The sequence below is a fragment of the Orbicella faveolata genome, unplaced genomic scaffold (assembly GCF_042242905.1).
Source record: "Orbicella faveolata isolate gen_17 unplaced genomic scaffold, um_ofav_v1 contig_47, whole genome shotgun sequence".
In the NCBI taxonomy this organism is placed as follows: Eukaryota; Metazoa; Cnidaria; class Anthozoa; order Scleractinia; family Merulinidae; genus Orbicella; species Orbicella faveolata.
In genome coordinates this window covers 26,728,959-26,870,000 of record NW_028301577.1, presented here as the reverse complement: position 1 = coordinate 26,870,000, position 141,042 = coordinate 26,728,959, and the positions used below count along the sequence as shown (strand labels likewise).

At 39.5% G+C, this 141,042-nt stretch overlaps 9 protein-coding genes and 2 long non-coding RNA genes across 11 annotated transcripts; 6 read left to right on the top strand and 5 right to left on the bottom strand.

Moving 5' to 3' along the window:
* The first annotated feature begins 20,946 nt into the window (after positions 1–20,946).
* Positions 20,947–35,659, top strand: LOC110068794 (uncharacterized). Its single transcript, XM_020776206.2, has 14 exons — positions 20,947–21,026; positions 24,139–24,216; positions 24,457–24,552; positions 24,737–24,752; positions 25,376–25,469; positions 25,676–25,745; positions 28,995–29,139; positions 30,244–30,272; positions 30,572–30,660; positions 32,099–32,162; positions 32,473–32,531; positions 33,782–33,839; positions 34,109–34,230; positions 34,517–35,659. The coding sequence occupies exons 1-14, from the start codon at positions 20,965–20,967 to the stop codon at positions 34,546–34,548; spliced, it is 1,014 nt and encodes a 337-aa protein (XP_020631865.1). The 5' UTR covers positions 20,947–20,964; the 3' UTR covers positions 34,549–35,659.
* Positions 35,583–51,106, bottom strand: LOC110068767 (uncharacterized). Its single transcript, XM_020776175.2, has 3 exons — positions 45,739–51,106; positions 39,752–40,049; positions 35,583–36,776 (listed from the first exon to the last, which is right to left on the bottom strand). The coding sequence occupies exons 1-3, from the start codon at positions 46,513–46,515 to the stop codon at positions 36,643–36,645; spliced, it is 1,209 nt and encodes a 402-aa protein (XP_020631834.2). The 5' UTR covers positions 46,516–51,106; the 3' UTR covers positions 35,583–36,642.
* Positions 51,107–51,376: 270 nt separating this feature from the next.
* LOC110068766 (protein HIRA-like) lies at positions 51,377–71,634 on the bottom strand. Its single transcript, XM_020776174.2, has 32 exons — positions 71,500–71,634; positions 70,884–70,946; positions 70,425–70,535; positions 69,794–69,884; positions 69,529–69,623; positions 69,262–69,357; positions 67,160–67,488; positions 66,728–66,784; positions 66,225–66,275; positions 65,915–65,985; positions 65,410–65,515; positions 65,030–65,243; positions 64,449–64,519; positions 63,752–63,837; positions 62,999–63,107; positions 62,231–62,289; positions 61,232–61,452; positions 60,952–60,980; positions 60,380–60,493; positions 59,975–60,038; positions 59,208–59,301; positions 58,725–58,787; positions 58,042–58,140; positions 57,573–57,631; positions 57,271–57,376; positions 56,215–56,337; positions 54,502–54,577; positions 53,944–54,031; positions 53,675–53,729; positions 52,968–53,016; positions 52,714–52,759; positions 51,377–52,445 (listed from the first exon to the last, which is right to left on the bottom strand). Exons 1-32 carry the CDS (start codon positions 71,534–71,536, stop codon positions 52,375–52,377), a joined length of 3,003 nt encoding a protein of 1,000 aa, XP_020631833.2. The 5' UTR covers positions 71,537–71,634; the 3' UTR covers positions 51,377–52,374.
* Positions 71,635–74,590: 2,956 nt separating this feature from the next.
* LOC110068709 (uncharacterized) lies at positions 74,591–78,051 on the top strand. Its single transcript, XM_089280573.1, has 4 exons — positions 74,591–74,815; positions 75,000–75,026; positions 75,763–75,890; positions 77,892–78,051. The coding sequence occupies exons 1-3, from the start codon at positions 74,608–74,610 to the stop codon at positions 75,888–75,890; spliced, it is 363 nt and encodes a 120-aa protein (XP_089136699.1). The 5' UTR covers positions 74,591–74,607; the 3' UTR covers positions 77,892–78,051.
* Positions 78,052–80,766: 2,715 nt separating this feature from the next.
* On the top strand, positions 80,767–84,753 carry LOC110068713 (uncharacterized). The gene is made up of 4 exons (XR_002298798.2): positions 80,767–80,992; positions 82,068–82,097; positions 83,470–83,586; positions 84,600–84,753. It is a non-coding gene; the product is annotated as an uncharacterized LOC110068713 (long non-coding RNA).
* Positions 84,754–84,894: 141 nt separating this feature from the next.
* LOC149097790 (uncharacterized) lies at positions 84,895–87,606 on the bottom strand. Its single transcript, XR_016204360.1, has 4 exons — positions 87,371–87,606; positions 86,154–86,177; positions 85,721–85,855; positions 84,895–85,184 (listed from the first exon to the last, which is right to left on the bottom strand). It is a non-coding gene; the product is annotated as an uncharacterized LOC149097790 (long non-coding RNA).
* A 3,493-nt stretch (positions 87,607–91,099) lies between these two features.
* Positions 91,100–94,764, bottom strand: LOC110068714 (dopamine receptor D1-like). The gene has a single exon (XM_020776109.2). The coding sequence runs from the start codon at positions 94,442–94,444 to the stop codon at positions 93,386–93,388; it is 1,059 nt and encodes a 352-aa protein (XP_020631768.1). The 5' UTR covers positions 94,445–94,764; the 3' UTR covers positions 91,100–93,385.
* Positions 94,765–100,998: 6,234 nt separating this feature from the next.
* On the top strand, positions 100,999–106,522 carry LOC110068787 (QRFP-like peptide receptor). Its single transcript, XM_089280182.1, has one exon. It carries the CDS (start codon positions 101,485–101,487, stop codon positions 102,580–102,582), a length of 1,098 nt encoding a protein of 365 aa, XP_089136308.1. The 5' UTR covers positions 100,999–101,484; the 3' UTR covers positions 102,583–106,522.
* LOC110068727 (allatostatin-A receptor-like) lies at positions 103,917–115,148 on the bottom strand. Its single transcript, XM_089280183.1, has 2 exons — positions 115,084–115,148; positions 103,917–105,815 (listed from the first exon to the last, which is right to left on the bottom strand). Exon 2 carries the CDS (start codon positions 105,810–105,812, stop codon positions 104,727–104,729), a length of 1,086 nt encoding a protein of 361 aa, XP_089136309.1. The 5' UTR covers positions 105,813–105,815; positions 115,084–115,148; the 3' UTR covers positions 103,917–104,726.
* Positions 115,149–123,476: 8,328 nt separating this feature from the next.
* Positions 123,477–126,965, top strand: LOC149097789 (uncharacterized). Its single transcript, XM_089280107.1, has 4 exons — positions 123,477–123,643; positions 124,959–125,006; positions 125,938–126,055; positions 126,803–126,965. Exons 1-4 carry the CDS (start codon positions 123,541–123,543, stop codon positions 126,804–126,806), a joined length of 273 nt encoding a protein of 90 aa, XP_089136233.1. The 5' UTR covers positions 123,477–123,540; the 3' UTR covers positions 126,807–126,965.
* A 3,803-nt stretch (positions 126,966–130,768) lies between these two features.
* On the top strand, positions 130,769–134,262 carry LOC110068699 (antimicrobial peptide damicornin-like). Its single transcript, XM_020776099.2, has 4 exons — positions 130,769–130,951; positions 131,265–131,369; positions 132,840–132,987; positions 134,041–134,262. The coding sequence occupies exons 1-3, from the start codon at positions 130,852–130,854 to the stop codon at positions 132,956–132,958; spliced, it is 324 nt and encodes a 107-aa protein (XP_020631758.1). The 5' UTR covers positions 130,769–130,851; the 3' UTR covers positions 132,959–132,987; positions 134,041–134,262.
* The last annotated feature ends 6,780 nt before the right edge of the window (positions 134,263–141,042 follow it).

Below are 141,042 nucleotides of genomic sequence, written 5' to 3'. Positions count from 1 at the left end.
GTTATCATATCAGTCACAATATTACCGAAGTATTGAACTCCGTTTCAGTTCTCATCAAATAGATTCCCTCGCTTCAACACAAGCAAGTGAAAATCAGCTTCCAGGATCATCAGATGTAAACAATCGGGCGGTTTCTGTCGGTAGCAGTGATTCTGATACCTGCAGGAAGTTTTAGACGCTCACAAGGCTTGAAAAGTTCATTCATAAGTCCCAGAATGAATAAGGCCAAGATATGTTGTCGAAAGCGAATGCGAAGATCGAGTTATTCTGAGCAGTGCATTCTGAAGCATTAGTATTTTCTTTCACCGAAAGACCGTTGGTTTGGACCATTTTGAAGCACTTTCTATCTTTTCTATATGCGTTGACGTTTCGCAACAAAAGTTGGAAAAACTCCCTCATCAAGTTGTGGCTCCACGATACTAAAATACCTTTTTGAGGGCTGCGACAATCATTTTTCCCGTAAAGAATTACAGTAGTGAAGTTCACTGACTGTGTAGTTTTGCCCTGGGTTTAAGACGATGAATGAATCGGTAAACGCGCGCAACGCCGGATGTACATTGACGACTTCCGCTCGAATAATTTTTTTTTCTTCAATTCGTGAGCCATATAATAAACAACTTAATAACCTCGACCGTTCGGTCGCTACGGGAAAATCTCAAACCTCGGCCTACCGTATTGACCTCGCTGTCGCTCGGTCAATACGGCAAGACCTCAGTTTGAGATTTTCCCGTAACGACCTCACTCTCGGTTATTAAGTAGTTAGTAATGAGATGATTGTAACCCACAAATTATTGGATTTTAATGAGATGATTGTAACCTACAAATTATTGGATTGTAATGAGATGATTGTAACCCACAAATTATTGGATTGTAATGAGATGATTGTAACCTACAAATTATTGGATTGTAATGAGATGATTGTAACCCACAAATTATTGGATTGTAATGAGTTCATTGTAACGCAGAAATTATTGGATTGTAATGAGAGGATTGTAAACCTAAAAATTATTGGATTGTAATGAGATGATTGTAACCCACAAATTATTGGATTGTAATTAGTTCATTGTAACCCACAAATTATGGGATTGTAATTAGTTCATTGTAACCCACAAATTATTGGATTGTTACAAGATGATTGTAACTTAGAAATTATTGGATTGTGAAGATGATTGTAACCCACAAATTATGGGATTGTAGTGCGATAATTGTAATTCACAAATTATTGGATTGTAATGAGATGATTGTAACCCACATGTTATTTGATTGTAGATTGTAACCCAGAAATTATTGGATTGAAATGAGGTGAATTGTGAGTAGTGACTACATATACGCGCGCTAAATGTAACCTGCATATTATTTTTTGATTGGAATGTTTCTTTTCAGTGGTCTCTTGCAAATTAATGACCAATAATCATTGGATTGTACCCGAGATGATTGACACAGGAATTAAGAATGGCTTATACTGGTACTTGAAGCCCACAGAAAATGGGCCTCATTAATTTAAATGAGATCCACAATTGCTGGATTAGAAATATTGTGATGGATTGCTTGTACCTATCAACCCGTGTATATTTTTTGAAAGGAGCGATCGCCCAAAGAAAACTTGCAGGGAAAAAAGACAAAAAAAAAGTCTGTGGATGGTGTTTGGCTGGTGGTTGAGGGGCCGTGAAAGAATGAGATTTGTGCGAAGAATCTCCCTCGTTCTCGTGCTTACCTTATTCGTATTTCCCCTACGCCCGCTTTTTCTCTCAGCCCCACAACAAAAAACATATGGCAGCCTTCAAAATGAGTTATCTTACAGAGAAGGAAAAATGTTTGCTATTAAGCTATCTTTCAATCTTGGCAACACATCTCCACCTTTCTCCACGTGTCTCCATCTCATCCAGGTTCTCATTCTGGGAACGTCTAAGACGTTTCAATATATCCTTAAGTGATGGCATACAGGGTGGATACAGTCCACTGAATACGAGTACAGCATTTGTACTTACTGTTTGCTGCATATGAATACATTTGCGGACTGCCACATTCCTTTGCTATAACACCCGCCGCGTATCACTGCAAATGCAGCCTAAGCCCGGTTTTTTTGCAGTAGTTGCTGCCCAGTGCATTAGGAATAGACCATGATTATATTTCTGATGGGAGGGCAAGATTGTTTTCCCTTTGTTTTATACATTTATTTTCCGTCGCTCGCTTTACGCAACATTTTTCCGTCGGTTGTTCATGTGCCAGAACTGTTTTTGGGCAATTGCCCAGCCTCCCTTACCCTATTCAATTATGAAATGGTTTGTCTTTTATATAACAGCACTTTTAAAATAACTGATCAGGCATGCGCACTGGCTCAACAAGTCTTGGATATTTGACCAGGCTGCAGTATGTTCTTGGAGCAGACGAGCTGCTATCTCCGTTAGTTCAGGATTCTCGGCAATCGTGGGACCATGGAGCTGCAGATTAAGAAAACGAAACTTACTTAAAGCCCTAAGAGCAAATGGTTGTCTTAGCCATTCTTATGTTACGTGCACTAGTTCATATCTTCACCAAAGAAATGCACACATAAGCATATTTTACTCCAAATCGTTTCTGGGAGTCTGGGCACAAAGCAAGGCTGTCTAGTCCCCAGGGTTCCTCAATGTTTCATCACAAAAGTACCAGCATTGTAAGGTAAGGTAAAGGTAAAGCCTGCATACGAGCCAAGTGGCCCATCAGGCCGGAACTTATCCCAGTTTCAGTAGCATGATAAGACTAGGAGTATTTCTTCTCACCTCTGGACGGGATGCTAGTCTCCGCAGGGTTACCCCCAGCATTAAATTCGCCGGTACCCATTTCTACACTTGCATGGTTTATAGTTTAGAGTCCCCGGGACTGGAAAATATCCGCCAAGTTCGATCATATTAAGCCAAAGTAACTCCAAATCACGATGCGCCTAGAGCGGTCTTAGCTATTTTTTAAACTTTAAATAAAGCGGGGCTATATTTCGGCCCAGAAGCTCCACACCAAGCGTGCGCTCCTTTTACGTGTGTCTATTTAACTAAAAAATAAGGCCATCCCGATTTAGTTTAAAGTCTCTGGGACTGGAAAATATCCCCAAGTTCCGGCAAATCGACCCAAAGTTGCTCAAAATCAGGATGCGCGTAAGGCGGTCTCGTCTACTCTTTCAGTCTTATAATGATGTTGGGTTATATTTCACCCTAGAAGCTCGACACCGAGCGTGCGCTCCTTTAACCTGTGTCCATTGCACTGAAAATTAGGGCCATCAGGAGTTAGTTTCGAGTCCCTGGGACTGGAAAATATCCCCCAAGTTCCGGCAAATCGAGCCAAAGTTGCTCAAAATCACGATGCGCGTAAGGCGGTCTTGGCTACTCTTTTCGTCTTAAAATAAAGTGGGGCTATATTTCGGTCTAGTAGCTCGACACCGAGCGTGCGCTCCTTTTACCTGTGTCCATTTCACTGGAAACTAACGCCATCGGGAGTTAGTTTAGAGTCCCCGGGACTGAAAAATATCGCCCAAGTTTAAGCAAAGCGACCCAGAGTTGCTTCAAATCAGGATACGGGTAAAGCGGTTTCGTCTACTCATTCAGTCTTAAAATGAATTGGGGCTATATCTCGGCCTAGAAGCTCGACACCGAGCGTGCGCTCCTTTTACCTGCGTCCATTTCACTGAAAACTAAGGCCGTCAGGAGTTAGTTTAGAGTCCCCGGCACTGGAAAATATCCCCCAAGTTCGGGCCAATTAAGCCAAAGTTGCTCAAATTCACGATGCGCCTAAAACGGTCTTGGCTATTCTTCTAACTTAAAATAAATCGGGGCTATATTTCAGCCAAGAAGCTCGATACCAAGCGTGCGCTCCTTTTACCTGTGTCTGTTTCACTAAAAAATAAGGCCATAGGAGTTAGTTTAGAGTCCTCGGGACTGGAAAATATCCCCCAAGTTTTGGCAAATCGAGCCAGAGTGGCTCAAAATCACGATACGCGGAACGCGGTCTCGGCTACTATTTCAGTCTTAAAATGAAGTGGGGCTATATTTCTGCCTAGAAGCTCAACACCGAGCGTACGCTCCTTTTACCTGTGTCCATTTCACTGCAAACTAAGTTCATCAGGAGTTAGTTTAGAGTCCCCGGGCGTGGAAAATATCCCCCAAGTTTCGCAAATTGAGCCAGAGTTGCTTAAAATCACGATAAGGGGAAGGCGGTTTAGTTTACTCATTCAGTCTTAAATTGAAGTGGGGCTCCATTTTGGCCAAGTAGCTCAACACCGAGCGAGCGTTTCTTTTACCTGTGTCCATTTCACTGAAAGCTAAGGCCATCAGGAATTAATTTAGAGTCCCCGGAACTGGAAAAAATACATAAGTTTCGGCAAATCGAGTTAAAATTGCTCAAAACCACGATGCGCGTAAGGCGGTCTCGGCTACTCTTTAAAACTTAAAATGAAGTGGGGCTATATTTCGGCCTAGAAGCTCGACACCGAGCGTGCGCTTCTTTTACTTGTGTCCATTAAACTGAAAACTAAGGCCATCGGAATAAGTTTAGAGTCCCCGGAACTGGAAAACATTTCCCAAGGTTCGGCAAATCCAGCCAAAGTTTCTCAAAATCACGATACGCGTAGGGCAGCCTCGGCTACTCTTTCAGTCTTAAAATGAAGTGGGGCTATATTTCGGCCTATAAGCTCGACAACGAGCGTGCGCTCCTTTTAGCTTTGTCCATTTCAGTAAAAACTAAGGCAATCAGGAGTTAGTTTAGAGTCCCCGGGACTGGAAAATATACGCTAAGTTCCGGCAAATCGAGCCAAAGTCGCTAAAAATCATAATGCGCGTAAGGCGGTTTCGGCTACTGTTTCAGTCTTAAAATAAAGTGGGGCTATATTTCGGCTTAGAAGCTCGACACCGAGCGCGCGCTTCTTTTACTACTGTCAATTTCGCTGAAAACTAAGGCCATCAGGAGTTAGTTTGGAGTCCCCGCGACTGGAAAATATCCCTCAAGTTCCAGGAAAACGAGCCAAACTTGCTCAAAATCACGATGCGCGTAAGGCGGTCTCGGGTACTCTTTGAGTCTTAAAATGACGCAAGGCTACATTTCGGCCTAGAAGCTCGAAACCGAGCGTCCGCTCCCATTACCTTTGTCCATTTTACTGAAACCTAGAACCATCAGAAGTTAGTTTAGAGTCCGCGGGACTGGAAAATATCCCCCAAGTTCCCGCAAATCGAGCAAAAGTTGCTGAAAATCACCATGCGCGTAAGGCAGTCTCGGCTACTCTTTCAGTCTTAAAATGAAGTGGGGCTATATTTCGGCCTAGAAGCTGCACAAAGAGCATGCGCTCCTTTTACCTGTGTCCATTTTGACTAAAAACTAAGTCCATCAGGAGTTAAATTAGTGTCCCCTGGATCGGAAAATATTTCTCATTTTTTGGCAAATCGAGCCACACTTGCTCAAAATCACGATGTGCGTAAGGTGGTCTCAGCTACTCTTTCAGTCTTAAAATAAAGTGGGGCTATATTTCAGTCTAGAAGCTCGAAACCGAGCGTGCGCTCCTTTTACCTCTGTTAATTTCAGTGGAAACTAAGGCCATCAGGAGTTAGTTTAGAGTCCCGGGACTGGAAAAATATCCCCCAAATTCCGGCAAGTCGAGCCGAACAGGCTCAAAATCACCATGCGCGTAAGGCGGTTTCGTTCACTCTCTCAGTCTTAAAATGAAGTGGGGCTATATTTCGGTCTAGAAGCTCGACACCGAGCGTGCGCTCGTTTTACTTGTGTCCATTTCACTAAAACCTAAGGCCATCATGAGTTAGTTTAGAGTCCCGGGACTAGAATATATCCGCCAAGTTTTGGCAAATCGAGCCATAGTTGCTTAAAATTACGATACGCGTAAGGCGGTTTCGTCTACTCTTTTAGTCTTAAAATGAGGTGGGGCTATATTTTTGTCTAGAATCTCGACACCGAGCCTGCGCTCCATTTAGCTGTGTCCATTTCACCTAAAACTAAGGCTATCAGGAGTTAGTTTATAGACCCCGGGAATGGAAAATATCCCCCAAGTTTCGGCAAATCGAGCCATAGTTGCTTAAAATCACGATGCGCTTAAGGCGCTTTCGTCTACTCTTTCAGTCTTAAAAAGAAGCTGGGCCATATTTCGGCCTAGAAGCTTGACACCAAGGGTGCGCTTCTTTTACCTGTGTCCATTTCACTGAAAACTAAGGCCATCAGGAGTTAGTTTAGAGTCCCCAAGACGGGAATATATCCCCCTTTTTTCGGGAAATCTTGCTCTAGTTGCTTAAAATCACGATATGCGTAAGGCGGTCTCGGCTACTCTTGCGGTCTTAAACTGAAGTGGGGCTATATTTCGGCCTAAAAGCTCGACACCAAGGGTGCCCTCCTTTTACCTGTGTCCATTTCACTAAAAACTGAGGCAATCAGGAGTTAGGTTCGACTCCCTGGGACTTGAAAATATCCCCCAAGTTTCGGCAGTTCGAGCCAAAGTTGCTCAAAATCACGATGCGCGTCAGGCGGTTTTCTCTTCTCCTTCTGTCTTAAAATGAAGTGGGGCTATATTTTGGCCTAGAAGCTCGACACCGAGCTTGCGCTCCATGTACCTGTGTTAATTTCACTGAAAACTGAGGCCATCAGTAGTTAGTTTAGAGTTCCCGGGACTGGAAAGTATCCCCCAAGTTTGCGCAAATTGAGCCAAAGTTGCTCAAAATCACGATGCGCGTAAGGCGGCCTCGGCTACTCTTTTGGTCTTAAAATGAAGTCGCGATATATTTTGGCCTAGAAGCTGGACACCGCGCGTTCGCTTCCTCTACCTAGATCCATTTCACTGAAAACTAAGGCCATCAGGAGTTAATTTAGAGTCCCCGGGACTGGAAAATATCCCCCAAGTCTCCGCAAATCGAGCAAGAGTTGCTTAAAATTACGATACCTGTAAGGCGGTTTCGTCTACTCTTTTAGTCTTAAAATAAAGTAGGGCTATATTTCGGCATAGAAGCTTGATACCAAGCGTGCGCTCCTTTTACCTGTGTCCATTTCACTGAAAACTAAGGCCATCAGGAGTTACTTTAGAGTCCCTGGGACTGGAAAATATCCTCCAAATTCCGGCAAATCAAGCCAAAGTTGCTCAAAGTCACGATGCGCGTAAGGCGGTCTCGGCTACTCTTTCAGTCTTAAAATGAAGTGGAGCTATATTGCGGCCTAAAAGCTCGACACTTTAACTGTGTCCACTTCACTGAAAACTAAGGTCATCAGCAGTTAGTTTAGAGTCCCCGGGAGTGGAAAATTTGCCCGAAGTTCCTGCAAATCGAGCCTAAGTTGCTCAAAATCAGGATGCGCGTAACGCGGTCTCGGCAACTCTTTCAGTCTTAAAATGAAGTGCACCTATATTTCGGCCTGGAAGTTCGACACCGATTGTACGCCCCTTTTACCTGTGTCCATTTTACTGAAAACTGAGGCCATCAGGAGTTACATTAGAGTCCTTGGGACTGGAAAATATCCCCTAAGTTTCGGCAAATCGACCCAAATTTGCTCACAATCACGAGCGCGTAAGGGGATCTCGGCTACTCTGTTAGTCTTAAAATAAAGTGGGGCTATATTTTGGTCTAGAAGCTCGACACGGAGCGTGCGCTTTTTTAACCTGTGTCTATTTCACTAATAACTAAGGCAATCAGGAGTTAGTTCAGAGTCCCCGATACTGGAAAATATCTCCCAAGTTCCGGCATATCAAGCCAAAGTTGCTCAAAATCACGTTGCGCGTAGGGCGGTCTCGGCTACTCTCTTGGTCTTAAAATGAAGGGGGCTATATTTCGGCCTAGAAGCTCGACACCGAGCGTGCGCGCCTTTTACGTAGGTCTATTTCACTGAAACCTAAGGCCATCAGGAGTTAATTAAGAGTCCTCGGGACTGGAAAATATTTCCCAAGCTCCGGCAAATCGAGCCAAAGTGGCCAAAATCACGATGAGCGTAAGGAGCTTTCGGCTACTCTTTCAGTCTAAAAATGAAGTGGGGCTATATTTCGGCCTAGAAGCTCGACACCGATCGTGCGCTCCTTTTACCTGTGTCCATTTCACTGAAAACTAAGGCCATCAGGAGTTAGTTTAGAGTCCCTGGGACTGCAAAATATCCCCCAAGTTTTGGCAAATTGAGCCAGAGTGGCTCAAAATCACGATGCGCGTAAGGCGGTCTCGTCTACTCTTTCAGCCTTAAAATAAACACGTATGGGCCAAACCACTCCCAAATGTTTCGTCAGTTCTTTGGTTTTTCACATTATTTCGCATTACTTAAAAAGCATTGACTCTTTCTACACCAAACTTTCCAGATGAGGAGGAGACCTATTGCCAATTATATTTACGTGAAAATGTCAGTAAATGTCAAAGTTGTGGTTTTTGCCACTTTTGAAGTTTTTATTATGCATATTTTTACAATGCGTTCGAAAGAGCACATCAAGGGGAGTGGATGCCTGAAAAAATTTTGTCCATATCACAAACATTAAATGAAATATGGCATTTTTAAATATGAAAAACAACTCTGCAAAATATGGGGTCCCCCTTGAGAGAAATTTCCAAATTGGAGCCGTAATTTTGTTCCAGCAAATGCAGCTATGTTGCACATGTGATGTGCCAGATGACTAAAGCAAAAATAAAGAAGAAAATTGGAATAAAAAATTATCCCTCTAGTGTTATTGAGTTACAATTAGTTTTGTTACGTCATAACCTGTGACGTCACCCGTTTTTTTACTGTTAATACCATCCTAACAAAGCCGAAAATCAAATTTCTAAAACCATACGAGTTTTGACAACATCAAGCTTTCTATTTTTCTAGATTATTAGCCTTCCTAGAAAAAACTGAAAAAAATAAACTAGAGAGACTGACTTAAGAAAAACAGTACGGTTAAGCAGATTCCGGGGGCACAGCAAAAAAATATAAATCGAGCCAAAGTTGCTCAAAACCACGGTCCGCGTAAGGCGGTCTCGGCTACTCTTTCAGTCCTAAAATGAAGTAGGGATATATTTCGGCCTAAAAGCTCGACACCGAGCGTGCGCTACTTTTACCTGTGTCTATTTCACTGAGAAGTAAGGCCATCAGGAGTTAGTTTAGAGTCCCCGATACTGGAAAATATCTCCCAAGTTTCGGCAAATCGAGCCAAAGTTGCTAAAAACCACGGTCCGCGTAAGGCGGTCTCGGCTACTCTTTCAGTCCTAAAATGAAGTAGGGATATATTTCGGCCTAAAAGCTTGACACCGAGCGTGCGCTCCTTTTACCTGTGTCCATTTCACTGAAAACTAAGGCCATCAGGAGTTATTTTAGAGTCCCCGGAACTGGAAAATATCCCCCAAGTTCCAGCAAGTCGAGCCGAAGAGCCTCAAAATCACCATGCGCGTAAGGCGGTCTCGGCTTCTCTTTCAGTCTTAAAATAAAGTGGGGCTATCTTTCGGCCTAGAAGCGCGACACCGAGCGTGCGCTCCTTTCACCTGTGTTCATTTCACTGAAAACTAAGCCCATCAGGAGTTAGTTTAGAGTCCGCGATAGTGGAAAATATCCCCCAAGTCCCGGCAAATTGAGCCAAAGTTGCTTAAAATCTCGATGCACGTAAGGCGGTCTCGGCTACTCTTCCAGTCTTGAAATGAGGTGGGCCTATATTTCGGCCTAGAAGCTCGACATCGAGCGTGCGCTCCTTTTACCTTTGTCCATTTTACTGAAAACTAAGGCCATCAGGAGTTAGCTTAGCGTCCCTGCGACAAAAAAATATGCCCCAAGTTTCGGCAAATCGAGCCATAGTGGCTCAAAATTACGCTGCGCGTCAGGCGGTTTCGTCTACTCTTTCAGTGTTAAAACGAAGTGGGGCTATATTTCGGAAGAGAAGCTCGACACCGAGCGTGCGCTCCTTTCAGCTGTGTCCATTTCACTGAAACCTATGGCCATCAGGATTTAGTTTAGAGTTCTCGGGACTGGAAAATATCCCCTAAGTTCCGGTAAATAGAGCCTAGGTTGCTCAAAACGACGATGCACGTAAGGCAGTTTTGGCTACTCCTTCAGTTTTCAAATAAACTAGGGCCATATTTCGGCTGGACACTGAGCGTGCGCTTCTTTTATCTGTGTCCAATTCACTAAAAACTAAGCCCATTAAGAGTGAGTTAGAGTCCCAGGGACTGGAAAACATTCTCAAGTTCCGGCAAATCGAGCCAAAGTTGCCCAAAATCAGGATGCGTGTAAGGCGGTCTCGGCTACTCTTTAAGTCTTAAAATGAAGTGCGCCTATATTTCGGACTAGAAGCTCGACACCGAGCGTGCGCTCCTTTTACCTGTGTCCATTTCACTAAAAACTAAGGCCATCAGGAGTTAGTTTAGAGTCCCCGGTCCTCGCAAATATCCCTCAAGTTTTGGCAAATCGAGCCAAAGTTGGTCAAACTCACGATGCGCGTAAGGCCGTCTCTGCTACTCTTTCAGTCTCAAAGTGAAGTGGGGCTATCTATCGGCCCCAAAGCTCGAAAGTGAGCGTTCAAAAAGTTTTGCTGTGTCCATGTTACTGGAAACCAAGGCCCTCACGAGTTAGTTTAGAGTCCCCGGTACTGGAAAATATCCTCCAAGTTCCGGGAAATCGAGCCAAAGTTGTTCAAAATCACGGTGCGCGTAGGGCGGTCTCGGCTACTCTTTCAGTCTTAAAATGAAGTGGGACTATATTTCGGCCCAGAGGCTCAAACGTGAGCGTTCAAAAAGTTTTGCTGGGTCCATTTCACTGCAAACCAAGGCAATCAGGAGTTAGTTTAGAGTCCCCCGGACTGGAAAATAACCCCCAAGTTCCGGGAAATCGAGTTAAAGTTGGCCAAAATCACGATGCGCGCAAGGCGCTTTCGGTTGCTCTTTCAGTCTTAAAGTAAAGTGGGGCTATATTTCGACCCAGAAGCTCGAAAGTGAGTGTTAAAAAAGTTTTGCTGTGTCTATTTTACTTTAAGCTAAGGCCATCAGGAGTTAGTTTACAGAACCCTAGACTAGAAAATATTCCCCAAGTTCCGGGAAATCGAGCCCAAGCTGGTCAAAATCACGATTTGCGTAAGGCGGTCTCGGCTATTCTATCAGTCTTAAAGTAAAGTGGGGCTATATTTTGGCCCAGAAGCTCGAAAGTGAGCGTTGAAAAAGTTTTGCTGCGTCAATTTCACTGCAAACCAAGGCCAGAAGAAATTAGTTTAGACTTCCCGGTACCGGAAAATATACCCCAAGTTCCGGGAAATCGAGCCAAAGTTGGTCAAAATCACGATGCGCGTAAGGCGGTCTCGGCTACTCTTTCAGTCATAAAGTAAAGTGGGGCTCTCTTTCGGCCTGGAACATCGAAAGTGAACGTTCAAAAAGTTTTGCTGTGTCCATTTCACTGCAAACCAAGGCCATCGGGAGTTAGTTTTGAGTCCCCGAGCTAGAAAATATCTCCAAAGTTCCGGGTAATCGAGCCGAAGTTGGTTAAAATCGCTATGCGCGTGAGGCGGTCTTGGCTAGCGTATCAATCTTAAAGTGAAATGGGGCTATATTTCCGCCCAGAAGCTCGAAACTGAGTGTTTAAAAGTTTTGCTATGTCCATTTCACTGCAAACCAAGGCCATCAGGACTTTGTTTACAGTCCCCGGGACTGGATAATATCTACCAAGTTCCGGGATATTGAGCAGAAATTGGTCAAAATCACTATGATCGTTTGGCGGTATCGGCTACTCTCTCAGTCTTAAAGTAAAGTGGGCTATATTTCGCCCAGAAGCTCGAAAGTGAGCGTTCAAAAGGTTTTGCTGTGCCCATTTCACTGCAAACCAAGGCCATCAGGAGTTAGTGTAGAGTCCCCGGGCAGGAAAATATCCTCTAGTTCCGGGAAATCGAGCCGAAGTTGGTCAAAATTACGATGCGCGGAAGGCGGTCTCGGCTACTCTTTGAGTCTTAAAATGAAGTGGGGCTATATTTCGGCCTAAAAGGTCGACACCGAGCGTGCGCTCCATTTACCTGTGTCAGTTTCACTTGAAACTAAAGCCATCAAGAGTTAGTTTAGAGTCCCCGTGACTGGAAAATATCTCCTAAGTTCCGGCAAATCGAGCCAAAGTTGCTTAAAACCAGGATGTGCTTTAGCCGGTGTTGGCTACTCTTTCAGTCTTAAAGTGAAGTGGGGCTATATTTCAGCCCAAAAGCTCGAAAGTGAGCGTTAAAAAAGTTTTGCTGTGTCCATTTCACTGCAAACCAAGGCAATCAGGAGACAGTTTAGAGTACTTGGGACTGGAAAATATCCTCCAAGTTCCGGGAAATCAAGCCGGACTTGGTCAAAATCACGATGCGCGTAGAGCGGTTTCCGCTACTCTTTCAGTCTTAAAGTGGAGTGGGGCTATATTTCGCCCCATACGCTCGAAATTGCGCGTTCAAAAATTTTTGGTGTGTCCATCTCACTGCAAACCAAGGCCATCAGGAGTTAGTTTAAAATCCCCGGACTGAAAAATATCCCCCAACTTCCGGGAAATCGAGCCGAACTTGGTAAAAATCACCATGCGCACAAGGCGATCTTGGCGACTCTTTCAGTTTTAAAATGAATAGGCCATCAGGAGTTAGTTTAGAGTCCCCAGGACTGTAAAATATCCCCCAAGTTCCTAGAAATCGAGCCAAAGTGGCTCAAAATCACGATACGCGTAAGGCGGTCCCAGCTACTCTTTGAGTCATATAATGAAGTGGGGCTATATTTCGGCCTAGAAGGTCGACATCGAGCGTCCGCTCCATTTACATGTGTCCATTTCACTTCAAACTAAAGCTATGAGGAGTTAGTTTAGAGTCCCCGGGACTGGAAAATATCTCCTAAGTTCCGGCAAATCGAGCCAAATTTGCTTAAAATCAGGATGTGCGTTAGGCGGTCTGGGCTACTCTTTCAGTCTTAAAATGAAGTGGGGCTATGTTTGGACCTAGAAGTTCGACACCGAGCGTGCGCTCCTTTTACCTGTGTCCATTTCACTGAACACTAAAGCCATCAGGAATTAGTTTAGAGTTCCTAGGCCTGGGAAATATCCCCCAAGTTACCGAAAATCGAGCCAAAGTTGCTCAAAATCACGATGCGCGTAAGGCACTCTCGGCTACTCTTTTATTCTTAAGATGAAGTGGGGCTATATTTCGGCCTACGAGCTCGACACCGAGCATGCGCTTATTTTATCTGTGTCCATTTCACTAAAAACTTAGGCCATCAGGAGTTAGTTTAGAGTTCCCAGGACTGGAAAATATCCCCCAACTGCCGGTAACTCGAGCCAAAGTTGCTCAAAATCCCGATGCGCGTAAGGCGGTCTCGTCTACTCTTTCAGTCTTAAAATGAAGTGGGAATATATTTTGGCCTTAAAGGTTGACACCGAGCGTGCGCTCATTTTACCTGTGTCAATTTCACTGAAAACTAAGGCCATCACGAATTAGATTAGAGTCCCTGGGACTGGAAAATATCCCCCAAGTTTCCCCAAATCGAGCCAAAGTTGCTCAAAATCACGACGCGCGTAAGGCGGTCTCGGCTACTGTTTCAGTCTTAAAATAACGTGCGGCTATATTTCGGCCTAGAAGCTGGACACTGAGGGTGCGCTCCTTTAAGCTGTGCCATTTCACTGAAAATTAAGGCCATCAGGAGTTAGTTTAGAAACCCCGGGTTTTAAAATATCCTCCAAATTCCGGCAAATCGAGCTAAAGTATCGCAAAATCACGATGCCCGTGAGGCGGTCTCGGCTTTTCTTTTAGTTCTAAAATGAAGTTTGGCTACATTTTGGCCTCGAAGCGCGACACTAACCGTACGCTCCTTTTACTTGTGTCCATTTCACTGAAAACTAAGGCCATCACGAGTTAGTTTAGAACCCCCAAAAATGGAAAATATCCCCCAAGTACCGGCAAATCGAGGCAAAGTTGCTCGTAATCACCATACGCGTAACGCGGTCTCGGCTACTCTTTCAGTCTTAAAAAGAAGTGAAGCTATATTTCGGCCTACAAGCTCAAGAGCGAGCGTGCGCTCCTTTTACCTGTGTCCATTTCACTTAAAACTAAGGCCATCAGGAGTTAATTTAGAGTCTCCAGGACTGGAAAATATCCCCCAAGTTTCGGCAAATTGAATCAAGGTTGCTCAAAATCACGATGCGCGTGAAGCGGTCTCGGCTACTCTTTCAGTCTTAAAGTGAAATATGGCTATATTTCGGCCCAGAAGCTCGAACGTGAGCGCTCAAGAAGTTTCGCTGTGTTCATTTCACTGCAAACCAAGGCCATTAGGAGTTACTTTAGAGTCCCGGGGACTGGAAAATGTACCCCAAGTTCCGGAAAATTGAGCCGAACTGGGTCAAAGTCACGATGCGCGCAAGGCGGGTCGACTACTCTATCAATCTTAAAGTGAAGTGGGGCTATATTTCGGCCCAGAAGGTCGAAACTTAGCGTTCAAAAAGTTTTGCTGTTTCCATTTTACTGGAAACCAAGGCCATCAGAAGTTAGTTTAGAGTCCCCGGGACTGCAAGATATCCCCCAAGTTCCGGACGTCGAGTCGAACTTGGTCAAAATCACAATGCGCGTAAGGTGGTCTCTGCTATTCTTTCAGTCTTAAAATGAAGTGGGGCGATATTTCGGGCTACAAGCTCGACACCGAGCGTGCGCTTCTTTTACCTGTGTCCATTTCCGTTAAATCTAAGGCCATCAGGAGTTAGTTTCGAGTCTCCGAGACTGGAAAAAATCTGCCAAGTTCCCGCAAATAGAGGCAAAGTTGCTCAAAATCAAGCTGCGCGTGAGGCGATCTCGGCTACTTTTTCAGTGTTAAAGTAAAGAGGGGATCTATTTTGGCCTTGAAGGTTGACACCGAGCTTGCGCTCATTTTACCTGTGTCAATTTCACTAAAAACTAAGGCCATCAGGAGTTAGATTAGAGTCCCCGGGACTAGAAAATATCCCCCAAATCGAGCCATAGTTGCTCAAAATCACGATGCGCGTAAGGCGGTCTCGGCTACTCTTTTAGTCTTAAAAAAAAGTCGGGCTATATTTCGGCCTAAAAGCTGAACACCGAGCGTCCGCTCCTTTTACCTCTGTCAATTTCACTGAAATTTAAGGCCATCAGGGTTAAGTTTAGAGTCCTGGGACTGGAAAATATATCACAAGTTCCGGGAAATCGAGCCAAAGTGGCTCAAAATTATGACGGGCGTAAGGCGGTCTTGTCTACTCTTTCAGTCCTTAAATAAAGTGGGCTATATTTGGCCTACAAGCTCGACACCGAGCGTGCGCTCCTTTTAGCTGTGTCGGTTTCACTAAAAACTAAGGCCATCAGGAGTTAGTTTAGAGTCCCCGGGACTGGAAAATATCCCCAAAGTTCCGGGAAATAGAACCAAAGTCGCTCAAAATCACGATGTGCTTAAGGCAGTCTCGGCTAGTCTTTTAGTCCTAAAATGAAGTGGGGCTATATTTCGGCCGAGAAGCTCGATACCGCGCGTTCGCTTCTTTAAGCTGTGTCGATTTTAATGAAAACTAAGGCCATCAGGAGTTAATTTAGAGTTCCGAGAACTGGAAAATATCCCCCAAATTCCGGCAAATGGAGGCAAAAATGCTCAAAATCACAATGAACGTGAGGCAGTCTTGGCTACTCTTTCAGTCTTAAAATAAAGTGGGGCTATATTTTCGGCCTAGAAGCTTGACACCGAGCGTGCGCTCCTTTAACCTTTCCCCATTTCGCTGAAAACTAAGGCCATCAGGAGTTAGTTTTAAGGGTCCACAACTGGAAAATATCCCCCAACTTCCGGCAAATCGAGCCAGAGTTGCTCAAAATCACGATGCGCGTAAGGCGGTCTCGTCTACTCTTTGAGTCTTAAAATAAAGTGGGAATATATTTCGGCCTAGAAGGTTGACACCGAGCGTGCGCTCTTTTTGCCTGTGTCAATTTCACTAAAAACTAAGGCAATCACGAGTTAGATTAGAGTCCCCGGGACTGGAAAATATCCCCCAAGTTTCGTTAAAGGGAGCCAAAGTTGCTCAAAATCACGATGCGCGTAGGGCGGTCTCGGCTACTCTTTCAGTCTTAAAAAAAAGTGGGGCTATATTTCGGTGTAGAAGCTCGACACCGAGCGTGCGCTCCTTTTGCCTGTGTCCATTTCACTGAAAAGTAAGGCCATCACGAGTTAGTTTAGAGTCCCCAGGATATCAAAATGTCCCCCAAGTTTCGGCAAATCGAGCTAAAGTGGCTTAAAATCACGATGCACGTAAGGCGGTCTCGGCTACTCTTTCAGTCTTAAAATGAAGTGGGCTATATTTTTGTCTAGAAGCTTGACACTGGGCGTGCGCTCCTTTTAAGTGTGTCCATTGGACTTAAAACTAAGGGCATCAGAAGTTAGTTTAGAGTTCTCGGAACTCGAAAATATCCCTCAAGTTTTGGCACATCAAGCCAAAGTGGCTCAAAATCACGATGCGCTTAAGGCGGTCTCGTCTCCTCTTTCAGTCGTCAAATGATGTGGTTTACCTGTGGCCATTTCACTGAAAACTAAGGCCATCAGGAGTTAGTTTAGAGTCCCTGCAACTGGAAAATATCCCGTAAGTTTCGGCAAATCTAGCCAAAGTTGCTGAAAATCACCATGCACGAAAGGCGGTCTCGGCTACTCTTTTAATTTAAAGTAAAGAGGGGGTATATTTCGGCCTAAATCCTCAACACTGACCGTGCGCTCCTTTTACCTATGTCCATTTCTTTGAAAAGTAAGGCCATCAAAAATTAGTTTAGTGTCCCCAGTACTGGAAAATATCCCCTAAGTTTCGGCAAAATGAGCCGTGGTGGCTCAAAATGATGATGCGCGTAAGGCGGTTTCGTCTACCCTTTCAGTCTTAAAATGAGGTGGGCCTATATTTTAGCCTAGCAGCTCGACACCGAGCGTGCGCCCCTTTTACCTGTGTCCATTTCACTGAAAGCTAAGGCCATCAGGAGTTAGTTTAGATTCCCCACGACTGAAAAATATCCCCCAAGTTCCGGCAAATCCATTTAAAGTTGCTCAAAAAAACGATGCGCGTAAGGCGGTCTCGGCTACTCTTTCAGTCTTAAAATGAAGTGGGGCTATATTTCGGCCTAGAAGCTCGACACCGAGCGTGCGCTCCTTTTAACTGTGTATCATTCACTGAAAACTAAGGCCATCAGGAGTTAGTTTAGCGTCTCCGGGACTGGAAAATATCCCCCGAGTTTCGGAAAATCGAGCTATAGTGGCTCAAAATCACGATGCTCGTAAGGCGGTCTCGTCTACTTTTTCAGTCTTAAAATGCCGTGGGGCTATATTTCGGCTTACAAGCTCGACACCGAGCGTGCGCTCCTTTTACCTGTGTCCATTTCACTAAAAGCTAAGGCCATCAGGAGTTCCTTTAGAGTCCCCAGGACTAGAAAATATTGCCAAGTTTGGGCAAATCGAGCCATACTGGCTCAAAATCACGATGCGCGTAAGGCGGTTTGATCTACTCTTACTGTCTTAAAATGAAGTGGGGCTATTTTTCAGTCTAGAAGCTCGACACTGAGCGTGCGCTCCTTTTACCTGGGTCCATTTCACTGAAAACTAAGACCTTCAGGAGTTAGCTTAGAGTCCCCGGGTCTGAAAAATATCCCCCAAGTTTCGGCAAATCGAGGAAAAGTTGCTCAAAATCACGATGCGCGTAATGCGGTCTCGGCTACTTTTTCAGCCTTAAAATGAAGTGGGCTATATTTTGGCCTAGAAACTCGACACCGAGCGTGCGCTCCTTTTGCCTCTGTCCATTTCACTTAAAACTAAGGCCATCAGGAGTTAGTTTAGAGTTCCCAGGACGGGAAAATATCTCCCCAAGTTTCGGCAAATCGAGCGAAAGTTGCTCAAAATCACGATGCGCGTAACGGGGACTCGGCTACTCTTACATTCTTAAAATGAAGTGGGGCTATTATTCGGCCTGAAAGCTCGACACCGAGCGTGCGCTCCTTTTACCTGTGTCCATTTCACTAAAAGCTAAGGCCATCAGGAGTTCCTTTAGAGTCCCCAGGACTAGAAAATATTGCCAAGTTTGGGCAAATCGAGCCATACTGGCTCAAAATCACGATGCGCGTAAGGCGGTTTGATCTACTCTTACTGTCTTAAAATGAAGTGGGGCTATTTTTCAGTCTAGAAGCTCGACACTGAGCGTGCGCTCCTTTTACCTGGGTCCATTTCACTGAAAACTAAGACCTTCAGGAGTTAGCTTAGAGTCCCCGGGTCTGAAAAATATCCCCCAAGTTTCGGCAAATCGAGGAAAAGTTGCTCAAAATCACGATGCGCGTAATGCGGTCTCGGCTACTTTTTCAGCCTTAAAATGAAGTGGGCTATATTTTGGCCTAGAAGCTCGACACCGAGCGTGCGCTCCTTTTGCCTCTGTCCATTTCACTTAAAACTAAGGCCATCAGGAGTTAGTTTAGAGTTCCCAGGACGGGAAAATATCTCCCCAAGTTTCGGCAAATCGAGCGAAAGTTGCTCAAAATCACGATGCGCGTAACGGGGACTCGGCTACTCTTACATTCCTAAAATGAAGTGGGGCTATTATTCGGCCTGAAAGCTCGACACCGAGCGTGCGCTCCTTTTACCTGTGTCCATTTTACTGAAATCTAAGGCCATCAGGAGTTAGTTTAGAGTCCCAGGGACTGGAAAAAATCCCCCAAGTTCCGCCGTATCGAGTTAAAGTTGCGCAAAATCACGATGCCCGTAAAGCGGTCTTGGCTACTCTTTTAGTGTTAAAATTAAGTGGGGCTATATTTCGGCCTAAAAGCTCGACACCGAGCGTGCGCTTCTTTTACTTGTGTCAACTTCGCTGAAAACTAAGGCCATCAGGAGTTAGCTTACAGTCGGCGAGACTGGAAAATATCCTGCAAGTTCCGGCGAATCCAGCCAAAGTTGATCAAAATTACGATGGGCGTAAGGTGGTCTCGGCTACTCTTTTAGTCCCAAAGTGAAGTGGCGCTATATTTCGGCCTAGAAGCTCGACACCGATCGTGCGATTCTTTTACCTGTGTCCATTTCACTGAAAACTAAGGCCATCAGGAGTTAGATTAGAGTCCGCGGGACTGGGAAATATCCCCTATGTTCCGGCAAATCGAGCCAAAGTTGCTCAAAATCACGATGCGCGCAACGCGGTCTCAGCTACTCTTTCAGGCTTAAAATGAAGTGGGGCTATATCTCGGCCTAGAAGCTGGAAACCGAGCGTGCGATCGTTTTACCTGTATCCATTTCTCTGCAAACCAAGGCCATCAGGAGTTAATTTAGTGTCCCCGTGACTGCAAAATATCCCCCAAGTTCCGGGAAGTCGAACGGAACTTGGTCAAAATCACGATACGCGCAAGGCGGTCTCAGCTACTCTTTCAGTCTTAAAGTGAAGTGGGCTTATATTTCAGCCCAGAAGCTCGAAAGTGATCGTTCAAAAAGGTTCGCTGTGTCATATTTCTCTGCAAACCAAGGCCATCAGGAGTTAGTTTAGAGTTCCCGGGACTGGAAAATATACCCCAAGTTCGGGGAAATTGGACTGAAGATGGTCAAAATCACGATGCGCGTAAGGCCGTCTCGGCTACTCTTTCAGTTTTAAAGTGAAGTGGGGCTATATCTTGGCCCAGAAGCTTGAAAGTGAGCGTTCAAAAAGTTTTGCTGTGTTCATTTCACTGCAAACCAAGGCCATCAGGAGTTAGTTTGGAGTCCCCGGGACTGGAAAATATACCCCAAGTTCCGGGAAATCGAGCTGAAGTTGGTCAAAATCACGATGCGCGTAAGGTCGTCTCGGCTACTCTTTCAGTTTTAAAGTGAAGTGGGGCTATATCTTGGCCTAGAAGCTGGGTGTTTAAAAGTGGGTGTTTAAAAAGTTTTGCTCTTTCCATTTCACTGCAAACCAAGGCCATTAGGAGTTAGTTTAGTGTCTCCGGGACTGGATAATATCTCCCAAGTTCCGGGATAACAAGGCGAATTGGGTCAAAATCACGATGCGGGTTAGGCGGTCTGGGCTACTCTATCAGTCTTAAACTGAGGTGGGGCTTTATTTCGGCCGAAAAGCTCTAAAGTGAGCGTTTAAAAAGTTTTGCTGTGTCCATTTCACTGCAAACCAAGATAATCAGGAGTTAGTTGAAATTCCCCGGGACTGGAAAATATCCCCCAAGTTCCGGGAATCGAGCCGAAGTTGGTCAAAATCACGATCCTCGAAAGGCGGTCTCGGCTACTCTCTCAGTCTTTAAGTGAAGTGGGGGTACATTTCGGCCCAGAGGCTTGAAAGTAAGCGTTCAAAACGTTGTGCTGTGTCCATTTCACTGCAAACCAAGGCAATCAGGAGTTAGTTTAGAGTCCCCGGAACTAGAAAATATCCCCCAAGTTCCCGGAAATGAAGTCGAAGTTGGTCAAAATCGCGATGCACGTAAGGCGGTCTCGGCTACTCTATCAGTCTTAAAGTGAGGTGGGGCTCTATTTCGGCTTAAAAGCTCTAAAGTGAGGGTTTAAAAAGTTTTGCTGTGTCAATTTCACTGCAAACCAAGGTAATCAGGAGTTAGTTGAAATTCCCCGGGACTGGAAAATTTCCCCCAAGTTCCGGGAAATCGAGCCGAAGTTGATCAAAATCAAAATTACCATACCATTGGGAAGGGGACATTACAACTGAGATCACTCATAAAGCAAAACGACTCGTGAGGCAAATGAAATTTCCAGGCTCCATGAGATGCATGTGCTCTTTTTGACATCGCCTGATCAAAATTTAATTGCCCTCAGAGAAAAGGGGATACATCAGATATCACTTTCAAAGTACTCCCCGAGTTCCCACAAGTTCATTTTTTGGGCTAATCATGGAGGGTTTAACTTGTTAAAATTAGAAGATTAAGGATCCAAATCACTCTGGATATAATTTTGCGTCTACTTAAGGAATTGCCCGTTCATAATTCGTTTTTAATGAAGCGCGAGATACACGCGTGCTTATCTCTCGTTCCGCGCACTCACGCGCTCTCCGCGAGACTACCTCATTGCGCGTCTCGATGGAATTGTGGGAGATACATCCAAGATGGCGGACGAAACAGCAGAAAAGGTTTATTTAATTTATTTGACGTGGCTTCTCTCAAATTGGTAAGTATGGAGATACACACAATGCAGTTTTAAAAAGATATTTAAAGTTTCAGTTGTAGCACAGTTGCTACACGTTTAAGATTTATTCCACAATCTTGACAACAAAGCTTTCTGGGATAAAATCTACAAATCTAAATTTTGCCGGGAATTATGCCGGCGATCAGTGTAATCGATGATCGCTAAAAATCGATAGAAATCTTTGGAATGAATAAATCTTTTAGTAACACCCGTTGGAAATCAACCATTCGTCCATAAGCTTACCTCACAAGAACGTTAGCTTATACTAGGGGTATGGGATAAATTTGGCCTTTGCTCGAATTGCTCGCAATAAAATAATTAGATGAGTGCTCGCTTGCTCGTGCTCGCAAAAGTTTTGCTAGTGCTTGCATGCTCGGATTCCCGTTAAGGTGACGCAAAACAATTTCCAGCACTTTCCAAGACTTAGTTTTTGATCGGTCATTATAAACACTCAGTATAAGTTGGTGCAATAATTATGGCATCAAAAAACTGCCCAATCATTGGTGCATGAATACGTTATCATTTTCGTGACAGGATAGGTTACCACATAGTAACAGTATGTCCTGCTAAAAACACACTTAATTACAGCTTTGAGGGCTTATAATTAAAAAAAGGCATGGTGAAATTACTTCGATAAACAGGGTAAGATGCAACTTTTGGTGCAGTTTAAAAAAAAAACTCTACATGGGGATTAGAGCCACCTTAAAGTTTTCAAAATTTAAGGTGGCTCTCAGATCCCTATGTACAGAATTCTTTGCAAAAGGTGCTCGCAAAGGTAGAACATAATATAGAGACATGAAGACATGATGAATATTACTATATTTATACTTTTTGACCTTCAGGGCTTGTCAGATCTGTATGATCCCAGAGGTCTCCAAATGAAGCTTTATTGCATTAAATCTTTTTCAGCCTGTATTTTCACGAAAGATGTTTACCTTGGTTTTGTTTTAATTTTACTGAAGTGAATTTTTCAATCGTGTAAACACTGAGTAGCAAACCTTGGCAAATGGTGGCAAAATCAAAAGTAAGCCAATCTTGGTTTGTCGACAGTTGAACACCTCATCAGGCATGGTTTAGCTCAGTAACCAACAGTAACAGAGGAAAAGCAGACGTTGTCGCGACATCTTGGCAGCTAGTGTTCACATGTTCAGTGCATAAAGAGGAGAAAAATAGACAAAGATTGCTTTTAATATAAGTAGGTTTCAAGTCAACTGGAAAAAAAAGCTAAATTAACCCAAATTTAGGCAAAGAAATCCCAGACTGCTGTTACCTGTTCATCGTCAAGAGCCATGAGTGTTTCCTTTCTGGTAGAAACTCAGTAACTTAGTAGCAGGGCACAGGCAGGGCACAACTAGAAGAAGACCTACCACAAAGGGAGAGAAGAAAAGCAAATGTTAGAATTTAAAGCGGCCCCGAATAACAAGAAGAACTGGTAAACGTCTACGTAGCCCGGGCGTCATTGCAGATGCCTTTTCGGTTTCTTTGTGGGAAGAGCCGGCTCTGAGCAAGATATCAAAATTTTCTTTGCACTATTCATCTGCAAAGCTTTACATTTATGGAGAATTTGGCTCAACTTCACTTCCTGAAAATTGACAATGACCTGTGTTTGGCATTGGAGTAAAGTCAGAAATTTTATAATTTTCCAGTTTATAAACTTTATTGGGCAAAGACTGTAAATATATATTCCAATTAAAGATAAGAATAATATTATTATAAATAATAGTTTCTGTGCAACATTGCAGCACTTGCTTTCCAAGAAAACCTAAAAACATCTGTTGTATGCAGCCTACTCTAGTTAATTAGTTCCATGTAAACGGTTTCTCTAATAACTGTGATTTAGTTACAAAACCTTGGTGAGCAGTAACCATAGTAAACCTCTCTCATGAAAACACGGCATCAGTCAATCAGAGGGAAATCAGGTTGGACAGTTTGCTGATCATCATTGAAGCTGAAAGGCGAAATGTCTGTCAGACTAAATGCCACATAGCGTACATTTCCTAAGAATTATATAACCAACAAAACCATCCATGTCATGACACTTTTAAGTCTGGTACCTTTTAGCTTCTTCTCATGGTGTGTTAATGTTCACAGCATCGGTTTAGAAAGCTTAAGATTTTCTTTGAGCATCTACCCACTGAAGCTCACTGACACTGACTTACGTGAAGCTAGGTGATGTAATGTTGCATCAAACAAGGTATAATTGCTGTTAGCTGCTGAGATTGGTTGAACCGTGATTGCGCCCATTGACCTGTTTTGGGGGTGTCAGCCAGATTACTTAGTGTAAAACAATGTTTCCCTTAATAAAAGAGAGAATTAATCCAGCTAGTGGGAAATTTGCAAACTTCAAGTTTTTTTTTTCTTTTTTTTGCAAAGTGCTCACTGCTTACCATCTGTATTTTCTTAAGTGCTCACTGCTTGCAAGACAAATTTGATCACTGCTAGTGTGCTTGCAAAAATAAACCCACTGCTTGCATGCTTACAAAGACCATTTGATACCCCTGATACTTGTTCAGATTTCTTATATCAGCTTAAGCTTGAGCTGAATACAGCAGTTTTCTTACATTGGGCCATTCCATTTTTTATCTGCACCCTGTACCCCCCACCCCCCATTGAGGTACCAGGAAATCTGGGGGGAATGGGGGGCGGGGGTGGTCTTTAAAGGCCATTTCTGAGGAGGAAATTGTGTTGATTCCTGTGATTTTTTATAAACTCTGAAAGGGGAAGTGTGCCAGCACTTTGATCTTTCTTTCTCTTTCTCTGTGGATTGAAAAGTTTACTTATCTGAGGGGGTAAAAGTCAAGGTACTTCAATAGATGGGTAGGGGAGGGGATATTTAATGGAATGGCCCATGCTGAATTTAGAAGCTGATTGATTACATCTTAAAAACAAGGGCTCATTCTCCTTTGTGTCCAAGGCCAGGAGAGATCTGGTTATCAGTAAGGGTTTAGATTTTGCAATTGAAATCTGTGACATCAGTGTTGCCAGTTGGTGATCAGTGGTTTAATGAGCTGTGTTATACAGTAATCAAGAAATTATAGGACAAACCTAAAAATTTGCTTAAATATGAGTAATTTTGTGGCATTGTTTGTATCAGTTGTTTTGTAGGGCCTCAAGAATTTCCACTTCCTGATACATTCATAAATCCTTCATTTCAAGTTGCACATTATTTATGGTGAGTCAGATCTCATCATTGACTTCTGTTGTTAGTTAAACTTCATTTACTTAGCAACTTTGATTTGAGCAGTTAATGTTATTGTTGTAGTAACTTGAAGAAATAATCACTTAAGTAGCTAGCTCCCTTAATATACTTGTAGTCATATCCTCAAGGAAAATATGTTAGTCACCTGGCCATCAATTTTTTTTTGTATTTTATCAAGTGCAATCGATTTACTCATGATGTATGTATTTTCAGGGAAGGGAAAACAGCTCAAATAATTGAAGAACTCGATAAGGTGCACAAACCCTCATACATTTTGGCAACTCCAGATCATACATTATATATATCAAGGTAAGGTTACACTGGCATGGTGTGGCAGAAAAGTTAACAAGACTTAATCTTTGAAAACATGATAACTGTGGTAATACAGTCCTCAAACTTGTTCCCTGCTGTTCCCTAAAAATTAGAACCGTTTCAGTACTTGACTAACATCTTTGAATTTCATTTCTTTCTTATAATTGGGATTCAATGACAGCTTTTTACTTGATCAGGTAAGAAAATTTTCCTATCACTAATAATTTCATTTTCCTGAGACTAGCGACCACTCAGTGCTCTCTATTCAGTTGAAAATAATTTGTCATAGGCCAGCATCATATCCAGTGTGCTGTGTCACTGAAGCTGTTTGGGTGCATTGCAGGCCTATGCTAACTTCTTAACAGTATATATTAAACAGTAGCAAGTCCATTGGGCATAGAAGTATGTTCTGGTGTTTGTCTGTGGACATTATCTGTTTTGAGAAGTGAACTCAACAGTTTTCTGATCATGAAAGCATAGCTTGAGGAAAACTGTGAGCTTTGAGGAACAGATTATCTCCAAGGACAAATTTTGGAGCTTATTTTTGCACCAAAATGGAGGCAGTTGTGTTTATTATCCTTCAAATATTTTTTGCAGCAGGTGCAGTTGTGAAAATTGGGGAATATCACTTGGATATTCCCTATTTTTAGCTGCCCAGGGCATATTCAGTTACACGAGTTAATTAGACCAGTCATGCACAAGTGAAAATGTTTGATGGATTATGATAAGACTATCGCCATCACATGAAACAGTTACTGTTGATTATGATGAAAATAAAATCAACTTCTGAGACTGACAGTGTACATCAAATATTTGCCAGGTCTTGTATGTGACAGATACCAGAGTAAAAGGAAGCCCAGCTGTGACATTTACACAGGGTCATGGACTTGATGGGCCATGGGGAATGGTTGCTGGTAAGAAACAATGTGTACGTAACTCATTGGATGTGATGATTACTGTGGCTTGTCTCCAGCCTGCTTTTCTATGCCAAGATGTAAAGGATCGATTGAAAAACAGTTTTCCCATGTACAAGACTTACCCAAATTGTTAGTTAAAAAATTATCAGTTGTGACATATTTAATATTTAAGATAAATTGAAGTGGTTCAATATATTTTTTAGACGTCAAATACCTGTATGTGGCAAGTTTTACTACAGATCAGATCCACAAGTATGACTTAGAAACAAAAAGGTAAAATATGGAATTTATGACTGAAGTCTCAATTGAGTTGCAATTCTATTTAGCAATTGAAATGACAAAATCCTATTCTCTTCTATTCTATAATTTATAGAATAGAAGAGAGTAGGATTTTGCTCTTATTTGTAAAGACAAACAATAATAAGGGGCTATTACAGTACTGTAGGCAATGTTCCTTTAGCACAATTTTGTTTCTACACAAATTGTACTTAAGTCTAGCAAGACTGTGCAATGTCTCCACATGCAACTTGCATGTCTTGCAATGGCAAAACAAAGTTTACATCCAATTTTTATTAATTTTAAAGTAGTATGGTAATGATCAAAGTCTTTGTAATGCCAAATGTTTTGTAAATATAGTTATTAAATTGTATTATAAGATTGAACCTGTTCAAAGTCCCTTTCTTCGTGGTTACGAATTATTGAAAAGGAAGACTGCTCCTGATAGGCTTGCTGTTGGTTTCTATACTAACCTTTTGATATCATATTACAGCTGAACCTCCCGTAGGGAATCACCCAAAATGTCAAGCCACAAGAGCTTAAACCATATTGGATCAAAATTTTGCCTCATTGGCATGTGGTAATAAGACATTTAAGGTGGCTCAAAACAGTTTCCAGCACTTAGATTTTGAGAGGTTGCTGTAACCACTGTTTATCACTTGATGTTGCAATCATGGTATTAAAAAACTGCACAATTATTGGTGAACACATTTGTATTATTTTTGTGGCACAATAGATTACCATAGCAACAGTATGACCTGCTAAAAACACCCTTAATTACAGCTTTAGAAGCTTATAATTAAAAAATGGCAAGGTGAAATATTTTTGTATTATCAAATTTTAACAACCACGATAAGACGTAACTTTTGGGAAAGTCTTAAAATACATAACATAAATAAACTAGTAGTAATCAGAGATTATGAGAGTGCGTTTGATGCTCTCACTTAAATATATATATATATATATATAAAGTTAAGATGCTTCGAGCCAACAGGGATGCCACGCGCCAGAAGGATCCAAAAGGATTCGTAGTCCAAACCTCGAGTAATGAAATTTGTAGGCAATTGTGGAAAACGAGGACGGACAACTTCGAGCGAAAAAAAAAAATATATATACAGTAAAAAATCTAAGAAATCTAAAAAAAAAGTTTAAAAATTTAATAAAAATAAACGTTTCGGTCAAAGACCTTCATCAGTTGCAGTGCACTGCAACTGATGAAGGTCTTTGACCGAAACGTTTATTTTTATTAAATTTTTAAACTTTTTTTTTAGATTTCTTAGATTTTTTACTGTATATATATTTTTTTTTCGCTCGAAGTTGTCCGTCCTCGTTTTCCACAATTGCCTATATATATATATACCGTAAATATGAGTAATAACGAAGAGGCAAGATTTGCTGTTACTCCGAGTTTCGTGCTTACGCACTCATCAGACAGTATTTATTAAATACTGTCTGATGAGTGCGTAAGCACGAAACTCGGAGTAACAGCAAATCTTGCCTCTTCGTTATTACTCATATACTCAGCTCTACACTATATGTGTATTGAGCACTATTTTAATGGGATCTGCTACTTCCTCATATGGTTATATACCGTAAATAAATGATTTCACTAGCTGACTTTCAACCTTTGTCTATTGCTAAAATCAACATTTTTCAGAAGCAACCGAGGTTTTACAGACAGATATGCATAGTGTCAAAGTCCATGCTAGTGAAGAGGTCACGATTTGTTGATACGTTGCGTGACGCCGCCAGTTTCTGTAGACTCGCAAGTTTCATAGAATATTTAAATTACCTACATTATTCTACGCTAGCATTCACAATCGCGTGCTTGTTTCGCGTGTTCGTTTATCGTAAACAAACTCCGTGCGACTAATTCGAGTATTTCCCCAGATGAATAAAGTAGTCTTATGGATCTTGCCTTCAGAGTACTTTTCCACCGATTCCAAACAATAAAATTTCGACCTGATAAAGACTGTGCTATCCGTCGCGACTGGAACTAATCAACAAATGCAATCAAAATGTAGCTGTTCCCACGGTTATCATCCCAAAGCCAAGTCGTGTTAATAAACAAGGACAATTCCCTCAGATTTCTATAAATGCTACCGTCAAAGCGTTTAAATTCGCCAAAATCTAACACTGAAAGCACATAATAGCGAAGCGTACGGCGACTGAATGGAAAGAAGTCAAAGAAAGATCCATCGGAAAGACGAGCTCACGTGGCCTGCTCACATACTCACATGTTCGCCACATGTCTTATCACATGTCTTAGCATTAAACGGTACCAGTTTACTGGCCGTGACATGCCCCTGCAAAAATCAAGCGGGGTGGCCATTTTGGTGTCCTTACAGGAATGTGGTTTTTTTCGGCCCATAACCGTGCGCAGGGCAACCAACTCTGGAAAGCCACAGGTCAAAGTTAGGTTGCGTTCCACTTCGTCGAACGCAATAAATAAATTAACTTTGTTTAACGAGGCTAACACACAACAGTCTTATGACTGACAAACCCGTGGCCCTCGAATTCCCGATCGAATTGGAATTTAGAAATGTTGATTTTTTTTTTTAATTCTTTACATAGAGTTCAGAGCCACCTTAAATTTTCAAAACTTTAAGATGGCTCTGAATCTTGTATACAGATTTTTTTAAAAGTTTGCCAAAAGTTGCGTCTTATCATGCTTATTTCATGTAAAAGTTGATAACAAAAAAATTTCACCGTGCTGTTTTTGAATTTTAAGCCCCTAAAGCTGTAATTAAGGGTGTATTTAGTGGGTCATACTGTTGCTATGGGAACTTATTGTGTCACGAAAATGACAACAACGTGTTCACCAATGATTGGGCAGTTTTTTGATACCATGGTTGTAGCATCAAGTGATAAAGAGTGGTCAAAATGATCCATCAAAATCTACATTATACAATTTTCTCTCAATTATCTGTCAAGTGGTCGCTTTTGGGAGGACGAAAACAAAAGAAAATTTCAAACTTTTGGCTCTAAAAATGGTCGCGGTCGCTTATAAGAGCTGGTCGCTTACAAGAGGTTCCAAATGTAGTGATTTGACTTGGAGACTTTCGGGATTTTGGAAAACTGGTCGCTAAGGAGAGGTGGTCGCTTACGAGAGGTGGTCGCAATCTATTGCCTTTAGATGGTGGCATTCTGGATTATGGAAATCTTGCTCTTTTTATACTGAGTTTAACAGTACACAAGAAAGCTAGCACTAGGTTTTAAGGAATGTTTTGTGTCATGTGTTTGCAGGTTTGTAGGTGCCTTTGGTAATGAGAGTAATCTTGATTGTCCTGAGGGTATGGCTATTGGACCTAACGACACACTTTATGTGGCAAGCTTCCTGAATGATAAAGTTGTAAAATTCTCGATCCCCGAAGGAGAGTTTCTTGGAGTGGTGAGTATTGACTGCAAAAAACAAGTCACGGTGGCATTTGAAATTAAACAGAATGTAATATATAGACTTAGCCAAGCCTGATTGCAATAATCAACCATAAAGGAAAAACAGGATTTGTTTTTCTAGGATCAGAACGAAACGTAACGCAATGCAACGCAGCGCAGCGCAACGCGATGCAACGCAATGAGCGCAGCAAAAGACAACTCACGGTGGCATTTGAAATGAATATATAGATTAAGCAGCGCAACGCAACGTAACGCAGCCGAACGGCCGCAGACAAGGAAGCTTCGTACATACTGAGCTGAGCTGTAATATTGTTTTTTATTGCTGTTCAAAATGCATTGTATGAGAATCAAAAATTATGTAATTTCGAGTTTATCACGTTGTACGAACACCCAGCCTGTGGCTCAATTCGAACTTTTTATCAGTGTTATTTTGTTTTGTGGTTGGAATTACAGGCAGCCCTAAAAGCCGCTGAGAGGCAAATATAAGTTCTGGGAGATGCAAGACGGATACAGGAGGAAGAAATCCTCATCTTTAATTAAGCCTATGTCGTATGAAAGTAGAATAAAGTCCCTTGTTCCCTTCAACGAAGCCATTGTTCCAAACACACATAGAGGCTACACACGCGAAATCTTAATCCGTTTAGTTTTGCGGAGAAAACGGCGTTGTCAGCCTAGTCCCTCACGGCCAAAGTAGCCGCAGTAGAGGCTCACCGTAGCGTATCTTGAAGTCCTTGTTCTAAACTGTTAGCGTGAGAGCCATCACAACGTTCTCTAACGTTTGAACTCTGCCCATGTGTAAAGTTGCCTAGATTTGAACATTTCCTGGGGAATTCCTGTGTTTCGCGTCCAAAATTCTTGGTATGGTTTGATAGCCAGCTCTTACAGTTTAACTGAACGCGTTACATCACTTACATGTAGACGCGAGACACTTCTAAAGGTATACGGTAAACTTAAATAGAGATGACAGCATGTTGGGGGACAATGCTTCTGTCTACGTTTTGCTTCTAGCGGTCTACAGTGCGCTCATGGTGGTAGTAAAATCATCCTGTCTTGACTGGAATTAAATATATTTTACAACCATATTCTGGACATTTTGCAGGTTGCTGATAAAACCCATGGCCTAAAGGGGTATGGAAACGTTTCTATGATAATTATATGTATGTCAATCAAACGCAGGAGACATGATGTTTAATCACATAACTGAAATAAATTATACGAAGAGTCTCGATCAAAATTACAACTAGAGAGAATAGAGGCAAGAGTGAGTTGTACAAGCACAAAACCCTCTCTGGCCATAAAAGACATAAAGACACACCTCAGGGGGAGGTTTCCTTGGGACGTTTCCTCTTTATGGGAGGTCCCCCTTAGGCTAGGTTTCGATTGTAGTGTGTGTGCGCGACTATAAGGTAATAATTTGTGATTTTCAGGCCCGAGGATGTCGCATTCCTTAAAGATGGCACCCTCCTTATCTGCAGCCATTACACAGATGTTGTGCTGAAATTCAACTCTTCTTCCGGTCAGTGAACTGAGTACATCTGCAGTAATGTGGTGTACATATAATTTTTTGTGGGCTTATTCATTATAAATGCGTAAGGCCCGCTAAGTCTGGGCAAATCTTGTGTACATGTATACGGGATGACACGTAACGGACCTCCCGAAGCATATTTTGTCCTATAGTTAGATTGGGTACCAGTAATTTCGAGTGATCCTTCGCCGGGTCCTTCGATGGCGGCCATTGCCAGCCTTCTGCAGGCTTTGTTGGGCGCTTTATTTCCTATCGTATTGTCTGCGCCCTTATTTTGTTTTAAGTAATTCTTGTACAACTTACAGTTGCGAGTTTAGTTGCAGTTTTCAAGGTAAGTTATTTCCGATTTCTCAATCGTTCAGTGCCACACTGACAACTACTTTTGGCATGGAGAAAATATTGATTATATCGGGTTGTAAGGAAACGCTGGGTAGTTAAAACAGCAGGCTCAAGTACGTTCCTAGCGCGAACCGACAAGTCACGCGACAGTATTACCAAACTAATTTATTATTGTATTTAATTTAATAATTTATTATTGTATTGTATTTATCATTCTTGTAGTTGCTTACTCGAAGACTAGAATACGGCAACCCAATGGATCGCATGGAATAACACTAGCCATAAGCCCACAAGTACGCATTGCGGACCGTTTATTCTTCTTGGATGGCAAAATAGCATAGCTTAAATTTTCACTTTCATTAAAACTGAACAGGCTCTCGTGTTGCTAGGTATTGTGATGAAACCTGGGAGGGAACGATGATTAAAGGAAAAGGTCACTTCAAAAAACGTTTCATTTTTTGTCAACGCTAATAAAAACCTCGCACCAAGTTTAGCCACTCACCGAAGTTTCCGCCTCTAAAGTGCAGGTTTACCTTCTGAAATTCGTCTCCAAAGAGAGCGCAAGATTCGACATCGTTGCCGCCATTTTGAACAGTACTCAGCAGCCAGGCCGCATTTTCGTGATGTCATTCCGTCCAAGAGATTTTGTTCAAATAGCTTCCGGCAAGCCTTTTAATTATTTCTCTGAGTCATGGCTGCTGTTGAGCCGTATTATTTTGAGCCAAACTTGCTCCAAACTCCGAAAATGATAGCAGTGAGGATAGTGAAGTGGATAATTGCTTGGAGAAATACATTTTGCTGACCTTGTGAAGGATATAAAGTCAGTTGCAGGTTTTTCTCCTTGCGAGTCGAACGGAATGATGTTACATATACACGGCCTGGCTACCAAGTACAGTTCAAAATGGCGGGCTCCGAAGTCGCTTCTTTCAAAACGAATTTCCTCAGGATAGCAACCACTTCAGATGCTGAAAGTTCAATGAGTGGAGAAGCTGAATGTTTTGTTCTAGGCGAAGACAAAAAAAGTAAGCTTTTTGGGAGCAAAACTCGATTTCTTTTTTGTGCATTTCTAACGCCTTTTTTCTTCGTTTAGGCGAAAACCTTGGCGTATTTGCTAGAGTGGAAAAACCGGTCGGCTTGACTGTGGGTTCTGATGGGTGAGTGAATTTTCCCTCTACCTTCCCCTCTCCCCCCCCCCCCCTGCCCCTCCCTCACGTTTTGCCTTCTCTTTTATCTCCTCCCCCCGTTCAGGCTCTTCTTTACCCTTCTTCGCCCCCAACCTCGTTCCCAGGGCCTCATATCCTGCCCTTCCGGAGCGAGAACCTGGAGAACAAGGTTGATTTATCCTAAAGGTTCAAAGCGTTTTACATCGATCTTATGTGCAGCACCTGATTTTAAACACTTGGGTGATGTTTTGGGAGTGGTTAGTCTATTATTACTTAACGCACTTTCTGTTCTCAATTACAGAAACGTCTATGTTACAAGCTACGTTTCGAATAGCATTCTTCGATTTAATGGACGCACAGGTATTGAAATGTAAAAGTATAGGTGTAAACTCCTACAGAATTCTTGAATCTAATTTCAAAACCCCGCTGCTACAGTAGGAGGCGGCAATGGGTTCCGTTAACATTTCTAGGCAGTACCGTGGGCACAAAGTAACGGAACTTCGTGCCGTCTAGTACAGTCTTTAAGATTTTATTAGCGGCCATTGGAAAACAAACTGTACAGTTGCGCATGCGCGCCTTAAACGAGATCAACAACGCAGGGCTATGAACCCCTTGGAAAAATGTGAAATGAAAAAAGAGTTCTGATATTGACACGATTTACTTGAGACCCAAGCTGATATACTCGAAGCAGCTCTAAAGCGGTCACGTGGATAAGGTCGCTGCTATTTGTCAGTCTTTTTGCTGATTCTTTTCACGGCTAAATCCTCTAACAATGAAACTACTTGAACTCGGCCACGTAGAAGAAAACTAACCAATTAATCCGAACTTAAACTGAGAACAATGGAGTGCTGTCTTTTTCGGGAGCACAAGTAAGGGTTCGTTTTACATGAATACGTGAATACAATCGACTCCTCTGTGTCATATACACTTCTACACATTCAATCCTTGACCGCGAATTTTCACTAGAAAATTCTAATTTGAAAACTCGTCTCGCGATAGACTATGAGTAGTCGTACCACTTTCGCTTTAATAGTCCGTTGTGCGTGGCGCGAAATTACATCGCGAGAAAAAAAAGGCCGCGCGAACTCCTCGGGGTGGGACGCGCGCGAAAGGAAGGTCCTTCCTTTCGCTCGCGTCTCGCCCTCAGGATTTCACACGGCCATTATTTCCTCGTTGTTTTATTTACGGTCTCGCTCGACGGACTAAGTGAAAGAGGGACTACTCGTAGTCAAGTCTCGCGACAACTAAACCTAAACCTAAAAATTTAGGATCGAAACAAACCAATCAACAAGTGGCAACGTTTCCTGAGAGGTCCGCAACAAGTCACACTTTTGTTGGGTATCCAATTTTGTAATAGAACTATGTTGTTTGTATTATTAAATGTTATTGGTTTACTTAAGAAAATGATCGCTATTCTTTGTTCTCAAGTAAAGTTTTGATTGGTTAACTCTTTTCCAAGTGGCCCGGTTCGAGTAGTCGCACCGTAAGACGGATAGTGGGTACTGCTCTCAACATGTCCCTCGAGGGGGCACTTGAAAACTCAGGCTCAACTGATCAAGCAACAACTTTGAAGGTACGACTTTTCCATCGGAATGTTTTGGTTGTTTCAGGTAATTTCATCGACGTTTATGCTGCGGGTGGTGGCCTCGAGGGACCTTCCAGCGTGAGGTAGGCCGTGCTGCTTTAGATCAAGTTTTTGAATTGCGCTCGCTTTACGTGCCTGTCACCCATTTTGCTTGAACCAAAGTAAGAGCAATCCCCGAATTGAAATGTGCAAAAAGATATGACGACTAGACAATCAAATTCCCCGGTCGAATTTTCTATGATAAACGTTTACTTTTTCTTTGTAAGCAGTGGTTCCTACTGAACCAACAAAGCTGCCGAAATGTTGAGCCTCTCTCTTGAGCCTCTCTGAAAGAATTTTTTGTCTTCTACAGTTTTGCTGATCTTCGAACACTTTACGCAGCCAGTTACGACAGCGATAGAATTGTTTTATACAACAGTACGACGGGACTCTCTTACACTTTTCCTGGGAAACGAAACGAACATCCCGGAGATGGTATGAATATGACATTTTTTAATTCATTTATTTTTCGTCGAAGATGCAGACATCGCTGATAAGGAGCGCTATTTTTTCCTCCATACGAGACAACGGGAAGCCACCGCACCCACGATGGGGGTGGTGTTGATCCCTTGTGAACAAAGAAATAGGGGACTTTAGCCGTTCTTGAACAAGTGATCTTAGTTCGGAATGTTCCCCACTGTCGTGGCTGTCGTTTTCGATTTTTTGATTTGTTTTTATCAAAATCTGATGATTTACTTATGGTTTCTTTATCTCCTCCCAGGATCTTTCCGGAATGTTACACTCGACAGATAACACAGATTAAGTTGGAGTTCCACTGAAATTACAGATTTCCAAACAACATTCATTGCATGTAACTGGAATCGCAAACTGCCATATTTTTGAATTTTCACATTTTCTTGTGGGTATATGTTCATTCTATGCACGAGGGATATATATATATATACATATATATATATATATTATTAACATTACATTAACTTACATTAACTTATTTGACTGGATATTAATGTAAAAACAAAAAGAATATAAATCTCTACCAAAGTTGAGATCAGCAGTTTGTCATTGCAATGTCGACATGGCACAAACGCTGTGTAGTCTTGGTTGTAGACAACTCATTTAAATATAGCTTTTGATTAGCGTTTCTATGAATCCAGCTACTGGTAACTAATCGCTTGCTCTACGAAGCCGTCATAGTCTCACTGGCTTTTGTCGCGGATCTAGTCTGTTCACAGATCCTCTCATTATTTTATCTTGAGTTCGTCGATTGCATTTAGTAAAATTGTTATCCACGGGGAATTTTAAAAAAGCCCGAATGCAACGGGGTGGCCCTTGGGAAGGACAAAATATTGCGGATCCAGACCGGCCTGCCTTGCTTGCCCAACATAACTACGATAGATTCCCCCAAAAGGAGACGAAGGTCGAGACCGCGGTGTGGGGTCGGGACGAGTTTTTGCGCGCGTGCTCAGCACTCGTTGGATCTTAAGAGAAAAGGTTACTAGACTGCAAGCCTAATACATTGCATTTAAAATACAGCCAATCAACACAGGAAAGCCGTTGTATTACTCCACGGTATGGCACCCAGCTTTTCCATTGTGCGCTGCGCGCCGGTCCCATCACCGTATTTTCTACGGTATGGTATAAAATAGTAATGCAACGCTTTCTCGTGGTATTCCAAGGAATGTCACACTTGTTACTTACCTGGTTAACACACTCGCCTAAAGGATTGTGTGTACACTGAGGAACTACAAGTGACTCGTCGGATATTCCATGAAATACGACTCAAAAGCTTTGCATAACTAATATAGATAACATAAAAGACGGAAAAGTGTGAGACTATTTTTTATTCGTTTTACACATTTGAAAAATAACTAAATAACTAAATAAATATGCCATCATGACATAATGAGGTGCTTTTCTAGATTTCCTGTCGCAGTTTTCAACTGCTCGATACCACGTCATTCTTGGAATTTTGATATCCTACACGGGCGACCGATATTCTTAACGGGTTGGATTAGTAGACGTAACTAAAACAGGCCTTACAGTGATTTTCGAGGTGTCCAAAGAAATTGCATTTCTAACGTTCTCGATAATGATTGGTTCCAAAAATGTCCGACGTGCAACGGACTGTAACCAATCAGGAAATGCTTTTTTTTTTTCAACCAATCAGAAGCAGAATCAAATTCAGTTCTGCTGAAAGCTCTCCCGCGCTTGGCACCGGTTGGCTGTTTTCCCGCGCGCTGCACTAATGGCTCTTTTCTCGCGCTTGGCACCCGTTGGAAGCTTTTTCTTTGAGGTCTGATTGGTTCATCGTGTTTTTCCCGTGTTGTTGTGATTATCCAAATATGTTCTGTTGGGTTTTGGTTTTACCACAGTCGAGAGAAAATTAAACCACCCCAAACATTACAACAGCCTATGGTCAAGTTCGATATCACCTTCATTTTTGTTTGGAGTAGTTCTGAGAGGACAACTTTAAAAGTATTGTGAGCGTTAGCTTTTTCTAGGGAGGCCCCTTCTATTATACGCCCTCAAAACGTTTCTAAGTATTCGTTTTTTCGTGTTTGAAATTTTAACATGTTAACGGATACCGTAGCGCATCGTGAAAGGTTGGCAGAACTTCCCTCGATGTTTTTGGGCAAATCAGCTTTTAGTTGGGATAAGTATTTTACCTCAACTTCATTCTACATTTTAAATATATGGGCAAGTACATCAACTGATGAAAATTGCAAGGTCGTAATCAAATGAAGCTTGGTGATATAGACATTCTTAATCTGATTCCTGGCGCCTCGATCGTCTGAACTTCGTTGTAAATATCGAAGTAGTCCCCGTGGTCCTGAGGAAGGTCACTATTATCATTGTAGCACCTCTAGCATGATGGGCCGGCCATCGTTAAGGATCGTCTGAGTGGCCCTGTTCTACAAGCTCCTTGGGGTCGGACTGGATCTCCGCACGAACTGGTGCCGGCATGGGTCCCGGCACATCTGGGTTATTCTGAGCCACTTGTTTGTACGTATGTGCGGCGGCTAAAAGGAAAAAAAAATAAAACAATTAAAACTAATTGAATTCCCCTCAGCAGAGATTATAGCTGATAATCTACTGTTATTTGAACATTCTACCGCCCAGACCATTATTATACATTACACTCAGAGTGCAATCTGGGTACGAGTTCTTTTACTACACACAGAGTGGGATCTGGGCTTCAAACAAATTAAAAATACCAGGGCCGGGTTGTATGAAAGTCGGTTAACGCTAACCCAGGATTAAAATTTAACCGAAGCATAAATTTTTCTTGAATAAATTATATTCTACTTCTTATGTTTTGTGTATTTTGAGATAAATCACGCTCAACACTGGAAGACAAACAATATTTAAACAGAAAACCTCACCGAAAATTGCAAAACTGCAATCAAAATTCTCGCTAATCCTGGGTTAGCATAATCAGGCTTTGAACAACCCGGCTCTGATTTGTAGTGGATCCATAACCTAGTATCTTTCAGTTATTAACAGTTGAAGAAAATGGATGAAGTATTAATGGCAGGTGATTGGTGATCACGTTTCTGGGAAGACTTTTCCCAAAAAGTTTACCGAAGCATTATCAGGAAAATTCGGCCAATAGTTTCGCATTTTGAAGGATATAAGAAATAGGCGACTGAAAGTACTTACTGATCAGGTTTTCTTTGATAGAAACAGTTAAAACCAGTAGCGTGCAACATAAGCTTTGCAGTTAAATATTTATGACAATCATGGAAACAACGCGATCACAAACCACGAAAGCTCCATATGACGTGATTATACTTCAAAATATACGTACTTCGCTTTGAACAACAACTTAAAATAACTACGTACTCAATTCGATCACGAAAACACGAAAACCGATCAACATGGAAAATTTCCTTAACTACAAATATGAGAAATGCAAGAAAACAGTAATGGAAGCGGGATCAAAACAGACGAGGGTAAAAATTATCAAAGAACGAACTTCAACTGGAGAAAGAGTTATTATCTACTACTAAATCTTTGGATTAAGTAACCACTGAAAGGTAAATATTCGATCGATGGAGAAAAAAACTCACGAAGCGCGCTTGCACGGAATAAAAACGAGTCAGAAATTTGTATTAATAAAAGCTAAGTAATCTATGGCGACTTGGTAATTGAGTGGTAGAACTGTCCTTTAAACTCAGCATGTTGTAACATCAACAAGGTGTCGCATTTTGCAGTTTCAAAATTAATGATTGGAAGTACTTTGCCGAGACGTTTTCTATGAATGGTGAATGCACTGTAAGAAAAAAAGAAATGCCGAAATCAGACGTGGGAACCTGAGAACTTATTGAACATTCAAAACAACCGTGCTTGATAGCGTAGTAATAAATCACTCGGCGGGCTGATACACGATTTATTGACCTTAAAGTCCAGGGAAGGGTAACAGGTGAAATATAGTGATTATCAATACTTAGTCGATTTAGCCGCACGCAAGGAGACAATTAACGAATCATGCATGACTGACTGAGCAAGAAAATTTTAATTTTGGTTCCACACAGCGTGGAGCGGCGCTTATTATGCCACTCGACTGTTTGGCGCGGGATATGGTCTCGTGAAACGCTGACGTTGACTGCAATCTGTTAACCTTAGTTAATATTTATTTTGGTGAAAACTTAAAACGAATCGACGTTCATTTTATCATAAGTTGATAAGAGATCTCCTTTGCACTCGAATGATATAGAAACACTTAACGTTGAATAAACCGTGTATAATATAAAAAATAAAACGGACGTCACTATGTATAATAAGGAAAAAGATTTCGTGTTTCTCGTCTTACCACGCATCTCATGGACACGGGTTTTATGGCTGTTAATGACAAATGTTTGCTTCTTTTCCAACACTCACCACGCAATAAAATCTTTGCGAAAACTTTTCCACGTCGCAAAACACAGAGTTTTTGAACACTCAGGGACTGGCGTTTACTGCTTTCTTTAAACGGATTTTTGGATGCCAGAATCAGAAAATAAGAAGGAAAAAAAAAAAAAAAAAACAGGTAAGGGGCCATCACGGATCTTGTTGAATGGTTGATGGCCTCTCTGAATATCGAATTTGAGGGGGTGGAAAAAATATATTTGAGGAGGAAGGAAAAATGTTTTTCGCGACCCAGAGTTGAAAACGAACCGGCATAAAAACGACCGTTTTTAAAGGACAAAGAAAAACTGAATTTTAGGCCCGGCAGAATTTAACTTTTTTCATGAAAAATGCAGCAGAGCTGTAAAGAGACATCGAATCTGGGCGTATATAAATTAACTTCATTTTAATACAAAACAGAAATAAAGTGCTTACTAAATGGCACATTTGCTGGTTTGACAATGGATTTAAGAACGTTTATTCCGGCTAAAATAGCAAACACTATATCATCTTGGGAAACCAGCCGCCCAGAAAACCATACACTACAATCTTCAATTCAAAATGACCGACCGGAACGTTTTGCGGAAAAGTGATCGATCTTCTCGTCATTGCGCGGAACTATCGTGGTTTTAAAACCACTGAAATTATAAATTACTCTAATTTTTCAACAGCTCGATAAGCTTTTTTTTTTCTTTTGGCAGCATTTTACACATGACAACGAACTCCTTCCATTAATCTATAAAATAATTCAATTTTGTCTCTTCCTGAGCCCTTCTGCCGGCAAAGATTAGCACGGGAAAAAAAAAGAACAGTTCTTTCGTAAATTTCGTAACAATCTTCCCCCTCTGATCCATCTTTAGTCCTCTATGGATCACTGTAATTCCTTTGGTGATTATCTATCTTAGCGCACTAAGATTTTAAGGCTTCGTACGAGATGAACGAGACTTGTCTCCTTGCAAGAAATGATATAATTAATGAATATCGCGCGGTAGTCTCGCCGCTCTTTATCAGTAACCCAAAGCCATGAATACAGGACGAGGAAATGGCCGACAATTTGAGCTAAAAATAATTTTCCTTTATATCTAAAAAAGTGCAACTCCAAACTTACAAGATTTTCTTCTTGATGTTCGCATGGAGGATGACCTAGCCGAAGAAGACGAGCGACTAAAAGAACGCCTGGATATAGAGCTGATCCGAGTGATGGCGGAACGAAACATCCCTTCCTCCGAAGGCTTGAAGCAAGAGAAGACCTTGCCCAGCGAGGATGCGTAGCCATCGCGGTATTTTCTCATAGTCCATAGACAGACGCAGTGATTTATAAGAGGATCCAACGTGGTCAGCACCAGCACCACTTGGTCGAAGTACTTGTTATGCCAGTTATAAGCGTATAGGATAACGATTCGCATCTGAAATTTAACAATAAAAAGATTATTTAAGAACGTCTGCCAGTTATGTCCGTGTTACGTTCGTAGAACCCGTTCGGGGATGGGACTTGAAATCGCGCCATGTTGAAAGTGGAGGAAAATATGGCAAGAAATAAAAGGGTTATTAAATAAACCGTTCGCGCTGGTCTTGAAACTGCGCCATGTTGAAAGTGAAGGAAAAACATGGTAAGAAACACTGATGTAATCCTGATGGTGTAATTTGTGTACAATGTCATTTCTGAAAGTACACAGAAGCGATTTGATCTGTTCTAACACACCTTATAGCTTATTTATATACGTGTGGTTAGAAAAGGGTTGGCTCTAACGGAGTGAAGCTTTGTGAGAATTATTTTATCCTTCAATCCCCACGTACGTTTTACTGGAGCCCTTCAGTTACGATGCCTTTTCTGTATTGTCTTACGCTGAATTCAAAGTGGTTACAGTAACTCTACGAGCTATAAAATGAGACTCTGCTGGTCATACCGACACTTCAAAGAGCAAAATCTTGTTCATGGAGATCGTGACATTTTTTATTGGGGAGAATTTTTTGATCTTCATCCTAAATCCAAAAAACAAGTCTTGCGTTGAACTTTTGAAAATGCAGGTTTTCTGCCCACACAATTTATTCTGCTATATGCCCGTGTCCCTGGTTTTCAGGAGTACGTAACCCTCTCTATTTACCTTATGCGTCCCATGTCACACCAAAAAACAAAAACAAAACAAAACAAAACACAAAAAAGCAAAAACAAAAAACAAACAAACAAAAAAAGACTTGCATTGTTGTTACCAGCGATCTCACTAGAATACACTGATTTGAAGCCTCGTCTTCGTTACTGAGCCTATGTGGTTTTAACGTTTCAAATTTTGTGGATGAAATCCTCATGTACTACAGTCCAAATGAAAGTTCTTAACCAGTACATGCATGTGTACTGTTCATTAGTCTGTACAAGTTGTTTAAACTTGTAATTCCGTGAAAGAGATCACAGAGTGTGATTTTTCAAATGACAGCCATAATTTTCATGAATTATTCGTTTCAGTTGCTCAGTTCAATATCTCGCAATTTGATTTTTGGTAGTCGTGAAGGAGGCGGACATGATTTGAAATTTGTTAGTTCCAAAGTTGAACTGTTTTTTTTTTTTTTTTGAAATGGCTATAAGACTATGCGTGCTTGCAAGTGAATATATGAAACATCATATATTTGAACTGCGGAGAAAGATATGAAGACATGATTGATCATCGCAGTTATATACACAACTTAGGCAGTTGTGAGATTCAGGCCTGAACGGGATTCGAACCCATGACCTCTGCGATTCCGTTGCAGTGTTCCAGCAACTGAGCTATCAAGCCAACTGGGAGCTGATTATATTGTGAGTTCGTTATATACCCGTAGATTGTGAAGAATACAAGTGAATATATGAAAGATAATATATTTGAACTCCGGAGAAAGATATGACGACATGATTGATCATCGCAGTTATAAACACAACTAAGGCAGTTGTGAAATTAGAGCCTGAAAAAAATTCAGGCCTGAACGAGATTAGATCATCAGATAATAAAAAGTTAATAGCAATGTCATGTTTGTCTAAGGCGTTTAAGGATGTTCTGTTACTTTTTCTGGCAGTCAGGTTAATAGCGGTTCCCATCCGTTGAGTATGCGGGTGAACTAGTCTCATAAACGAACGAAAGATGACATTACTTAACTGCCTTTATATATCTAAGCCCTGGGCTTACACAAGTTCCTAAGGATTTTAGGAGAGCATATATATAACGGGGCCCTTTCCACCTCCTGGGGGGGAAGGAACTAAACAGTATATAACAGGGAGAGCTTATATCGGGAGGGGGATATAACCGTAATAAAAAACAAACAAACAAACAAAAACAGACCACCTTTGGAAATGATCTGACAACAAATGACAAAGGCCCAAAATTTGACACTTTCATCTAAGCTCTCCACTTGCAAACGAATTAATCGCCGTAAAACCTTAGTCAGGCGCGTATTCATATAAGTTTTCACCGTTTTACGGAAATCGGTTTAAAATCCCGGAAAGAGGACTTGAGGGAGTTAAAATCCAATACACTCCCTGGGGGATCATGGCACAGGACCCCTGAGCCAAGAAGATTGCGCCTTCGGGGATTATTTTATGAAATCAGTCACCATTTATCCTACAGTACGCGACAAAAGTGTTGAGACAGTTCACAGTGAAATTCGATTTTCGAGCGTCTTGGAAACATTCGCCCCCCTCCCCCCTCCCCCTTGCCCCAAACAGCGTTGATTTCTCTAGTTCTTAGACTGCACAGACCACAGCACCACACAACATTGAATTGGGGGGCCCGCAAATTAAATGGAATAAGAGGTTAAGTATCGAAAAGCGTCATTTTCTAACAGTGTCTCGACTACTTCTGCGCCCATTGGAGATCCGCCGCTGGTAGGAGTACAGGTCGAGGGGGGGGGGGGGGGGTGGGTGGGGGGCAAACAGGAGGACTCGTATTCTGCAAAAATAAGGAATCCAGTCGTGGATTGTGCTGTACAAGCTAGAACGTTTCTTCCTGTAATTTTTATTTAGACTGGGCTTTGGGTTAACGGATGAACAAACAGCTCCATGTTTCGTCTTGGAGATTTGAGCGACTTTGGGGGAATGCAATTAATCCATGGGATGTGGTTTAGTTTTCACAGAACTTTGATCTCTTATATCCGTAAAAATGGCCAAATCCGCCATGTAATCTTGATGAGAAATGTCTCCTTTTAAAATGAAAAACTTCCCATATGTCATTAAAAAAGAGCAAATTGAGTTACAAATGTATATTTCAAGTTTCGTTTTAGCTGTGTTGTGTTTATATTAAACGAAAACCATGTCAATAATATTTACTTAAAGACAAAACAGCACAAAGTCCTCTCATTAACACGATAAACAGCGAACTCGCACTTAAATTTGTGATGAATAAGGTTTAATTTATTTCCCTACAATTTTCTTTTGCCTGAAAATAGTGAGGCTTCATGAGATCGAGAATGAAAAATTTTCATTAAGCAACAAAAGTTTGCGCAGATTGCATAAAATAACATTTTAAAAAAATGCGTTGTATTTGATTCCCGCCAAGCTTCCCGCTGAACTTCACAATTCTGCGAAATGCCAAGTTTTCGTGCGAAAACCACCCACCAGGTGTAAAGGTGAAACTTAGCGCCCAAAAGAAAAATTGTAAAGTTCTTTCATTTGCTATTCTACCTTCCTTTTTTTTTTTTGCACCCATTACATTGTGATTTGTTAGCGGATATTAGCATGTAGGATTTTCTGTGAGAAAAGGATATTGCATTGTAAGAATTGGTGGCGGCAATTTTCTAGAGGGTTGAAATAAAACAATGTAAAGAAGAAAAGGAAAACACGGTCGTATCTGTTTCAAAAAAGCGTCATTTATTTCAATTTTAAATTTGCTCGCGGGCAGTTCATTTTAAAATACAGGATGTGATGCCAGAAAAAAGATAAAAAAATCATCTTAGCTTTTTCACTTTCACCGCAACTGAAAACCGTTCCGTTATTTTAGCAAAACTAGGCAATTAACTTTAATTAATTATTGAGAAAAACAACGGAAAAACAAAATCATAATTTCTGTGCGAGTAGCAAAAAATACAGCCTAAGGTTGTAGACTTTCGATCTTTCGGTCAATTTTAAACTCTTACTCTACAGTGGGTCAACTCGGTTCAAATATTCACATAGTTACACGCGAATTAAACGAGATAGTGGGAGCTAGCGAAATGCTATAAAATATTTATTGGTATCAACAAGCGACTAGCAATTACTCGTCTAGTTTCACCGCTATATTTTAATGTCTTGCTCAATAAAATGGGAAAACAGCAGTGAAAAAATGTCATAACGTTGCCTGCAACTATGTCGACGGACAAATTAACAACAAGCCGTCAGTCTTTTGCTTCGTCTGCTTCCCTTTTCATCGAAAGTTCATCGTACTTACTCACGGTGCATGCAAATTTTTACACGTTTCAAAGCATTCAGTGGCTGCGGGAAAATCAATGTATATCTTTGTGTATTGACGTTTGATGGGGTTTTCTACCGTCAATTTTTTACCGTCAATTAAATGGTCAAATGAGTCGGTATTTTTATTAAAATGCAGTCGGAGAAGATAGTCTACGAGCTTCGCGAAAAGAGTGGCAGGATAAGATGAATACATTAGCTATTGGGGCGACTTCAATACATCATGCCGATTAGCACTAAGATTCCCGCAACTACATGTATCAACTAAAAGCTAGCCCTGAAAAAAAAAAAAAAAAAAACCTATCGGTGCTCAACTGAGGCTAGTCGCCAATTACAGTGCGTCATCGAAGGAATATGAAAAGAATTTATTCAATTTCCCAGCCAACCAAGAACAGCACTGGTGATAAACTCGTCAATGAAATCTTGGCTTCATCTTTTTTTTTTTTTTTTTTTTTTTGAGGAAGTAATATAGCCAACCGCACGACAAAGTGCATGTGGACTCCGCTCTTTTATCAATTCTCGTTGGCATAAATTCTGTAAGTGGTGAAAGGTGATAAAAATTAACCGTAATAAGGAAATATAATTCCGATATTTCTGCGCCGAATAATGGAAAGATGCCGCTGTTCGGCTGAGAGCGTTGTAATCAGACTTCAATTCGCTTCTATTACACACTGACGCACGCTGAATCGGGTTGATGCGATGGTCGATCACTTAGCTCGAGATAAGCAAGTCCTCGGGGACATCATTATGCAATTTTTGTTTTATCTTGGTTTGCCTCACGGATTGGTTTCAGAGGAAACAAATTCATTCATTCTCTGCGCTTGCTTTTGTTTCACGACTGGTCCGATCCCTGTTCATATTTCTACCACAAGCTACAGCTGTTCCCGAGAAATTTCGAGACGACCGACAGAAAATAATAATTTTCATTGGAAAATATTAATTTTCACTGATCTGAAAAAAGTTCGATTTAATTACCACTAGCCTCTGCGTCTAAAGAAGAAAAACACAATGACGCGCTTTTAGTTTAATAGCTTACGAAGTGTTTAGCGAAGACGACTGAAAATTCAAATCGAGAGATATTTACAACTCTTCTTTCGGCCAACGCGGGTTTACCCTGAGTGTTGTGATGCTTTTTATTGCAGGTTTTTGATGTCTACATCAATTCAAAGCTTACCCTTCGTCTCTTATACTGATTAGTATATTCTAAACAATACGCCCCGATGTATTCATTTCTAAGCGACTTTTTTTTGCGTTTTTCTGTTCCTTGGGTCGATAAACCAGCTTAATGCCACACATTACCTAAACAAACCACGACAACAACACGAGGGACTCGGTGAAATTTCGGGCTAGAGAGGTTTATTTTTTCCTGATTTCCGAGCTTGGATTTCCGGTCACTTAAAGCGAAGCAGCTTGAACCGACAAAAACCAAACTGATCAAGTCTGTACAGCCGGCACTAAGTTAATGAAAGAAACATGTTGGTGAAAACAGTCTAACCAAACTTGTACACGCGCGGAAAAGTTACAATAACATTAACAAGATGGAATCTATAATAACATTAGCAAACAAACAAAGCAAAGATATCCAGAGGTCGGGCGCGCGAAAAAATAATACCAAATTACGCATAAATTCGCCGGTCAACGGACGTACTCGCCTATACACTGATAATTAAAAGATAGTCAGCACTTACCAATATTGTAGTCCAACAAATTGAATAGCAAACGGCCATCAGCGCCACCATCTTGGCGAAACTCACGCAGGCAGAGGTACCAGAGCTTTTCGCGCGTGTCCCTTTCTCGGGTCTGCTATCTTGATCATAAACATCGGAGAGAGATTTTTTCTCCAAGACATGCAGCGTGTAGACCACGTTGATGTTAGATAGCACCATTACTAGCACTGACAGCACGTAATGCGTCGACATCACATACACCACCGCCTTGGTATCCGTGTTGTGAGACTCGACCGCGTAGCTGCACACGCCGGTGGAGACGTTCAGCTCGACTCTGTTGAGCGCCGTCGGTAAAATGGCGAGTAAAAAGGAGTACAGAACCAAGACGACTAGCAACACCACACACTTGTGAAAAGTGACGCTCTCCTTGTAGTAGAAAGGAAAGACGATTGCGCCAAGTCGCTCTAAGCTCATCATTACCACCAGAGAGATGGTTAACGTGCCGAAAAACAGAACGCCGAACGCGACGAAGTGACACGCGCCAATGTCGCGCGACCACTCACCCGCGAACCGAGACGAGATGAATGGTATATACTGAAAACAGGCAATTCCAAGCCCTGCCAAAGACAGAGCGCCCACCAAAAGATGCGGGATTTTCTTCAGCGAAGGCTTGCGAACTTTGACATAGGTATAATGAAGTGCCAAGAAGTTTAAGACTAGAGTTATAACAAATAAGATGACCACAATCGCGCCTATAAGCTGGTCTTTCCATGTGATTTGATTGCCGGTCTTTGACATCTTCTCTAAAGGCCACTTATTTAAGCAATCCCTCGTTTATCCGGCTGAAAAACACAGCCAAAGACCGGTTGGATAATTCCTCTTTTTTGCTGACAGTCTGACAGTTTTTTACTCATCGTTTCTTGGCGCCATGGAGTTCCGCTGCCAACCGAGAGTAAATTTCTCTGCCATCAGTCTTCAGCGAGAAGATTTCAGATGCTTCGCCTGCTCTCAAGAAACGCGCATTCGTGTCAGCATCTTGTTTGAAATAGCGATATAGTGAAGTGCTTGGTGATGGCTGTTTTATGGCTTCTACAGAGCTTCATTCCATTTGTATATTCGCTTATTGGTAATGCGCGCGCTTGTCGCTTGAGTGACGTGTCTTTCCCTCCCACGCAAACTGAATTAACATGAGCTATTGTTCACTGCGACAGAATTTCAACAACACTTAGATTTTTTACAAGAGAACACAGGCAATCACAACTTGTCTGACAATTTCAAATAAAAACCGTCGTTCGTTGAAGTTCTAAACTTTAAACCGTTCTCATCCAAGAAGTATTGTAACGTGTTTCCCAAGCATTGTTCTGTCTTGGAGAAAGATTCCGGGCTCACCAAAAATATATATGATAAAAATATAAGTATAAAACATAAAAATATGATAATGTTTTACACGTATAAAAACTAAAACACTTTAATCGAAAGTCAAAACAGTCTTAGAATAACTCGTCATTAAGCGCATTAAGAACTTCATTCGGAGTCACCACCGCAATACAATTTACAGCACTTCCATAAAAACAAACCATCCACAAAAACACGAAGAATCTAAGAGGGCGAAAACCAGAATATTACTTAAACGAGAAAAACGTATTGTTTGGAACGCTAGCCCCATTTGCTCCAGATAATCTATTATCATGCAAATTTTTTTCTTTCTCGTGTACAAGTTGTGTTTGCACATTGCCAAAGCGGCCGAAGAAATGAAATTCTTTATTGTTGTAGAACAACTAATGCACCTGCGACGCTCAAGATGACCCGGAAATAGCAAATTCGTCCTTTTTCTTGTTTCAAAACTGAAAACACTTTCTAAAACACATAACTCGAGCCTCGAGCAATATAATACCGAAAACGTCGCGCAGAAAGTCCTTAGGTGTATGTAGATTTTAATGGTAATACGGAATCGAAAGGTTACTAATTAGTTTTTTTTGCTCCTATGATGAGCCGAGCGAAACTGAAGCAAGTGTTAATATCGAAAAAATAATGGAGTTATAGATTGAGAGTGGGCGGTGTTAAAGAATTACGGAGTACATTATAACGTAAAATTGCTTAACCTTTTACCCAAGTGCTGGCTGTATCATTACATCCTTAAAGAAAATTGCCTTTTTCCACATAAACATCACGACGCACTGTGGAGATCAAAACCGAACCGAAAGGGAAATTCTCCGCGAAAGATTTCAATTGGCAAACACTAAATGTATACTAGCTATACACCTCCGCAAACAGCCATAAATTACTTCGAGAAAGCGAGCACCAGATGGGTTTTTTTCATTACAATTATCTCAATTCGACGCTTTTCAGCTAATTTGGAAGACATTTTTTAATCGAAATTACTTTGCAAGGTAAATATCCTGTAGCTTGAACTCCCAACTTCAATAAGAACCAACTTTTAAGCTGTAAATTCTGGTGCACATATTAAAGTTTAATGATGGCAAAAACCTTTGAACAAACAATCGTAATCAAAAACCATGATCACAAAAGTCCTATCGCTGGAGACTCGAGATAAGAATGCTTTGTCTACGTTTCCCTTCAGATTGCAAATCGCTCCTATTAACGTTCGTTAACCAAAAAATAAAACAACCTCGCGATTCAGCAAGGAGAAAAGAATTCGAAAATCTATCTTTCGTGTCTATAATGGCCAATACTATCACTAAACGAAACTAAATAAATATGGAAATGAAAAAACTCTGTTGTTAGGAAGTCTTGTTGCAGACTATTTTTATTTTGAAATCGTAGAACCGTTTTTGTTTTGCCCCTTCGGAATTGAAAATAGGGTGCACAGTTTGAAACAACGAACTAACATTTATTTATTACAAGAGCACTAAATCGCTTATCTTATGCCTTCGGGGCAATGTGATAACTAAACATAACAACAGCTGCCAACAAACTGCGAATTTCCATATCGCCAAATAGTTTGTGAAAAAAAAATGGCATGAACTTCATGAATGCAATCCGAATCGCTGTCTTCATAAGGCATGTAACACTTAAGCTTTCCTCTGGAATCACAAGTCTCATAACCAGGGCATTAACTACTGCGTTAAAACATGCTTGTTAAGAGTCGATAGATTTTGATATTACTACATGCAAATTTATCATATGTATAAGGGTGAAAAAAAAAATCGTTGTTATAAGCGAAAATAAAACAAGAAAATTATTGACAAGACTTGCCGAGCATCATGTCGCTCGACACTTTTTGTGACCACAAAATCGATCGTAGGCATCATTTGACGCTAAAAAAGAAATTCCAGCCCTGAATTTATTGGCATACAGAAACATACAAAGTTAACTAATGATAGTGAGACACACGCCTCTAATGTTTACAAATGTTTTGTTGATTCGGAGATTCATGAATAGTTGCATTATTTCCCACGAAGAATTTACAATGTATCCAATTTAACCATTGGGTTGTTAAAATTACCAATGAATAACCTTTTCGACACGCTGGTTATTTTCGCTTTGGCGGCACCGAAAGGTAAATAACTTTCATTAGCTACGCAAAAAGAAAAAAAGAAACTGAAACTAGTGTTAATAGATTTTGCATTAACTCGCGAAACGATTTGAGCGTAAATTGAGCCAACTAATTCCACGGGCATTAAAGAGTTACTTTCACTGTTTCTAACATTCAAAGCACTAAGCTATCTGAAGACTGAATAAAAGTATTTATGAAATGATCAAAGCTTAGCGCTTGTAATCAGAAAGCACTTCTACCAATAGCTCACTCTTCCTAAAGATCTACAAAATTAACCTGAATAATCGCTACGTATTCCAATTTAATTCCTCTTTTTTTCAATACCATATGAAAGGTTTACTATCACAAAACAAAAACTTTCTCCAGCTACTAGATGTAAAAGCCGATTTGTGTAAAAATCCATCGGAAATTCTCGCTAATAGCTGTAGCTGCCCGAGAAAGTAATGAGAATTATCACACCTTATGTACCAGACTACCACATCCACTGCCTTCAATACAACGAAGATCATGTTGTAGTAAAAATAAAATTTGATCACTAAGAGTTTTATAGCATAACAAAATTGGAAAAACACCTTGAAATTATGATACTTTTAAAGAATTTCGAATATATTATACCATCAATTTCCCATTTTTTTTTGTTGTTGTTGTTGTTGTTTTGAGACACTTGGCGATTGCTTGGTGTAAAACAAGAAGATCGAGAAATAAGAATAGAAGGCAAACTTAATCGCACGAAAAAATAGACAGCAAAAGCTCTGAAAAAATCTTCCATGAAGGAGAGTACAGATGGATAACAGTCATTAACTCACACCAATTGCCTACGTTCCCATGTGAAGAAAAATGTCATAATGCGCGCAGAAAAAAAAAGGGGAAAATTGAACAGCGCAAACGTCATTGCGGTTTATCGTTATCAAAACCCACACGCTCTAAACAGTTCTTCTCAAGAGAATGAGAGCAAGACCGCAATCTCCCGCTTCCATTCGCATTGCTATTCAAACTAAGATGGCCGCCATATTGGAGTCGAGCACTTTGTTTTGTAGACAAAACATTTTTAAAAATGCGACGAGGGTCGACAGTATCAGTAGTTTCTCCGATATCACGAAAAACAATATTTTTGTGTCGTTAATTTCAAAGTGATTTAAATGGGGTCTCTTAAGAGCTCCGCAGCCAAAGCCTCCATAATCAGTTTTACGTCGTGTCCAAGTTATCGCCGTCATTTCAATGTATCAAAGTAATGTACCAAAATGGCTTATGTATATCAAGTGCCGGAATTTTCTAAATATTCTTTTTGTAATAACATAGATAGAAAAAACACCTCAGCGCTAAAATTTGGGCAATTTGTCTCTTTCAACGTTATCTGCGATCTCAAAACTTGTTTCACGCACGCAACACGATTTTATCACATTGGTTACGCAAGTCACCAGGCGTTTTTCTGCATAACAAATTTCGTTCGACAAAAGTAGAAACAATTGAGCCGTAGAAACTGAATCAAAAGCGCTGAACTGTTTCTGAAAGGAAAACTAATAAATGGGGAAAACACGCCAAGGAAGACTGACTAAAGTAAAAAACATTTTTTGAAACAATAAAGCTTCGAGACCAACTGTAGCTACACGGAGTCGAATACTCCTAACTCATACACCACAAACTTAGCACATGTTGAAAATGCACTATTCACAAGCTTTAATTTAACCACACTTGTTTTCCTTTGCACAAGAAGCGGCATTCCAGCTAATATTCTAACCTACCCACCTTTACCAACCTACTCTACTGGTTGTAGCCGGACAAATCAGTCTTGTGTAAAAATAGATTATTTTGGCTACATATAATACATCCCGCTTCCCCTCCCCCCCCCCCCCCTCACCCTCCCCCTCCCCTCTAGACACGCCTACGGTTATCCATTCATCAAAGTCCAGTTACAGAGAAGCTCTTTCACTCATTTATAGAACTCTCAAATACTTCATTCTGCCACCTAAGTTAATAGCTCCAAAACATATCGTAAAAAGTTCCACAACGTTCACTTCCAACATTTCAAAGAATGTTTCCGTAATGTTCCTTAAGACTGATTTTGAATCTAAGAATGTGTGAAGATTGCTACTGTAACGAGAAACCGATCTCGACAAACCCAGCGTGAAAATTGAGAACAGCAGTTTTAAAACAGTTTTTAATGACATTTAACGTTTTTCAGAACTTTGTATACGTTTTAGTACCGGTCAGCTCCAAGCTGACATAAGCTTGCCGGTTTAAAATCCCTTCCAACTTTGTTGAAAAGCTTCTATACAAGTAGTTTCACGCCTGTAATAGCTCACAAAAATCCATATTTTAGAATATCCATACAGCATACTACATTAGATATTTGTAATGAGCAGGCTACTCTTAAACCAAGGAAGAGATATGCTTGCAATAACTAACAAACCAGAAGCCAGTGGCATCAAAGATAGTGATATCTGTGATAGTGACGACAACAGCAACGGGAATGTCACTGTACAAAATAATTAATGAGCAGTACAATGGCTGTGAACGTGCGTTATAATTCTTGGTACATTTCTTTGCCGTCCTCTGCACGACAACAACGTGAAATGACCAAATTTTGCGTTGTTTGGAGAACGTGAACCCCGACGGCTAATTTTTCAAACTTTTATTTCAAATTTATCGCTGTGTTCAGGATTCAGTTTCGTGATAGTTTTGACAGTGATAAACAAAGTAAATGACTTTAGAGTATCGCGAGATTCGCAGGTAAAATATAAATTCATTTCTTATTCCACGTTGCCCTCGGCGTCGCCGTCGTGGTTTCGTAAACTCCCTATTACCACGCCTCAACAGCGCACGGAAAGTTATCAAGTCCTTGTCCAAGCGTAAAGAGGAGACAAACGAAGGAACCGCAGGACAAATAACCAAGTCTGTCCTAAGCAATGTTTTTTTTCTGTCGCCTGTTTGTGAGCCAAACGTACACAACGCTGTTTATCAGCGGATACACGTCACCAACGTCGCGGGAGAAACTACGTGATCGACCTCCAGACATCTGGCTTCCGTGACGCGTGATGTGAGCCACGTGGTGCGTGACATTCGTTATACGCCACGCTATCTATTCAACTGTAGTGTAAGGTAGGCCTCAAAAAGTTCATTTTACAATACACATCAGTACTTTACCGCACGTTGAGCGCGTCTAGCTGTTCTCTGAATTCCGTGAAGAGTCTCTGTAAACGAATATTTGTCCCTGAAAGTCAAAAAAAGGACAAGTTATAAGAAATCGCTCGCTAGCCGTTACTAGACTACAAATAGGCTCTTTTGTTTCCGGCTCGCTCGTTCGCACGAAAGCCAATGCGAAACGCAGACGAGAGCAGGCGCGAAACTTAAACACGAGAGCGCGCTATCACGCTAAACCGTAACTAATTAATGCATTTCAAGACGGATGCTACCACTTAGGACTACCCGGCAGCGAAATTCATGACGAACCGTTACGCGGAAAAACTGTCAAGACTTACCAATATGAGGTAACAGTTCGCGTAAAAGGTTTCTCTTCTGGTATCCCTGTAAATAGAAATGAATTCCACTTAAAATAGCTATTTAGAAGGACACAAGAGATTAAAATATAAAGGAAAATACTGTCGCGATAATTAAGACGCTAATTGAAATTAACGCTTCATTTAATTAACAGTTAATGCGACCTAAATTCAGCATTAATTTCCTATATTAAGGTAATTCGTAGTTTTGGTAGGATTGTTGTCGTTGCCATTACCAGTATAGATGGGTTCCAACTAGAGCTCTTATCCTGAGGTCCTACCGATCTACAATAAAAGAAAAGCGCATTAAGGACACACAAATGAAATGCTCAAGGCAACCTCCCTTTGTTTTTTAACATACCGTTTCAATAACTTATAGAGCGCGTTTCAATTGACTGTCGAGAGTAATCAGGCAATAGACGATATTCGTATTCCCCGATGGCCCTGGGACGAGTGGGCCCATTCGCATGAATGCGAGGCTAATGCGGCGAAAGTTGTCGCGAAAATACAAGAAAGTTATGGAAAGCTATGGCTGGTTTGGCGGAAAAGGAAGTAAATTTTTAAAACCTGGATGGTTCCAGAGCTGAAATACCTGCAGGCTCGAGGAATATCTGTCTCCACCAAAAAAAGGGAAGAATTAGTCGAACTGGCGGAAAACACTCACGAACTTGCTCTCGAATCGAGTGTCGTGAAACCAAAACCAAAGTAATCGCTCTAACCAATCACAGAGATAGACAATCCAGTGAACCAATCAAAACTTAAGAGCAAATACATGTAGCTGACGCATAGCGCGGGGAAACACGTCCTAGTGAGTCAGCGCGGGAAACAGATAACCGCTGCCAAGAGTAGGAAAACCACTCTTGTAAAGCTTGGAACCGTTGTAACAAAAATAAGTTGTATGTTTCTTTATGTCCCTGTGAGATTCCGACGGATTCAACTTTACCTGTGGGGTGGTCCAAGCAGCTCTTCACAGACTTCCCTTAACCGTGATTCAAAGCCTGAATGGAAAAAAGTACACATCACTGAACAGAAAAAGTCCTGAAAGCTCACGATGTTGAACGAGCAGGAAGACAAGAAGAGTCATTGACAGGACCAGTCCGACAAGTCAAATGCACCTAAGAAGGAATGAATAGACTCCAAAGATGGGACGATTTTGAAGAACAAAAAAAGGATATGACAGTAATTTGTAAAATAAAAACAGTCACCACTAACCTGCTTGAGAAAGATACCGTACGTACGTTGTCAGCCAGAAGTAGTACTCTTTACCAGACCCCAATGCGACGCATGACGACAACTGGTTCTAAGGAAAGAAAGAAGATTAACTGGAATGACTTGCTTACACAAGATTCTTCGCGCTACTCTCAGACTATTTAGTCGCCTGAAAGAGAAGTTCCACAGTAACAACTGCGACCACGATATCATTCTAAAACAAACGTTTTAGTGTGATCTGAAGAGGTTGATCGCACGGTACAGACAAACGTTCCACGCGTGTATTTAACGTACAAGCCCTTGTTTGAAGCCTAATTTGCAGATTTACGGCGTATTCATTGTGTAATACTTCTATGGAGATGATATAACCTCCTCCGTTTATAAGTCCATTCAAAACCCGTTATGAAGTTGTTTGGTCTCAGGGCTTGTAAGCGGCAGTTTGCGGTACCTTTGGACGTTGTCGCGCACGCTTTTACGCTCTTGTACGACATATACAACCTAACAGCGATATAGAATATACTAAAAAGAGCTGTCCAAAAACTGCAGCGGCTTGTAACTGACCTCCAAGTGAACTGCAGTCGCAGACTGTTGTCTTCCTGGATTGGAGCGGAACATTCTCGAGGACTGACGACCGAACCTGCAAAACACAACACGACAAGGTTTAAAAAATAATCCACAGCGCAAACTCTGAGGCCCCGTCCACAATACCCCGGATGAAGCTGAAAACGGAGGTTTCACTCTGAAAACGTATCAAATGTTTTCCGTCCACACTACGCCGGGGAGTTTGAAAACGCAACAATCAGCGGTCATTTTAGGTTTGCGTTTGAGGAAAACTCGGACAGAGAAATCACATGATTATCGTGACGCCATCCTTTCGAAAAGCTCCGTTTTCAAAATGCTTTCCGTCCACACGAAAACGCTTGCTGGCGTTTTCAAATTCTTCCGGTTTGAACAGCGTTTTCGAAAACCTCCGTTTTCGTGACGGATTAGTGTGGACGGTAGGCCTGACCGGAGAAAGGAGCTGCGTTTTCGTGACGGATTAGTGTGGACGGTAGGCCTGACCGGAGAAAGGAGCTGCGTTTTCGTGACGGATTAGTGTGGACGGTAGGCCTGACCGGAGAAAGGAGCTGCGTTTTCGTGACGGATTAGTGTGGACGGTAGGCCTGACCGGAGAAATAAAGCTGCGTTTTCGTGACGGATTAGTGTGGACGGTAGGCCTGACCGGAGAAATAAAGCTGCGTTTTCGTGACGGATTAGTGTGGACGGTAGGCCTGACCGGAGAAATAAAGCTGCGTTTTCGTGACGGATTAGTGTGGACGGTAGGCCTGACCGGAGAAATAAAGCTGCGTTTTCGTGCCGGATTAGTGTGGACGGTAGGCCTGACCGGAGAAAGGAGCTGCGTTTTCGTGACGGATTAGTGTGGACGGTAGGCCTGACCGGAGAAAGGAGCTGCGTTTTCGTGACGGATTAGTGTGGACGGTAGGCCTGACCGGAGAAATAAAGCTGCGTTTTCGTGACGGATTAGTGTGGACGGTAGGCCTGACCGGAGAAATAAAGCTGCGTTTTCGTGACGGATTAGTGTGGACGGTAGGCCTGACCGGAGAAATAAAGCTGCGTTTTCGTGACGGATTAGTGTGGACGGTAGGCCTGACCGGAGAAATAAAGCTGCGTTTTCGTGACGGATTAGTGTGGACGGTAGGCCTGACCGGAGAAATAAAGCTGCGTTTTCGTGCCGGATTAGTGTGGACGGTAGGCCTGACCGTAGAAATAAAGCTGCGTTTTCAAGCTCCTCGGGCGTAGTGTGGACGGAACCTAAGAAATAACTTTTTCGCTTGTCACGTGAGTAGTCTACAGTTGTATCCCAAAACCTCAAACCCTCACGAAAAACGAAAAGTTCAAGAGAGTTGGAGATGTAAAAAACTGTTAATGATTGAAAAGTATAATAAGAGAAAGGAATTTGCGGTAACCAAGTTCGAGATAGCGAAGCCTCTACTGTAGTAAATGTCCCCAGCTTTTCAGCTATTTCAGCATGGTATTAACATTTTTTTGTTTACTTTCAGTTTGTTTTTGCATTATTTAATTAAGACCTAAGGAACATAAGCACAAAGCTTCCCGGCTAATTCCAAAAGCTACAATCTGGATAATTTAAATGAAAAATTTGTGAGAAATCTATAAGCTACGTAAGCTTCTACTTAAGATAAATTACAATCAAACACAACTGATTAGTTAAATATTACTGTGATAAGCAACACCGTGCACAAGGCTTTTAACAACCTGGAATTCTGCCCTTGGAGCTGGGCAAGAGGTCCCTTTGCCTGTAGAGGATCTTGGGATGGTGCTACAGATTGATGGTCAGAGTTGATGGCCAAGAGGTCTTCAGCATAGATCAGCTGTACCCTGCAAGGGATGCGAAGAAGCATATTAAAGGAGCTACGTCACGCTTTGCCCATCTTGAAAAGTCTGGCCCAAATTCTCCAAGTTCGTCGTTTGTAATCCGTGTTAATCTTCTCCATTCTTAGGCGTCCTTGTTCCTTTGTTAAATTATTACACTAACTCTTTAGTGTTTTTCTATCTTGGTAAGCTATTATTTTCAGGCTTCCTTCAATTTAAAAGTAATTTAGTGCGTGGCCAAAATGACTGAAAATAACGTGACTGAGCTCCTTTGACAGAACTTACAAGCAAGCCTCGGACTTCAAAAGCTAGAGAGGAGCTGGCACAGCAGTAGTAGATTGGCCATAAACAATTTTTACAATAACTGTCTAATTTCTCGCGCGCTGATTGGCTCATTTTTATCATCAATAAGAGTACAGACGGATAAAAGTTTACTTTATGCAAGCTTACAAGTTCAACTTTCAGCTGTCAAACTGTCAACTTTTTAACCAATGAGATATTATTGACTTTTTTAAGTAGCCAATCAAAAAGCGAGAAAAGCTATTGATAATGTTCGCGTCATTTTGAATTATAATTCACTTATCTTTGTTTACGGCAAGTTTACGGCGTCTTTTCACCTCATTTATTCCCGTTATTTGACCATTTTGGGGTCTTGTTATTGAAAAAAAACAAATTGACGTCAGTTTTTTATGCGTCTGTCCTCTTATTGATGATAAATTTGGTCAAAACATTGTCAAAGTTTACTACGGAACCACTCGCCTACGGCTCGTGGTTCCACAGCCACTTTGACAATGTTACGAGGCAGTTTATCATCAATAAGAGGACAGACGCATAAAAAACTGACATCAATTTGTTAAGTATGCTTCAGTCAAAATAACACTTTTAAATCTCACTCTTTGCGCTGGGCCTAAAACCTTTTAGTCATAATGTGTTCCTCACCAGGCCCCGACGGATGTGTCAAAGGAGTACGAAGCATGATTGGACAAAGTGATGATGGGAAACCCGCGTTCTGATATTGAGGCTCGGGTGATGGTGATATCAGGACCTGGATAAGCAGAAAGCACGAACAAATACGCAAGTCAGTTTGCGAGCTAAAAATATTTACTGACATTATCACTATTCTTTTGATTTCACTTCAACTTATGAAGGAAAAAACAAGAGAAAAACCTCGCAGAAGTTCCAGTGACCAATATAAGAATGCTCTAACCAAAAAAAGTCGATTTTGTAAAGTCAGAACTTACCCGATAAGAGTGGAAGAACTGGCTCGTTTTTCAGCACAGCAGCGACCCTCTTCGTGTCCCTATTTGAAAGTAAATGTCATTGAAATGTAGCGTCGTGAAAACAAGTCTTCTTTTCAAACAGCATATGAACGACAACACAAACAGATTACGAGTAGTCCCTCTTTCGCTTTATAGTCCGTCGAGCGCAACCGTATATGGCCGCGCGATTTCACGCGGCCATTTTTTTCTTGCCGTCTCTTTCGCGTGACGCGCGACGAACTAGGCGAAAGAGGGACTACTCATAATCTACAACACAAAACACAATTTGTGTTTTCCTCGCCTATTCATTCCGAAAAATAATAATAACAAATAGATTAAAAACTTCAAGGGAAACGGTTATCTGATATTTGCTGACAACTGTTATATATAAACGCAGGAAATCTTCTGGGGAGCAGAAGGTTTTACAAAGAGATCTTCATGTAATACTCACCAAACGAAAACTCCTCCAGAGGAGGTGACGACCATGACGTAATGACGACTGCACTGCAGAATGGAGGCTGGCGAGTCTAACACCATGGATGGCAGGATTCTACTCAAAAACAGACATCAAGGTGTCACTAAAGCAAGCACGTCACTCGGATGACACAATTGGAAAACTGCTATCTTCAAATAGGTAGTTTGTCATCTATTTAAAATATCTTCAGTTTTTCAGAGCAGACTCTGTAAATATTTTTATTCAAATCAGGAATTATTTTTTGTTTGTTACTGAAAGGATTCGCGCATGACTCGATCAGTTCAAACAAAAGAAAAAAATATTTAAAAAAGGTTGTGAATATTATGGCAGAACTAAAGGCAAACTCTCTGAACAAGTACGTCATTGTGATTTCTACTTTGTGGCATTGCTAATATTTCTAGTGAAACGGTTTTCAATTAAGTTCCAATTCTCGAATTGCAACATTTTGGGAACATACCTCATTGATTCTGCAATCCTAAATGACCAGCCACCTCCCCCCCTCCCCCCCCACCCCCCCATCAGCCCCGCTATGAAAAATCCTGGATCCACCCCAGCAAGCGACAACTTGGGAGGTTCGACTGGTTTTTCCATGCTTATACTTGACGATGTTTCAAAACAGAACTGTACGACCCGAATAAAAGCAGGAGTTGGTTACTTACTTTCGTCCAGTGGATGAAAACATGTCGATACTTCTGTTCTCACAAGCAACACAGATCACTTGCCTTCAAAATAAAACACAATGGCAAAAAATGTATGAACATGGCAGACATTATACCATAGACGGCTATCCAATAATGGCGGAATTTTTCCATCATTCGGACATTTTATTTTAGTTATATTAATAAAGATAAATAATATATGGACCTTTTTAGCGATGTCACGCTTTTCCGATTTCTTCATTCAAACAAAAAATAAACCGCACTGCTTCAATTTAGGAAATAAGTGAAGTTTCATTACAATTCGTTGCAAACTCATAAGAATATGGGAGTCCTAACTTACAATTTCTTACAAAGAAATGTATGCTGGCATGCATAGATTAACTATGGGGGTGATTTTTTGTTTATTTGAAAAATACGAAAAATTGTTGATATTGCGTGAAATCCGTACTCACGGAAAGCCTAATGCACGTCACAGACACTCACCGATTACCAGCCAGGGCTATACCAGGGCTCATTATAACGGTCTCCCATAGCGGGTTACCAGCGGTACCGCACTTCAGGACATGCACTCTGGGTCCTAAAAGAGTCAGTGCAAATAAATAAAGAAAGACTGATGAAGGCGGTGCAAAGTTGTTCAAATTCATTGTTCAAAATGTTGGTGCGATATTATTAAACGTGCCTGCTCTTAGAACTTCGCTTTGTTGCTGGGTGATCGTCTATCACTTTAAACTTTTCTTACACCTGAGCTGACAGACTTTGCGGCACAAATGGTCGTTGCACGGGTTAAAGGAGCTCAGTCACGGTATTTTGAGTTATGTTCAAGTTGACAATGTACAAAATTGTCCGTTAAATTGAAGGAAACCTGAAAAAAGTAGTTTGCGAAGATAGAAAAACACCAAAAAGATAATAATAAACCATAATGGAACAAGGATGGGATGGAGAAGATTACCACGGATTATAAACGACGAACTTGACAAATTTAGGCGAAACTTTCCAGACGCGCAAACCGCGACGCAGCTCCTTTAAGAGTCAGACAAAGTTGTGAATGAGCTTTTTTACTTTCACAGTATCGCTTTATCCATACATCCCCTCTATCTACACCATCAAACTATGGACTAGCATACTACCAGGAAAACAGTAATGATCCAAACGCCTCACATACTGCTGTGAAAACCCGGCTAAAATTAAATTACAACAGTTACTGTATCGATATACTGTCTTCACTGGATGATTGTACGTAAACACTTTACCCTGGCTAGCCAAGTTGTTATCTAAGTCCAGCGTAAGGGCACATTCGCCTCCAGAACCTTTGATCTGTAGCAAGGATTAAAAAAGAATAAAAAAAAAATAAGCAGCAGCAGGAGTGTTACTATAGATTAATTACGGGTTTTAGGGAAACGGGAAATTTAGATAAAAAATTAACCGGATACAGGATATCTAGGAGAAAAAATGATGGGATATGAGACATTTAGATCAGATCAAACAGGACATCAAGCGGGAAAACCGTTAATCGTTGCAATTGGAAATAACGGGAAACAGAATAACGCAAGCCAAAATTAACGGGATGTGGGATTCTCAGGGGGGGGGGGGGGCGGGGGCGTTTCTCTGTCAAGCTCCATTTTCATTTGTCATCCTTTAGACAGTAACCCAGTTACCTGCATTGTGAGGCTTTTCTGTGGAGTCGGGTAAGGAATGGCGACAGAGTGCCTTATGTGCGAAGAAGCATCAACACTTTCCTCTTGGTCTGTTCTATCATCTCTCTGTTTGGACTGTGAAGAAACAGGAGTGATCAAAATCCGATTTCTGTTTCGCATGAACAATACAATGTCAAGCATTCAGGTGACGAGAATAAAGAAAACCATCCAACAATGGATACCGCTTTGATGTACAAATAAATTCTCAGTGCTAATTTTTAAAGAAATGTATGGTAACAATTAGGAGAATTCAAATTTTCAGCTAATCATTCAAACATCTCTATCCTTCATCGCAGTGGAGAAAAATCACGCATAAAGAAAAATGTTGTCGACATTTGACCGTCCTCCCAGCACAGCGAGAGTTAGATGAAAATGTCGCATTCTTTCATCTCAATTGAACTGAAGTCCGAGGTTTGTCGAGAAAGTGATGGAAGTTTAGGAATGAACCGCACAACGTACTGTGAAACGTTATTCACTTTATATATATATTAATCGTTCCAGGCTATACTAAAGGCTACAAAAAATGTACTTACCGTACTTGAGCTACTGGAACCCTTTGAACCTAAAAAAGAAAAGAGTAGAATCAATAATTATATTACAAATCGATAAGCATTCTAGGAGTTGAACTCGACGCTAAGACTGAAATTGGAAAGAGCGCGAAAACTGTTGCAGCGAGTTAGAACAAAAACACGTACTCGCTTGGACGAAAAGAAAGTGCTGTCAGAGACATGCGATGGTACCCATCAAACCCGACAGGACTAACTACGAATAACTTTTAAATAAAACAGCAAATTAAATTCAACGGATACAAACCAGAAGTGCTGCCATCTTTCCTTGCTCTTTTACTATGTGATGTTGTGGGAGCATCTGCCTTTCTCTTCACTGCAATGGTGGTAGCCGTGGTTGTCGCAGCTGTCACTGATGCAGTTGTTGTCGTTGTAGAGGCAGCTTTTGCTGCCGTGATGGGCTTCATGGTAGCGGAGACGGTTTTTACAGGAAGAATCTCGACTTTTTCTGGAGTCTTGTCTTTAGATCTAAAGATAGTGCGGTTTTCACTTGAACGTTGAAAAGTAATTGATTTTGAACTTCTACGCTACAACTCGCGCCACTTTTTCATCCAATCAGAAGTAAAAGCAAAACCAGTTGAGACTAATTCTAACGCGTTTTCCCGCGCTTCGAGTCAGCGACATGTATTTACTTCAAGTGTTGATTGGCTACATTGGATTGTCTGTGTCCTTTGTGATTGGCTACAGTGATTACATTGGTTTGGGTTCACAACCCTCGATTGAAAACTGTTCTAAGATATAGTAATTAGTAGCGCGAAATCCCTCCGCTACACAGGTTAGCACATAATTTTGTAAACAGCTTTCTTGCCTAAACGTATGCAGCGAGTTTGTCAAAAGTGCTTACTAAAGCTACAGAGGTGCTGTCTTATTTCATGGCACATCTTGGATTGCATGGTTCATGTGGCTTACATGTAGTTCGAACTTGACTATCAATCCACTATAAATCAATTAGGACTCTACATGACCTCAGCCGGGACTATACTTCATGTAATGCTGAAGGGACAAAGCTACGCAGCTGTGAAACGTAAAACTATGAAACTCAGGTGCTTATCTCAGTTGTCCGTAAAATTCTTTGCGCCACAAATTGTTTTCTCATCAAAGTTGTCCAGTACCACATGAATTTAAAAATACTGCATTGAAGGCTTTGTAAACATGTTTGCTAGTAGATCACAGAGAACTGTGAGCCACACAGGGTTGTACACCTGAACTGCTAATAATTAAATGACAGTAGTTAAATGCCTCTTACTTGCTAGTAAATCCAGTAGTCGCATTTTCCCCAATTCTAGAGTCCAGAGCCACCAAAGTCTAGATCACAATAAGTAAAACATTAACAAGCTTTTCCTAACCTTGTAAGATAAGAACTTACATCCTGTAGAATTCCGGATCAGGAAGTAGTGAGAGGTTCGCTTTCACGGTTAGTTTATTTAACAAAACTTCGGGTGATATCTTTGAGGCGGTCATTACTCTCGGGAAAATCAAATTCTGTATAAAACTGTTGTCGAGTCTTAACTACTCTGTCACAAACGAGCCATTTTAAACTGATTTTAAAAAAAAAAATTTACCCCCACAAAATAGCCTGCGTCGCAGACAGTCTAAACCGCCGGTATAGTCTGGTATATGTGGGATTTTATGAAACGTCCGGCTGCAACGCAGGCTACCACAAAAGAGAGCCTAGAAAAGGCTAACTTGTAAACATCGCGGAGAGCTCTAGGAGCACTGATTTCAGTCCGAGCGAACAATGGCAAGAAAACGTTGAGTTAAAGTGGATACTACAGATTCGTCCCGAAACACATATCTTCGGCTTCCACAAGTTGTGGGGAGTTCCAAATGCTCAAATGGAATTGACTTCCGGCGAACCATCCGAGAAGTACTAGAGAGGAATCAAATAATTACACGTACTACAATTTTTGTGTGGTCAATTTTGGGGTATGCTATTTTGGCTTGTAAATTTATGGTTCAGTGTAGTCTTCCAAACGAAGATTCCTGATCAGAAGACAAGTGTTCAGTTTGTTACCTGACTCGTGGTTGGAATAGCGGACGATGCCTGTGATGTACTGCTCAGGTTCGAGTTACCCGGGGGCGAGATGGCCGTCGAGGAGCCTCCAAATGGAAGCGGTGAATCACTGTTGAACAGATCAAAAAAAAAAAAAAAAAAAAAAAAAAATACAAATGTAGTTTGTTTGTGCAGAGTTCTAGAAGAAAGCCAAGCTTCACACTGTAGGGCCGTTCATCTATAACACGTAGACAATTCAGCTTAAAGGAGCAAAGTCACAATTTGCGCATATTGAAAAGTTTAGCCTAAATTTTTCAACTTCGTCGTTTGTAATTCGTGGTTATCTTCTCCATCCTCAACTATGCTTGTTCCTTTATGGTTTATTTTTAACTCTTTGGTGTTTTCTATCTTAATAAACTACTATTTTCAGATTTCCTTCAATTAAAAGGTAATTTTGTGCGTGGCCGGCAAAATAACTCAAAGTTCCGTGACTGAGTTCCCTTAAGACAGCTTTACGTATTGACCAAGGAACGCTCGGTTATCCTCAAAGCTCTGTGAAAATGGATCAAAGCGAGCGGGAAAATGGCCGCACAATTTAAAATCTTAGAGAAAGTAAGAACTACTTAGAGTATGTAGCGACTGAGTATGAAGTTGAATCAGTTTATAAGGCTAACTTCTCGTGGGGTGAGATGAAAGAGAGAATTGCCCTGAACATTATGGAGCACCCGCAGCAACAGCAATCCAGGGTAAAAGAAGAAGAGACACACAACACACCTAACTTCCATGGTTGAAACCAATAGTGGAGTTATACGGCGGCGGCCATCTTTTGTCCTTGTTTCCACTTGTTTCTCCTTCACATTCTGCACGAAAGAAAAATGCTAAGGTCAGAGGTAAAGTACGTACAACTTATTTTACCTTAAAACACTCGTCAGTTCATGGGAAAATCTAACGCACGACTTCACAGGAGAAGGAATAAAAATCTAGAATATGAGCAATAAATTAGTATTGTATTCCTTAGTATAGACCTTTGTTGGTATTATTCCGTACAGGTTGTATAATGGGTTGAAGAAGCCAAGAAGGTATACAAGGCGTATTAACAGACTCCAACTTTTTTTTATTTCAGGATGTGCAAACAGGTGCAAAACAGGTCAAAAAAGCTGGGAGACTTGTCTGAGAAGTACAATCTGTAGTCTCAAAAAAGGTCAACATACTGTACTGCTGCCGTTATAAAAAGGTATTTTCATCCTTGCTTTTGAATTCTTGAACTCTCCGCCCACTCCCCCCCCCCCCCCCCCCCGATAGCAACAGTAAAAGTTGTCCATGGAGAGGGGCTAAAGGAGTCCATTCGACTTGCCCCCCATGCTAGTGAAAACTGTAGCATGCAGTACTAAGGGGTCAAGATAAGAATCCCAACACTTTTGACTCACATTGTACATGATACATGTACACAGTACACACTTGAAACACTTACAACAAGATCTGCTGGGCTTTTGGTGACTGGACTGGTTAAGCAATATGTAGGACTTTTACTGGGAGTGCTCCCTGAAAGACAGAATGTATATCAATCTCTAATTTCTCATAATGACAGCAATACAATTCCAGGCAGACAGGTTATGAGAATAGAGAAAAACATCAATTTACAAAAATGTTTTGATTTCATGCATGCTTAGGGAGATTTTTTCCGTAAACATTAATTGTTCAGGTGCACTTATAGTTTAAGAGTATTTATGTTTGTGGATAATTCCCAACTGTTTAGAATTCTTACATGCATTGACAATCATGGCACGTAACAGTCACCAAGCAGGTGGAAAATTTTCTGGATTCAATTGAAGGACTGCTTAATATACAAAACATTGCAGACTTTACAGTATTCCATCAAGTACATGTATTCACTTAAGATCTCAGATTCAAAATCTCTGGAGATGTAACCAAACCAGGACATTTTGTTATTCACCCACCAGTGTGCAAAGGTAACCAAAGTGTACAATTGTACAGTTGTATTGTCTTTGAGCCTGAGGCTAGAAAGGGGTAATATGAAACAATCACACATACCATTCATTGTGGATGAGTCCTGTTTAGTGGGTGTCCCAGACGGGATCAGCGGAGGAGGAGGTGCCGGAGGTTTGTTAGTGTTGGCTAGTGTCTGTTGCTTCATAACATGCCTCTGCTGTATCTTCAGCATCTCAGGATTTTCAATGATTGAACTGGCAAAGTTGGACTTGCTACTACTAATGCTAACACCATAGACTTGCTTGTGAAACTTTTCCTGTACAGAACAAGATTAAATGTAAGTTTGCAAGGTGACTAGAGTGTGTAGTACCTTTACATGTAGTTATTGCATTCTGACAAGGCAAATATGATACCTGACTGACTTTTTTAATTAAAGGGATTATTTATAGTCTGATAACAAAAACATGCCCATTTGCATGTACCTTTTCCTCCTCTGACATTGGTCTACCAACTTCCTCTGCTGTGAAATCTGCATATGCCACTGTTCCATCCCAGGAACACACCAGCAGCTGAAATCCTGAATCACTCCTGCAACAACAAAAAAAGGGAACAAAAAAAGAATCAGCAAACAAACAATAAAACGAGGTGAAGAATAAAAGTAACAACTGACTTGTTTCAAGTAGTAGGGAGGAATGGCACACACTTTATTCTCACAGTGCCTCTTTCCACCCAGATGTAGGAATGGGTACCGTCAAACTTAATGCTGGGGGTAGCCTTGTGATGGACTAGCACCCCATCCAGGGGGGCGTAGACTTGACTCGCATGCAGACTTAACCTTGACCCATGTATCAATTTAACTCTGCATGCTCCAAGTCTGCTTTTTATAATTCAATTATGTTCAACCAACAAATGGCCCTTGCATAGACATTTGTGTGTTTGTTATCAGGCATCTGACACTGGGTTATACATTATAGATAACAGCCTTACCAGGACACATCCATGATTGAGTGATTGAACAAGTCATGCATGACAACCAGGGGCCTCTTAAGGGATGTTAACTGTTGTGATAAACAACACACAATCAATTATAATTCCATTATAATTACACAATGTATTGTATACTTTATTTCGGTATTTGGTGCATTGGGTATAAACATGTTTAAGTATTAAACCCTGGTAAGGTTTCCCATACACTGCTGAGATGATTGTAGTGCTGGTTCATACAGTGCTTTTCACTCTGCCCAGGCTTACAAAGTAAATCTTACTTTATATTTCTTAACTCAAAATGTGAACCTACCCATACTGAAAGTGATCTGTCTCTGCTTCCAATTGCACAACAAGAATATTGCTAGAGAAAAACAGAGCAAACTATTGTAAATGTGTGTAGTACAAACACATGCATTTTCATGTACCTTGACTCAAATATTACTAAGATTTCCAAAGAAGTTGAAGTTAGTTGAAGGATTGGATATAATTTTGCAATGAGCAAAGAAAGTCATATCCAAAAGCCCAGGACTTTGTATTTCAGCTAGAGGATTCTATCCTTTGTTTCTCCAACATGCAAGTGAAGTTATTTTGTATATCTATTCAGGAATTCAAATCACTAACAAATTACTAAGTGTACTTTAAGAGATGAAATTATATTGTGTTAATTTAATTTGGAATATAGTTATCTTGCTAGTAAGGAATTATTTTGCAGGCTAGTGAGAATGACTCTCAGTCTAATATAGATCATGCTTTACCTTGCACCTCATATAGATAAATACTAAATAAATTATAAAAGAGCAAAGATTAATGTACCTTGAGTCTGGGTGAGTCCTCACCGATTTTCTTCACAAACAGCTTGGGGTTAAATCTCTGTTCAGAGGCACATGCAATTTCACAATAAGTCAATTAAGCTTGATTGATTACTGTACATGGCTGTGCAACTACATTCCCTGCCTGGAGTATAGCAGAATTTGAAACCATTCCCTAACAATTTATGAGCTATTGGCAAATTTTCTCCTTGTTCCCCCTCTCAACCCTTAGCTGAATTATGAGCCTCCTACAGGACAGTAGCAAATATAGGAAAAATCAGGTAAAGAAAAGTTTGTTCCCAAAATTATGTTTTTCTTGTAGTTTTATTTTTTGTACTTTATCAAAATTTCTCTTTTTATTGAGGACAGGATGACATCTTTAATTAAGGTAAAACTTCACAAGTTGTAAACCTTATTTATCATTTAGAACCCTCACCACACATGTGACAGCTTTCCTATGCCCAACAAAATCCATTTTCATTTTCCATCCATCTCTCTCAAGGATCTTCGCTACAGGACCTCCATTGTTCATGGCATGTGCCGACACCACATAGTGTCCATCCGGGGACCAGCTGATGCGCAGGACATGTGTCGTGCCACTGCAATCAGCAAAGGGCTCGCTAACGGCACTCTCCTGCTGCCAATCGGATGTTCGCCACACCCTTAAAGTCTTGTCATCTGATTGAGAAGCAAGATATTTACCGACTGGGTCCCACGTGACGCCTTTAACCATTCCACTGTGTCCCTTTAAAACAGTTACAATGTCTGAAAAACAAGGGGGAGAGCTTTAAAAAAAGAGAATCAATAATCAAATCCTAGCAGTCAAATCAGTCTGATAGCTTTTCTGTCCACCAGTAAAACCCAACATAAGATAACAATGTACAGAACGGTGTGCATGCAAAATAGCTTTCCTTCTGGAAGGCCCGGCATAAGGCTGTTGCCTAAGGAAATTTTTAAGAAGCCCAAGCCATTTTTTTAGGAGCCCAGGATAAAATTTGCCATGGTCATTCCTGGGGGTTGGGGAGGTTGGGAAAGATGCGGGGTGGGGAGGGGGGTGTAGTGAGTTGCGGAAATTTAGGGGGGGCAGGAGTAGCCCCTTTCCGTCTGTTGAGATTTTCCATGAGACACTAATAATTCGGTCTAAATTATCAATCAAATTTTCTAAATCAAGTGTTCAGCAAAGTGATCAGGTCATGACTGAGGAAGAATACTACAGTATTCTATGCAAGTGGTGCAGCTTTTGGTGATTTTGAGACAGCATTACCACATTATATTGGCAGCTCTTTTGGAAAAAAATATATTCTTGTCTTGGGCAGAGTCATGATTATTTGTTTGATAATTTAATATTTAAAATATAAACTCTAGTATGCACAAAGAATTGCAATGATGTTTTCTGTTTGCCTGCTAGTTACTTGAATATTTCAACTTTTAAGTCGTAAACAGTCCTTTCAGAAACTAAAGAAATTCATTCAGTACATGTAAGTGAAGTTTGTCAAAGTATCAGGCAAAAAAAAGCCCAAGAATTTAAGCAAATTTATCTTTATTCAATTGTGAAAAATGTCAGCAGCATCATAACTCCAATTCCAAAACTATTTGTTATCAAAACTGGAATCAGTAATGCATCAACAGAGACACAATCCATTGGCAGACATGATGTACATTTTTTTCAATACTGAGCTTGCAATGCATTATAGGGCGATTTTAAAATACATGTATGACTGTTTTCGGCTGTTTTGTGAGCAGAGAGAGACTTTGTTGCCATGTTTTGGCCCATATCTCTTGTGATAATAGCAAACCAGGAACAGAGTAGCTGTTGTTTTCCGTTTAATTTATTGTGTGAATGATTTTTTGACCCATTTTTATAAGAAGATTGAAGTCATCGGACAGATTAGATCGGAATGAAAACTCCATGTTTAGGTGCCCACTTGCGCTCCTTGAACAAAACTTTAGTCGCCTGCATTCATAACTTAGGGGCCTCAGGCAACCGGGTGCCCATTAGGCAGCAGCCTTGAAGGGGCATGTGCTCTAGAAACGCCCAGCCAGGTACCATACACTCCAAGTGACTAACTTTTGCCTTTGGACAACTGGAACTTACATACACTACATGTAAGCTAAAGTGCTGGGCACCCAGGATTTCATGGTTAGGAAACTTTGGGCTCCTTGTAATTTTTCTTAGAACACGGCCTTGACTGAGGAAATTAGTTGTTGCAGGTTTCCCCCTCTACCTGCCTCCTCCTTCAGCCACAGGATGTCATCAGGGTGCCCCGAGAATTTAATAGTTCCTGTTTGTTCTCAGACAGAATGGGGAGATGGCTCTGTTAGAGTGAGCTGTCTTGAGCAAGCCAAGCTTAAACCTCAGTTGCTTCAATCCAGAACCCAAACAGTACCTATAGTGCACCAAACTACTACTGTAATCAGCAGTCACTACTCACTTCCATGTGAAATCAAAACTTTAAAACTGCATTTCTAGTGGGACTTAATGACAGACAGAAAACAGAAAATTTAATCACCCTCCAAAGCTGTACCAAGGTTACAAACCTGGGAATCTTTGAGCATTCCATATTGTGATTGTGTTGTCAACACTTCCTGATGCAAGGAAGCTGTCGTCGGGTGACCACGCCATGTCCAACACATCTATAATTGAAAAGTGTGCATGTCAGAAAGTAATCAGCTTAATGAAGAACGAAACAAAATAAAGATAAAACCTACCTGCACAGTTGTGTAATATCAAAAGCAGCATCCCCATGCATTTCAGAATTATAATACAGTTGATGTGAATACATGTAAATGTGGTCATGGGCTCACCTCCTGTGTGACCTCGTAAAGTATAAACGCATCTCCATTGTTCTACATTCAATTTGCCACTATTTCCACCGAATGTTGCTGTTGGACCCAAGTACCTATCAAAAATTTGATCAAATTAATTAACTAAAGTTATATCTAGTGTACAGTATGTTTTTAATCTTAAGTTATTACTTAATCGATATCATTGTTATAATTTGTTGGCTATAATTACAAAAACTTTCTTTATTTTTTTTTTTTTTTATTATCAGTAGTTTCTTTTATGTACCTTGCCATTTGCCAGATCATAATAAGTTTGTCATCTCCACCAGTAGCAAGATATTTGCCACCACAAGACCAACGAACACAGTTCACACAAGCTGAAAAAAAGAATGGTTTGAAAAAAATAGCACATAAATTATTGGCAGAATCAAGGCTTACTAAATAAATGAATTATACATGTACAGTAAATGTACCTGGTTGCAGTCAGCAACCACACAAGCAAGCAAGTAATTTCCATAACATGTGACCTCTTATGCACAGACATTCCTGACATTCTAGCCAGCTGTTTTGAAATAAAGAGCCATTCAAAGGCCATTCAACAGCTGTTCAAGTGGGCAGGGATACTATTCAAACATTCATCTCAGCTGTCCATTCAAAGTCTTCTTGAGCTGCTCAGCTGTTTGATTTCACCCATTCAAAACTTTTCTGCAGCCATTCAGTCGTTCAGGGTATCCATTTTAAACGGTTTGTCTACCTGTTTTTTTATCTCTTACTTTGCCATGTGTTCAACTATGTGAACGGACACCCAATGCCTTGTACAGTTTGTACATTGCATGCACCAGCTTTAATGCAACTGCAAATTAAAGTACATTCAGACGTTAAATGCTATAGATAATTGATTAAGAAAGATAACCTACCAAGATGGTTGTCCATTTGGCACAATAACTTTGGAACATTTTCATTCATTTCATCTTCCTCATTTTGAACCGGTGCCATGTTCCAGATTGTAACCTTCCCTGAGTCATCTCCTGCCATGTGTAATAAGAGAAAATTGACGTTTTAAGTAGGAGGACAACTGGTTGTCACAGGCGGGCAAAGCTTTTTGAACTGAACTTCTTTATAAGAAAAACTTTCATCCAGATGGTTTAACCAGGGGGGTAGGGCGGGGGGGGGGGGGTGGGTGGGGGCAAAAACATCCTCAGAACCAGTCAATTTGCCTGGCTCTTGATGCATTCATTGTTTTCTGAAATTCCATTTATAATATACTCACTGTCTCGAATTATAAGGCTGCCAATAAAAAGCAAATTGAAATTACTAGGACAAATAAAAGGAAAGTACTTAGCACTGCTAAAGATTGGAAAACAATCCATACCCACCTTGACCACCAATAACAAATCGAGAACCATCAGGATGAATGTCAATGGAAAAGAGTGGCCTCCCTGAGAAAACCATTAACAAGTGCTTTATTAGAAGTTTGAATATCTTAAGAATTTAAAATATCTTGTATACATGTACATTTATGGACAAGAAATATAAATCATATGGAAACATGTGCACTGCACGGAATGAGTGCACTTGTGAGTCCCACCTTTCCCATTAGGTTATAAAGCAACAGTGTTTATAAATTACATTCCACATTTGGAACTGATGAAATCACGTTTTTCTATAATTTTAAATCGAATATTCACTGACAACGTTAGAGCTACATGTAAGTTAGTAAAATCTGGATAAGACTTTTGATCACAAAAAAGGCATTTGAATTAAACTTGCTGCAGCATGCAGTTCACAAAAAATGGTCTACAAAATATGCAAAAAGTACGATAATCTACAAATTTGCAGTAAGCACTAAGATGTATACACTAAAGCGCTGAACACACTGATAGACTAAACGTCAAATGATCAAGTAAACTAACGCGCGTTTTTTCAATTCTCGCCCGTGCAATATTACAGAGACAAAACATCGACAAAACTCTCGATCTGCTAGCATCTTACCTTCATGCGAAACCCAGCCCGGTTTTAGTAACCTCATTGTGGGAAGAGCCAAAGTTTATAACGTCTCTCAGACAAAGTTTCCAGCTATGCCAGCCGCCATCTTGAATGATAGTCTCATGGTTGATACTGCTCCTACATGTAGCATCGCTGGCGCATACTTGTACCCAGATTACCAGCTGCATTCACACCACTGGAGCCCATGTCCAGTGTCAATATAATATATAAAACGGCCAGTCGAAAGGAGTCTGTTCATATGAAAATAAAATAGCGGCCCTCTCTTTTAATTTTCTCTAAAATCACGGAGAAGAACGAAAACATTAAGCAAGGTGCAGAAGGGGTGAAGCTGTGAGCCGTGATTTCACCGCTCAAACATCGCACTCGTTCGCTCATTTTTTTGCGCGAAAAATGAATTCAAAGGGAGAAAAATTGTCACTGTATTCGTTTCATCTTAATTTAAAGACTGCTTTACCCGAAATTTAAGCTTTCGATCGAGAAAATATGCGCAGAAGAAAGAAAAGTGACAAAACGGCTTTAAATGACAAGTACATTCAAGATTGTATTCTCTTGGTACCTTAAAAGTACCTCAAGTGATCAGTTTTTTACGTTCTTCGCCGCGAATTTTAGAGCTTAAGGGGAGCATGCTCACATGTCTATATGAAAACGAGTATTAATTAATCAAAACTAATTTTTCATATGCAAAGTTTTGCACTTGGAGTCGTTTTGCTGCAGAGGCAGGAGACAACTTGTTTTGCGGTTAATTTTAATTTTTATTTTTTTCCTATTTTTTTAGTAATTCTAATTTGATCGTTTTTGTGCTTGATTTTTTACTAGTCATGCATATTTAAATCATCACGCCAAATCAAGCCTGGTGATTCACAAAATAAGCTTTTTTTAATACGTGTCGGTAGAATGGCACAGCGACCATAGATGAGCTCAGTCCGAAATATAATTTTACGAAAACGATGGTGGCATATATCGCGAGTTTTAATTTTCGCGACTCAACGAGAGGGGAAAAATGAATTAAAATTAAGGGAGAAAAATTGTCATCACAATCGTTTCCGTGATCTTAATTTAGAGACTACTTTACTCGAAATTTAACTCCTTTCGATCGAGAAAATATGCGCAGAAGAAAGAAGAGTGACAAAACGGCTTCAAATGACAAGTATCAAGATCATATTCTCTTGGTACCTTAAAAGTACCTCAAGTGATAAAAAGTGGTGATTCGGAGGAAGAATTTAAAAAAACGACATCAACTATCATCGGCCCAGAAAGAAAAGAAACTACTTTTAATCCCGCTAAATTGTTGGCTCGCGCAAAAGAAAGAGCCTCCGCATGGAAATCGCATTTATGTAAGTTCCGTTTGTATGTTTCAGTATTAAAATTTAGGGTATACTTTTATCTTCAAGGCTCCTTTCATTAGCTCTCGGGAATGTCGCTCAATCTGTAAAGCAAGCCATATTTACGGTATTATTATTTTTTAATATTTGTAATGTTTGACCATATAAGGTCACGAAAAGAGGCAAAATTCGTGACTGTAAAGCGCAAGAAAAATGTAGCCATAATAACAAATAAGTAGAAAACGTGCGCTGCCAAATTGCGAAAAATTTACGGTATCAAAGAGTATTATCAACACTGTATGGATATAATATTTGAAGAAGCCATCTGTTCTTCTAAGGGACAAAACTGAAAAAAGTCAATTTTCATAAATCGGCTCGTCTTAAATATTCCAGAATAACCCGACGTTGTTAAAATGTATTATAATTGTAAAAGAGTTATCAAGGCGGCTATCATTATGAAACCATACTAAAATTAGCTACAGCGAAAATTTGTGGCAGTAAGGTATGACGGGAACCAGTGACAGTTGACAACAAGTAAAATATCCAACATTACTTCGTGACTTAGTATTGTTTTCATAAAAATAAAAGAAATAAAAATAAAAAACAAGTGGAATCAAGATGTTACTCAAACCAGATATAGCAACAGTTTCCTTTTCATTGCACAGAGCCGCCTTAGTGGTGTTACCCTATGTCGTGAAAATGACCCTTTCTGTATCACAAAGAGTTATTACCTCTCTTCTCACTTCCAAAATATTTCGCCATGTTGCCCTGGTGCAAATTTTATTATACTCCTTAGAAAGAGACATCGCGAGATTAAAGTTCTTTACCCGAAAAAGACGGCCCAATGACCCCGTCTCGAATTAATCGCGGAACTCTTGATCTTAGTAAAGTCTGACGCACGTAGCCATTGGGCTTTGTACCCCCCTGCTGAATCTTAAACAAGCATATTTTCTGTCAATTATCTCCTGCACGTTGCTTTAATTTATGTTTTATTATGTGGTTTGTTTCAGACATAATATATACTTCTAGCGCAGCGTGGAATTTTAAACAGCTGAGAAAAAGGTCGCGTTAAAACTGTAGGAAAATGCATTGCAAGAAAAAAAAATATGGCGTAGAAAATGCATCGTTAAAAAAAAGTGATGTTTTGGTGATTAGATGCCCCAAGTGAACCTTCATATATAAACAGCTTAGATATTGGTTCTCAGCCAAATTAACATGTTAAATTATCATTTCATAAAAATTTTCGGAAAAACATGTCTTTTTTTTGCTCTTTGACAGAGAGAGGCACTGTTTCATTAGATGCTGGCGACTGGCCCAAATATAGAACACCGTCAGTTCGGTCTGAATGTAGAATTGCATTGTATGATCAAATCAGTAGGCCACGTACCCCTCCTGCTGTTACACAAATGTGTATTATTGTCTTGAATCCCTCGCTTACAGAAGAGTTCTAAGTAGATCATTTTAGTCATAATACATTCACTGGCTGAGTACGAATGTTTAATGAAAACAAAAGCTTGCTAATGACAAGAACTGCAAGAACTCACGTGAATGAAGAAACCGCAAAGAGGCCTACTTGAAAAAAAACTGATTAGCCGACGGTAGCTATAGTAGTGTTGAAGTGATCGACACCTGTAGGCTGGTAAATTAATAGATATGTATATTTTGCCACTAAGGGTCAATGAAACAAGCCCTAATTTACCTTTAAAACAAGTATATAAACCCTCTTTTTAATTACGTTCTTTTGTCTTCGTATAAGCAGGTGATTGCGTCAATGCGCATTCATCGTCTCGCTTTGTTAACTAAGAACCCATTCATCAAATATATAAAGCTCTTCGAAGCATCTCTACCTCAATTTGATCCAGTCATCTTCTTTAAGATGGAGAACCTTGTCATTGTTTGTCTAGCAGTCTTCCTCGCTGTGACAGTTGCCAGCAGCCTGCCTCGCGCCATTAAACCACAAAGTCATTATAACGAAGAGGGTAAGTTTTTTTTCCTCGATTGCAAATTTTGAGCTTGGAGGCTCACTTGATCGTCTTCTTGACGAAGTCAAGCCGAGAGTCATCACCTTACATACAGTCTTTTCATATTAAAACCGATAATTATCAACTGCTATTTACCGTGTTTGTTGGCCATTTAATCCGTTACTAAATCCTTTTTTTTTAGGGGAGAGCTTGGATCTAACGAAACGAGGTAACAATGAAAATATATTTCTGTTGTTATTTATTTCAAAGCGTTTGCGGGGTTAACAGATGTTCGCAGCCCCAAATACAGTTATTGTAGTAAAATCTATATATAAACTCCTTCTCTCTCTCAGCTTTCAAGCCTCCTGCTTTATGATTAATGAGTCAACTTCGCCCTGTCTAGAACTTCAATATTTTGGTTAAAAATTCCATGTCTAAAGATCGGACAATTCATTGCTTTGACGAAACTATATATAATAATATGTGTTCCTGTGCAAGAAATTCCTTTTTTTTTTTTTGGCAGTGTTTCTCACTTAGAATCTACCGCCACTTCTAGTAAGATACAGGAGTATCTGACTGGGGAAAAAAAACCAGTTGAAACATAATTGGGGTCAATTATGACGGTCTAGCATCTTTTTCAGTTAGAGAAGTTATTAAGTTTTAAAGCTACAATAAAAACTCCAGTGACTGGAATGACCGCGGCATTTACCATTTGGTAATTAATATCCAACAAGCGCGAGTGGAATAATCTATTAAAACGCCAGCAAAAGATAGAAAACTAAAACAAAATAACCCTCCCCCACCAAAAAAACATACACGTATGTTTACCATATTTGTAGAGCATGGAACAATGGCTCTTATGCCATGATGGCTAAGCCAATGAAAACTCTTCAATTACACCGTGATCCAATGATCCAGTGGTTAATAATAGTGCTTAGCCTCTGTTATAACAAATTCCATTTCAGGCTGTAGGGATCGCTATCCCAGCATGTGCACGAAAACGAGATACAGCAAAATCTGCAACATCCGGGGCAGTCCGAGCTTTGCTTTTGTCCGAACTCGTTGCCCAAAGACCTGCGGAATGTGCCACTAAGTGAGTGAATAAAAATTTAGCTTCGAAGAGTAGCTTTCTAGACTACCTCCACCCCTCCCCTCCTCAAATGTTGTACCTAGTTTATAGCGATCAACGTACTTCAGGCTACACCTAGTTAGTTCACAGGCATGCCACTAGACTTGCCACAAGTCGACCTTTCCTCAATCCTTGACTTATTTCTGTCCCTCGAGCGAAGCGAGATGGTAATTTTCGAGCGACGAAGTCACGAGCGCGAGCGACGAAAGTAACAACATACATACATACATACATACATACATACATACATACATACATACATACATACATACATGCATACGTTTATTTGATAAAAGGCCAGGAAAGAATTATTGGAAAGGACTTCTAGAAAGTCTACCAACATCACTGATTTTCCCTAAACATGTTTCAACTGGTTCTTGTACTATGAAGACCATATTGGTGTTTAGAGGCAGCGTGGGCGAGTGGTTAGGGCGCCGGACTTGAAATCCGGAAGTCGAAGGGTTTAAGTCCCGCCCTGGCTACTAAGCTGGAGTTGTTTCTCGGTAGACCCTAGTTCAACCCCTCGGTCATGCTTAAAAATAGCCAGTTTGTCTCGTTCCTACTAGTTGGGATTTTTAAGCCTATTATGTTAAGTTGATATATTTGTTTCTTTCAGTTTAAGTGGCACGCTAGACTTTCTAAAAGTCCTTTCCAATAATTCTTCCCTGGCCTGTTGGTTTCGCCTTTGGAAAGGAATTTGCGTTCCCTTGCACCCGGGTAACACACTTTAGACGGAGGGAAATATAAATTGCGTTCACTTCCACTCGGATAACACTCTTCAGAATGAGAGAAATAATTTTTCGCGCCAAACATTTACGCTCTGATCCACATCCCTGCAAGTGAAACAAGTCGACCTCTCGCGACTTCCGTCGCTCGTGCTCGCGACTCCGTCGCTCAAAGATTATCCTCTCGCTTCACTTGAGGGAGATAACTAAGTCAAGGATTGAAAAAAGGTCGACTTTTGACAATTCTATCATATTAGAGGATAAATTACACTAGGTGCGGCGTCCAAAAGAAAGGAATATCGAGAGCGAGATGCTTTGTTCCAGCAGACTGCTGCATCTTTGCTTTTGACCTGGAATGGCCGAGAGAGCACTTTTAATTCCAAAAGCCCTTTTAACATTTCGGTTAATTTTTCTCATGTGCCGGTTATAATGCAATACAATATAATCCAACGTGAATGTGAGGTAATTTCGAGCTGCCAGAAGCTATAAAATCACCCGAAATTACCTCACACACAAGTTGGATTATATCGTAATGCAAATGAGAAAAGTTCACCGTGAAACGGCTTTTGAGTGTTCTAACACCAAAACCAAACTAATCACTTTAGATCTGGCCAATCACAATATACACAGACAATCCAGTGAACCATTCAAATCTCAAAGCTAGGCATGAGGCGCGAGAAAACTTGTACGAGCGAGTCACGCGATTGGTTTTGGGTTTATTTCTGATTGGATAAGAAAGTAACGCGAGTTTTTAAGCCAGACAACTTCAGCGATAATGCAAACAAACCTAAGCTAAGTCCTTTAATTGTAGCTTCTTAATTATTCTTAGCATTTGTATCTTTTTATTTAGTACACGATCCCACAAGCTTGTTAGCTTTGAAATTTTTTTTATGGTGTATAAATAAAGGTTGAATGTATGTAAGTAAGTCGGATTACTTTTGACTCGAGTAAAAACTGCTGTACTGTAGGTATATCAAGTGATGCCTGAGATTAATTGGGAGCTGAAAAAAGTTCCATAGTGATGAGGGCAGGGTAGGGAACCAGGCAGTGGCTGAGGTTAAATGAGTCTAATCATTTGAGAAGGAAAAAATTCGCGCAGACACTCTTTCCTGCCGGTATTTAACCTCCCCCCCCCCCCCTCCCCACTGAACTCAAAAAACCTATTAGTAGTCAGCCAGTATTATACCTTGATGCACGTCCTTTGATCAGCCAGTTAAGAATACGTTTGTTTTATTTGCAGATGAATTTTGTTCATGTGAAGACAGATGAAAATTTCTAAGTCCATACTTATATCATGGCCAGTCTGACTTCAAGAAAATTCCCATCGTTTGCACTCACACAACTAACATGTAGATCACTACACTGTAAGCTAGAGGCAATAAAATTAAACTATATGTAAATGAACCGTCTCCAGCTGTACTTTAATTGAGATATAATGGTTGGTGACCAGAGCTTCTCTGCGACCTCCCCTGGATGAGGAGATTTACACTTGTCCCAAGGTTTAACCGGTGCGTTTGACCCAGATTTATGTTTCACGGTCAATAGTGGTCGATTCGCAACGAAAGCTGGAATTCAAAGGCAGAATTTGCTGTAAAGTTCGTCTTTTAGACCATAAAATCACACAAACCAAACTGATAATTTCACAGATTTTGTAAATTGCAGGGCAATATAATTAAGCTATAAAAGTGTTTTTTTTTGTTTTTTTTTACCTTTCGCGAAGATTTCAAGCCAGTCTCCAAAGTTTCGCATGCGGTGACATCAGCTTCCACGTCTTCACAACGAGAGGCAAGAGCATGAAAATACTTTTGTGACTATTCCCATGGGACAAATGCCAATATCCCTAAGAATTCTGAATTGTAGTAGATTTTACGGTTGCAGTTAGCGCCTAGGGCTAGGGTTATTTCAAGTTAGGGTCAACTTTCTCCCCACAGCCAGGTTGAGAGGGTAAAATTCCTTTGCGCATCCACTATTCCCATGGAAAAGGTTAGGAAAATGGCCAGAAATCCTCACCTGCGGGCGTCTTTGAAAAAGTTATGGTTAGCGCATAGGGATAGGGTTATTTCAAGTTCTAACCACAGACAGGTTGGGCGACGATCCTTCGCGCACCGACTATTCCCATGGCAAACGTCAGGAAAATGGCCAGGAACCCTCACCACAACTGCAGGCGTCTTTAAAAAAGTTAGTGTTAGCTCTTTGGGTTAGGGTTATTAGATGTGATTGCTTTTTTGAATTTGAAAAAAAAAATTGAGAAGGATCTAAAAACACCATTCGTTACAGCTTTAGGAGCTTGTAATCCAAAAACGGCACGGTGAAATACTTTTACATTATTAAATTTTTGATAAGCATGATAAGACCCAACTTTTGGTAAAGTTCTAAAAAATCTGCACATGGGGTTCAAAACCACCTTAACATTTTGAAAATTTAAGTTGGCTCTGAACTCTATTTACAGATTTCTTTAAAACATTGCTAAAAGTTGCGTCTTATCTTGCTTATCAAAATTTAATAATGTAAAGAAATTTCACCTCGCCCGTTTTGAATTATAAGCCTGTAAAGCTGTAATGAAGGGTCTTTTTAGCAGTTCATACTGTTGTTATGGTAACCCATTATGTCAAGAAAATTATAACAACGTGTTCGCCAATGATTGGGTAGTTTTTTGATACCATGATTGTAGCATCAAGTGATAAAGAGTGGTTATAATGACCCATCAAAGTCAAAGTGGTGGAAACTGTTTTGAGCTACAGGGGCAAAAAATTATGAAAATGGCAGATCATTACTTGATGGCAAATCTGAAAAGGGCAAAAGCTTGAAGATTTATTTCCACTAATTCATTGAGGAAAAGTAACTCAACGGAACGATTCCGGCCGGGTTCTCGGTTCGAATAGGAAAATTCTACCCGTTCCTGGAACCAATGAGAAACTGAGGATAATAACTGTCAGAATAATATTTACTGAGCAAGATCCATCTCCTAATTACATGTATACTGCTGTGATCTCTCAAAATTTGGAAATTGAAAGTTCGCAACGCAACTGTTTTGCATTGCTGTGAATTTACTCTTTCCTCTTTCTCATTTTTTTGTTTTTTTGGCGATAATATTTGCGGACGTCGTTCTTAAAGACTGGGGCTGATATTTTAAACAAAACTTTGTTATCGAGTTTGATGCTTTAAGACTAGGATACCGCTCACTGTAGCATCAATCTCGTACCCCGCAGGGTGCTTGCTTGAAACGTAATCGAAACAAAAACTGGACAACGTGGTTGTTCTTTATTTAGCGTTTATTCCCCTCTCTCCTGACAGTCGTTTGTAGCTCACTCCCTTTTGCCCTTTGTTCGTTTTGTATTTCTCTAAAAGTCTTTTTAAGGTGTATTATTAAAAGTTATAAAACGCCTTCCTTAACTCATTATTCCGTGTTGTGGATTTTTCACCAAACATTTTTATCAAGTAGTTCAACAAAGTTTACAAATGCAAAAACGTCGTGAATGTCACAATTGAGACGCAAAAATATGAGTACTTCAATCACTCTGCTTACTCGGACTGGTGGTAGGAAATAATATTCTTTGCCTACCGCAGAGATTTGCATGTTGTCTCAAAGAACGAAGCAATATAGAAGCATCCAGACTTATGCTATGAGCTCTTAAGGTTATGTTTAATTTACAACAAAAAATTAGCAACAATATTCTAGGACCAATCCAATCTCAAAACTACACAAACAAGACTTAAGCTCACAGTTGTTGCTTCCCAGCTCCTGTAAGCACATTGCTTTTGCGAGTTCACAAGTATTTAATTATTTACAGCCCTTGATTTAAGATAGGCTCCTGCTGTTCTCTTAGATTGCTCTCGATAACGCATATCTTAATAATCTCCATGGACATCGCGTGTCCGACCAGGTACGTAAACAAAAGATATTTACTCTGCTTCGTCATGCGTGCGGCGTTTGTTTCTGCAACATCGTTTCGTCATGGTAGTCGTGCCAATAAAAGCACGTCGTTTAGCTACACTTTTTTAGATTAAAAACAAGTGGTATCTTTTTAATCAATTCCTTTTCAGCTACACGAAATAAACGGCAGGCAGGTGACACCACATAAATTAACATCAATAATTAGCTACCACCCATGCATGCATACTGATCATCTCACCTCGTTAACTACGTAAGTCTGTTCTCACGCTGGTCAGGTTTGTCTCTCTGAACTGTCCAGAACTCGCTAAATATGGCCGTCCTCATGAAGTTTTGTTTTGTTCTTGTGGCTGGGATGCTTTTCGGCAGCCTTACTGCGAAACCTATGGAAGATCCTGCACCATCAAGGTATTATTATGATGGTGAAAGCAATGCGTATTTTGACGTAGGTAAGTTGTTCCCGATTTTGTATCGAAAGAGGTTTCTCTGATACTTAAAAAAGAATGTCTTGAAATGTAAATATTTAAAGTAGCTTATACGTAGAAGTGATCGAATAAGAACTTTAGCTGAACAGACAAATAAAATTTAATATCGATGCAAAACATTTAGTTTAACTTCCGCGAACAAAAAGTATTGAACGGACGGAAAGTTGGCACAAAACTATAAATACTGAACTGTGAAAGAGCTCTTTACACCTTATCAAAAGTGATTTTTATTGCTTTTGGATGGTAGAGCATTCCCAGAGATTTAAAGACTATAAAGGAAATGAATATTGTTGAATTTCCACTTTGAGATTATATCTCTTGCAGTCGTTCATGTTTACTTAATTATGATTATGGTTGGTATGGAGCCTCTGTTTTTGTTTAAGCGTTTCCACGATTATTACAAAATACCGCAATACATCATTATTAGAAAGTCTGACAACTCCTTTTCAACACAGTCTTATGTTATTTCAAAGCAAATATCATTAAACCAGAGTTATAAAAAAGTGAATGTTCTCGTCATATTCGGGGATAAATTAAAATGTCAAAAGACAGACGTTTCGAGGCTGTTACATCTTCATCAGTGATCTGAATGCAACTGAGCTTCATTGAGATCACTGATGAAGAGGCAGCAGCCTCGAAACGCGTCCTTTTTTTACATTTTATCTTTTTTACATTTTATTTTTTGCACGAACCAATGCGCAACACATTTTTTCCAACTTTTGCCTTTAAATTAATCAGGCTTGCCCCTACAACTTGGATGACTGCGCGAAATCTATATTTTAATCTAAAATTAATCAGGTGAAGCGAAAATCTTGCGCCATTGACAACTGGGTCGAGAATGCAAGCCGGAAAGTAGCGTAGGATCGATGAACGCCACTTGCAAATAATTTGAGTTAAGTTGGTTTCCAGTCAATACGTAATTCAGCTAATTGATAGCTGGTAAATGTTTAATGTCTGAAAATTTAGAAATTTTTCTGCAATAAATAACAACATCTTGCGCAATAAACCCTAATCAGAATGTGTTTCGTTTGTTTTGCAGGGAAGTATATAGAAGTAAAACGAGACAAAGGTTTGAAGGGTTTTTTGTTTCTTTGTTCCTTTTTTTTTTTTTTACCTTGAAAGTAACTTGTAGAATTCAGAGATATATGCCGTTTCCGTGAGCAAAAATAGAGCGATTTGTTTTTCAGGGAACAAATAATTTAGTTTTGCTTGTAAATAGATATAGAATTTAATTTTTACTTGTACAGAGGGCTACTAACTTTCAAGAAAGTTATTGCTATTATTAATATTATTATTTTATGTGTGATGAAATATATATATATATATATATATATATATATATCTGCAGTTAGTTATATAAATATATATAAAGTGTAACATTTCATTTTCGTAAAACAGTGCTCAATACATTAGAGTAGAGCGAAGTATATAATGTGGGAGGGAAAACACAAATAAACTACAAGTTCATCCCTACAAGCCTGTTTCGTGGTCGCCCACTCATCAGGGGATTTAATAAGAATAATCCTTACCACCGTTTATATACAATATAATTTACATAATATATGCAGCGCGAAATTTAACGGGTTAGTTGTTTCGTAGGAGGGCTTTGTTTCTGTGGCGGCAAGATGATGCGAGTTCATTACGTTTGTTAAGTGTTGATAGCTCGGGTTGGCAGATGATAAGGAATTTTTCTTTAAGGCAAAGGTTACATCTTTTGCTTGAGCTGTTATACGGCGAGTGTGATGAGAGAATGCGCCAGGAAATAAAGTGTTCGATGTTATTGTCTTTGAGGGTCCAGATGTGCTTGCTGAGTTCGGTCGAGTTTCTGTGTTTAGCGTGGCGGAATGATGCCACGAAACAGGCTTGTAGGGATGAACTTGTAGTTTATTTGTGTTTTTCCTCCTACATTATATATATATATATATATATATATATATATATATATATATTTCCCTAAACTGTTAGATGACATCTAAAACACGAAAGACTATATTTCATAGCGTTTCCAAATACCAAAAAGAGCCTTAAAAACAGGACTCGCAGCAGAATATTTTGGACTAAACTCGAGCTGAGGGAATCAATGTTTGGAGATGTGATGAATTACCAATTCTTGTTTTTGATGCATCTTCGCAAACTTGGACGAAGGAGTAAAAGGGAATAAAGATCCATGTAAGTCAATATCTCAGGTCCATATCACCGTCACCTGACTCGTCCCCAGTTTTCTCTTTGATAGGACCTCTCAAACGGCCTGGGACGACTGGGGCGAGCCAATCAGCAACATCATAATGATCTTCTTTGTTTAAACTTGATGAATTATTTAATCAGTCTTATAAGTTAAAAATAGTTTCAAATCCTTGGATTGTTTTGAAATATCTATTGTCCAAGTAATTTATGACTCCTAAATATGTTCCTTCTTTAATTCTTACAAATCACGCCTGCAGACTGTCGGGATAGCTCTCCAAGGTGTAGCAGATACAAAATGTGCAAGATCAGCCGCAGTCGCAAGTACTCTTACATCCGAATTCGCTGCCAGAAGACGTGCGGAGTTTGTTAATGAGGTAGGTCAATAATTAAACACAGACGCGAAAATACTGAGAAATAAAAGAATAAGTCGCCTTCTCTAAACGCCCCTTAGATTTCTCGCTAAATCTAAAATTTCCTGTTTTGGCCACCAAGATTTAAATTTCCTATACCTTGCAGGCGCGGAGACATTTTGTTAAAGAAAGAGTTGTGAGGAAAAGGAAAGTGACTCCATTTCAGTGATGTTTTTCTCCTGTTGCTGGAACATAAGAACTCCTCTCATCGCTTCGTGTTCGTTTTATACCTCCCACACATATTTCCTCCTTTTTTAGCCATTAAACGTTGGCTGTATCATCGCTATATGTTGCTAATTTTGTGTGTGTGCTTTGACTTCCGTTTCGCATATTTTCTTTTTAAGTTTCACATTTTACGCAGTCTATAGGAGAATCTTTGTTTACAATATTTGCCTCATTAGCATAAGCGAGACAATTTCTGATGGAGCTACAAAAACATTAGTTCTGAATATTGAAAGGGCACAGCACGATTAACTGTCCCAAGGAATTTGCGCCCGATGTATCGAATAGTCAGTTTTGTTCGACGCTAATTTAAAAACTAAAAATTCTACCAAGAATGTATGAGCTCTTTAGCGCTTTTGCAGAAATTTTGCAGTTTTTGAAAGCCAATTTCTCCTCGAATATTACACCCAAAAGCCAAACATTTCACCAGTTACTAATTTTCACAAGCTCGTAATGTTTGTAGTCAATTAGTGTCCAGCGTGATGCCTTCTCTGCGTAAAGTCGTATGTTTTGTGGAAAAATGTAAACAATGACGTCAGAAAAGAGTCGCCTATAACTTACTTTACTCTATTTTTCCTGCTTTAAAATAAGAATTCTATCTTGACTCGGCAATCTTTATAAGGGAAAGCACCCTTAATATCCAGTATTTTGTTCTCGTGACTAACATTTCTTTACTTTTCCAGATTGCACGTTTGAATTTTAGAATCCGGCAAATCTTATAATTTTTAATTTTCGTTTTCTTGTTTTCCCTGCAGGAGAACCACGCTTTATTTGCGGAAGGATCGATGTCCTTACACGTATACAAGGCCTTAGTTTCTAGTTACTTGAGTGGAAATAAAATTTTCATCATTTGCACTTGTAAAGAGAAGATTAGCACAGTGTACACGATTAAAACAAAATCTTTACAAAGAGAGGATGATTTCTTCAGCAACGCATGAGTAACAGTTCCCTAGCAATTCCAAAACGAAGCGTCTGTGTTGGCGTGGACCTTTCTCAGCGAACATCCTCTCTAAGGTGTTTTCCGACTCCGCGAAAAGATTGAGACGTTGCTAGCGTTCAAAAATGATTTAATTGAAAAACTTGTTGCCCAGTTGTATCTGAGGATCTTAAAACGGAATCAAATCTAAAATGACGCAAGCTTTTCTTCCACTCCAACGAGTATAATATCATAAAACTAAAAAAAGAAACCTCTAATGCCGTCAAATATATAATCTGAAGCAAATTTTTAAACTCTTATCCTTCGCGTTTGCATTTCAGTCTCGTTCAAATGTGACTTTCAGATTGTGTTCCTACAGTAACTGTTGCTAGAGCGGTTCCAGGAAACTGGGATGGAGTAGTCACTGAAAAAGAGAACAAACCAAAACAATCAAGTCACTCACTACAGTGAAACCTAAGCTGAACTACTAATCACCTCCTATATATTTGAATGGCATTTGGTGGTGCAGTATATCAGAAACGTCGCGGCTTCCTTAAAGCTATCGATTTTAATTTCTTCATTCCTAAGCATTTGACAGACCATTTAAATTATTCGGTTGTCTGTTCGGTGACTTGGCCTTTGAATGGCAGCGACCTCACTACTTTTGTTTTGTGAATCAAGTTGTTCTTATATATGCTAACTAGTTTGCATTTAGCTGACAAAAACAGAGCACCTCCAGCCTCGCTTGCATTCAGCATTCATAGGCCAGGTAATTAAGCACACAACTGTAAAGTGGCCTATTTGCCGACACCCTTATAACCTGGTTAAAAAGGCACTGTGAGAGTAAAGCGACCTCCCCAAGAAGACAGCATAACGGCCCTTTCCAGAGTTAAACCCTGGTATCCAGAGCTCTAGCCATTAGACCGCCACAGCGCCTTCCAAATAAATAACATTACTCACCAAATTTTCAACACAGTTTACAAGATTTTGGACACTGCCTTATGACAAAGTCGTATAAACTGTGCGTAGTGCTCCAACACAGCGTCTGAAAGTAGCGGCAGGCCGGCATCTCTGGACACTGCACCTCACCTGGAACTGTCAAATATTATTATTATTATTATTATTATTATTATTATTATTATTATTATTATTATTATTATTATTATCAAAAAGCGAGCTGCGCATGGCCAGGAGGCGCTAGTTTCCGGTCTTTTTTCCGCAGGAAATAAAAATTGATGGTACATATAACATGGTAGACAAAATCAGATGTAATAAAATTTTCAAGAAGGAACTTGAGAACAGTGTCAAACTTCTACGAAACCAACGAAGCATTTTCAATATATATAATATATAACATGTAATAATTTATAATCTCTTAACATTATTTACTTACAATCATCTTCAAGAGAAGCTGCGTCTAAAGCAACAAAGGAAAATAATATATTATACGCTTGAAATTTGGAATGCTATTAAGAAATCAAGACGGCTTAGCTTTTAATGAGTACTGAGTCCCCTAAGCAATTGTTAGGGCAAATACGGTACTACTCTTTCGAAATAATAAAGCCGATTGAGATAATTATTTCGAATTACTGGGGTCATGCAGTTTGCGTTTATTGGCTGAAAAATTGGAATATGGAAGAAATCCCTCGAACATCGCATTGCACCATAGGACACCGTACGGACCCGTGAGTATGTATAAGCAGGAGGTTATCAAGATAAGAGAGTGAATCCCCATATAGGTCTTCTACCCGAGGTAATCCCTCTTAAGTTTATTTTTTAGATATAGTACCCAGTTCTTCCGAGGATGTTACTCACGCGATGCGTGGACAGCCCAAGCGACTTTATCCCAATTACTTGAGACGAAATGGCGGGAAATGTGGTGAAAAGTCATTTTATATGTTTTGGTTTCCAAAAAACGTTTCATAGCACAGATGTTTTCTGCACTCCCAGCCGTCTTTTTGTTCGGCTGGACTTTCATTTGCTTTGTGCAAAGCTTGTTAGCTTTGACGTCTTCTATCGTGTATAAATAAAGGTTGTATGTTGTGCTCGTTTGGCTGTTAATTTTTTACTGTTCATTGGGTTTTTCGGAGTTTACAAAATAAGCACAATGGCTGTCAGTATGTGTGCGTTATAATTCTTTGTTCCTCTTTTTGGCACTCTTTACAAAACAACAACATGGAATGACCACATTCCGCGTATTCTAGAGAAAGTCATTAACGCGCGCTCACGAGCGTGTGCATAAACACAACATATAACAACATATACTTTTTCGCTTTCTCGTGCTGTGTTCCTATGTTTTCTAAGCAAACAATGCTCTTCTGAGGTCTGGAAAAACTACTGAACGTAGTCGTGTGTCGCTCGAGCGTCCGTAAGCAGTTTGTCTAGGCCTTACGCCAGCATTTCTTTCTTAGAGAACATGGAACACCGTCTTCTATTTGGTAAATATAAACGTTACAGTTACATATATGGTGATAGTTCTCTCTTGACGTACGATAACTTCATTAAATATATCTTACATATGGCATCTTTACGTGGAAATATTTGCTTTGCAAAATGATTCCTGTAAGAGTTTTTTGATACGACGTATTTGGCAACGATAGATTTACTGACCTCCTTCGATGTAGGGATCTCCTTCGGACGCAATGTTTCCGCCAACAGATTGCACGATGAATAACAAAGCGACAAGCGACAAAAAAATTTCCATCTTTGGGTAGGCCTCACGGTTCTTCATTTTGCCGAAAATTAAATCAAAACTGTACCCTCTTTGCGAAACTTTCGTCGAGTCTTGTTTCCGACTTTTCTCGTTTGCAGTATATCAGTTCAATGACGAAGTAGATTTTTATAAAGATATGAAATTATCATAGTGTACTATTTTCGCAATCGTAACAAAATTTTAGTCTCAATAAAATGTTATTGTATTTATTTTAAATTAAGCTTGATTACAAAGACAAATTGAGCATTTATGTGTTAATTCTCACACCACTGGGAGCCGTCCTTGTCGTCTCTGAGACGCTTAAAGGTTGTAAAATCAATTTGTGGCTTACAAAAAGAAAATCCATTTATTCAGCGCCGCGTTGCGATTGTGTTACTTCAAATGTAATGGAATCTTCGATCAATATTTCCTTACAAACTGAGCTACAGAACTTTCCTTCACACTAAACCGGTTTCTCGACATAGCACGGAAATATCGTTAATTGTCTGTCAAATATTAGCTTTTAATTTCTCCAGACTGGACTAGTCTCTCGACATATCACAAAAATATTTTTAATTCTGTGTCTAGCGTAAGCTGTTAATCTATAACACGATATATATTTCTCGCTCAGTGATTTTTAGTATATGAAGAAAGGCTACTTTTAGGAAAGCGATACCCAAACGCTTTTCTGAGACCGAACAGAGTAATATAAAAACGTGAAAATTACGCTTGCTTGGAAGCCAATGATCAATACGCCCGACAAAGAAATTCCCTTTTCTGACTTTGTCTTGGCTGAGAGTTCGAGTAGGATATCGCCCCTGTGGTCCAACAAATAAATCTTGTGCCTTGTAGTCATCATATCAGCGGTTATTATAGAGCGATTTTCAACTGAGTGTCGGGTAAAACCAAACCCAAAGTAATTATACTCTAGCCAATCACGAAGGACACAGAAAATCCGGTGGACCAATCAAAACTCAAACTAGGTAAATACAAGTAACTAACGCGAAGCGCGGGAAAACCTCACGATTGGTGATTGGATGGTTTGGGTAGTGATGAGAAACCAATAACCTTTTCGATATTCAAGAGAAAACCGCCCTATACCGGAGAATAATTGATTGAAATTGATCAACAATTTGATCTCATTTTGAACGACGTTAGACATAATATAAACAATTGTTGATCTTAATTTTCAGAATAAATTCTACAAGGTGTTTCTGTCTCGCAACACTGGAATTCTCTGTCTAACTAACATTCTGTTAAAATAAAGACCATTTAAAAGTGAATGGAAAGATCATTCATGTCTTCATAAATGCTATTTGTATTGGAGATTTTTTACTGCTTTTTACAATTGGATGTTTAATTCCAAATTCATCCATTTCTGCTAAACACCAAAAGCGGGGGGGGGGGGGTCAATCTTTATTAATTCAATACAGTTAACTGCCTCAGTTTGCTATACAATGATCAAAGAAGGGTTGAAGAGAAACAGACTGAGCTTATCCTATATATGGACCTCATTCCCCAGGTAAGCTCTCTCAAGGCCCCGTCCACACTAAGCCTGGAGGATTTGAAAGCGGAGGTTTCACTCTGAAGACGCATCAAATGTTTTCCGTTCACACAACGACGGAAAAATTTAAAAGAGCAAAAATCACCGGTCATTTTGGATTTGTACTTGGTCAGGGAGATCACATAATTATCATGACGCCACTGTTTTCACAAAGTTCCATTTTTAAAATGTTTTTTGTCCACAAGAAAACGCAAAGCCGGCATTTTCAAATTCCTCCTGTTTAAAGAGCTTTTTTGAAAAGCTCCGTTTTCGTGACGGATTAGTGTTTACAAAACTGCATTTTCAAATTTCTCCTGCGTAGTGTGGACGTTGCCCAAGTTATTTTTAGACATGGTAATTCAATTCTGGGAACGGTTAAGGTGTTTTATGCTGAAGCAAGAGCTCAGACCTTTCATTCGAAGTTTGTGACAAGGGTTTTTCTCACGAGGACAGCCGATGGTCTGGCGCCTCCTTACATTGTGGATGGTCTGGCGCCTCCTTACATTGCCGATGGTCTGGTGCCTCCTTACATTGCGGAACTTATTAGTTGTTACCAATTCACAGTATCATCTTTGAAATTCTGATTTCACCATACCCAGATTTCGGACCGCTGCTAGGACCTATGGCAAACATAGCCTGACTTATTTAGGCCCTGTCATTTGGTCCAAACTCGACAAATCTATTCGATCGTCTAAATCATTGGACACTTTTAAAAAGCGCATCAAATTGGTTAATTTCACAAGCCTGCTGGACAGTACTTGTAAAGACTAAATACTTACATGAGTACATATATTTAATATTTTATTTTATTTTATTTTCATATCTTATTAATTCCCCCCGCCAACAACACAACAACAACAGTCTGTTTTTGGCCATAAGAGAAGTTTATTTCCTTAATGTACGAAAAACGTGAGGAAAAAACAACAACACTTGACGAAACACTGTGCACGCTACGAGAGCTCTAACAAAACTGAAACCTAACACTGTAAGCCACAAAAATAGGCAAAGGCGTGTTGCGGGACGTGTAGCAATTGATCCCTTTGCGCAATAGCGCCCAAAGAGAGAAAATTATTAGATAAGTAATTGTTGTTAAGTGTCCCCAATTAGTGTAGATTGTATGCTAGCTACTTCCACACATTAATAGAGTTCTTATCTGCAGTATCTTTATCTCCCGCAGATAACGTCCTCGTGGAGGATGTAAAATGTGTGTAAAGGCTGTTCGGCTGTCCACGTGAGAAAAACCCTCGTCACATACTTCGAATGAAAGGTCTGCGTTTTTTGCCTCACCATAAAACACCTTAACCTTGATCATTTCGAATGTCACAAACAGTATATCCAGTAAAATTTTTGCAATCACTATAAGAACTACTAAAATATGTTGGAAATAAAACTCTTGCAGGTAAATTGCTCAAAATGTTTTTGTGTTTTTCAAAAATAGATAAACAAATAGGGATTTGCAGTGACATTTTCCCACGGAGAGGCTCTTCGTTCACTGTTTCAAGATCGAATTGGAATTTAGAAGTGCTGGGTTTTTTAGAGGGAGGAACACCGGAGAACCCGGAGAAAAATCCTCGGAGCAAGGCGAGAACCAACAACAAACTCAACCCACATATGACGCCGAGCTACATTAATGGAAGATGAGCGCTCTTACCACTGCGCCATCTCCCTGCTCCCGATAAAGAGGCGTTTCCAAAAGAAAAAAGTTGGCAGTTATTATTCTGTTCCACATGTTAATTATGCGTACTTGAGGAGAACGAAGAAGCGTGCCAGGAATGTTAATGAGATACGTCTTGAAGACGGGCTGACATACGAATCTGCCCAAGACGAATCTGGCCACATAATTCGTCACAAGACCAGATTCATACATAGACGATTTATCCGTCTCAGACGGGTAACACGTCCTAAATGGATAAATCGTCTCCTAATAGAAATTTCGTCTCTAGTATAAATTTGACCAATAAGTGTAAAAAAAAATACTCGTAGAGGTCAAACCTGTACTTGTAGATACGTTAGCTCGAAATGCATTGAGCCAGGATTCCCAGACTACCTTTAGGCTTAACACAACTAAAGTTAATAAATGCAACGTTTCTTTTGTTTTTTCCTATTTCTTTTTTTTTTTTTTAATGTTGCGCGCTCCAACTGAAATAGTCTTTAGGTTTAATACAATGTAACTAGTTGACAAGTAAAAGAAAAGTCCACGAATTTTTAAAAGGATGAGTCACTATGAATCACTTTATTATATGGTTTGTGTTGGTAGGCGATATAACGCGCGCTCTGATTCGTTCATTGTAGGGCATTATTTAGCTCTTATTAACCGAGCAGGAGGTCTGTATGGGAGAATCTTGACCGAGGTCGGGAGTACAGATCGAACGCAGTGAGGTCTGTACACACGACCGAGGTCAAGATTCTCACATAGAGATCGACTAAGCTCGGTTAATAAAATGTTTATTATATGGCAAACAAGAAAAAATTAATTCGTTTAATGTAACTGGTTTGTACTAGCTGACATTTTGCTTGCGAACGGCGATGAGCTGAGCTTAATTCTGCCAAACTCGTCCTCTTTACTTTTTTTCCTCATCAGGCTTCGCACATCCATAATATGGATATTTTCTGGAACTAATATTTTGGAAGAGAATAGTCAATATTTTTGTATTTAGTTTGCAACTTTTTCACGGCAAAATGTAATCGGTCGAGATGCCGGTCTAGATGGGAAAATCTAGACCGCGGTCAATATCGATCTCAGCCAATCAAATTCGTGAATTCGGTAGTTCCCAGTCCTCGTGAGACACAGCCATATAATAATCTCCCGTAATGCCCACGGGCCGAATACGGGTTTGCAAAATTAAACCAAATCAGATAGCCAAATAATAAGCAACTTATTAACCTCGAACGTTCAGTTTTTACGGGAAAATCTCAAACCTCGGCCTTGCCGTATTGGCCGAGCGATAGCGAGGTTAATACGGCAAGGCCGAGGTTTGAGTTTTTTTTCCGTAAAGACCCCACTCTCGGTTAATAGGTAGGTAATAATGGAAGTCCGCGATAAAACTCCGCTTTGAAAGAGTTTGATAGTTTATTCATGGACTGACGCTGTCACTAACCTGACATATGCGAAAAAGCAATAAAATTGAAAAATAAGTCAGTCAGCGACTTGATTTATCGTGAGCAGAAAAAATTATTTTTGCTTCTTGGATTGACACCGGATCTTGTCAAAGCATGTAACATTTGCAGCTCCAGTGATATAAAAAATTTTAAGCCAAATATAAATCATGAAGAAAATGCTCGTGCAAACTTTAAAATCACTCACAAAAAAAAAAGATATATAAGTGCCTGGGATTGCGTTTGGGAGCAAAAATGCGAAAATTGAAATTTTTATTAAAAGCTGTACGCAATGGCAGGACTCTGTTGGACCAATTAGCTTTAAAACTGATAATCGCCTAATAAAAGACCCCAATGTGAAAATTCTGTCTACAGTTTTTATGCGATCAAAGTAATTACAGTGCAATCTACTTGTTTCTCGAGCAAATTTCATTTGTGTGTAATTGTTAAAAGTCGGAAAGAAGTGTGACTTAATCTAGGTGAAAATCTCCTAGATTGCTTCAATCCTCGCCGCTCGATCGACCGGCTGATGCCATCGCGAAAAAAGAGGAAGTGTTGGCTTAAAAGCAACTCCTAGCAGGTGCGCCATATTTGGTATTTAAATTACTCGGAAAAACAAAATTAAATTGGCGATATTAAGAGAAGAGACCAAACAAAAGATCTTAGCCAAGGACAAAGGAATAAAGCAGCCAACTATAGCACTTTGGTTTCTAAGATGCAGATCATTAGATTGACATATTTGCTCGATTAACGATATTGCGGCCTGCCATTGCAATGATGTCATAAGCTAGTTACTCTTCAAGTAAACAATCACTTTTTATTCGGTTCTAATCTTCAAACACTTTGCCATGTTCCAACTATTTTAATGGCATTCTTCCGTCTAAAAAGTGGAATATCCTGTAAACGGTAAAGTGATGACTGTTGCCGGCCGCATTTTTGATTGTCTGTTCTCAAGGGTTAAAATTTTCCTCTTTTCTAACCTTAAAAATGACTTCCGTGCTGAATCGAGTTTTGCTCCCGCGTTTAACATTTCGTGTCAAAAGCAATAAATATATACACAGTAAAAAATACATCTTGTGATTCTACAACCACTATAGGTGTCATGCATAATTGTTTATAGTTCTTAAAAGCTCTGAGTCCCCTCGTAAAGCAAAACTTCACAAATAACCTAGTCCAGGATGATTTGTACAATACCCCAGCGGTGTCCTTTCAAACAAAAACATCACCGAAATGCACCACTTTATTAGCTCATACAGACATTTTTTTTTGGTTTCCGTCATCACAAATATTTAATTTACAAACAAGTTTCTCTCTCTGTGTAAGTAACTATTTGCGAGCAGTGATGTTCTCGTTTATGACCTGGTATTTCTTGAATGCTAGATGATCTTCTTAACAGCGACGAAACGAGAAAAGATCCCATGTTATTATTTCGTCTAGTTCCAAGATATTTCGGCCGTCTGGCCCGCGTCAAATTCGGTTTATGGCAGTGAAGAATATCGGTTATGGCTTTCTTAAACGTTCTGCTAACCATAGTGAATAAAAGTGGATTTATACACGAATTTAGATACGTCAAAGACTTCAGAAAGTCTAATACCGCGGGATTTATCGTTGAAGACATAGATCTTTTAATGGAAAGTATCAAAGTCAACACAAAAAAACCTACCCAGCATAAAATAAACACACTAATAACAACCACCATTTGTTTTGCGGAACGAATGTCTCTTTTGAGTTGCGTACCTCCGATTCGGCGTAAAATGCACGATCTTGTGGTAACTTGATAAATCTTGACGTATGAGGAAATGATTATAAACAGTGGTAGAAAGAAACTGATAAATGTGATAAGGATACCCTTGTAACTCCAGTTCATGTGAAGAATTCCTGAGAGGCCCAGAGAACTTGCCCAGACCAGCACGATAACTGCCTTAGCACAAGCTGGTGTGAGGACAACCAAGTGCCTAAGCGGCGCGGCAACCGCAAGAAGTCTGTCTAAACTGACTAGGCACAGGTTCCAAATAGACGCTGTACCGCAAATAATGTCTATTGACCGCCAAACGTCGTAGAAGACTGCTCCTCCAGGAAATAAGCTGCCATCTGACGTGATTTTTGAGGCCATGAAAATCGGCATGGCGAGCAAAGCCGTGAGCAAATCCGCTAAACTCAGCGAAACGAGAAAGTAGTTGGTAATTGTCCTCAATTCCTTGCAAAGACAGAACGCTGCCATGACAAGAACGTTTCCGAGCAGGGTCAAAACGATCAATATTGCAATAAGTGTGCATGTGATAACTCTAAGGTAGGTATCTTGTTTGGTGGACTGTTCGGGCGACTCCATAGCCGAGTGGTTCAAGCTAGTCATTTCTTGTCCATGTGTTTCCTCACTGCCACATTGTTAACTGAGCTGCTCTGTGCAAAATGTTTTGTGTTTGACAGAAATTTACATCTATAATGTGTTAACGTAAATAATCGGCCATCTCTTCACTCATTCAATTGGATGCCTGTCGACAGCTAAGCCCCATTGTTCATTCATCCACATGCAATTAACATCCACTGCACAAAATATTCACTGCGCAAAATACAAGGCTTTTCCTTCCATTGATATCCTGTGCCTTCCTCGCCCTGTAATTAAGGTATTTTCAGGATTTATTAGCGTTGGAAGCTTTCTTTTCTTCAGCTGGTGATCAACACAAAAAATAAAAAAAACAGTATTTCAAATTTGGCTAATATTTGGCAAAAAAATAAAACTAAGAGGGAACTTTCGTTTTCGTAAACCATTCGTTTTCGAGTAAAATTTCACGAGAAAAAAATTTCTCGATTTTTAGAATAAGCTTTACAAAGATGCGCTTTAAAAGCAAAAGGAAGTCTAATGAATTAAACCTGTGTGGGTGAAAGCGATGAGCATGTTTGAGGTGGAAATTATTTCGAAATCCCTGACGCCTACGTATTGCTTTATTCAAACTGAACTTTTGACGCACTGTACTAGAGATAATTAAGTTCTGTCGATTTAAAAGAGTTCTTTTTTCGCACGTGACTCGCATTTATGACATAAAAGCGGAATTAGCTCTCTTTCACGTCACAATGCCATTTCTGGCTTAATATCTTCAGTTAATTGTAATAGTCCATTTGGCTTTATTCAGTTCAGTAACCAGTTTCATCCGCCAAAATTGCGCCCTCTTTCTTTAGTTGTTGCTCGGAAAGTATACATCAAACACTTTGTGATCTGCCGCACGCACTGAATTACGACATTATAAAACAGACGGTTGCAGATGTTTGAGAGATGATATAGACCGTCCGTGGTGTAATACTTTAAACTCACATTTGCTGCATTTCTGATAAATGATTCCCGATTATAAATGTAAGTCGGTTACAGTAAGTCCATGACAAACGGCCTTTCATCTGACCTGTAAGCCGTGCAAAGACTTCCCTGAATTTTATTCAAGCCTTCAACCGAGACAATTAGTCTTTCAAGCCATGAAAAACCGAAATAAAAATAGGTTTGAGTTTCTATTTTTTTTTTCGGTCATGTTATCCTATACTATCTATCGCATTTGCATATACAATATTATTTGAAAATTAAAGTAGAGAAGCGATATTACAGCTGTGCATCAAAGTGTCAAATGTAGAGCAGTTTTATTATTATATTTCAAAACGTAAGCGCAGAAAACAAACTCATGTGTGCTCAATGGCTAGCTTTTTCGGGGTGCGACTATACGATTACTTTTGATGTTTGCCTTCAAGTATTTTTTGAATTACAGAATCCTTGGCCGCCATGCAAATTAGGATTGGTTTAGTTAAATTTTCCACTAAAAAAGCTTTTACTTACCTATTCAAAATCATACTGATATGATACTGATAATCATACATTTTTTTATTCTTCTTGGAAGTCGGCAATATCCATCGACGATGTTAGTCAGATTTTTTTGATAATTCCTCACCTCTTAATATCTGATATCAAAAGTAGTGTGATGAAAGACCAAATAAAATTCCGAATCTTATGTTATACCACGCAAGTAGAACACCTCTTCCCATTGGACGAGGAAGTACCTGTTGACGCGCTTTGAAAGCCCCGTCCACACTACGCCGAAGGAATTTGACAACCGAGGTTTCACTCCGAAAATGTTGACGCGCTTTGAAAGCCCCGTCCACACTACGCCGAAGGAATTTGACAACCGAGGTTTCACTCCGAAAATGTTTTTCGTCCACACTAAGCCAGAGGAATTTGTAGGTAGTGTGGACGGGGCTTTAGAAAGCAACAAAAGTTTACTGTGCGCGTTGCTCATAGCAACTGCCAACGATATTCAATAAAATTTGGTGTATAGCAAAACAATTCTGCACTGTTTATAAGGACGGCTTCGAATTATCACATCCAAGAGAGATATCAGTGTCACAGATAAGCAGTATCGTTATGCTTGTTCTCAATCAAAGCTACTAAACCACATTTGGCCTGTCACGTAACCAGAAAATAAAAATCCCTAAAACTCCAAAAAGGCATACGTGACTTTACCGACTGGATTCTTGTGCTTCCATGCACGACGCTGTCGAAGAAAATGATGTAATTACGTTACGTATACTTGCAAAAAATGTCGGACGTTAAAATTTCGCACTTTTTATTTATTTAGGACACTTTTTTAATCTCATTTTCGACCTATTTCTGACAAAATTTCCAACACTTTGCTGAAACATAAATAACGTGAATTTACGCCCTCATAACGCGTCTTAGACTGAAACAACTTCTGCGAAATTAACAGATATACTGCACCATCAAGGTTTTACAGATACACGGAACGGAAAAATAAGAAAAATTCTATCAAGTGGCTATGTATCTCAAACAGTGTCCCAATTAGAGTTCGCTCCATACAGGAAACTACCGGCTTTGGAGCTATTTAGAAGTTTTGTACCGTGCGGAAGCTTGAAAATGTCGGACAGCTTTATATTCGGACATTTTTTTCGGCTGAAATTAATATCGTCCAAAACTTTTTGAAAATAATGTAATTATGAGTATAGTCTCTGACCCTCCATTTTGGGGATTAAGCTTATGGGTCCGCGCCTCACACTTAACTTCATCTTCTCTCGCGTAAACATCCAAGAAAGAGACAGATATTTTAATGAAAGTCATGCACCTAAATTTCTTTCCTATCAATTTTATGTTACACGCATCCCTATGTGAATACAGTGGAATCCGGTTATCATGGACACCAAAGGAACATTCAAGTACCGTATTAATCTGGTGTGCCCGTGTTAAGGTCATTACCCAGTACTGCATTGCGCATCCCTACTGCGCGTAATTTCACGCGTGACTAGCGCGCGCGCATTAATAAATGGCGGCTTTTTCTTTACGGCTGGACCTCGCTATAGAGGTAAATCGTCATTTTCTTGCAAACGAGTATGGTGACCTAACATTTTTTTCTGTTGTTTTGAATTGAGTGATAAATTTCTTTGTGTAAAATAAATTTGGACCATTTCTCAGAGTAGAATAAAGAACAATCGTCGGAACGTGAATTTAGCAAGCAGTCGTGACTACAATCATGGTGCTATTATAAGAATTTATTGGGTATAAACAAGGTGCTGTTGCTCCTAAACAAACAGGGGGACCGCTCATTTTTATTTCAAAATTTAAGTTCCTACAATATAAACAATCAATACGCAAAGTTTCACAAAAATCTCAGTGCAGGTTCTATTTCAGTGGAATGACCTTAAGTGGGCTCCCAGAATAGACACAGACGCGTAAACATTTGTAAGCACATTGCTTTATTCCCAACTGAACCTTTGCCTTACATCGACTTACTTTTAATACAACGTTAAACACTACAAACAGTTGCATGGAACAGCCATGGTTCGCCTGTTTCTGTTGTTGTCGCAGAAACTGTGATGCAACACGTGGAGGAACGCGCCCTTGCAACTTGCTGACAAACGACACCGCTTTGTTTACGCTACGTTGACGACACTTAAAAAATTAACTAAAAATTAACGCTTTTCCACGACGAAAACGAACCCAACAAACGGACTTCTAATAGACTGACTTAATTTGACTAACAATAGACGGACCTGCAAACCGCCCAATTTGACTAACAATAGAAAGATCGAAACCGACCAATGACTGGTAACAACCTTTGTGCGGGTCTTTCAGCCAATTCCATCATGACTAAGCTGACCAATCACTTTCAACGGACCAGACTTATAACATCATAGACTGACAAGCAATATTCACTTGACTCTGAAGATGATTTCCGCTCAGGTTGTCGAAACGTCAGTCACCAACAAAAGGTCTTTTCAGAACACCCTTACCCGGATGATCACACTATACGAACTAATTAGTAAAAGATTTCCCGCTCTAAATTATTAGTAAGTGTATCCTGAGGACAAATTGTAAAACGCCTGTTCGTTAGTTAGACCGCGAAAAACATGATTGCTTATTTTTCACGAAGAAAAAACGACCTTAAAAGGAGCTATAACGGTTTGCTGATCTTGAAAAGTTTAGCCTAAATTTTTAAAGTTCGTCGTTAGCAATCTTCAATCTAATCTTTTCCATCCTAAACCATCCTTTCCAAACCCGGGGGTCAGTCGACTAACAAAAGTTTGAAATGGATTACCTTGGGAATCAGGTCTTACCTGTCTTTCTCCCTTGCTTCTGGGTGTCCCTAGGGAGCCTGAGGAAGCATTCATATGAAATTCCAATCTTGCCCGTGTTTCCAATTTATACTACGATTAGTCTCTCTTTCGCTTAGTCCGTCGAGCGTGACTATAAATAAACCGCGAGGAAATAAAATGACCCCGCGAAATATTGGATCGAGGAGCGCCTCAGGATGTCGCGCGCCCATTTTTTTCTCGTGGTTTTCTTTCGCGTCACGCACGACAGACTTAGCGAAAGAGGGACTGCTCGTAGTATATTCTAATTCGTCGCCATAGAGATGGCGTGAGGGGTATCAGACGTGAAAAATACAGATTACTATAGAGACTACCTCAAGCTGAGGTTTCTTGTCGAATGGAGTGTGTACAGAGTTAGGATGCGTTTCTTTAAGAAAATCTAAGATTGGATTCTTAAATCCCAAAGAATCCGAAAACGGATTTTGCGTTTCTTTACTATACAGATCAATCAGAGATCTCCCGGATCATGGTGCGTCAAAGGAATCGAACAATCCACTCCCAGAGTGGATTCTTTGGTCCTTTGACGCAGGAGGACATTTTTTTGATAAGTATCAGCAAAAGATTATGGTATCAGGTAACAACTGTAAATGCGTTTCTTCTTACTCTGTACCTGACTTGGAGATTGATCAAAGAACTAATTTTAGTTGTTGTCTTGAACGTTTGATAATATAAGCTACTGGCAAAGATCAAATCCAGGATTGGTCGCCATGCAAATTGTCACATCTAAACGAGTAGAAGAATCGACTTTGAGGTCTTTTTCCTCACAATGTTTATCAAGCAAAGTGTCGAAGCTTTTCACTTCTCCATGGAGGTTTATTTCTCCAAGAACTCATGTCGTTTTACGTTTTGTGTTATTTCGTTTGACGTTAGGAAAAGTTATCGCATTTTTCGTTTCCCGGTTTAGAACATTTTGCGCCAGTTTTTTCCACCTTGGGCATAAATTGCGTTTATGCATATTTTGGCTAGTACTAATATTACATTTTGGTATCAATATATATTCCATTAAGCGGGTGTTGATTGTCAATAGTATTGTTTGGTAGGTACAAGCATTCTTTTTAAGGAATTTTTAGTACAAAAGCTTTCCGCAATTGCATGCAAACTGTTAAGATCCGTAGAAACACTGGCCTGAAAGAGAATCAGGTTTCAGGTTTGGGCCGAGATTCATCCGCGATTGAAGGCAACAAGCTGGGTAAATAATGGTTTGAAGTATGTTCAGTTAATAGTTACGGGTTTTAAAACGGGGTGTGGTTTCCAAGACATGAAGAACTATTTTGGCATGTTTATTTCTTTCACAATTGTCAGTCAATTAAACTATATGAGATTAAGAATTTCAAGTATTTCCTGGGAACAAAACATTTCATTTTATCTTATTTTGATTTACCCTGCGAGTAGAGCCCACGCCAAACTTCTAAAGAAATTCATTTTCTGGGAAAATGGAACAAGGGTGTTTTTCCGGAGTATACTTAGGAAGCTGTTTTCGAAGCTTTGTTTAGTGAAATTTATGATTTTATGGAGGACAGTCTAATCCTGAAGATTACCTCCCCGATAAGAAATAAACTGATTTGAAATGATATGAAATACACTGTTTTTCTTTTCTCTTCTTCTTTTGATTTCACAAGAATCACTAAAAGCTAAAAGACAAGGACTACGACTTTGATTATGCTAGGTTTGTGGTCAAACGTTATTTTGCCGATTTCCATCTATTTTCACCCCCCTCCTGTTATTCAGGCTGTGATTAAGTTGTAAGAGCTCGACATGAACGAAATTTTCCATTAAAAATAACGAAGCCTCAAATAAATCAGTTGAATATAGTTTTATTTTTTTCTTTTGCGAAAAGCATTTACATGTTTACTTTGGGAAATCTCATCCTATTGTGTTGGGATCTAACTGACATGTTCTCACGAGCGGAGGGCCTTTTACAATGATGTTTATGTCTTCCGAAGAAATTAAAATTGCTAAATCGCGCGCAATTTCGGTCCAAACAGATGCCAGCTGATGGCGCACGGTACTTTGGGGGCGCACCTATGCTTGAAAACACTTTATCATACTAGAGACGGCTAGATACAATCTGGTTAAGAAGTATTACCGAATCAAGCACGGAACAAGGTAATCCGGTGAGATAAAAAGCGCCATTTTGGTTTACTATCCCTTGACGGTTTTCCGTGACAAACACTTATCAGTTAGGGGCTAAACAGAGGAATTAAGGAAGAAAACTGTCAACCGTACATAAAGGCTTCAGGAAGTGTTGAGGATTAAGTGTCAGCAATTTCATTTGTACGTCAAAACGCTCTTCTTGTTTTGCAAAAACTGGGAGGAGTTCATTTTCTTTGGTTTTTCACTTCGCTTTGTGATCAAAGGTACCGAAACGTTATTACTGTATTATTTAACTAAAAGGATTTCAAATCTTGTGGTTTTCCTTTCGTATCAACTCTACAAAGATTGTTGGTTGAGTGTCATCACTGGATCAACACCGAGAAACACGAGCGCATATTTAACGCGTCGATTCGGAGTCTGAGTTCACATTATTGTTGACTGATAGACTCTGGCTTTATTTACAACCAATTGAGTCACTTTGGAGCTGTCACTGTAATTCGTGTAATTCATCTTGGCTTTTCGAACGACGTATACTAAGGCTTTGATTACTTCAATACGCCGTTAGAAGGTGCGTTGAAAAGTCAAGATCAAAATAAAGCATGTGGACGAGATTCACTTTCCCAAACTGAATTACTGTTCGCAGAACATCATAGAGTGACAATGAATAATTCCAATGTGACTACAAACAACACTCTGGAAAGAAGCGGTGATTCCGAGATATCATGCCCGCACGGGAGCCCCGACACGAACTTAACAAAAGCGTTCAAGACGATTATCTACTGTGTGATAATTCTCGGGTCAATCCTTGGAAACTCGTTCGTCATCTTAGTGGTGTATAAGAGGAAAAGAATGAGGACCACGACAAACTACATGATAGTCAGCATGGCCGTCAGCGATCTGTTTTTTGCCATCTTTGCTGTTCCGCCGTCCATCCGGACTGTTTACGCTGGGCACGATCTTCTTGTTAGAGGAATCACAGCTGAGCTGATTTGCAAATTGGTTACATTCATTCAGCAGGTGTCAATAGATGTCTCTATCCTATCGCTAACCGCCATTGCCTTTGATCGCTTCTTCGCTATCATGTTACCTTTTCGTAAAGTGATCACATGTCGCACCACAAAAATTCTCATCGTCTTAACTTGGCTATTTGGGATTTTGTTTGCAGCTCCAATTCTGTACACTAACCGAATTGTCGCGGGAGAGGGAGGCGATGGAACCTTTTGCGAGGAAATTTGGGAACCCCTTTTCGAAAGCAGTAAAGCGAGAAAAGATTACACTTTTATTCATTTTGGTTTTTTCTATGCGGGCCCACTCACGATTATAACAGTTCTCTACACGGCCATCGTGATTGAGTTATGGCGCGGGAATTCCATCACATTTCGCTGCAAAGCAAATCACCAAGAGGTTGAAAAATCAAATAGGAAAGTGCTCAAGATGCTTGTGACTGTGCTGGTTGTTTTCGCACTCTTCTGGCTTCCGGTGTACATCTTTCAATTTACGTTTTACGTAGCAAACAACACTTGCATAGTCTCTGGAGTAATTCAATTTCTTGGTTATTTCTTTTGTCAAGCTACTAGCGCGATAAATCCCCTCATCTATGCGTTTTTCAGCGAAAACTACAGGAGTGGATTCAAAGATTGTTTGCGCGCTATTCTTCATTGTCAAGGCAGAAAGCTTTTTCAAAGCGATTCCTCGACGATAAAGAGTGTCGGAAGTCGCGATCGGCGAAACAAAAAGGTTGAATTGTACTTTCTGTGAAAACTGGAAAATCGTATTCTACTCTCAATGCGCGCGAAAAGATGTTCGAGAGGGAGGCTCGTTTACTGTTTGTTTATCGTCAGCTTTTTTTTCTCCTGTTCATCAGACACCACAGCCGCGTACGAGTGATTGTTTCTTCCCCGCGGCCTGTCGCGTCCGAAAGGAAAGCATTTTTCTGTTGTTTTGCATAAAAATTGAGCCTTTGCCGATCGGATTGCGTGAGACATAATAACGTCAGTTTTTCTTTTCCTTGATTAATTTTAATATTGGGAAATTTATGCAAAATTGAGAAACGCTGTATATTTGTCGTACGGCGTTCATTAAATGTATATATGTATATATAATCTTTTTACATTTATTGCGAAAAGTTCTTTAGAGGATTAAACAGTAAAACGTCTTCAAGAACTTTGTAAGGAACGCAATAGATAAAGACTACTAACGAACTGCTTCATTTTTATATTTAAGTTGCGGCGGTGTAAAAAAACGTTAAAGAACACCGCGATTAATTGCTATCAAATATCCGCTGCTACTGTTTAGTCCGATTGATGTTATACGGCTGGTGACGTATATTTGAGGATCAATACGTTCAACGTGCGTACGTCAGAAATTGATAAATTTATGAGTTGAATTATGACACTGGTATATTGGCTCTGTTTGTCATATATTCTGATGACGTAAGTAAAAGGACAAGATCTTAAGATGTAGCATTCTTTACCTATGGAAAATGATTTTAATCTTTTTGCACTGATCTCCTTTTTAATGATTACAGATATGTCACGAGATAGGTGGTCTGTATGGTTCTAAAAGGGCATCCACTTATTTGAACAGAGGTTTAACTGTCAGCGCAGATATATAGTGGAAGACATCCTTTGGACAAAGCAAGGTCCATAGATTAGCATTGGCTCCGAAGTTCGGTGCTGTTGATTGGGTAAAGCTAGAGTTTGCTATAGTTTTTTAAACAGTCCAGTTGAGACTGCGGTTTTTTCAAATGAACAGTACCTCGTTTAAAGTTTGCGAGCTTGTTTTCAAGTGAAAACTGAGATCTGAGATCCGCAAAATTAATAGCTGATAAATGGGATGAGATCGAGATAGGTAACGAGTTTTGTTAGTGAGTGTTTCAAAATCATTCAGTGTTAAATTGAAGAAATCCATAAAAGATATTAAAGAAAAATAATTCCTTACAATTAATGATTTAAAATAATACTTGACATCTGAAAATATTGCAAAATATGGCAAAATATGGTTGGCTTAATATTTCGCCAGTTTCAGGAAAAATTAATTGCTCCCATCGAGCACAAAAGTTTATGACAACGAAAATGAATTGCGAAATAGAATACTAGTTGTTTTATTTTTATTTTTTATTTTGAAAAGAATGAGAAAAACCAAGAACAAAACTTAAAGTAATTATTAGATTGCATGGTAGCCTTGAAATAAATCCAAACCTACGGATTGCAGGTTCTTTCTTGGTACAGATTTTGCCATTTACATGCTGTGTATATTTTGTTTTCTAAAGTCCGCAAACTCAAAATGTGCAATTTCCATGACTAACTTAGCTTTCTCGAGCCGTACTGGGGAATATTGACGTTTTTTGTACCACTATCTAGGACAATTTTCCCCAAAACGGCCCACGCACTCGTTTAATAGGAGGTTATTTAACCTTTTTTTTTAGAAAGAAAAAGTTATTTATGAGGATATCGAGGCCGAAATTTAAAAATTTATTAAGAATAAGCTTGGGGCTGAAACTCTGTGTGTTGAAAATTTTGTAAATACGCTACAGTTATATGCTTGAAGTAAACCACATAATATCCTTCCTTTCTCTAAACGGAAAAACTAGCCAAAATGGAAAAACAGCCATAATATTGTGTTAGTTGCTAATGACATTTTTGCTAGAGGTTATGTCTGTCATATTTTGCCTTAATCGTAAGAATATTCACAAGAACACTTTCAGCCTAAAATCGGCAGAAAAGTCAAATTATTCAGCCAGGGTCGGAAATACAATATTCTTATATAAAAAAGAGTGTATGTAACAAAATAAAACATTAATAAGAAGACCGATTACAACCGGGCCCTGTAGCCATAGAATGAGACATGAACGATAAACTTGTATTTGAAAATCAAAGACATAAAGTTGGACATTGAAACATTCACAAATCCCATGCATTTGTACATTCCGCATTAGGTCCAGTTCTATCAGCTTGTTGCGGGTCGTCATACAAGTCTTTAAAACCCGTATCTTCCTCTGCCACTTCAGCATTCAGAGTTGTTGCTGGTGTATCTCTTTTATCAAGATGGCTGGTGATGTTGGGATATGTTTTTTGTGCACTGAGTGGAAAAACAACATGTATTCTATTTCTTCCACAACAAAGCAATTGTTTGAAATATTGTCTAAATCGCTGACTCTGGAAAGCATATATCATAGGATTCACTGCGGAGTTGAATGTTACCATGACAACGGAAATGACGTATGCCACGTTTCCGAATTCGAAAGCTTGGTGGTAGTGACTAAGAAAGTACAAGATAAGCTGTGGAAACCAGCTCACTGCGTAAATGACGCTGACGATCAATACCACCTTCGTAACCTTTTTCCGTGATTTGCGAATAGCTAGTTGAGTGTTTCCGTTGATTTTTTTGAACCACAAATCGTAAACGACTCTCGAGTACAAGGATACCATAATTGAGGCTGGGATGATTCCGACGGCTATCAGCCAAGCGGTGGTGTTTGCTTTACCGTAAGCCGCAGAAGGCCAAGATTCCAAACAGAACTTCTGTTCCTTGTCGTAGTAAATGGCGAAGAACAGTGGGAAGTTGAAAACGGTGGTGAAAACCCAACAGGAAATTACAAGAATCTTTACTTTGGACATGGAAAATTTTGAGTCTGGGCTGTAAGGGTTCGTTACTGCCTGGTAGCGTTCAAACGAGATTGCGACCAAAGAAAACACCGAGCCAACACCACCGATCCAAGAGAGATTTCCACCGGTGATGAACTTGCACAGGAAATCGCCAGCCACCCCCGTTGGATGCGTAAACGCGTGTATAAAGATATACTGTGGACTGATGAAGATAACGGTTATGATGTCCGCCACGGCCAAGTTTAAAAGGAGATAGTTAATGGGCGTCTGCATGGTCTTGTTTAAGAGGATGACTAAAGAGACTAAAATGTTTCCCACTATACCAGCCAACACCAGAGAGGCAAAACAAAAGGTTAACACGATGTCTCCAGACGTCACCATGCTCTGTTTTAAAAATGGTACAAAGTATGTAAGAAAACCAGTTGGAATTACAAGTTCACTTGTCAAGATAAGAAAGAAATGTTGTTAGTTAAGAACCTATAAAAACATGGAGTTGTAATGTTAGTTATGAACGCATTATGAACCATGACACTTTTAAAGAAATAACTGCTTTTAGATAAGTCATTATAGAACCTCTAATTACTCTAAGGCAGAATTTAACATTAAGTTTCTTTTGTAACAGGAAAGCCAAGAATCGAAAGTGACAATTTAAGGGATATTGGTTTATTCGTCTGGAAATAATCACCTACAGATACATTGCGTTCGAGTTTTTTAAAGACCATTAATAAAATGGCCTGTATGCTGTCTCTATAATTAGAACATTTCAATTTTTTTTTAACTATACTTTCAGTTACATTCGCAGGCTCATCGCAAGGACCACGACACATTTATTTTTCACTAGATTTTTCAAAGCAGTGGCAAAGTTTTTTTGACCATTCCGTAACCTCAGTACGCACATAAACAAAAATTAAAATACCTGTCGGCCAAATTTTGGAAAGCTACAACTTTGTCAATGACCTGTGAATTAATTTATTGCTTGGCACTATAACATCAGCAAAAATAATGATCGAAATCAGTACAGGTACTGAACCGGCAATTAGAATAAATTACTTCTTGATTTTGACTTGAGTTAATAAAGTGCTGAAGAGCCATTACTTGTAGTACTTTGAACCTTAGTAAGAATAGAATCGAAATCGTTTTTTAAACTCTCTGTATATTTCAACGATTAAATTTTACTTTCGTACAGACGAAGCTTTCCGGAACAACGTACTAAAATTAATATTGCCTTCAAAAATACAGCCAATAAAAAGATTGGCTAAAAAGCCACAGTCAAAGCCAAAGTAACATGTTCGGCAGTAAAAAATAAATAAAATAAATTACAATATTTAGAGAGTAAGCCACATCAGCCTTAACTGGTCCTGGTCGAATTTGAATTTGGTAACTGGACAGATTACACTCAACTTTATCTTTATGGATATCTTCTGACGCGCGACATGACTTCTAGATCTGAACACGTTTCGTGATCTCTCTATCTATGACTACAATAAGACGAAGGTTTTCTGTTTGAATTTGCGAAACCTCCCAGTGGCGAATGGTACCCGAAAAATCCAGAATTTCCCAAAAGAGGACAACCTCGTGAGGTGTGCCCGAATGTTTAAAAAAATCATTACCAAAAATTTCCGCACTATTATATATATTTTGTTTCCGAAATTTCCGACATCTCCTGTTTAATGGTCCACATTTCGGAAATTCAACAATTCTCGAATTTTCCAGAGACTTTCCCAGGTAATGCTCGTACCATCTGCCCCCGAGACATTTCGTGACGACTTACATGCCGCGATAATCTTAAGGGACAATTCATGATATCTTATATAACATAAAAGCTCAAGATGGCATCTGTGACAGACTCTTGCCATACATAACAAAAAAAAAAATGTACTCTTGAAAAAACACTTGTTAAAAAAACGAATTCAAAAATGACTTATTTTACTAAAAACTTCGGGAGACATTTCACGACAACTTACTTTCCCAGAAAGGTGGATGTTCAATATGACTCGAACGAGGGACAGAGAAAAAAAATCTGCGTTCTCGACGGTGAAAATCGAATCCGTGGCCTCCCAGATATCGGCCGGGCGATCTAACGCTTGCGATACAAAGAGAAGTAGTTAGCTAGACTATTCACTAAGCTCATTTGAAAAAAAAGATCAGATTTAAGATAGTTCACGCGCTCTCATTGGTTGATAGGTGTGTGTAGATAAGAGTATTGTAAACACATTTGTGCTTCTCTGTTTTGACAAATATTTTATAAAAGCCATTGATGACTTTGGGTTTTCATAACTTTCGAGAATTAATTCTTCCGGTCCCCTGAATGTTTAGACGAGGCTATGTAAGCTGGGAAGAAGTGCTCTACGTATTCTTTAAATGTGTCACGTGTCCTGCATGCAAGCTGCTAAAATAATGAGCAATGTCGAAAGTATCAATGTGTCACGTGTGAGATAAGTAATGAAAAACGGTAAATTTTTAAGCCTATCTGTTGTTCTTATTTCCCCCGCTCAGTAGGAAGGCCATAAACGCGGCTATTTGCTAATGGTAGCATGAGTGACCATAAGATTTCAATAAACAGATCAAGAAATTTCATAAATAAAGAACAAACAATTTTGTGCACTCCTTGGAGAGCCTGAAAATTCTTCTCAGGCTGTAAAAGTTTATAATTTTACCCGTGTTTATTCAACTTGACACTCAAAATCGACGCAAACGACGAAAATTCGTATATATATATATATATGTAAATAAATAGCCAAAACCGTACTCAGACCGACAAAAAAATTAAAGGTCGGCAGACACGAGGGGAATTGTCCCTTGCAACTAGTCCCCTGAAGAGTTTCCACTAAGGGACTGGTCGCAGGGACTTACCAACGAACAGTTAACACGAAGCGTTTTGTGGAACAAATCGCAGGGACTTGACCCAAAGATTCAAACTGGTTTAAAATCGTGGGACTAGTCGCAGGGACCAAAGTTTGGTCCTTGCGACTAGATTTTGAAGCAAAAATGGTCAGCTCACACGATGGGACTTGTCTTTGAGACTTGTTGCATGGACTAGTCCCCTCGTGTGTGCTGACCTTTAAAAGAAAGAATCAAACTCTCGTTGCGAACTGGGTTCACGCCTTTCGCAGGCCTAGTCCGATTCAAACTGAAAAGAAGAAGACTAAGCGAGCTCATGTTGAAAGAAAATTTTGATTTATCAGTATAAAGACTGTATTCAGTTGCTATAAGTTTCGCGCCTACGAAAGAAAAGGTATACACAACTAATTGAACTCACCCAGTGGATATCGCTCGAGACAGTGGAGGGACAGAAATCTCCGCGTGGTGTTGTAGGAATGGTCAGTTATATCTAAGCTAATACACAGTACCATAAATTACAACAATTCAATTATATAGGTGTCGTAAATCAGCGTGGTTGTTGAATAAGCCCCTGGATAGCCGAGAGATTTTTATTAATTCGATTTTATCTTTTTTTGAATTTAATAAATGGGGCCTTTGTCACGCGAGACATAATGAAAGCAAAGAGCATTTGCAAAGTAAATAAACTCCGCTACTGTGGCCAAATTCCGAGCCTTAAATAATAAATAAATGCCTCGGAATATTATAATTAAAAAATAAAATGAACAAACGTCGTTTTGCACTTGCATGCAAACAAGAACGTTCACTGATTGATCTCTCAAGTTTCCCAATAAGGCTCAAAACCTCTTAACAAAGTATTAGCTGGTGACAAATGACATACAAAAGGAGGAAATCCTGAGCTTTCGTGGATTACTTTCTTTTACTTCACAGTGCTAGTCAAAACTAAATTTAGTAAAACTCGGATCATCACTGCTTGATAAGCCGAAGGAGGTTACTATCGCTCTTGATGCTCCAACAAAGCTAAGCTTTGTACTTATTTGCAATTTTTGTTCTTATCATTTACCTCAAGCAGCAATATACGTTAAGTACAGTTACAATATATTCATTAAAATAAAATCTCATTTTCTTCACCTGGAGACCGATTATGTGATTAGTTATAATCAAGGTACAAAATAGCGGCAGAAAATATATTAACTTCTATTCAAAGCTTGAGGAAGATGTGAACAGTAAAATATATGACTGTTTTAACAAATAGTTCTATAACTTTGACAAAACTGCGGCTGATACCAATTTTATTATAAATAGTTATCCAAACGGAATTTCATGATTAACTTTTGATGTCATGAGTTGAAAATCCAACTTATGCGATTATGTGTAGATTTTCCCTGATCCCAGAGATATGAAAAACCGAGTAATTACAAATAAATCCTCGACTAGCTGAGGCTAACTTCCTAACAGCCATGCAGAGAGGGACTGGGTGTTCAATCCTTTCTTCGCCCTTTATTTACCTTACGCTCATCCGTGAGGGACTGGGCTTTAGTGTTAGTTTTCGCATTTTTGTGTGGGCTGATTCGTTGCGCGACTTGTGCCGACAAAACAGTAAAAGACGTCGTTGGTTGTCCAGAAGCAGAGGTGCTTCGAGTTGCTGCCAAGTTAAATCTACGTAGTTCAAATCGAATACAAGCCATGCATTAAGTGCGCTCACTTTCTGGCTTGGGATTTAATTATTCACCCAAGGTTTAGAACGTATGGCCACTTAAAGTTCGTGGTTCCAATAAAACGCATAACCACATTGATAAAAGCCCTGGCAAATGGAGTCGCAAGTAGTCGGTATTTTTCTGTATGTTACGCACGTTTATACCGGCAGCGTAGAGTCCTATGGTTGGTCTGTAGCTAGTGTCCCGCATGTTTCATGACTGTTTTATTATTATGGGACATATATTGGAGCAAGCATGTGGTCTCGAGATGTCAAACGATTAAGGTGGCTCCCTATAGTGTTACGATCGAACGCGCGCTGAGGACGAAAGCTCAAGTAATCTGCGCGTGTTCGAAGGGAAACGTCAGTGTTTTTGGATATTCTATGACGTCAACATGAGCACAAAAAGCAAACCTGACAGTAAATTTTCTTGCATTTTCTTCTGTGAAATTCCGTAAAATTTGGCAGATTGGTAGTAAATATTTTACTTTAGTCGGAGCTCGTTTTTCAGGGAAATCTATAAGACCAGGTTTTTTCAGCGGTAAAAGACATAACTTTGAACTTTTGCGTGTTTAAAATTCGTATCACGCTGGGAGCGATGTGCTGTGAAAATTTTGGAAGATTTCAACAAAGGAAATCCAAGAAAATCACAAATAAGGCCATAAATTAAAAACAGTAAGAAACACATTTGGTTGGACATTTATAATTCAAGACGAAAGCCCAAAATTTTAACAGAGATCATACACTGTAGCAAAACACCAGTTAATCATTGGTTATTTCATGTAATGAGTTTGAGAGGCTGGGTGTGAAAGGGAATGTAAAAGCAGCATTCAAAACATACCACCCGCGCGCAACGCCATAAATGATTACCCTATAGAGCCACCTTGAAACATGTTGTTGCTGAGTGAGTATTAAGACAAATTAAGACACTACATGGTCTCGTAAAGTAAGCTAGCAAGTCCTCGCAAGTTCAAATTGGCTTAGGTCAGTGAAATACGCACTCGGGAGAAGTATAATTAACTTAAGCGCTTCGCAATATGAAAAAAGCATTGAATTGAAAACATCTCCGCTGGCTTTAATTGACAAATCATTTGCGAGAATTTTCTGGACTTGCGTTCGATGCAAATTTGATCTTCTCGCGATACCACACGGCTTACAAACGCAACTGCGATTAGGCGTTTGTTGTAGTTCTAGATAGATCCTACCTTGCTCTGTCCTTGTGATTCGATTTAGACTTTCATAGTTTTCACACCAAAAATTACAATTTAAAAACACCGCATAACGAGGTGGCCAGGACGTTATCATGGTGATAAATAAAAAACGAGGAAAGAGAAAAATATCCTCCGAGAGCTACCTGTTTAGCCAAACGTTAGATATCAATAAAGCACTGCAGATATTGTTTTCTAAATCACATAATGTAATAACTAGGTAAATGTCAGGAACAAAACATGTGCAAAATGAACAAATCATTTCCAAAATATACCCCTTGCTTAATTTTGCCGAAGGGTTTGGATTTAATAAAGAAAAAAGCTGATTGACGTGTTATTGATGCCATTCTTTTAACTTTCTGAACCCAAAATTAAGTAGTTTTAATTATGTTGCCGACAAAACGAATTTTGCAAATAAAAACACGAACTTGGACAATTTAAGAAGAGTTATCGATTTTTTTTCTGTTAATTGGAAAACCGATTGGATATTGGAGAGACTCTTTCTGAAATGTTTTTGTTGGGATCTCGAACAGTTTGGCAGCGACTGTAAGCGATTGCATGTTTCAAGAGGATAACTAAATACCACTAGTTTTAGTTTGCGCCAAATTTTAGGACTGAATTAATTTAAAAACTGCTGATTGACGAATTGTACTGATTCAATTCTTTTAATTTCTGAACCCAAAATTAAATTATTAAGTTTTTATTCCGTTGCCCACAAAACAACAAATTTCGCAAATAACAACTTGAACTTCGACAATTCAAGAACCAATGAGATATTGCAAGAGAGATTCTTTCTGAAATGTTTTTTTTTGGGAGGGGGAGGGATCAAAACTCGTTTTAATTTAGAGGCGACTGAAAGCAATTCATGTTTCAAGAGGGGACCAAATATCCTGTAATACCCCTAGTTTTATTGTTTAGCCAAATTTTTAGGATTTAATAATAATCAGTAATAAAAAAAGCTGATTGGCGTAATATTTGTTGAAAAGCTACTTTAAAATATTATTCTCGCTATACAGTTCGGCAATTTGTTAAAAATAACAGAACCGCTTTTCGTAAGGTTTTATTTTAGCGATTTCATACGATAATGGGCTGCGACCGAGAAATAAAATTTGACAAAAACATCTTCTTTTTAATCCTTATATTACTTAGTTAGCATTGAAAAGTCATGCAGTCGACATTCTTGGTTTCAACCGCGAAATCATACATTACTTGGAAAAAAACCTAGACAACTTTACTAGATGTAGTTAATACATTTATTATATGACTAGCTACGTGAGCGGGCAAGATGAGGCTATCTTCCCCGCTCGGGTCTATCCGCCGCGTTCCGCAAGAAAAATTTCCCCGAAAGCCATATAATAAATCCTTTATTGACCAAGCTTGTTCGGCCAAGAGGGCTGGATATAGGCCTCGTTCTTTTCCTGCGAGTCTATGGACCTCGACTCCGTCTCGGTCCATAAACACGCAAAAAAAGAAACTTGGCCAATATCCAGCCATCTTGACCTCACACTTTGTCAATAACCCATACATATGAAAGCCGGATAAGAATAAAACAAAACAAAACAAAATTACCCATTTTAAAAAATCCTCGTGAAGAGATTCCTAGCTGTCAAGATTCCCAGTTTTGAAAATTCCTCGGTTTTGAGGCTTCCCGCTTTTGAATATCCGCCATTTTAAAGATTCCCCGATTTAAAGATTCCCAGTATTTGAAAATTAAATGTCCGCTTTTAAACATTCCCCATGTTAAAGATCCCCCGCCCCCCATTCCCCGTTTGTCGTTTTTCTCGCTCTTTGTTTTGTCCCTCTTTCCCCCGTTCTTTGATCCTTGATCAAAGTTCCTCCTCAAAGTAACATTTCGCCATACAATATGAGTTTTCTTTGGCTATTATGAAATTCACAAAGCATCTCGATCAGCCGGCATGCTTAACTATTAAATATCCATTACTAGTGACTAGTGACAAGGCAAAATGTAACCAGCATCTTTTCGCTGAATACACTGCCGGGTGGTTGAATTGTTGTCTAAGGTTTATGTTTCATTTCGTAAGCTGCTACTAGCCGCAAACATGGTTTTATCTCCGATAAATAAGCCTGATTAGCAACATTTACACTGTATTTTAAAACTGTATCCATCATCGCGATTTCGGTATTCCTTCCCCGTAAAGAAGCAATGGTAATGAATTATGACTGTATTAGTCAGTAGTTTAGAAAACCTTGACAAATATTATAATACTTGTTTCCAAAAAAAAAGCTATTGTTTTTGTTGACTTCCCGCAGCTTGGGTCGTGGAATTGGATTTGCATTTAGACAGCATGAAACGGCTGCCTAGCGCGCCTCATATTTTGTCTCAGTCAACTACAAAATTGCCCGAAAATTACGAAAAAGAAAGATTTTGTCAGTCTAAAGCCTGCCTTGACAGTGGAAAACGACCAGAGTTTACCAGAGGAAAAAGCTCAAAGAAACTTTGTTCTCCCACAAAAAGTGATCTCTATCATGTTCTCCCCCGAGCTAAATTACTGTAAAAACAAACATGGCTTTCACCTTTTGCGTCACTAAACGTTTCGAAGAAAAAAATAAACATGGCTTCAAGCTTTTGCGTCAGAATATTTCGAAAACCGATCAAAACAAATGAAAAGAACCTTTCAAATTTTCTTAAGGCCATGCCTCATTAGATTATCAAGCAAAATAACATTTCGTTCGACAATTTGAGTTTAGCTTGGCTAAGAGAAAATTTACAGAACATTTCGATCACCCAGTATACCCAACCAATACACAAACATACATTTATTATTCATTACTAGTCACTTCCGCAAAAACGGTATATTTCACAGAACAAAATGTACTTGGCATCTTTTTTCTGAATAAACTGGTAAATTGTTGTTAAAGGTTTATGTTTCATTTTTCAAGTTTTACGGACCCAACCTTGCCCTACAAGTTTGCGTTTCTGGCAGATAATTACTTCTGATAAATAAACCTAATTAGCGGCATCTGCACTATCTAATCTTAGCGTTTTCGTCATTCCCTGCCTGAGGGAGGGCAATGATGAGTGATAAGTATACAAACTAATACACTAGCAAACGTTCAGCAAATTTTAACAAATACATCAGTACTTTTTCCAAAAAACAGGCTAGACTTTACCCTGCTTCTCAATTTATAATTTTTTTTCTATACTCAGAGCCCACCTTGATGTAATATATCAAACACTCGAAACAGTGCTTTATCGGGTTATCCAAACACCGAGAAGAGAGTTGAAAATACGACGCGCAGCGAAGTTTTTTTTTTTTTTTTTACGAAATCCGAGGTGTTTGGATAGCCGATGAGACACTGTCTCGAGTGTTTGATATATCTTTTCAACGAAAACGAAAACTAAGGAGTAAACGGAGAAGGAATACCATTAAAATCTATGCTAATAAAGACCGGGTATCCGAACCTCCTTCACGTTTGTGATTTTCGTTGTTTTAACTTGGTGAATTAGTAATGAGTTTAAGAAAGAAATTTTATAACTGATGTGGTCACCCGTATTCACAAGGATGTGATTATTTTATTATTGTCAGGAGTATTAAAATTAAGACAGCGTGCAACGGCTGCATGACTAGTGCGCCGCATATTTTGTCTCAGTCAACTACAAAATTTTCGAAACTTCCGAAAAAGAAAGACGTTTTCATTTGTCGGATTAAACCACCTTGACAGTAAATAACGATCAGTGTTCATCAAAGGAAAAACGCTCAAAGAACCTACGTTTTCCCACACAAGAATTATCCCTTTTATGTTCTGGGATCTTTAAAACACATGGAGTTTACTCCCTTGTTACCCGCGTTACCTGAGTTAAAAGACTGGAGTTCAATAACTTAAAATACATGAGGGATTGAAATGTAAACATACGCAAATTACAGCGGAGTAATTGAGTACTCACCACAAGCAATTTTTTTCACTTCATGCCTTTGGTAGTCTTTAGTAGCAGAGAAATACACTTTTGTAACTTCCTGCAGTCGTCAAAAATGATAAAGGGTTTAATGAACACGAAACGAACGAACAATGTTTTTTCGTTTTCATGCTTACCTGAAAATTAGAATGTCTACATTTCCGATCTGCGTCCCAAAGCTTGAGAAGGTTAGACAACGTCAAACAAACTTTTCGCGCTCACTCTAAAACTACCTGTTTTTCGATAGGTAATAGAAAGTCTCTCCAGTTTACCGAAACCGGTTTTGAGAATTCCCAAGGGACTGATACCCGCCAACCTGATTCGTCAATGACGATACCCAATTTGGTAGCTCAAGTGCGAAATACACAGGGATCCTCAAACAACCAGGAGATGCCCTTTAAAGGGTTTTGTTATTCTCGGTGAGCGATCTGATCTTCGGAGAGTTTGTGAGTTCCAGACCTCACACTGGCTGACCGCGTATTTAAAATTCAAAATGGCCGCCACAGAACACATTACACAATCGATGAAACATGACGAGATTCATGAGACTCTGAAATACCCAGCAGGATATATGGGTTCCAATTTCTGGTGACGTCATGGTGCTTGTGCTAATCAGATTACAAATCTGTCATTACTTCACAATTTGCGGGTGTTTGTGGAGTATGAGCCATTTAGTATTTGACAGAGTAATTTAATGCGGTAAACCAGATCACCAACCATATATGGCCTAATTAAAAAGGTTTAAATAGTTAATATTACGGAGGCTTCGCATAACGCGAAGTTCGATCAAAAAACGGATAGCTCGAACTCGAGCATGACGGCAAACATTGTTCTGTTCGTCTCTATCGATCCGAGCCAAATTTGATTCGCCGTGTCGAGGGAATGGTTTCACAAACCACGAGTTCATCAAAAATGATTCCTTTCTGTTTTTCACCGCTAACATCCCAGAATTTTATATTTTTTAACTGTCTGATACAACTGGCGGGTTCCGAGATCCATCATGGACATTAAGGTATCAATCTTCGAGAGAGAAAGACACAGTTATTGTTTCTACTCTGTTCGAAATAGTTTGAAGAGAGTTAAAAAAGAAAGATCCTGGATGCCGATAAAATACAGCATTTCAAGCGATCGAGGCAAAAGATATTTTTCGGCGGATACAGGCGATAGCCGAAAATACCTCTGCGGTTGATAACTAAGTGATACGCGGATTTTTGTAAGACGCTCTTGAGAAAAATTGCCAAACAGAAAAAATGGCTCACACTTTGAAAAATGGGTCACACTTGAAAGAGGACACACATTTCAAAAAATGGGTCACACTTGGAAGAAAGGGTAACACTAGTAAAAATGAGTCGCACTTGTAAAAATGGGTCACACTTGGAGGAATAGGTAACATTAGAAAAAATGGTTTACATTTGTAAAAATGGGTCACACTTGGAAAAATATGTCGCACTTGTAAAAATGGGTCACACTTTTAAAAATGGGACACCTTAAAAAATGGATTACAATTGTAAAAATGGGTCACACTTGGAAAAATAGGTCGCACTTAAAAAAATCGGTCACACTAGGAAAAATGGGTCAAAATGTAAAAGTGAGTCACACCTGAAAGAATAGATCAAATTTAAAACAATGGTTTACATTTGTAAAAATAAGTCACACTTGCAAAAATGGGTCACACTGAAAAAAAGGGTCACACTTGAAAAAATGGGTCACACTTCTAAAAATGGGTCATAGTTGAAAAAATGGGTCACACTTATAAAATGGGTCACATTTAAAAAAATGGGCTACACTTGTAAAAATTGGAAGAGAGGGTAAAACGTATAAAAATGGGTTACACTTGAAAAAATTAATTACAACTGAAAAAATGGGTTGCACTAGTAAAATTGGGTCACCCTTGTTCAAATGGTTCTCACCTGAATAAATGGATACACTTGTAAAAATGGGTGACACTTGTAATAATTCAACACACTTGTAAAAATGGATGACACTTGTAAAATTAGGCGACACTTGTAAAAATGGGTCACAGTTGAAAAATGGGTCGTACTTGTAAAAATGGTTTACAATTGAAAAAATGGGTCACAGTTGGAAGACACGGTAACACGAGTAAAAGTCGGCCACATTTGTTAAAATGGGTCACACTTGTAAAAATGGTCGCACTTTTAAAAATGGTTCACACTTGGAAGAGAGGGTAACGCGTGTGAAAATGGGTTACACTTGAAAAAATGGGTTGCACTTGTCAAAATGGATCATCCTTGTTAAAATGTGTCACTTAAAAATATGTGTTTACACTTGTAAAAATGAGTGGCACTTGTAATAAGTGAACACACTTGTAAAAATATGTGACACTTGTAAAAATGGGCGACACTTGTAAAAATGGGTCACAGTTGAAAAATGGGTCGTACTTGTAAAAATGGTTTACACTTGAAAAAATGGGTCACAGTTGGAAGAAACGGTATCACGAGTAAAAGTTGGCCACATTTGTTAAAATGGGTCACACTTGTAAAAATGGTCGCACTTTTAAAAATGGTTCACACTTGGAAGAAAGGGTAAAACGTGTAAAAATGAATTTCACTTTTAAAAATGGGTCACCCTTGTTAAAATGTGTCACACTTGAAAAAATGGGTTACAGCTGAATTAATGGTTCACACTTGTAAAAATGGGTCACCCATGAGAAAACGGGTCAAACTTAAAAAAGAATGGGTCACTCTTGTAAAAATGGGTCACAGTTGGAGAAATGGGTGACACTCGTAACAATGGGTCACACTTGTAAAAATGGGTCACACCAGGAACCATAATCGGGGACGGAGACCGTAAGTCTTGGGATCCGCGCGCACCTATGATATGGGACAATTTTTCTATTTTTAGAACAAATTGCGCCATCCTGACGTCATATATCCGCGCGGATCCACGCACGTGTCGGGAGTTCTCGCGTGGATGTTGTCACGTTGCGTGATCAAATGGTGAGAGTTGCGAGATTCTCTTGCAGATTTTTCACAGCGATGACAGGGAATAAGGCAAGGAATTAGATCCAGGGCTCTTATATTTAGTTTTATGCTCTGAGCTGATGGAAAAGGTGAGGTTTTCAGGGTCGAAAACAAGACTTCAATTTCGCGCTGTGAATGAATAATAACATTTGCCCGCGCTAGTTGAACGCGTAAGCTTTTGCGTTTGTTCTGGAAAGAAAAGTTATGAAAGAAAACTCTTTACCCTGGTATCGAGTTAGTTTGAGAGTTTCCCAAACAATGCTTAATCATGAGCCAACCTTGTTTTTGACAGTTTCTTATTGCTTCTCTTTGTTTGGCGAGTTTGCAAAAGTTTTTTAAAGGAAAGTCTGACGCGTACATAAGTAGCTCATTTGCATAGTGCAGCGCGTGCACCTTCAAATCCGAGTCGGTGTTTTCAATTGTCAACAAATCTTGACAAAGATTTCTTTCATTGTCTTTTGCGCTGAGATGCTGCAACAATTTTCACCAACGCCAAAAGGCTACTAACATCATGTGTATTTCTTTAACATAGTGAAATTTTACACTACGAAAATAAAATAGACAACGAGTTTTGCTAACTCAACCAAAGAAATCGAAATCGTTTTTCGAGTTGATTAAAGACGGAAAGCGTCATCGTAACTTTGCTGATTATTTCTGCTGTATTCACATATTTTCAGCTAAGCTTTTAATATGTTATCAAACATTTATCAAACTGAAATATATTTAAGAACTAGAGATATTATATGAGTTCGATGTACGTTTTCACACGAAAGTGGGGAAGTCCAATTTGTCATGTTTTACTGACTGTACAAAACACGCATTGGCGGGCGCTCTTATTCATCGACAACAGACAATTCATTGAATTTTTACACGAACAAAATTGAGCAGCATCTACAGACATAAACTTTATTGTCACTTATTGGGTCTTGATAAAGCATCAAGCATTGCTTCAGTACAATTCAGGCGAAACTCAAACTTGCAATTACTTTGTTTTACTTTTCGGTCGAGATAGACTCTGGCGAAATCCTCGCAAGCGTGTGGCAAGAGGAAGGAAACTTTGAAGTCCTGAAACGGTGCTGTATCCAAATATATCCAACTGGTTTTTCGCTGTGTCATGGAAAAGCTGTTAATCTTCAACATATGTGAAACGTAGAGTGGAGCAATATGGAGCTCTTGTAAAAGAAGCAGCGGAACACAACTTGGTCAGCGATATGAAGCGGGACATAAATAAATTCGGCACTGTCGTACTTCACTCAAACTGGAGCAGCTTACGACGAAAATACTGAAGCAAAATTCCAACAGACATGAACGTATTGATTTGTGGGCCAAAAGCATCAAACATTTCGGGAATTTCGGACGCCATTTCCCCGCGCTATATCCGCAAAAATCCACGCAGCACGTACGCGCGTGTGCCGCACATGATGGCGCAATTTGTTCTAAAAATAGAAAAATTGTCCCATATCATAGGGACAGCCCCAATACTTGAAATAGCGCGCGCGTACGCTCTCCGTCCCCGATTATGGCTCCTGGTCACACTTGTAAAAATGGGACACACTTGTAAAAATAAGTCACACTTGTAAAAATGAGTCACACTTGTCAAAATAAGTTGCACTTGTAAAAATGGGTCAAACTTGAAAATATGCGTCACACCTGAGAAAATGGGTCACCCTTGGAAAAATGGGACACATTTGGGACAATGGGTCTCACCTTTAAAAATGGGTCACAGTTGTAAAAATGGGCTACACCTGGAAAAATGGGTCACACTTGAAAAAATGGGTCACACCTGTGAAAATGGGTCACACATGTAAAAATGGTTCACACTTGTAAAAATGGGTCTCACTCGTAAAAATTGGTCACACTTGTAACACTGGGTCATACTTGTGAAAATGGGTCACACTTGTAAAAATGGTTCATACTTTAAAAAATGGGTAACACTTGTAAAAATGCGTCATAATTTACAAAAATGGAACAGTGTTAGAGGAGAAGAAACATAATATCCTCAAACACATAAGTGACGTCACAACTCGAATCAACTTCACTACAATTACCCTAGCTTTCAGTTTCATCTATTGGTCAGTTAAAATAAGCAATGTTTTTATGATGATTACGGTTGATGATATTTCATTACATACTATTTTTAGAATCGCTGCGCACCGCAAATGATCAACACTTGTAGTAGCACGTCTAGCTACAGCCCGTCTTACGATCCTAGATCGTCTTGTTGAGAACAATTGCACAAGAAAAACTAAGTTTTAGTCATTTTGATAAGAATTATTGACTTTGTCTGTTACTGGTCCCTCAGGCGATGCACAGTCGGCTCCCGACATCTCGAACCTTCAAGGAAAATTGAAAAAGCTTCGAGTTATTAGGAGCTCAAGTTATCAGGGGTTGAGAACAAAGGGCCGAAAATAAGAAAAAATTGGTGGTAACCATATTTCTACTTTCGTGTTTCTATTCATACAGTGTTTTTTTAATCAAATTTAATTATAGATGTAATGTGAAACAGAACAAAGGAAAGCAAAGCAATAGAGATCGGAAGTCCATTTTCTGCGAATTTTGCGGGTTTCCAAAGGAACAACGTCGGGCTACTGCTACAGAGTTCATGGCCTTTATGCGACTAGTACTTTCAATGTTTTGTCGGGACTACAATACTGATTGTTTTGAGCTGACACATGTTGACCAACATGAGTGTCAAATGATTTACAAATTAACCGGAAGGGAAACGAAAATTAACTCAAGTTGGCAGAAAGTTCCAGTTACATAGTCAGTTATTGCGGGGATAAAATTGCAGTAAATGTGTGACGGAAAATCCAGGGGAAATCATTTTTGGTTCGAGTTAGAGCGAGGTTCGAATTAGTGAGGGTTCGACTTATCAAAGTTATCAGGAGTCGACTGTTTCGTGTTTCTTTTGACACTAAATGGAAATATAATTACATGAAGATTTGTTAGCTGTGGCGAAATTTACAACGAGAAAACAGCTGTTGAATACAGAGAGCGCCGTCAGATTCGTGTTTGTTAGATACCAGAGGTATTTTCAAGAATGCCACATATAATTTTGAAATGAAGCTAACTATTTCGATTTTCAGTTTTAACCAAATAACAATCGGATTCGAAATTCTCCTGATTTGAAGTGGAACTGAACCGTAGCAGTATTTTACTCGCTTTGTTAGGCTCACACGGCTCAGTTGAAAGCGAAAAACCCGACTGTTTTCCCGTTTTGACAGTGAAAAAGCTATCGCAAGTGCCATTGCCTTAGATCATAAGTCTGAGTGTAGTGGGTTAGCGCTATAAATGTTTCCAGAAAACTGAGAGGTTTTTAATTACGTTGATTTTGATTTCGAAGTCACTTCCTGTGATTCCGTTGACAGGTAGATGCCGTCTTTAACACGTTTCTTGTCAAGAAGCATCAAATTATTTTTACCCTGCGGTTAAGCTGGCTTGGATTAAAACTAGACCCCCTCCTGACCTTTCGCTCTAACTAGCACAAAGTCAGTAGGGGGCAGGTATTTCAGAACCTCGTGAATCTCGTCGTGGTAAGTTTATCTTTTATTCATATTCTAAACAGACGTGAGAGCTCCCTATGCAACTAGGAGGTGCCATCTCCTAAAACCACCACCAGCAGCAAAACACTGAGAGTAGAAGTCACAACTAAATGTCTCTGTGATTTTAAACCTCAGTCTCATATCAAACAAAAAAGCCCCATAACTGTCTGACTGTGAACATTCATTAAAAGCAGAATCTCTCCAAGCTGTTAGTGATCACAAAGAGCGTGTTGTAAAATTTAAACCCCTGTGATGTTTCTTGTCCCCTTAGGGCAAATTTTACATCTGAGACGACATATGTTATATGGTCAGGGTAACTTGATCGTTTTGCGATATTTTCTAGCAGAGTAATCTGTAACAACACAGAAAAATTGGCGACCGCTTCACTAGGTGTTAACTGAGTCAAAATGAACCAAATAAACCTCGCAGTTGGAAAAGAAATTTGACGAGGATACTTTGTTAACACAAATCAAACAAGTTGGTGATTTACTGATAAAATATAGCTACTTAATCAACACTAAAGAATTTTGACGAAGTAGACGAAGAGATTAGGTTAGATTTTACTTCTCGATCTGTAAGATCATCTCTGTTCATCCTTTGTTTTAATTAGTTTTATCAAATTAATAATAGTCGTTGTGATCTGAGCCTTTTTCGATGTCGTTTAAGGTAAAATGAAAGTGGCTTAAAGTGACTTACTGACAGCTCGATACTAAAAAACAAGCTAAGACTTTATTTGTGCGAAAGGCTGGTGGCTGAAGAGTAAACTGCCTGCAATGAGAAATTTAAAACGCTGGAAAGTTACCGTGACACACAACATAAATCACGTAATTTGACTTCTTAATGAATAAAAGTCTTGAAATAGTTCTTTTTACGATTAATTCTTCAGTGAAAACGAAAGAATACAATCTAGAGAGTTTGAGAGTTTGATACATCGTATATTTGATTCTGATGCTTTTCGTTAAGCGTTAGTTCAGTTTGTAATTGCTGGAAATTTAAAACTATGGTTTATTTGCTAATAATTTGTATTTCATGTGGTTTTACTTACAATTATCCTGCGGTCATATTTAGCAACTTTTCATAGGCATAATTTCATTGGCTGGTCAATAACGGAGAGTATTTACCGAGTTGCGATGCAGGAAATTGAATAACCCAAACTGACATAGGGACGAAAAGTTGCGAGCTTACAAGCAAAGTGGCGGAAATCTGGAATGCTAATTTGTCCAATATAAATAATGGGGGAGTAATCAGGATTAAAAATCATCTTGAGTAGACACTTTCACTGGTTAAGAATTTTAAGACGTAAGGTTTCGGCTTATGGTTTGAAAAGTCTTTCAAAACAAAATATAGCTTGTCAATGTGTTCCAGTACAAGAACACATTGGCAAGAAAAAATGAAGTTTATGAATGTATGTACGTGGGATCATTTATTCAATTTAAATCTTCCTATTGTTTAGTAGGGGGTCAATTTTCGTTAGATATTTAAGCAAAATTGGTAATTTCTCGTTATTACTTTTGGAATACCCCACTGAGATCATTTGCTTGCCCCTTAAAGGTAAGAAAGGGAGGTACAGAATTCTTCTAGTAAGTTGATTTACAAATCTGTCAATTCGAAGTGTTGAAGATAACTATAGTCCTATAGTGTAGCTGCTTCATATTGAGACTGCGAATTACCGTAGCAATCGTTTGCTTTTCGACGTTTGAACGCCAGCCTTTTAATTGCAAAGATTCTGTAATCTGTCACACTAAATTATGGGGTTGGTGCTGAGCGCAAATCGACAAAAAATAACTGAAATAAGCAACGTTCACAGCGGGGGCACTAATTTGCTTGTAACACGGAGCTGCGCCAAGCTGTAAAAAGGCCAAATTAACTAACAGCTGAACAGATCTGCCTTGATTCTGCCAAGATCTAAGCGAAAGAGAGTACAAATGGAGTCTTCCAAAACGCTTCTCCTTCTATTCCTCATTCTTGCTTTAGCAATGCGATTCCAGGAAACATCTGCCCAGGCTGAATCCGAGTCAGTGGAAGAGAGTAAGTAAGACAGATAACAGCCTATAAACGTGTTTCTTTTCCATTGCTTTTTTTTTTTATCGTAAATAGCAACTCTGCGCCCGTTTCTATTTCTTGAGTGAAATTGTAAAATTCATGCTGCACGTTTTCTCGCTGACGGCCACATGCACCGATTGGCTGACAATCAAGTAAAATAACTTTTGTTTTCTATCATATTTTCTATTTTTCATTTAGACTCAGTCTTAATTCATTTGCTTGTGTATTTGCACACTCGCATATTTTCTGGCTCTATATGTTTTTATGGCATTGTGTATTTTTATATTTATTCTCGTTTAAAAGCCGTTCTAGAGCACTGAAGTTCGCAAAATCTAAGGTTTTCCTCAGTTCATCATATTATTTCTCGCAACAGGTTCACGGCCTGCGTTAGGTCCTACCCAAGTTAATCTAAAAATGGAAATGTCGTTTATTGCGTCAGAAACGACACACACCCCCCCCCCCCGTCCCCTCCCTTATTTATAACATGACTGAGAAAATTAGTTCATTGTGATTGGCTGTGAGCCGACAAATTTATCGTTTATTTTTAATTTTGTACTGCAGTGCTAATAATCGCGAGCACGTTCGTAATTTTTTCGAACAATCAGGGATTTACGCTAACATTTGATATCGGAAAATTCTTTCAAGTTGCAGTCTCTCAATTTTGAGGGAATTTTCAAAAATTCGCTCGTAATGTGATTTCTTAACAGCCATATTCGTATTCTCTCTATTGGACTGGAACTGGCTTGTAATGCAGATTTATGCCAGGAAATATCATTAAAACGCGATTAAGGTCATTTGCATTAGCCTCGATGTGAAGCTAGTTCCGAGAGTACGAATATGTTCTATTGCACTAGAGCCCATTCACTCACATTCGTGTAATTACTTGGGCAAATTGCTCAACGTCATTTCCCGTGATTTTTACCTTTCAAGTGATACTGCATGGTGCCTGTCTTGGATGACATCGTATCGTACCGAATATATGTTGCGCGAATGAAATAAGCGTATACGTGCGGCCCAGTTCGAGCTAAACGTGTTTTGAAACCCAGATGCCAACATTACAAAAGCTTTGGTGCGACAGACATATTGAGAAAAGTTCCTTAGTATTCTTTAAGGTTTTTGTTTACTGTACTGAATTTTCGGTGGCTTATGTACACCTTCATCAGAGTTGTAATGCTAAGGTTCGTGTAGAGGGAGTGGTTTCCTTTCGTTGACGGCTGTGAGGTTCAAAGTTGAGTGGCACCACTCCTTAGTTGAGTTCCTTAGCACATTACTTACTTTTTAAATTGTCTCCTTTTCCTAGTCGTGCCTGACGAGGAGTCTTTAACAGCAGATCGCCGCGGCTTTTCTCGTGAGTAAAACTTTAGTTAAATTCTGTAATAACACACCCCGGGATACTCCCAGTAAAATTGGTAGGGATGTGCAGTCCGCTTTCCAAAACCCTTACCCTATTTCTGACCAAAACGGCTGAAAAAAACTATGGCCGTTGGGGCCGCACATACCTATATAGTCCCTTATAATGGGGGACCCTCTTCCCCGGGCAACACACAAATACTGAAGCGCTTTTGTGATATGTCACGATATTTCAATCATTCATAAACGTCACGCTGAATAATATTTGCCTTAATCAAAGGAAACCTGAAATCATGTAACAGTTAACTAGGAGAAATCATTTAGTGCAACTGCGTACCCATTTTATCAACTTGAAGTTGTTTTAAAAGTTCCTTGGTGCCCCGCTTCATCCATCCATCAGTCCGTCCGTCCGTCTGTCCGGCAAATCATGAGGCCCCGTTCACTCTACGCTAGAGTAATTTGAATGCGGAGTTTTCACGCTGTAAACGCATCAAATTATTCCGTCAACACTAGGCCGGAGAAATTTGAAAACACAACAATCAACAGTTATTTAATTTTGGATTTGTTTTTGAATAAAACTCCGGCAGGGGAATATGAAGATTACTGTATCGCTATCGTTTTCGAAAAGCTTCGTTTCTAAATTGTTCTCCGTCCACACTGAAACGCAAAGCCGACGTTTTCAAACTTATTTCTCCGGTTTGAAGAGCGTTTTCGAAAAGTTCCCTTTTCGTGCCGGATTAGTGTGGACGAAAGGCCTAACCGAAGAAATAAATCTCCATTTTCAAATTCCTCTGGGGTAGTGCGGATAAGAACTAAAAATTCAATTAACACTTTTAAATAGGTGGTCTTCCCTTGGTATTATAACGGTCAATCTATATACTGAGTGTTCGTTCACTAATTGCTACACCTTTGAATGAATTTTGTCTTAGAGTGCAATGACGTATACTCGAGAGGATTTTGTAGAAGATTTAGAGGGTTTTGCCGAAGCCACAACAGCAATGGCTTTCTGATGAGGACCAAATGCGACTTTTCTTGTGGCTGCATGAGGTAAGAAATGCCTCACTTTCCCGGCTTTGGTTCAATTAATTATGAATTATACTAGTTATATAACCTTACTTAGTTTAGTTTTAAAATATTTTTTCCCAAATGTACATTTTTACTTTGTTATTTTCTTTTCTTGACGCACCTGTAAAGAAGTTGGTGCTTCCTATAGACTCTACTTATCAAGTCTAACGGACGCACCGTTACCCGACATAGCTAAGTGTGCGACCAAGTAAAATAAACTCTATGTCTGTGTATGTCTAATTTTTTGATCAGTGCAGATAATCGTGCAAATCAGAAATTTGCCCTTAGAGAAGAGATCGCACCTTCGCTTCTACAAATGTTTTTTTAGTTCATTTAAAATTGAAATCGAGATCATCGCTAAAAAGTAGGGCGCATTTTAAACTGTGAGTATCCAGTTAGTGGGTTACATATCAACCCCTAAACGCTCTTGAGACCGAATAAAATATTTTCAAGTTTGCATAAATGCCCACGACAGAGGCTCAGTACTCCTAAATGAAAAAAAAAAAGTGACATTTTCTTCTTGGTTCTTCGTCAAGGGAACGAACGAAATAACAATAATTTTATGTACGCAATTTCATTTTAAATTGGTAACATAATTCCAAGCAACGAAATGTTCTTTAGCCAATGTTGCATTTCCATGCATCGGTGTTGCATTGTGAACGAAGCTCAGCTAATCTTTCTTTAATTCTTGCTTTCTTTCTTTCCCTCTTCCTTTCTTGTGCTATGCAGGTAAAATGGATGCCAATTCATTTTCGGTTACGGAAATACATTCCTATCAAGTAGAAGTGGATTCTTCATCTCCAAAAAGAATTGTGCAATTAATTATAATTCCAAAAAATCTTCTCTCTGATCTTGCATGAATGAAGATGAAATAAAGAGTTATTAGAACACAGTTTTGTGGCATTTGCTTCTTTGGCTTTTTTTGTTTGTTTTGTTTTGAGTTTTTTTGTAAAACGTGTAGCGTAGAACAACAGGACTCAGTTAGTCAAAGGGTGGCATAATGTTATGTTAGATTATTGCATTAACACTTATCCACTGGGTAGCTTGTTTTATCAACACTTATCCGATGAATGGCGAGTGGTTCAAAGGGTAGATAACTCTATCCATCCGATAAATCGCTGTGAATTAAGGGTGGGCAAAATAAACTATGCTATCAGTACAAATGGCTAGTAATTCATCCGTTAGATAGCGTTGTCGCCCTTTAAACAACAGAGGACAGGAGTACAACGGGGAACTGCACCCCTAGGGTACCTGTGACTTAGCTGATAAGTGGTATCTATAGCAACGCCCCTACTCCTTTTATTTCAATATTTTGGGAGGTATTTGAAAGCAACTGTAAATGATCGAGAACAGTTCCTGATCGAGAAACATCTGAAATTACGGTGAACTGAAACGACGAGCATGTTCAAGGCCAAATGAAGGGATACGTCATATTAATCTAATCCCATCAGGGAGGAAACTCAGTCATAAAAGGGACGGAAATGCTTCTTGCAAGTGTGAATACCATCCCCCCACTCACCACCACAACTAATTCATTTCCTTGAGACGTGTCTGAATCGACGCACTACCAGTAAATATGATTCTGATTACGAAAAGAAGAAGTTAATTCGATGCTACTTTTACTATTATTAATAATTGCTTTTGAACAATTTGGCCGATTGCTAAACACATCCATTCTGAGTAGAATTACATGAATTTTTAAAACCACTATTTTAGCTGCCAGACATAACGGGTAAAAAGGTTTTAAAACATCTTTCACTGTTATGGGTGTATTATTTACAGACCAAAAAGAAGAAAAGCTTTAAAAAAAATCATTTTTAAGCACATCCGCCAAACATCGTGGGCGGCTCACCATAGTCGTCGAGATCTATTTTGGAAATACTGATTACTCAGAAAATCAATCTATGTAGAAATCTCTATTCATCATAGACTGACTCCTAACACCATGTCATAAATTGGATCATGGCGTGATAATACAATAGCTAAGATCTCAAAGTGGTTCCGCCAAAATAAATTGATTAGTCACGCTTAATGTTGCAGCACTGTTCCCCATCTCAAGATTGGAAGAGAGTTTTGTAAAAACACGTCACTCGCAGTGTGAGAGCGAAATGGCGGTTGCAAACTACACATTCGCAATGATCGAGGTAAATAATTTTTCAAATGAAACAATTGCCCTACGGAATGTTGAAATCGACTAAAAGGCCCTTTGGGCAAAAGTTATCAGTAGGAAATTTTTGTTTAAATTCTCTTTTATGAAAGTCTCGTCGTAATTTTCCCACAGTAAAAAGTATGTAAAAAGTATAATGTTCTCTGTAATCAAAATCAGCGAGCAATTACTTGATGAAAATTTCCGTGCATTTGAGCTGATTGTTACATTTGTAATAAAGAACTGTATATTGCTTCCAAAAGCTCAAAGTGCGAACGCCCAGGGGGCGAATGCATGTGAAGAAGGTTTTACCCTTGATAAAATTACTTTAAACTTCACTCCGAGAGTCATCTTTGAGAACGTTCGAGAAATTTAAACAAAGTTGAATTAACTAGTGTCCACTTATTTGCCAATAATTAAGACCCGCAGAAACACGAAAGGGCGGAATTCTTGAGTATACCCAAAACAATATCAAGAAATGTGAATAACAAATTAAATAGTGCTTTCATTCACAGATGCTCGTTTAGTTCTTTTTTCTTGGCGTTACAGACATGTGGCTTTCGCCGTGTTATAAAATATTAAAGGGGCAAAGCGTTCCATCACAAGAACCAATCAGAAACCAGCAATTCGAAGACGTAAAAGAAATTAACTTTCGCCTCAAGACAGCGCGGTACTTCAAACATATTATTAAGTTCTGTTGGTGCTTTTATTTCTCTTTTCATCAAAATAACACACTTGTAAAGCGAAACTAGCGTAGAGGAACTGTTGACTTCAAAACAGTACTTAAGTACTTTGAGAGTACGGACTTCAGGCTGAATAAACAGTATTTGACTGATCTCAACCCGTGGGAAAGTACAGGTGTATAGTAAATTCACTGATTCGGCTTGTTTTGTTCCGTGAATTAATCTTCACAAATTCGACGTGCGAGAAACACTCTTGTCCGCTCAATTGTTTTGTTAAAAATAGTCTCTGTTTTTTTATACATATATTATGCTTGTATCGCGATTTTATATGTTTACGAATAAGTTTCAACGTTAATTAATTATCTCAAACTTCCACGTTTTGTCTAGTAAAGAGGCTTGTCTTCGTCAAACAAATATTGTTACTCTGACAGCCATATTTAAAAAAAATACGGTTGTCAGCCTTCCTTTTAATGAAGAGAGTCCATATTATTTGTTTTGAATGCCCAAATTTAATTCTAGACAAACTAATTCCCTGGCATTACCAACAGAGAAGACTGGAGGCCTCGATTAAGCCATTTCAACCAAAAGTAGTTTTTTGAAACCTTAAGGAAGCTCGATTTTCCCACTCTTTGACTGCCAAATGCCTCGAGGTGTTGATTTCATTTAAACTAACTGAAAATTAACCCAAAAATTGTATTTGAAGATGCAAAGTGCTGATTTTATTCCCACTAAAAATTAGCGCAGAAAAAACCCTTTCAAGCCATCTAAAGAATTTTCTTTTGCAGTTTTGTATTTTCAAAAGCCATCTGATGGATGTGGTATATCTCGATTAATTTCTCGTTTCGGCTTTATTGAGGCGCCTCTAGCCCTGCTGCCCACTCTTTGCGGTGTGCTCAAATCATCTTGGATAAATATTTATTCGTAGTCGACAATTCACACATTTATTTACCACAAATCGGCACGATTCTTCAAAAACATGTTTTTAGCAACAATTGCTTAAATTTAAGCCATTTCCGTTTTCAAAAGAGAAAAAAGTATTATGTATTTTTGTCAATTTCGTTTACGATAAAATCCCACGTTGAGACCAATTAATCAAAGTAGCTGCCTTTCTTGAGCTTCGGAGTTAAGCTCTGCATGAAAATGAAGAAAACAAATATTATCTGCGATTTCGCCACAGGACCACGAGCTATTTTTTATCAATGCTTATGCAAAATTTTTTTTCATCCAGTGTTAATAAACATTCGAGCTTGCTCATTTATGGATCAAATTTAGCGATTGAGTAAGAGGCACTAGATAATATTTTATTGCAACGTCGTAGAATCTGCGAGAAGCAACAAAGTTAAGAAATTGTGTTTGAAAATTAAAGGATTTCTTTAATTGTCTGACCTAGAAAAACCCAGATGAAATATGCATGACAAACTTATTAGAGAATATATAAGCCAAACCTTCCTCGAAGATAAGCCTGTCAGATTAAAAAGGCATTTGTTCTTTTTTCAGTTCGGAATAGCAAGTTCCGACTTAACTTATTTCGGGCGTTAGGGGCACTAAAAGTTTGTATAATCAGTCGTCCGACTTGCAAGCGCCAGCCCGGATGTGAAAACAATTTTAATGAGTAATTGAAAAGCGCCCAAATTGAAAGAAACCAGATGAAACTTTATGACGTGAATGATCAAAACCAAATCACATTGGCTGGGTTGCTGTGGGATATGATATTTATCACCCAGCGACCCAGACATCACAGAATGCGAGAGAGTTGAGTGATGAAAATCTCATATGGTTTTATCCTACTTTTCTAGTGGTCAAAGCCAGCTGAAAACATATTGATATTTTGATTATACAAAAATATTTGCGCGATATATTACAAAAGAACATTTCCTGACAGAATCACTTAAGTCGCTACCTCGCCAGAAGACGATCTCACTGAGCAACGCTTGATCAACTGGGAAAAAATGTCTTCTATCAAGGTGTTAATTTTCCTTCTTGGAACTATGGTGATATTCATGAAGTTCCAAAATACTTCTGCGGCGTCCTTATTTGACGGTCTTGACGGTAGGATAAAATCAAAACAAATTTTATTTCACTTGACTAATGTTCTTGACTATGCATCACTTGTTTTTTGAGAAACATGATCAGTCGCCATAGGTGGTTTTTTTACAAGCTGTCGTTTTATATATAAACTAGAAATAATAGTTTGGTCGTGTCCTTTAAGCATACATGGAGTTTAACCCTTGAATAACGTTTTCAGTTGAATTGATTTTAAAGATCGAAGCAAAGGGGAAAAAAGTATGGAACAAAAACAGTAGCGGAAGTAAGAGATAGAGGATTAACTAACTTCTTGTTCTGTCGGCTTTTCCACTGTTAGACGATGATATTAAAATGTTAGCAGAGGACACCGATGACCTAGATGAGTTCGATGCCTCAATGTTCAAGCACGACGATGTAAAAGACGACGCCCAGGAGAAGAGAGGTAAGAACGAAAAAAGAACGAATTTTATCACTGAATTCACCGCATCCAGCACAACAATTAATGCGAGAATTGTCGGATGGAATCGCACCTGTTAAGTACCATGCAAAATAATGCATTGACAAATTTGTGGTTAAAAGTTGATGAAATTAAACATTAATCAGTTTCTTATCTAGTAGTCAAATGAAAACTGAGAATTTTCACTTTCCACAGTTTTTCCTCAAATTTGTTAAGGATTAAGAATCATTTCATGTTACATTTTGTAAAGAGTGAGTTGTTTGAGGCTTCTCAAAGTAAGTACTTGACATACCTGTGTAGTACCGAATAATTTAAACATCGCAGGGAGCTGTTTCAGTTTTCTGTTTCGTTTGACCACAAAATTCTATTTTTTCCCAAACTCTCCTCGTTTTAATTGCTGTACTAATCCGGGATCGTTTATTTTACAAGTTCAACAATCTTGTGCTTGTGGTACATTCGACAGCTAAATAATTGATTTCAAATTTTCGATTTACATTGCTTTCCTCGCGAAACTACCAACGATGAACGACTTGGTTTTAAATATTTATCTGAAAAAAAAGAACTTATTGGCGTTACGATTGGGCACGGAGTGTCTCTTGGTTCACTGTTAGATCAAGACGGCCTTTGTAGTTGATTGCAAGCAAAGTCTTCTAAAAGCAATCGGATGTCTTGGTGATCATACAATTAACATCCCGCCAACTCCAACATGCACATGGTTTCACAATTGGTTCACCAACGAACCAATCATATCATTATGATCTGAGTCGTCATCATCGTCATCACACCATCGTCATCATTATCATATTCTGATCCTCTTGCTAAGAGTAGCTTAAGTTCAATTGCGCAATTTCCTCAACGGTAATTAAAAATTCCACTTAGCTTTTGCTTGAGAAAACTGAAAAAAACACGTGTTTAGCGGCCGTCATAACAGTGAAATATTTAGAAGTATATACGAATCTAAATCGAAAGCAATTCTTACTCTCAGTGGCTGAAGCATTTCTATACATCAAATGATAAAATCTTTGCTAAGGCCTAATTCCTTACACTGAAGCATTTTTCGGTTCTCAATACCTGGTATCCTTTCTTACTCATAAAGACTAACACAACTTACCGCCTGCGCTCCCAAGACCATAACCTCCTCGCTGTCCTCAGAACCAAACACAGGACATTTGGTGATCGCCCCTTTGCACACTCTGGACCTTTTCTCTCCAACCCTACCTGTTTTTAAATCAAAGTTAAAAACTTACTTTTTTTAGTAGACACGATGACAAATTAGCGTATAGCATGCCATAGTCTTATAATATGGTTTTCAAACTGTGCTATTTTTAAATACCTTTTTCTTATTTTGTTGATGTAATCGTAATCTTACATCTAAGTTGTAAAGCGCTTTAGAATATTTTATAATTTTCGCGCTATATACATCTAATCTTATTATTTTTTTTTTTTATTCGTCAGCATGTGCTAACTATTTCTCCGCAAACTTTTGCGAACGGGCCAGGAGTTGGTGCCATTCAAGCAGTCACAGAGGCAGGTTAACGGCCAGAAAGTGCAGGTCGACCTGTCAAGAATGCTAAGGGAAAAATGATCTACAAATTGGTTACAGGTTTGTTTCCAAAGCGCACGTACGAGATACTTCCTTTATTACTTGCTATATTTATGTCCACGCAGATAAGCATGAGTGCAAACTAGAAAACGAAATTGATATGACTTCATTAAAATGCTAACTTAAAAACTGGCTGACTAAGTGACTGTCTCTGACATTCTACAAGATGGATGGACGTATTGACAGTCTGACCGACCAACGGACTGACGGATTGACGAATTGATGGATTGACAGACTAACGGACTGACTTACTGATGGACTTAAGGACTGACGGACTGACAGACTCACGGACTCACGGACTCACGAATTCACGGATTCAAGGACTCACGGATTAATGGATTCACGGACTCATGGACTCGCGTACGTACGGACTGATCGACTCATCGACTCACTATTCCACCTATTAAAGCCCTCGGGATTAGAGTTTAAATTGAAGAGTTCTGCATGAAGTTATTGTTTGTCTGATTTTGAAAACAATTTATTTGAGGGGCTTTTTCTCGGCAATTTGCTTTGCTTCAAATATGGCAATAATTTGTGGAGGTCCGATTCAAGGTTAGCCCGCCTAATAGTTCGATTGACCATATTATGCGAAACGTGATACCAGCACGTGCAAATTAAGCTCCCAGTTAGTAGTAAAAGAAAGTTATTATCCACGCTTCACGATATTCCTGTCAATAATAAGTGCCTTATTCTGGAAATCGGCGGAGCCGATTTGGCCTCACATTGTTGGCCACTCGCCAAAAGGGGAAGATTATATCTTTTAAAAATACATAGAATTGTAGGTTTCGGAATGCAAGTCTTGAGTGTCTACCAAAACAATTAGACAACCATCCCATGTTTTCTATGAGCGAATAACAAAATATGATGTACTTTTGAGGTCTAAAACTTGCTGAATGCACTCGCATTTCGCTCGTGCGTCCACTAGCAGTTTTTCTAGACCTCTAGTGTGTTTTATTTTCTTAGCGAACATACACCACGTTCTATTTGATAATTAGACCACGACTAGTGGCTCCTAACTCATTTTACTAATGAATCTATGTTTCTGTTTTGCAGTTATCAGCCTTGGTGATGTATGCGAGATTATAAGTTGAGCTTTAGATTGGGGGAATGCCTCTATAGTTTGTACATGTTCCAGCTTAGAATAGAATAGCCGCTAAAATTATGGCAAACATTGCGTAGTACTTGATAATTATGTTTACTATTAATCGCGGTACGTATGATACACTATTCACTGTGTAAACTGCTGAAATAAATTTCAGGTGTACATACCGTTCATGAGTTGTGTTGTTTTGTTCTTTCCCAAAACGTAGATTCGATAAATGTGTTAAAATACGTATTTTCATAGTTTTATCTCAAACAGAAGACAAAAGGCGCTTAAAAGAGTTGGTGGTGACTCATTCACTCGATGCATTTCCTATTTCCAATATTTCTCTGTAATTACAATCTAGATGTCGGTAACATTTCCCTCTTTGATGTATAAGGGGGCTCTCAGTTTTTAAAGGTACGAAAGAAGGTAAACAATGAAATAATGAAAGTTACTTCCGGCTGGCCTAGAAGTCAGTTTCAGAATGGTGAGGTTATAAATAACACAATCGATCGTTCAATCCTCTGCTAGCTGTTCAGTTATTGGAGTATAAAAGGGCACGAAAAATGAAACATTTACCCAGAATCTTTTCATAGAGGTGCTCGACATTAGGAGGATTTCTCCATGTTTCACCAAGCTGATCTGGTAAAATTTAAATAAAGTTTTTACCTCACCTTACTAATTTATGGGTTACACACTAAAGGTGGCTCAAAACAGTTTCCAGCACTTAGATTTTGATTGGTCGTTATAACCATTCTTTATCGATTGATGCTACAACCATCACATTTAAACAGTGCCTGACAAAAATAACAAAAGTTTCACTTTTGGAAAGGTATGTTGCACAGTTCATCAAATGTAAAGCTATTAATTCATTTAACGGCATTAGAATGCTGGGCTTACAATTAACCTGTTGGTCGCTGTTAATGTCTGAAAAGGTGTCATACGTGGAATTAGGCAATGCTATTCCCGACACCAGATTACATCTAATACATTACAATTCCGTGGTCCTAACAGTCAGCTTCTTCGTGTTATCTCAAATAAGTTAGCTATGATAGCAACTAGTGTAAATATCGAATCTTGACAGGAAGTACAAGAACTCATATTTTCTCTTAATGCCATGAATCCTACAGTGTAATTATGTCTGTTTTCCACTATCAGCTAACCACATGTGATAATTCTTCAATCACGATTTTTAAAATTTATTGAGATAATATTCTACCTGTGGGCAAATTCATACTTTGCAATGACCCTTTACACAAATGCGCAGTGGCATTTGTCTTCACCCAAAACAGTGTTTGGCTTTTTCAACAGAGTGCAGTTCAATAAAAGGTAGCTAGCGTAGCAGGCGTATAAAGGGGAGGGGGTGGGGAAGGAGGAAGGGAATTCGGGAAAGGGAACGCGTTCCTTTTCCCCTCCCCCCTCCCACTCCTCCATTTTTTTTCCCGAATTCCCTTCCTCCTCCCTCACCCCTTTCCTTTTATACGCCTGCTACGCAGGCTAAATAAAAGGTCACAAAATGAGGATTTCTCTTTAGGTTGCTGATAACACATACCCACAAATTTAGAAAATGAGTAAATTGAATGATTACGGGTTTAAAGAACCACCACAGAACAGTAACAGATGATAACAGATTGACTACGTTCTGTGAGTATAAATGCCTCCGGTTAAAGGGGATATTTTGAGCTAAAGTTTGTCTTTGTGCAAGTCACTGAAGAAGGTTGTCCCACAGAGCATGAATACAAAACAGCTTCTCTGCTTGCTCTCGGCTGCAGTTCTGATGATGCACCACTCAATGAATAGTCAGTCATTTTTTTGTTTTGAAGCTGTAATATATACACTTTTTTACTTCTTTGATATTTATATAAGAGAAAAGGCATCCCCACAGCTTTGGAGATTATTTTTCCTTCGCTTTGAAAAGAAGGGACACATAAACAAATCCTCTACAAAAACATCCACGCAACGCGCGAGTAACTTACGCGGACAAACTGGGTACTATGTCTAAAAATAATTTAAGAGGGGTTACCTTGGTATAAGGCCTATATGGGGGATTCAGTCTCTTCCCTTGATAATCTCTTGGGATATAAGTCATGCATGTAAGTACTCATGACTTTATTGGAATATTTTTTACAGCCATGACGAACGACGCAGACATGGTAGAAGCAGATAACGTGTTTCGGCGTGGTAAGCAAGCTCTCCTTCAACCTCTTGATGGGGATGAGGGGAGAGACCTACCGAGGGTACCGGGGTGAGATCCTATTGCCTGTTTTCATGTGACGTCATCACTTTCCGAAATTTTAAATTACCAATCCTTCTGAAGTTTAAGCTTCATCAGATTTAAGACCCTCTAAGAGCTTGACGTTTCACAACGTTTGAGATCGACAGGGTTTCTCATTAACCCGAGATTGCGTAAGCAATCTAAGGGTATATTTTGTTATAGAAAACGTTTAAATTTCCAAGTTCATGCGCTACGTTACATTAAAATGACGGCCCGAGAAGGCTCTCGCATAGGTCAAAAGAGGAGTTATTGCTCACGTTTTAGCTAACTGAACAGTTCTTGCATGAAAAGAATTATTATTTCAAAAATTATCATTTCAATGTGTCGGAACTCTACAGTAATAATTTTTCGTTTCAAAAACAAAACTCGATGACATGTACAGAGATGATCGGTTTATTTGTACAGTCCTAACTCGTCGGAAGCGTGCTTGTGCCAAGATAAACCTACTTGAGTAGTTACACAATTACAACTGCTTCTCTAAAAACCACAAGTAGTTAAGAATTCCGACTTAAAATACTGTCTGCATATATGAGAAATCTACGAAAATTTCATAGAAATATCACTAAGCTTTGGGAGGTTCCAAAAATTGCTTTAGCATACTTTTCAGAAGGTAGCATTTCTCTCATTTCTTTCAATAGTAGCATATGTTTATGTATCACTGTTTATACCTCATTCATTTGTTTCCGTTTTTGTTTTTTGTTGTTCATAGCCCCATAAACACCCTAAATACCTAGGAAGAGAATTTAAGTTTAAACATTGCCTCAGTCATAATGTTTTTTCTGGCTATGGAAATTTCTTCGACCGTTTCATTTCTAACTTGGAATGTTTCTATCCGGCTAAAAATTTCAATATAAAGACTAATATTGTTTAAAACCTCGAAGCAAAAACTCGACGATAAAAAGTCTCCCCTATACACACATCACTATTTACCTTTCAATTTTTTTTTTCTAGAGGTATTTCCGTTGAGGCAATATTGCCAATGATACAAATTGCCATGACCGGGTTCTATCACTGTTACTCTTGTGAATCAATGGAAAGGATTAAGTATTCTAACTTGAACCTAACTAAAAATCTAACTTGAAAAACTTTTATTACGAGAAACGTTTCTAATGACATATGGAATTTTAAGCTGAGAATTCCGGGCAGAGTATCTAAGTAGTTCCCACATCATAAAAGCAAACACAATATTGAGCAAATTGCTCTGGCAGGAAGCGCAACACGCGGCTCACAAGTTCCACTAAATTACCTGCGGTTCATTTTCCGTGAAAATCATTCTGTTGGTTTTCTGTGTTGATTGACCCGATCAACGAAGCTTAACGGGTCGGCTATAACTTTGGTCTCACTTCGTTTGATTGGTCGGGAAGAAAAAAAAACAACAGTAAGATCTTAACGACAAGATGCAAGAAAATAAAAATGAAAAACTACTGATCGAGTGCTACTGAGCAATGCTGGCTGTAAGGGCTGAGGAGTAAGTACATCTTTTGATTGCCGGAAGAATTGTAAAGTGACCAGGTTTTCGCGAAAATGTCTCACAAGAAGCTGTTAGTGTTTATTTTTGTCGTTGTTTTAGTCTCACTTCAATCTCAAAGACTGGAGGCACTGGCAAATCATGGCAAGTGGATCAACAAGGTAAGGAAGAATAACTTCTTATGGGAGCTTTCGGCCGATAACTAAATCAAAGTGCTTTGTGAGCAAACTCGAGAACTGAAGAGGTGAATGAAATTAGTCATAGAATTACCTGTATAATATTAACCATAACACGATTATTGCTCATGGTTTTCATAGAATATGACAGAATTCTCGAATTTGCGGAGACCGACAACGACGCTGATAAATTGACGTGGATGTTTTCTAGAAGAAGAAAAGACAATCAACGAATCTACAATGGTCATGGTCTAATTGTTAATTAATGCAAAGGTTGCTCCTTTATCAGATACGAAGCATGTGTTTTAGAGTCATTGTTAGCTAGAACAGCGAGTTAGAATTCTCAGACTCCTAGAACGGAGTTCGGATAATTTAATTTTCCAAGTCTTTCAGAACAATTAACCTTACCGAATGTTTTCCTTTCCCTCTGCAGATTTTCCAGTACAGGTCATCACCCTCACGTCTGTTTACAATGCAAGTTAACGAAAAAAATCGGATAAATCATCAAGAAATTCTATAAAGCAATAAAAATTACATAAGTTCATTTTTGGTAGCAAGTATTGGCATATTTATTTCACACTGGGTGGGGGGAGGGAAGCCACGTTTGCATAAGGTTAGGGTTAGGGCTAGAGTTAACAGCATGACAAGGTTGTTTTTCGATAACAATCTCAAACTAGGACTTAAAATTAGTGTAGGTAATTGTATGAATGCGAGTGCAATTAAGGATTGACAGTACGAATGGTATTTCAAACCTCTCTCAAAATTGCACGAACTCATAAGAGAGTGCAACTTAAAAGAATTTCCAAATATCATGAATATTGTAAATCCTTAATTTCTCGAGCTTTCGTTCGATTACTCGTTTATTATGACTAAGAAAATTGCGAACGCGTGCGCGTTAATTTGCACTGCAGTGCAAATTAAGAGTGAACGAAAAATTGGCCTGCTCTCAGCCAATCACAATGAAGTAATTTTCTCAGCTATAAAGTAAGCAGTGACATACGCGCGCTTTGAAAGAGGAGATCTATTATCAAATCCTGTTAGGGCTCAGTTTTATTCTTACCAAGTTTGATTTCATTCCACAAAGTCACTCAAAACCAAAATTTATGGTCATAATAACTACTTAATGATCGTGTTTTTTCTTCTCCTTGTCTTCCTCGCAATGTTAACAACTGGCAAACTGATGTAGTCACCACAGTTCTGAATTGTTTGGTCAATAGTCAGCAGGGCGGAGGTGGGGTAAAATACACTGAACAAAAGAAGCGTTTCAGCAATAGGCACGTTCGATATCTTAATATTCCAACATGGCTCCGAGACTTTCGAGTAAAAATTGCAAATTTGTTAATTTTTTTTTTGTCTGTCAATTCCCAAACGAGAATTGGATACGAAGAAAACACCACCAAATATAGAAGTTTGTCCTGAAAGCCGCGAAGCCGTGTTAGAATATTGATATATCGAACGTGGCCTATTAATATACGACTGAGAAAAGTAATGCATTGTGATTGGCTGACAGCAGGCCAATTTATCATTAGTTTTTAATTTGCGCTGCAGTGCAAATTAATGCGCGCACGTTAGCAATTTTCTCAGTCATATAATAAATGGGTAATCGTAGGCAAGCTCGAGCAATCACGGATTTACACCACTGGAGATATTTGAAACTTCTCTCAATTTTGAGGGAATTTTCAAATATCACTCGTAGTGTAAATACTTATTGCACTCGCATTCATACCATTACCTAAAAAGCGCTTTCACTGATTCACGTGGCCAGCAGCCTCGCAAATTTATTGGAACAAAAGAAAGTGTTTTTATAAGAAAAGGGTTCAACTCCCACAGGATTGATTTGGTACACCAACATGGCCGCCGTTTCAATGTTTTGGTACACCAATATGGCTGCCGTGGCATCAAGTGAAACAATTTACTTATAACCCTCACTCTGCATTCTAGCCAAACTTAAGCCTAAAAGCTTATAAGTGTTTACAAAAAGGCTCGTGCAATTTTGAGAAAATTTTCAAATATTACTCGTAGTATAAATCCTTAACTGCGCATTCATAAATTACCTATAGTTATGCTCCCTCTACCAAGTCTAGACATCTGCATGAAAACGTTGAAATGTTTATAACTATAAAACGGATTTACCACAAAGCGAAAGTCGACATAAGGCCTTGAGCCAGTGATACGCCTATTTTGTTAGGGATAAATTGCATGACGAGGTGTGGCCAAACTAGGGTTCAAGGAATACAACAACGTATAATAAATATCAATTGTAGCATGATACAAGTCTTCCTACCGCGAATTTTGCAGGTACATGTCAAAACTTACAGAAAGGATTGCAGTTAAGACTGATTCTAAGGTTTTAACATCTAAAAAGGGTTTCAACATCTTTTGTGATTATTTTACTGCCTTTTCTTTCAAATAACTACCTTGGAGTCTTGTTAATTTGAGGTAAATGCAAGAGGTTTTTATTCGAATGTAATATTTTTGCAAAAATTGCAAACGATCGCGTTGGTCTTGGTCTTCATATATTAATTTTTGTTGTGATTGAAATGAGCTTTGTATTTTAAGACTATAAAAACAGAAGAATTGCTCTTTCTAGATCCAGATGGTATCATAGCTGCGTAGTTTACATAACAGAACATTTCCCGACTTCATCGCCACATTTGGTAGATTTCAGGTCGTTAAGGACCCAATTACGAGTTTAAAATGGATAACCGTACTTTCTTCCGTCTTCTTCTGTTTTTTGGGATTTGGTACATATGTACTGGCCAGTCGCCATGGTCGCCGAGGTAAGAATAATGTATTTGCACTTAACGTACGTTAAGGGCTAGCAGGATAAAGATCCTTCGTGTTTGTGGATCGATTGAATGATTCTAAACAATATGGAATTGCATTTCTTCGAAACGCAGTCAAAAAGTAAAAATAATATTAATATTAATAATACTGACAATAATAATGGCATTTACTTAGGGACGATAAAAATGGTGCATATACACTGCTCTACTCACAAAATTTGACTGCAATGCTTGAACGTACATGTTGTGCAAAATAACGTCAGAAA

What these genes read in the sequence shown, in the direction of transcription:
- LOC110068714 (XM_020776109.2), bottom strand. Translation starts at nt 94,444, where the DNA reads ATGACTAGCTTGAACCACTCGGCTATGGAGTCGCCCGAACAGTCCACC.
- LOC149097789 (XM_089280107.1), top strand. Translation starts at nt 123,541, where the DNA reads ATGGAGTCTTCCAAAACGCTTCTCCTTCTATTCCTCATTCTTGCTTTA. An exon ending in ATCCGAGTCAGTGGAAGAGA is followed by an intron (nt 123,644 to 124,958) that starts GTAAGTAAGACA and finishes TCCTTTTCCTAG; the next exon opens with TCGTGCCTGACGAGGAGTCT. An exon ending in AGATCGCCGCGGCTTTTCTC is followed by an intron (nt 125,007 to 125,937) that starts GTGAGTAAAACT and finishes ATTTTGTCTTAG; the next exon opens with AGTGCAATGACGTATACTCG.
- LOC110068766 (XM_020776174.2), bottom strand. Translation starts at nt 71,536, where the DNA reads ATGAGGTTACTAAAACCGGGCTGGGTTTCGCATGAAG. An exon ending in CGACTGCAGTTCACTTGGAG is followed by an intron (nt 54,032 to 54,501) that starts GTCAGTTACAAG and finishes TTCTTTCCTTAG; the next exon opens with AACCAGTTGTCGTCATGCGT. An exon ending in CGAACTGTTACCTCATATTG is followed by an intron (nt 52,446 to 52,713) that starts GTAAGTCTTGAC and finishes TTTGACTTTCAG; the next exon opens with GGACAAATATTCGTTTACAG.
- LOC110068727 (XM_089280183.1), bottom strand. Translation starts at nt 105,812, where the DNA reads ATGGTGACGTCTGGAGACATCGTGTTAACCTTTTGTTTTGCCTCTCTG.
- LOC110068794 (XM_020776206.2), top strand. Translation starts at nt 20,965, where the DNA reads ATGGCGGACGAAACAGCAGAAAAGGTTTATTTAATTTATTTGACGTGG. An exon ending in TTGACTGTGGGTTCTGATGG is followed by an intron (nt 32,163 to 32,472) that starts GTGAGTGAATTT and finishes TCTCAATTACAG; the next exon opens with AAACGTCTATGTTACAAGCT. An exon ending in AAACGAACATCCCGGAGATG is followed by an intron (nt 34,231 to 34,516) that starts GTATGAATATGA and finishes ATCTCCTCCCAG; the next exon opens with GATCTTTCCGGAATGTTACA.
- LOC110068699 (XM_020776099.2), top strand. Translation starts at nt 130,852, where the DNA reads ATGTCTTCTATCAAGGTGTTAATTTTCCTTCTTGGAACTATGGTGATA. An exon ending in CTTATTTGACGGTCTTGACG is followed by an intron (nt 130,952 to 131,264) that starts GTAGGATAAAAT and finishes TTCCACTGTTAG; the next exon opens with ACGATGATATTAAAATGTTA. An exon ending in CGACGCCCAGGAGAAGAGAG is followed by an intron (nt 131,370 to 132,839) that starts GTAAGAACGAAA and finishes TTTATTCGTCAG; the next exon opens with CATGTGCTAACTATTTCTCC.
- LOC110068709 (XM_089280573.1), top strand. Translation starts at nt 74,608, where the DNA reads ATGCGCATTCATCGTCTCGCTTTGTTAACTAAGAACCCATTCATCAAA. An exon ending in AAGTCATTATAACGAAGAGG is followed by an intron (nt 74,816 to 74,999) that starts GTAAGTTTTTTT and finishes CTTTTTTTTTAG; the next exon opens with GGGAGAGCTTGGATCTAACG. An exon ending in CTTGGATCTAACGAAACGAG is followed by an intron (nt 75,027 to 75,762) that starts GTAACAATGAAA and finishes ATTCCATTTCAG; the next exon opens with GCTGTAGGGATCGCTATCCC.
- LOC110068787 (XM_089280182.1), top strand. Translation starts at nt 101,485, where the DNA reads ATGAATAATTCCAATGTGACTACAAACAACACTCTGGAAAGAAGCGGT.
- LOC110068767 (XM_020776175.2), bottom strand. Translation starts at nt 46,515, where the DNA reads ATGTCAAAGACCGGCAATCAAATCACATGGAAAGACCAGCTTATAGGC. An exon ending in TTTGTTGGACTACAATATTG is followed by an intron (nt 40,050 to 45,738) that starts GTAAGTGCTGAC and finishes GTTAAATTTCAG; the next exon opens with ATGCGAATCGTTATCCTATA. An exon ending in AACATCAAGAAGAAAATCTT is followed by an intron (nt 36,777 to 39,751) that starts GTAAGTTTGGAG and finishes TTTTCCTTTTAG; the next exon opens with CCGCCGCACATACGTACAAA.